Consider the following 137,530-nt stretch of genomic DNA (forward strand, 5'->3'; position numbering starts at 1 on the left):
TAGCTATTTTATTTTTAAGGAGGGGAAAAATAAATCTAAAGAAAGCAATACAAATCTGACTAAAGCCCACATCAAGATATGTAAAGTAGTCCCTGATACCCCCTACACACACAATGTGCACCACGCCAGTTAGCAGAACTCTCCACTCTACCCAGTCCCTAGCGATGGCTACTTTAGAACAGGTCCATCCACTGTAATCACTAACACCAGTTAATAATACGTATTTCATGACACTCATTCAGTATTAATTTCATGCCAACCACTGTGCTAAGTGCTTTGCATAAGATTATTTCACACCCCCCTCCCGACAGACAGACGGAAGGTACTGATATTTAAACGTCCCAGACCAAGGACTGAAGGCTGAGAGGTTGTCCCCTTTCTTCCAAGTCCCAGAGCTGGGATTAAAATCCAGGTTTGAGCGACAGTCCAAATTCTATGGCATATGAAAGGAGACGTTCTAATACCACCACCAACCCCACGATTTAACAGATAAGCGAGCCATGGCTATCACTGAATTCCTCTGAGAAATGGGCAATGCTAGAAGCTGATCCACCTACCCACATAGATAAAGTCCTAGACTTCAGCCTAACCCTGGCTCCTCAGTTTGGTGAGAGGAGTGAAGGGGGTGTTAGGAATGAGCTGTGTGCGGGTGGACGCACCAGCCCCCGAGGGCAGCTGTCTCGCAGGAACACTCACTTCAACTCAAGACGGGAAAGGGACATGACACTGGGCCATGCAGCAGGTGGGAAAGTAAAAAGACTTCTAGAAGACTCTTCCAAGGGCGCACGTGGGGGTCCGGGGGGAGGACTGCAGAGCGGAGGAGATTGGCGAGGGAGTTTTTCTATGGCAATCTAGGGAGAAGAAAAAAAAAAAAAAATCCAAAATTCTCTCAACCCAGCAAAGGGGCAAAGTCTTTCAGGCCACACCACACCCGCGCCCCTCCCCCTCACGAAACTCCAGGCCAGGCTTTCCCACCTGCAGGACGTTAATGCCAAGGGAAGGGAAAGGGGAAAGAGATGGCACGGGACTGGAACGGGACTCCGGGCAGAGGTGGGAGGGAATGGAAAGGGGAGGAGATCGCATTGCCTGGCAACCGTCCCGGGGCACGTGCACTGGTGACATCATCCCAGGCCACCTCTAACACAGACCTTTGACTCCTACCAGGGCGAAGATGCCGCTGGTTGACTACGTTTCCTGAGAAATAGCTCTAGGAATTCTGGGAACCCAAAAAGGAGATGAAGGAGGAGGGAACCCAGGCGTCCTGCCTTTATCTCTAGTAACCCCAGCAGGACTAATCCTAGGGAATCCGGTCACTCGCCAGCCTCCTCCTCTCAGCCTCCAGCCTTGACCTCCCAACCCACATTTCTGACTGTCCCGACACGCCCCTCGGAGATACTGTGCCTTCTTTCTTCTGGGCTTGCTGTCTGTCTGGTTAGGGGCGGGAGGCTGGGGACAGGGCACCAAGTCCCGCGGGACTCCGTCTGCTATCTGCGGGATCCCCTGTGCCCCAGCTGGCCGCCAGCCGGATTCTGTCTGGGTCCCCAACTCTCCCGCCCCTCCCGCGCTGTTCCAGGGCGGAGTCTGTGGAGTTGAAATCAGGACACGCCGAGAGGAAGAGTTATATAACCCTCTGGAGAAGCAGAGGACGAGTGGAGACGGGGACAGACCGTCCGAAAGGAGCCAAGGGAGGTGCAAAGAACACCAGGGCGAGCTAGGAAGAAATGTTAGGGAAGGCAAAGGTTTGGCTTGCATTTCAAAACCCAGGAATTTACAAGGAAAAACGGCTCTGATGACCCTGCGGCCAAGAAAGTCACCTGGACTACCGGAGGCTTCTCAGTGTCCTCCCAGGTCACTAACCGCAGCTGGGCCTGGGCGGGTGAAGCCCCGGGAAGGGGCGCTAGTGTCCACTGCCCTTCTTTTGTGGAAACGACCTAAGCTAGAGCTCGGGAAAAGCCGCGACTGAGCCTGGGGGGCCGGAAACCACAGCTCCGCCCAGCCCACCTGGGAGCTAGGGGCGCCAGCTGGGGTGGCGGTGAGGAACACAGGTAGCCGGCCTCCCGTGAGAGGCTGACATTAACAGTCGACACCCGGCTAAAGAGCGCAAACCCACCCAGACGTCTGGGCCCTCAGGGATTGAGAAATGCAACCCTGAACTAGTTTGCAAACACAGACTTAAAACCTGAGGTGCTGGGAAAGTAGTGCTGGCGGGGGGGGGGGCGCAGGAGGGGAGAAAAACCCCGACTCGTCGCGCAGGCGCAAGAGACAGTCTGGCGCGTGCGGTGGAAGGGGGGGGGGTACAGGGAGCGCTGCGTGTGGGAGTGCACGTGCAGATCCTGGGTAGCCACCTCCCCCCCCCCCCGCCTCCTCCCTCTCCCTCTTTCAGGCTATAATGACAGCTCCCCATTGGTCACTAGGGCCCTGACGTAGGCGACGTCCGCTGAAGCGGATCGGAGTGAGTTTGGGAATCTGGCGGTGGACCTTCGTTGGCCTGTTACTCTGGCAACTGAGCAAACAACCCGGGCAAGCAATTGAGCTTAGCTGGCTTCTGGGTCCTGCCTTACCCTGGACGGCCACTGAGTCCACATCTATTGCACCCCAGCTCGTTGCTTCTTTCTGTCCGGGTTCTCATGGCCCGGAACTAGGTGTTCTGCCTTCGACCTTCTCAACACTCCCGCCCTCCACCCCAAGACACAGCCACTGGCCACATCAGACCGGAAACGAATGGCATGCCACTTCGCTACTCTTTATTCTAGGCCGAAAAAATATAGGCGGAGTCTCTAGCCCTGTCCCCAGCTTCTACCGTTTACCCATAAGCTTACAATTTCCTGGCACGGGGGTGGGGGTGGGTGCCAGGCAAATGACAGGAAATCGGAGAACCCCAGCGCACCTTTCTTAAAGGCGTGTGTCACAGCTACACCCTCTCCCCCCCACCCCCAGCCCGCATACCCCTCAGCTCGGGTGGGCGTCTCATCTTCGCCATCTCGTGGCTACGTGGGAAAGGCTCAGCATGGAGAAAGGGCCAGAGCCCAGCGAAGGCTAGGGAACTGAGAAAAGTGTGGAGGGCACCGGAGCGTAGGGGACCGAACCAGGCGGGGCCGAGAGCAGAAGGTGCGGTGGTGTAGAGGGAAACGGGAAAAGCTGCCGCTCCTGGTGGGGTGGTGACAATTACGAATACGCATCTCACGGGGTTAGAGCTGGAGGGAGCCTTCAAGTGGCCCCGTAACTGTAGGTTCACTTTGCCTGACCGCATCTGATCATCGCCTAACCTCCGACCTATCAGCAAACTTCCCGGCTCCTTAGGATCACTTAGCCCCGCCCTTAGGTCCCCATCCCAAACCGAGGACTGGGAGGATGGTCAAGCCCTCTTGACCTTTGGAGTTCAAGACCACAGTTTTTCTGCAACCTTCGCCTTGTTCTTTTCTGGGGGACCTGGATGTCCTGCGCCCCCACTTTGCCATTGCTTTTCCCAAGACCAAAATGCCCATTCCCTAGCCCGACCCCTCCAGAGAGTCTGACGTCCCGCCCCCCTTACACGGAGATGGTTTCCCTTTTTCCAAAAGCCCCTGCGGCTCCCCATTACCTGGTCCTGGGGGTCCCAGATATTCAGGATCCGAAGGCCCTCTCGGGGGTCGAGCGGCCCCCCCACCGTCTCCCGGACAGGGGTTGGGGGGGGCCGCTCCACCCCGTGGCGCAGTTTGATTTTCCAACACAAACACCCGCACCCGCCCCCTTCCCCAGCCCCCCCCCCGGCCCCCGGTCCCGCCCCTTTGCGTTAAAGTCCTTCTCTCGGGCTCCGCCCTGACCTTGGTCCTGCTCGCCTCAGCTCTGCTGTCAGTTAAGAACTCCGAATAAAGATTGCAAGGTTTAGGGTGCAGTGTACGACACCCAACCCAGACCCTTACCTGATAAATCTCTATTCCATTTGGATCCCGCGCCCTTCCAAAGCAAGCTCCGCCCTGCCTGCTCCAGCCTTTCCCGGGAGATTTAGTCACACCTTCCTTAGGCCTGGCGGGCCAGTAGTTCAAGGCCACGCCTCCCTCCCTCTAGAGGCCACCCCATTCGCCCCTCTCAATTTTTGCTGTAGCAGCTCCTTCCTACTAATTAAGTGCCAGCTTCCTTCCTCTACCCCAACACACACTGAAACGCCACCATTCCATTGAGAGACTTGGGCTTGGGTTTGCACGAGTTTTACTGTACTGAGTGAGCTCCAATACAAGTCTTCCACCTTTACGGCGAGTGCCACAAGGTACCTTCAAGGCACCATTATGTGCTGGATTCAGCTAAGATCAAAGCCTGAGATCCAACTTTAGTTCAAGGTCTTGGAGCTTCCGACCCTCTCAAGCAGGAAAGAAGGGGGGAGGGGCTCATCAACTGTCCAGGCTCATCAGTAGAGCAGTGCCCCTCTTAATCCAGTGATCAGCTGTCATGGCTCCGGATCGGAGATCGATGCCGATGACAAAGGACGCTCGATCCGCGCTGCCTGCCCGGTTGGGATAGTAATAGCAGGGACAGGAGTACATGCCTAGGAGAGAGGAAAAGAAGTCAGAGCCTGGAGCCTGGACGATGAGGGTGGGTGCATTTGAGGACTGGAGCAAAGAGAGAGGTTGGATTAGTATCCAAACAAGAGATGAGGAGGGGACAGTTTCCTACCCTTGGCACTTTTCTTGCGGCTCTCAGCTGGACGGAAGTGGATCGTGGGCATAAGACAGACCAGCTGCATGGGCTCTGCCTCCACTAAACAAGAGTTCTTTCGGTCCCAGCCAGCACCCTCCAGGTACAGGCCCCGAACCCAGACACCATCCTGGAGAGATGGAGACAGATTTGGGGAGAATTTAGACCTCCCCCTTCTCTTCCAGTTAACCACCCCCTTTTTCTTCCCCTATCCTACACATTTTGCTTAGAAGCCCAAGTTCATCTGCCTCTCACCTTGGGTGGGTACACCAGGTTGCTGTCATCCACAGTGGAGACTATAAACTCCCAAGAGAGGCTATCCACTGAAATCTGTGGGTTGAAGGTGACAGAGGAGGAGGAGGACGAATGCACGCCCCAGCCTGCCGCCCTGCGCCCGCCATCGCGGTGCTTACGTTGTTCTGGCGGGCTGAGGCCTGCAGCACAGCAGTCAGGAAGCCAGTGGGGAAAGTGAAGCCGGACAGCCAGAAGATCACAGGAGGATGGGCTCGATTGGCCCACAGCTCAAACTGTTCCACACGCACGGCCAGGTCCCGAGTCCAGGAAGCCAAAGGCTTCTGTGAGGGGTACGCCTGAGAAGGGAGGCGGTGCATGTGTTGGGTAGCTCCATGGCGCTCTTCACACCTAGGGCAGCTAGCTGGCATCAGCCCTGCTCTGTAACTACAGTTGGTCAAAGCTCTCCAAAAGCTAAGTCCCAGGGGAAAAGCATAAACTAGCAACTATTTATTAATGGCAATATCACTGCAAGATAATTCTTCATCCAAAACACACAAGGCCTGAAGTGTTTCAGATTTCTCATGGGTTTTGGGGGTGTGTATGGAATATTTGCATAGACACCTAGTTAAGGATTCCTAATTCAAAAGTACCATGCACAGTACTGGGGAGGTTGAGTAATTAATATGCGCAGTAGTTGGGGGGTTGAGCAACATGCGCAGTATTGGGGGGTTGGGTAACATGCGCAGTACTCGGGGAGTCTTTGAACTATCCTTGCAGAAGGTCATGTGACTGCATCTTTTAGTTAAGTGCTACAGTCAGTGAGTGGCAGGGCCAGATTTCAACACCTCGACCCTGTCTGGATTAGAACCCCAGGCTCCTTGAAGTCTGCCATACGCCTCCTGAGAATGAAGTGAAGAGGGGGTTCAGGGTTAAGGTTGACAGTGCTGAGATCTTGCCTTTCCCCAGAGCGGAGGAACATGAGCATCAAAGATGCAATTGAAAATCTCTTCCAGGCTTGTTGACATGACGATGAGGCCCTGGATGCCCTTCTCTAAGTCTGTCAGTGAGAACCTGAGTGGAAGGAACGAGGTGGGTAGAGTATTAGGGAGCTGCGGGCCTGTGAGAACCACCCCAGCCGTGAGCACGGGCCTTTCTCCTGCTCCTTGCATGCTCCTCCCATCTTACAAGATGGTCTTCATCAAGCTGTTGTATCTCTGGATCTCCTGCAGGAGGACCACGTTGAGTGGGGAGGGGTCGAGAGCCAGCAACTTCCGGGTGCCCTCATAGTCAATCATTTCTGGAATCTTCTGCTTCACATCAGCAGCTAACTCTAGGACCTGGGAAGGCAGAAGCTTGGGACTGGCCTGCCCTTCTTCAACCTGCCCTCACCCCAGGAAACCCTCTGTCCCTACCTTCTCTTCTCGGCTCTGGCCACCAATCCTGGTGGGTGTGATCTGGGGCTGCAGGGAAAGCAGTGTCTCAAAGAGGGTCCGGGCCTCAGTGATCTGCGAGGCCACGTCAGCATTAGGATGCTGGCCAAAGGCCTCAGGGGGGTCCATGCCGGGCAGCAAGCTGATATATTCTTTGTAAGAGGCCAAGCTCCCATCCTTCGGGATGAAATAAGTGTCCAGTACAGACAACCTGGGCAGCAAGAGCAGAGAACCACATTGCAGGACCTGCGCTTCTGTGCCAAGCCAAGACCTCAGCCTCAGTACATCCCCATTTGTCTGACTCCTGGATCCAGCTCTTGCTCTGCCTCCCAATTCCACAAATTCCATCTCCTTGCAGTCTCCTAGTCTCTGCGCGCGCGCACACACACACACACCCGTGTGCGCACGTGTGCGCACACACGCACACACAGACACACACGTGCATGCACACACATACACACACTCATGCACACACACATACGTGCATGCGCACACATACACACTCACACACGTGCGCGCACACATACACAAACACGCACGTGCACACATACACACACCCACACACGCACGCGCACACTCACACACGCGCGCGCGCACACACACGTGCACACACACACACACACACACCACTCAATCCTGGCCCCTGGTCTGTTTATATCCTTTCACCGCCCACTCGGTACCTGCCCTTCTCCCCCACTCCCCTACCCCCCGCCCCGTACTGCGCTCCACTCACCGGTAGAAGGGAGTTGTTAGACTCAGGTCACAGAAATAATCGTTGATGTAGGTGGTGAGCAGGCGTCTATCCCAGTCATCTGTGACATGTCCGCCGTAATTGACACCGGCAATGAGGTATTTGAGCGCATCCCAGGGCGTCTCCTCATATTCATCCAGATAGAGGCTCAGCAGGTTCTCTGACACCTGTGTGTGGTCCCAAGGCCAGCCTCATATAGTGGCAGCAAGAACTCTCCCAATGGGGCTTTAACATCAGCTCTCTGGCAGCCAATATTCCCACAAAACAGCCACGGGGCAAGAAGTATGAGGAGGAGAAAAAGGGCTGGCCATGAGGGGCCCCAGCCTAGCACAGACCTCAAAGTCAGAGTCATTGAAGCCATAGATAATATTCCAGCCGAGCTGTAGAAACTTCTTGCGCTCAAGTAATATAGAGTGGAAGAAACAGAGAGCAAACAGCAGCTTCTTGTATTTGGCAGGTTTGGAGCAACGAATGAACTGGGCTTCTGTCATCAGTTGATACAGACGTGTCATGTTGGCCTTGAGACCCTGAGGACAATGGAGTACAGGCTGACACTTGTCCTGCTCAACCCTGCCACTAGAAGCATCATGGGCAGCTGTGGAGACGGCCCTGCACAAAGGCCCTGGCTGGAGGAGTAACTTGAAGCTCAACTCTAGCCTGTGATCTGCATGCTGACCGATGCTCACTCACAGGCTGGGTACCTTCTACACTGAGCATGCTACTGGTAACCCTGTCTTCTCCCTCCGTCTATTACTTATTTTGGGGAGTAGTACAGGACATGGATGTTGGGCTTCCCCACGTGGGGCACAATAAGCCTGCCACTCAGCCACTCCCTCCCCTGGCCTCAATTGCTATGTAGAAGGAGTGGACATGGAGCTGGAGATCTTCCTGACAGTGCTAGGGCTGCAGATGGGCCACAGCAACTAGCCCTAAGTGGACATGGACCTGGAGGAGATCCTCCTGACAGGGCCAGGGCTGCAAATGGGCCACGGCAACCAGCCCTAAGTGGACATGGACCTGGAGGAGATCTTCTTGACAGTGCTAGGGCTGCAGATGGGCCACAGCAACCAGCCCTTCCTCCAGGTTTGAGTCTCTTAATCATGATGTCCTCCACGAACCAGCCAATTTGCAAGTGCCAGAAAATATGGGTAAAGACAGAAGTGTATACCTACAATTAGTTTTTTGGTGTTATTGTTTAATTGTATTTCAATGCTGAGGATCAAACCTCAAAGCCTTATTCATTCCAGGAAAGTATTCTACCACTGAGCTATACTGCCAACCCACCGCAACAGAAAAATAATTTTTTTTTAAATGTATGGAATTGCAAGCATAGGGGTACATTTGGGAGAACAATTAGGATGATCATAAGTTCAAAGCCAGCCTGGGCTACATAGCAAAAGGAGAAAAGAAACAAGCCAAAAATAAAGAAAAGAAAAAGAACAAGAGCTGGGAGGCGGCGGCCTCACGCCTTTAATCCCAGCACTCGGGAGGCAGAGGCAGGCGGATCGCTGTAAGTTCGAGGCCAGCCTGATCTACAAAGTGAGTCCAGGACAGCCAAGGCTACACAGAGAGACCCTGTCTCGGAAAACAGGGTGGGGGAGAGAGAGGGCACTTCAAAGAAAATGCTTATTCTCTCTATATTCTTCAAAGCATTATCATTTTGAAAGATGTATTCATTTTATATGTGAATTGTTTGCCTGCATGTGTTATAATGTGCACCACATGCATGCTTTGTGTCCTGGGAGTCAGAAGTCAGACACTCTGGATCTCTTGGGACTGGAAACTTGTGAACTACCATGTAGGTGATGGGAACTGAGCCCAGGTCCTCTGTGCCCACGACAAGTGCTCTTAACTGCCAAGCAATCTCTCCAGCCCCTAAGTTTGCCTTCTTTGGCTTTTCAAGACAGGGTTTCGGCCGGGAGTGGGGACGCATGCCTTTAATCCCAGCACTCGGGAAGCAGAGGCAGGTGGATCGCTGTGAGTTCAAGGCCAACCTGGTCTATAAAGTGAGTCCAGGACAGCCAAAGATATACAGAGAAACCCTGTCTCGAAAAACAACAACAACAACAAAAAAAAAAGACAGGGTTTCACTGTGTATACTGTGTAGCCCTGGCCGTACTGGAACTCACTACCCTGTAGAGAAGGCTAGCCCCAAACTCCTGGAGATTGCCTCCCTCCACTTCCTGAGTGCTGGGATTAAAGGCATGTGCCACCATCACCCTGCTTATATTTATTTTAAAGACAGTCTTCTTTCCAGGTGTGGTGGCACATGCCTTTAATCATAGCACTTGAGAGGCAGAGGCAAGCGGATCACTGTGAGTTCGAGGCCAGCCTGGACTACAAAGTGACTCTAGGACAGCCAAGACTACACAGAGAAACCCTGTCTGGGTGAGAAGGGGTGGAGGGGGAGGGGAGAGACAGTCTTCTTTGTAACCTAGGACGGCCTTGAATTTATAGAAATCCTCTTGTGCCAGGTGTGGTGGTGCACGCCTTTAATCCCAGCACTTGGGAGACAGAGGCAGGTGGATCTCTGAGTTCAAGGCCAGTGTGGTCTACAAAGAGTCCAGGACAGCCTGGTCTCTGTGTAACAGAGAAACCTTCTCTCAAAAAACCAACAAAAAAAAACAACAACAACAACAACAAAAACAAAAAAACAAACCACAAGATTGTCTATGTTTCATTGATGCCGACTCTGCCCATAGAGATCCCGTCACAGGCTGGACATTGGCACTGTAATCATTATGGAGACAATCTTTACAAGGTACACAAAGGTATCACTCCAACACCACTGGCATGAGCGCTCTCCTCTCTCTCTCTCTCTCTCTCTCTCTCTCTCTCTCTCTCTGTGTGTGTGTGTGTGTGTGTGTGTGTGTGTGTGTGTCACTTTCTAGAGCGCAAGTATAAGTAAATGGCACTGAAGTGGACAGCTCAGTAGTAGACTGAGCATTTAGCATGTTCTGGTTCTGGGTTCAATTCCCAGCCTTGCTCAAAAACTGAGGGCGGGCAGGGTTTTCATTATATTGGTGGCAGATTTATGGAACATTTGACATTTTGAAAATATGTACAGAATCCTTTTTTTTTTTTTTTTTTTTTTTTGGTTTTTCGAGACAGGATTTGTCTGTGTAGCCTGGGATGTTGGACTTGCTTTGTAGACCAGGCTGGCCTCCAACTCACAGCGATCTGCCTGCCTCTGTCTTCCCAAGTGCTGAGTGCTGGGATTACAGGCGTGCACTGCTCTGCCCAGCCATTTTTCTTTCTTTCTTTCTTTCTTCTTCTTCCACAAAATACCTTTGATGAGCCTCGCGTGGTGGGACACCTTTAATCCCAGGAGGCAGAAGCAGAGGGATCACTGTGAGTTTGAGGCCAGCCTGGTCTACAAAGAAAGTCCAGGACAGCCAAGGCTACACAGAGAGACTCTATCTCAAAAAACCAAGAAACAAAACAAAACACCTTTGATGGCAGAAAAAAATGTCTAAAACAGCCAGGCATACTGGGAGGTAAGAGCAGGAGGGCCAGATATTCAGTGTTACCATTGATTATAGAGTGAGTTCAAAAAAAAAGAGTGAGTTCAAGGCCAGTCTGGACTACAATGAGACCCTGACTCTTTTTTTTTTTTTTTTTTGACCCTGACTCATTTTAAAACCAAAGTTAACTTTACATTTTCCCCCTGTGGGCTGGGCGTTAGCTGACAACAGGGTGATGCCGGCTCTAAGGCCACAGTACCTTTGGTGGCTCTGTGGTCATCTTGATGCTGGCCTGCAGGATGGAGATTGGGAAGTCTGGGTGAGGACTAGAGCTGAGCCAGAGGCGGAAGTTAGGGTGGGGGTCCTCCACCTGCAGCTGTTCCACCAGCTTGTCCAGATTAGGCATCCAGGACAGTGACAGGTGGCAGTTTGCCAAGAACACCCAGTGTCCTGCAAGGAGGAGCCAAGGTCAACAGGGATAGATGGTTCCTCAGGCCTCCGGACCCATCCACTTTGTACACGAGGGCAGTGGAGCTGGTGTCAAATGTCCAGCGTTATTTCTGGGGTTTATGGAAAAGCAGGAGCTGCAGTCACAGCAGTGGGCGGAGGATGGGGGTCTCTTGGGAAGTGGACTGGGCCTGAGGAATGGACAGGAATGAACTGTGGTGGCTAGTTTTATGTCCACTTGACACAAGCTAGAGTCCTCGGAGAGGAGGGAGCCTCAGTGGAGAAAATGCCTTCACAAGATCCAGCTGTAGGCAAGCCTGCAAGTATTTTCTTAATTAGTGATTAGTGAGGAGGGCCCAGCCCATTGTGGTTGGGGCTGCCCCTGGGCAGCTTGTCCTGCGTGCTATAAGAGAGCAGGCTGGACAGCCATGGGGAACAATCCAGTGAGCAGCACCCTCCATGGTCTCTGCTTCTGCTGCTGCCTCTAGGTTCCTGCCCTGGCTGCTTTGATGATGATGGGATTATGAGTGAGATAAACCATTCACTCCCCAGGTTGCTTTTGGTCATGGTGTTTTAACACAACAATCATAACCCTAACGGAGATGGATACTAACCCTGGGTCACACCTTCTCGAAGGAGCCGAGCAGCAATGGGAGCCTGACCCTGGCCCAGGGACAGGGCGTGGAAGCGGTGGCCCATGCCTGTGTGTTCTGCCAGCTGAAGAAGAGCACTGGTGGGGTCCACACCGGGGGACAGGATAAACACTAGTGGGGACCGTGGAGTAGAGTCCTCCATCACCTGGAAGCACCGGAGTGGTCTCAGAACTGAGATGGCAGTGAGGGAGCTGAGGCAGAGGTGGTGGGGCCCTGTGGGCGGGTGTGGGCGGGAGGCAGGGGGGTGTGGGCGGGTGTGGGCAGGTGTGGGCGGGAGGCAGGGGGTGTGGGTGGGAGGCAGGGGTGACCTGGGTGGGTGTGGGCGGGAGGCAGGGGGTGTGGGTGGGAGGCAGGGGTGACCTGGGTGGGTGTGGGCGGGAAGGTGGAGCCACTGACCAACTTCATATTAAGCACAGGTGGCTCGATGAACCGAGAGCCAAGGTTGGAGACGATGAAGGACGTCACACAGAAGGCCACTCGGTCCTGACGCAGGGAGCGGACGACCAGCATGCGCTGCATGTCATTGCAGGCATTTTCCCACTCACCTGGAGACAGGGGGACGCGTGCCGGGGCATGAGTGTGGAAGGGATCTGAACGAAGGGGAATTTTCGGGGGCTGCATTTGTTGGGGGGAGCTGAGGGCAGGTAGAGGGAAGAGGCCTCAGGGAGACAGTGCCGGGGCCGGGCACCTGGCAGCATGGCCTTCTCGGGCGCAGAGTTGGTATACCACAGGTGCCAGTCCCGAGGGTACTGCTCAAAGGAGTTCATGAGTCCATGGAAGTTGGTCAGTTTGTCCAGCTCCGTGATGTTATCCCAGTAAGCATCCGCCAGCCAGCTAGTACACGGGTTGTCCATTTGGCCCTCCCGATCCAGAACCTTGAGCAAAAGAGGAGGAAGGTGCCAGGGACTCTCAGAAGAATCCTTACTGATTCTAAACATTCCAACAAAAAAAGGCATATGTTTGTTTTAACGGATATGCCAGTTACCCTGATCTGGTCATTAGACACACACACACGTATGTATGTATTGGAATGCCTCATAACAAGCCAGGCATGGTGCCTATTACCAAAGCACCCAGGCCACGCAAGAAAACTACCAGGAATGCAAGGCGAGCCTAAGCTACACAGTGAGTTTTAGACTAGCCTGAGAAATAAAAAAGAGCCTTATCTCATATATATGCAGATATGTCTATCTGTGTGTATGTATGTATGTATGTATGTATGTATGTATACATACACATAGATATCCACTATATCCAATAAAACTATATAATGCTGTTTTAATCAAAAACAAGATATTTTAAGTCACCTCCTCCCCCACCACTGTATGTGTGTATGTGCCCACCTATGTGTGTCTCAACACTGTGTGTGTGTGTGTCCACCTATGTGTGTGTCTCCAGCGTTGGATTTGTATGAAACAAGAGTGAATGATGGATGAGGAGACGGTACAGGAATCCAAGATGGATGCGATACCACTTTCCCAGAGGAATAGATGGGGTGGGGTGGGTTACTGCGACCCTTACCAGCTGGAGTTAGGAAGCTGGTGCCCTCTACTGGGAAGAGCCGCCCCAGAGCTCCTGGTGGTAGACGCCGTCCTGCAGAACCGCAGGCTCTTCCTTTCCCCTCCTATACTTGTTCTTTTAAACAAAAATTTGGAGCTTTTCTCCCTTTGGTGTGTGGGCGCATACACATGGCTATGAAAGCATGTGGAAGGCAGAGAACGGATGTTGGGTGTCTCCTATTTCTACTTATTCCCTTGAGATAGGATCTCACATTGAACTGGAAAAGATGGCTGGGCAGTAAGTTCCGGGGATCCACCTTTCACCACATGCTGGGGTCATAAGTGCATGGAACCTCAGCTTACTTTTTTATTTATTAAATTCTTATTTTGTTCTTTTTTTGGTTTTTTTGAGACAGGATCTCTCTGTGTAGCCTTGGCTGCCCTGGACTCACTTTGTAGACCAGGCTAGGATTAAAGGCGTGCGCCACCACGCCCTGCTCTTAATTTTTTAAAGGGAGAGAGCCAATACACGTGGGCCTCGGGTAGGAGGCATAACAGTGATCAGCTTGTACTGAGTCCCAAGAGTCACGCGGCAGGTCAGCCCCACACCCTGGGGTGCTCGTGTGCACCTTCCCAGAGGGCTTTTTCCTTAGATCACACGGGAAGCCTCGGGTTTGGTGACCACCGTGCTGGGGAATGCGGGCCGGCTGGCGACTCGCCACGCCCCTCGCCGACTCGCCACGCCCCCTCGCCGACTCACCACGCCCCCACGCAGAAAGAAGTTGTACTCGTCCATGTTGAGCTTCCCGGATGTCTCCAGGATTTTGGCACACATGTGAAAACTGAACAGCAGCTTGTGGCGCTCAAAAAGGGTGCGGCAGGTGTACCTAGGAGGGGGCAGGGAGACGGAGCATGTGCAGGTGTACCTAGGAGGGGGGCAGGGAGACGGAGCGTGTGCAGGTGTACCTAGGAGGGGGGCAGGGAGACGGAGCGTGTGCAGCATGGGCAGTGAGACGCCCAGCAGCACACTGTGCCACACATAGAGCCTGACACAGAGGGGCTGGTCAGCGCCTGGCGCAAACATCCTGCAAACAGCCAAGGACTCAGGGGCCTTGAGAGGTCGGCATGGTTTTCCCAGAGTTCACCCATAACTGGGCGTCGGTTCCATTAGAAAACAAAACACTGATTATTCTCAGTATCTTGCTGGACACTCTGTGCTCCTGAAGACACAGATAAATACACTATCATTGTCCTGGAGGAAGTCATGGCCCAGCAGGGAGGCCGCGTGCTCTGACACAGGGACCTAGAGGTAATCATGAGCCATGATGAGGCCCGCGCAGCTGTGGGAGTGGCTTCAGGGGACCTAAGGCACGGTGGGTGCCCAGGTGTCTACTGCACTTAGGAAGCCCCTCAGAGCAGGTGCCTTGAGGCCTTTGGAGACTGTCCAGCGACCAGGGAGAAGGAGAAAGAAGAAACCGAGTGTTCCAAGGAGAACTCACAGTGTAAGGGAAACCCAGAGTGACGGGGCAAGGACTGAGGGTCAGCAGTGCTGCCCAGGCAGCTGCTACGAAACTGGGACAGGTGAAGGCCAGGTCACAGGGTTTGGGGATCACTCAGATATGACAGCCACTGAAGAATTTAAGCCAGGAGTGATAGATAGTCTGTCTGAAGCCTGACAGCTGGAGGACAGAGTAGGAGGGACACGCAGGCAGGGTGACCTGCCAGGGGAATGCTGTGAAATTCATGGGAAAATATGCACCAAGGCCCAAGGCCCAGCCCTGGTGGTCAGGGGGGAATGGGGAGAAACTTGGGAGAATAAAGAGTAACTCCACGTTGCAGATGTGGGTGTGCCGTGGGCGTGCCGTTCAGGCACCAGGACCCTGGCCCGAAGAGGCAGATCCCAAGTTTTATCTGATGCACACTGGGTTTGAATGGTCTGTAAGCCAGTCCAGGTGGGGAAGTGAAGTATTTTGATGTTTAAACTGTGGTCCCCAGGCAGGCACGACAGCTCAGCAGGTAAAGGAGCTTGCTGCCTAGCTTTGTGGCCCAAACTTGACCCCTGCAGCCTACAGGCTGGAAAGAGAATGGAGTCCCGGAATTTCTCTCTGATCTTCACGGGCTGGCCACAGCATACATGAGCTGCGGCGCGTGCGTGCCGCCCACCACAAATAACTAATACATCCATGTAAGTTTAAACAAGTAAACAAAGCTGGGAGTTGGTGGCGCACGCCTGTAATCCCAGCACTCAGGAGGCAGAGGCAGACGGATCTCTGTGAGTTCAAGGCCAGCCTGGTCTACAGAGCGAGTCCAGGACAGCCAAAGCTATACAAGGAAACCCTGCCTCAGAAAAGCCAAAATAGTAATAATAAATAAATAAACAAAGACTAAACAGTAGGATCAACAGCTCCCGGAAGCTTATCAGAGATGTAGAGTCCCAGACCCCACCCCAGACCTCATGAATTCCAATCTGCCATGGGTGTCTGTCTGTTCAGTCTGTGTGTCTACTGTGTGCATGTCTGTGCATGTTCATGTGTGGGTGGGTACACATATATGCACAATGCATGGAGAAACAGAGAGTAACTTTCCTCAATTGCTCTCTACTTGACCCCCGCCCCCCAAGACAGGGTTTCTCTGTGTAGCCTTGGCTGTTCTGGAGCTTGCTCTGTAGACCAGGCTGGCCTTGAACTCACAGCGACCCCTGCCTCTGCCTCCCAAGTGCTGGGATTAAAGATGTTTGCCACCACACCCAGCCCTTTATTTTTTTGAGACAGGATCTCAAAACTGATTAGCTTCCAGCTCATCAGTTCAGCTGGAAAGTGTCAGGGATCCTGTCTCACCTCCCAGTGCTGGGATCATAATCACACCCCACTGTATCCAGCTTTTCCTTGGTTTGTTTTTTAGGATTTTTGGGGGGGAGGAGGGGGTTGAGACAGGGTCTCTCTCTGTAGCCTTGACTATTCTGGGGCTCACTCTGTAGACCAGGCCGGCTTTGAATTCGTAGAGACCCGCCTGCCTCTGTCTCCTGAGTGCTGGGATTAAAGGCGTGTGCCACCACCTGGCTTGTATCCAGTTTTTGATGTGGGATCATGAAATCTCAATTCAAGCCTTCACAATTGCACAGCAAGCAATTTACCCACTGAGCTCTTTCCCGACCCCTAAATGTGTATTTAACATTTAACACAGTGCCACTGCTGGAGTGGCACTATGCCACATGTAACCAGAGGACTTTCAGCCAGCCACTTGGCCCCCTGCTCTGCGCGGTCATCAGACCTGTAGACAGCATAGGTGTGGTACTCATTCAGATATTCGATGCGGTCCTCCAGCTTATTGCTGCGATGGCTCTTGTCAATGCTGAGGATGAAGAGGCTGATGTAAGCATCCAGCGAGAACTGGTACATAGGGTCAATGCAGCCCATGTCGTTGAGCACGAAGAACAGCACTGCGGCCCGCTGGGCACATGGACGGTAAGCCTGTGGGTGTTGAGATGCAGTGTGACTGTGTGTCTCCCACATTCGACTGTATATTGCTATGCCAGCCGACCGACCTAGCTGGACCCGGCATGGCTATTCCTGGGGCCCATCGCTGGTCTTATGGTTCCTAAACAATCCCTTCTTTCTCACTTGCCTATTGGTTGAAATAAAGAGCTGGTGGCCAATATCTGGGCAGGAAGTGGAAAGTGGAACTTCCAGGAGAGAGAGAGGGGGGCTCTTGGAGAAGATAGAAAAAGCGGGAAGAGGCCGGGCGTGGTGGTGCACGCCTTTAATCCCCGCACTCGGGAGGCAGAGGCAGGTGGATCGCTGTGAGTTCGAGGCCAGCCTGGTCTACAAAGGCAGGAAGATTCTCCAGTGGGACATGGAGGTGAACAGGAGCAGAGAGGTAGAGTTGGCCACGTGTCGGGACATAGGGCCAGGATTGGTCGGGTTAAGCTCTAGCTGGGAATCTGGCCAGCTAAAGGCCTAAGCTTTAAAATATTAAAGACCAGGGCTGGAGAGATGACTCAGAGGTTAAGAGCTCTGGCTGTTCTTCCAAAGGTCCTGAGTTCAATTCCCAGCAACCACATGGTGGCTCACAACCATCCATAGTGAAATCTGGCGCCCTCTGCTGGCCTGTTGGCTTATATGCAGACAGAGTACTGTATGAATAGTAAATAAATACATATTTTAAAAATAAAATACTAAAGACCATGTCGTTATTTGTATTGCTGATTGGTCCGAATAGCGGCCACAGAGGGGCAGGCCCAACCAAGAGCTCAGGAAGGAAGAGGCTTCAAGTCAATGGCATTCAAGCTGATGTAAGTCACATGATCAGGGACCAGACTGGAGGGGACAGAAGGTCACCTCTCGGGCCAAGTCAATGTTGATCTCTGTGGTCTCGCTGGTCTCCAGTTGCTCGGTCACCTCCGTGGCGGTCACCTTGGACGTCTGAAGGGTGTTTACCAGCTGCACATCGTCTAGCAGAGAGCCTGTGGCCTCATTCAGCAAACTAGGAGGAAGCATGCGGGCCGTGGTTGAAGGCCTTTGAAGGCTCTACTGGAGGAAAAGGAGTCCTGCTGGTCCCCAGAGCTGCCTGTGGGGAGACTGGCTGTGTACCCACTGGGTGCAGACGCACTGGGTGGCGTGGGGGTGGGGAGGGCAGCTCACCACAGGAGACTGGCTGCGTACCCACTGGGCGCAGATGCGATGGGTGGCGTGGAGGTTAGGGGGAGGCTCACCACAGGAGACTGGCTGCGTACCCACTGGGCGCAGATGCGATGGGTGGCGTGGAGGTTAGGGGGCGGCTCACCGCAGGAGACTGGCTGCGTACCCACTGGGCGCAGATGCGATGGGTGGCATGGAGGTTAGGGGGCGGCTCACCGCAGGAGACTGGCTGCGTACCCACTGGGCGCAGATGCGATGGGTGGCATGGAGGTTAGGGGGCGGCTCACCGCAGGATCTCGTCCTCCAGCTCCTTGAGCTTTCTCTTTCCCGCGGCGATATTGATGACCAGCGAGTCCTTCTGTTCCTCCAGCTCGGGCCGCTCCTTCCGAACCACGATGCCTAGCAGTTGGGCTTCCAGACCCTGAGGAAAACGAGACTCGGGGTGAGGGTCCCGGGCCGGTGGCTTCTGCCCCTGCCACCCTTTCAGAGTTCCCAAGACTCCATCCTTCACGGCCTCGCTCAAGTTTGGCCAGGCTCTCCAGCCCTCCCTGCTTTACCCAGCGCCGGCCCTTACCCACCTGTTCCTTAACAGCGAAGTTGACAATGGTGGTCTTAGCCGAGGTCTCTGGGCTGTAGTGGGGATTGGAGAGCTTGGTGGTGATGTAGAAACGGAAACTGGGATTGTATTCCACCTCCTTGTCACCAATGCGCATCAGCATCCGGCCACCTGCATCCACAAAAGGGTTGTTTGTGGCAAGAGTCTTAGATCATCAGCTGTGGCTGCCCCGCTCCCCGCTGACACCTTTGTCAGGGACCCTGGCTGCCCCGCTCCCCGCTGACACCTGTCGGCCTTTAAGGCTCCACTGGGGCCCAATGCATGGGACACAGGCCAAGGGCCCCACTTTCCACCCCAGTGTCCTGCTTGGCTGGTCTCTAGGCCCAGCCCACAGCAAGCCCAGGGCTCTGACCAATTCGAGCGACCGATTTGTTGAGCACTGGGTTGAGCGTGGGGTCCAAGTATTCCTGCACGTTCTGGAGTAGCACTGGAAACCCAAACTGGATGGCATTTTCTAGAATTCGAAGGTAATCCTGCATCTGCAGGTCGATAATCTTCAGGCCCTGGAGAGCAGGCGGATGGGTAGACGCAACATGAAGGAACGCGACAGCCGAGGACAGACCTTGGGAAAAGACGAGGCTTGGGACTCTCGTGGGGCGACCCCACCTGATACCTGGCTCCCTTCCATGTTCTTAATCCACTTGAGGGCTTGGGCCTGAGGGTCGATCATGAGGGCCCACCTGAGAGGGGAGGCCCCGGTCAGATGACGGCCTCTGCCCCTGCTCTGCCGCTCCCTCCCTGCTCAGGTCTCACCTGTTGCCCCTGGTGACAATGATGCCATTTTCAGTGGAGAAGGCATCCGAGGGCAACCCCTGGATGTTCCAGTCCCGAACCTTGGTAGGATTGGACAGGAAGCTATCAATGGCAAAGCGGGGTGAACAGGGAACCTGCAGCTCCCAGATCTGAGGAGAAAAGAACCCCAAAATTTAGCTACAGCACAGCAACTCTGTCTCTTGCCCACACCTCGTCCTGAGCACACCCCAAGTGCCCCTCTATCACCCCTGGACTGTCTCACCTTCTTGATCCAGATTTGGTTGACGATCTCATCCCGGTAGTTGGTCAGAAAGGGTCCCATGTAAGACAGAAAGGCAGCAGCGAGCAGACAGTCACCCACCAGGTAACCCAGGTCCTCCTCCAGGCCCTGCGGTGCATTGGGAGGTGTAAGTGCCTAGGAGCGCAGACCTCTGGAGATCGCCAAAGTGATTGCCTGCCTGCCTTTCATATTGGTCCAGATCAAAGCCGGTCTCCCCTCCCAAAACCCCTGCGCTCTGAGATAAGAGTCCTGACCTTTGACAGCAATGCACACGCTAATTATCCACTGATAAGATCTCAGCCAGAGACAAGATGGCCCCTGCTTGCTATCACTCAGGAGACAAGCTGTTGCTAAGAGGCCTAATACCTTCCAGTCCCCTCCTGGAACCCGCCTTGGCGGTCAGGACACCATTCCTCGTGTGTTCTCATCAAATGTGAGATGGGAGGGGGGGACCCCTGGTGCCTACTCTTGCATTTCCTAGGCCCGGGTGCCCTTGTTTGCCCTGACCGTTGTCTCTGTGGGCTTGGGGACACATGTCTGGGGCCCTGAGGGCTGCCTGGGGCAGGGGCGGGCCGGGCTCACCTGCACGGTCTCCTCCCACCGGGCCTTCTCGCCAGCCAGGCCCGACACCAGCATGCCTGCTCGCTCCAGCTTCAGCTCCATTTCCTCAGATCTCTTGCGCAGCTCCTCCTTCTGTGCCAGCTTCTCATCGTACTGCTTCTTCAGCATCTCCAGCTTCTCTGCCACCTAGGAATGATGGGCACATCCATCAGGGACCGAACACGACGGACTCAAGGGGCAGATTGTTTTAGGTCAGACCCTGACTTTGCCCTCGGGTCAATTAATCTCTTTGAGGGCCAGTGAAGTTGAGTTAATCCTCTGAACTCCAGTTCCCTTGTACACACATACACACACACACACACACACACACACACACACACGCACACACACACACGAGGAAGAGAGAGAGAGAAAGAGAGAGAGGTGCAATCTACTGGAAAGTTGGGAGACAGGAACTGGAGAATCACCCAGAAGCTCAAAAGCCAGTTGCCTTACAAAGGCAGAAGAGGAGGCCTGGCCTCCAGAAACCTGTCCTCTGGCCTCCAGATACAGCTATGCGCCCACTCACAGCACACGATTCATGTTTTTAAGGCTTTGCTTCCCTCAAGTATAAAATGAGAATAATCAAGCTGGGCGTGGTGACACACACCTGTAATCCCAGCACTAGGGAGGCAGAGGCAGGTGGATCGCTGTGAGTTCGAGGCCAGCCTGGTCTACAAATCGAGTCCAGGACGGCCAAGGCTACACAGAGAGACTCTGTCTCAAAAAAACAATAATAATAATAATAATAATAATAATAATAATAATAATAATAATAATAATAAAAATGAGAATAGTCCTACAGACTGAAGTGGAGTGAGGCATGTGTGAGCTTCATTTTCTTCCTTCCTCACCTTAGTGCCCAGAAGCAACCTGGTAGTGAAAGTCAGAGCTAGGCAGAGGGTAGGACGCGCTGGAAACATGATAAGCCGCGTCAGAGGCCAAGGTTGTGAGGTAACTCAGTGGTGGAGGGGACAGGAACCAGGCTCTGCGTTCATCCTCCAGTGCAGCAGGAAAACAAAAGTGAACCCCATAAGAGAAGCTGGCAAGAGCGCCTCAAAAAACATGAGTGGCAGAGGGCTTGCTCCCCACGAGACTCCCAGACATTGACTTTGGTGGCACCAACAGCAACTTCCATTCCAAACTGTTAAAAGTAGTTTTCTAGCTGGGTATGGTGGCGCACGCCTTTAATCCCAGCACTCAGGAGGCAGAGGCAGGTAGATTGCTGTGAGTTCGAGGACAGCCTGGTCTACAAAGCAAGTCCAGGACAGCCAAGGCTACACAGAGAAACCCTGTCTCGAAAAACAAAAACAAACCAAAAAAAAAAAAAAAAAAGGAAGAAGAAGAAAGTTTCCCAGGTAAAGGTGGAATGTCAAGCATGGGGGGGCGGGGGATGGCTGTAAATCCAGTACTTGCGTGGCTGAGGCAGAATGATCACAAGTTCAAGGCCAGCCTGAGATACATAGATAGTTCCAGGCCAGCTGGGGTTACACAAGTGAGGATGGATGGGAGGCAGCAAAGCCTTCCCTGTGAAACAGTCTTCCTCAGCCTCAGCTTCCAGAAGAAGAAGCAGCAGCAGCAGCTCCCATGGCCACAACAGAGGAAGCCAGGTGAAAAGGACCTTAGCGTTTCCATAGCAGCAACATCATGGCTGCACACCACTGATGACACATTTAATACCACCTAAGACCAACTGTACAGGGGCTGGAGAGACGGCGCCGCGTTTAAGAGTGCGCGTTGATCTTGAGAAGGGTCCACATTCATCTCCCAGCACCCACGCGGCAACTCTGCCTCAAGGGTGTCAGAGAGAGAGATCTGGCTCAGCCCTTTGCTGGCTGAGGCTCTGGGCGAGCTAGCCAGGGCAGTGGTGTGGGTGCAGGAAAGCTGGTGTGCTGACCAGCTCAGCTACCACCCAGGCCAAGACCCAGGGCTTTGAGTTGGCCCACCTCAACACCTACCCTGAGTCTATGAACTGCTGGGAGTGTGAGAAGGGGCCGGCCCTACAGATCCTGGAAATGTGAGAAGGGGCTGGCCCTATAGACCAAAAGCTGTAGGATCGCCATGGCAACGGCATCCTGATAGATGCAGTATTGATGATGCAGCAGGAGCCAGAGGCCTCAGAACAGACCAATGACTCATTGCAATGAATATTTGCAAGTGAAGAAGTGTGGACAGAAGGACGCACTGTGGGACGCACTGTGGGACGCACTGTGGGACACCACAGCTTCCACACAGTTTGTTTATTTTTCTTTTGGGGAGAGGTTGCGAGGTTGGAGGGCAGACATGATGGGACAAAGAGGTTGGGGTGTGCACGCTGTGAAACTCACAAAGAATCAATAAAAAGTTAAATTTTTAAAAAGCAAGCAAACAAAACACTTGACTCTTAAATTTCACAACCTTTATCAATATCAAGGGGGAAATGTTGTTTTCCCCATCTTTTGTTTTGTGTTTTTGAGACAAGGGCCTTACCACGCTGCTCAGGCTAAGCTTGGATATCTGGGGCCAGATGATCATGCTGCCTCAGATGCTGCTGCAGGCGGCTCTCCTGTCGGCTTCCTCCAGAACAAGCCCTTGCTCTGGAGCACATGAGGCTCACCCACTAAGTCCTAACACTGTAAACTCTATGTTTGTCCAGGGAATGAATCATTGGCAGCAAACTCCCAAGGTCCCATTGTTTAAATATAAAGGACCGACTTAATTGCTTGGCCCAGGATGTGACTCATCTGCATGAGAAACCTTTCCAAGTGGGTTGCCTCACCTGTGGCTGTGACCTCCAGGAAAAGAGACAGTGAGGGAGGCACGACAGGAGAAGGTTATGACAATAGAGTGGGTTCTCTGTACCGGAAGAACCAGAAGTCTTGAGGGCAGCTGTACTTCTGACAATAAAAGTGACTGTGACGGGAAAGGACAGAGACCAGCTATGGGTAGGTCATCACGAGTAACAAACATGGTGCCTAGCCCAGCTCTGTGGTAACTAACCCAGAGGCAAACTAAGAACAATATCTATAATGTTTAAAATAAATGTAAGTGTACTGTGTGCTGTCTTAATTACTGTTTGACGGCTGTGTGGGCTTTTGGTTTGGTTGGGATTTTTTTTTGTTGTTTTTTTGTTTTTGTTTGGTTTGGTTTTAGTTTTTTGAGGGAAGGTTTCTCATATAGTCCTGGCTGTCCTGAAACGCACTCTGTAGACCTTGAACTTGGAGATCCGTCTGCCTCTGCCTCCCAAGTGCTGGGATTAGAGGCGTGTGCCACAACTGCCCCACTCTGGCATGGGCTTTGGAAAGCTCAACGCTTGCGCCCCTGCCCCCGGCACACTTCCTCCAACAAGGCCACACCTCACACCTCCCAGTCCTCCTACTCCTTTCAAACTGTTCCACTCCCTAGTTCCTGAGCGTTCAAATATGTGAGCCTGTGGGAGCTATTCTCACTCAGACTGCCACAAGTATGTATGTGTATTTGTGCACGTGTGCACGTGTGTGCGTGTGCATGTGTGTGTGCGCGTGTGCACGTGTGCGCGTGTGCACGTGTGTGCGTGTGTGCGCGCGTGTGCGCGTGTGCACGTGTGTGTGCACGTGTGCGCGTGTGCACGTGTGTGTGCACGTGTGTGTGCACGTGTGCGTGTGTGTGAGTGTGTGCACGTGTGTGCGTGTGCATGTGTGTGTGTGAGTGTGTGCACTGACGTTATCATAGATCATCTTTGGAAGAACAAGATTTTATAAAAATTGAGGGAAGTTGGAGGCTACAGAGCAGAAGGTAGAAAAGAATTTTTTTTACTTTATTCTTCTTTCATATATTACATCCCAGTCATGGTTCCCCCTCCTCCCTCCTCCCAGTGCCTCCCCCGACCCCAGTTCCACTCTTCCCACTCCTTCTCTGCCTCCCTTCAGAAAAGACTGACTCTCCACCTGCATGCCATCAGTCAATATCCCAAAGCCTACTTCCAAACACTGTGACAGAGGTGACCAACTCTGTCTATCTCTGAAAAGACTTGTGGGCCCACAGCGACAGCAGGACCCTAGGAGCCCTTCCCGCCCTATGCAAGCTCCTAAGCTGCAGACAGATGCAAACAGGCCACAGAGCGGGACAGAGGCAGTTCAGTACTGTAGGACAGCGGAGTTGGGCACGGGACTAGGTGGACAAACAAGATAGTAAAGATGTCTGAGACAGGGAGAGGGGTGGCCTGCAGGGAGAGCCAGGGAGCACCAGTGGGAGGACTCACCTCCCGAAGCTTTTCCTGGGCCTCAGCCAGGGCAGCCTGCTTCTCTTGTAGCTGGGCGATGGCCGCATTCATTCGGATCCGTTTGGGCTCCACCACGCGATACAGCCGCCCATACAGCTGTGGGAAGACAGGCGGGCTCCAGGGACTCAGGCAGCCACTGCCCACCCCACCCCCTCACTTCCCACCGCCTACCTCCATGGCGCCCATACAGCTGTGGGAAGACAGGCGGGCTCCAGGGACTCAGGCCAGCCGCTGCCCACCCCACCCCCTCACTTCCCACCGCCTACCTCCATGGCGCCCATACAGCTGTGGGAAGACAGGCGGGCTCCAGGGACTCAGGCAGCCACTGCCCACCCCACCCCCCCACTTCCCACCGCCTACCTCCATGGCGCCCATACAGCTGTGGGAAGACAGGCGGGCTCCAGGGACTCAGGCAGCCACTGCCCACCCCACCCCCTCACTTCCCACCGCCTACCTCCATGGCGCCCATACAGCTGTGGGAAGACAGGCGGGCTCCAGGGACTCAGGCAGCCACTGCCCACCCCACCCCCCCACTTCCCACCGCCTACCTCCATGGCGCCCATACAGCTGTGGAAGACAGGCGGGCTCCAGGGACTCAGGCAGCCACTGCCCACCCCACCCCCTCACTTCCCACCGCCTACCTCCATGGCGCCCCATACAGCTGTGGGAAGACAGGCGGGCTCCAGGGACTCAGGGCAGCCACTGCCCACCCCACCCCCCTCACTTCCCACCGCCTACCTCCATGGCGCCCCATACAGCTGTGGGAAGACAGGCGGGCTCCAGGGACTCAGGCAGCCACTGCCCACCCCACCCCCCCACTTCCCACCGCCTACCTCCATGGCGCCCATACAGCTGTGGGAAGACAGGCGGGCTCCAGGGACTCAGGCCAGCCACTGCCCACCCCACCCCCCTCACTTCCCACCGCCTACCTCCATGGCGCGCACCCACATGCAGAGGGACTTAGCAGCCAGGGAGACCCGGCCGATGATGTCCGGTTGGAAGTCCGGCTGGGCGCAGTAGGCACCGATCTTCTTCAGCACCTTGTCCGAGATGTTGTCCTTATCGAAGTTGATCAGTGACTTGATGAAGTTTTGTTCCCCTGTGGTTTGGCATTGTGAGGCCTCGGCCAGGGGGCCGCATGGGTACCCCTCTGATCTTGCTCCCGGCCTGGGATCCTCTCAGCCCCCAGGGCCTCCGCAGTCTCCCCAGCCTCATCACCTACTCCCTTCCCTTAACAAACTCAGTTATGTCACCCAACCTAGCCTTCTATGTGCTTTGCACTTTGGGGGACAAAAACTGCCAGATATTTTTGGGGTTTGGGGTTTGTTTTGTTTTCTGTTTTTGTTTTGTTTTGCTTTTTGTTTGTTTGTTTGTTTTGTTTTTTCAAGACAGGTTTCTCTGTGTAGCCTTGGCTGTCCTGGACTTGCTTTGTAGACCAGGCTGGCCTCAAAATCACAGCAATCCACCTGCCTCTGCTTCCTGATTGCTGGGATTAAAGGCGTGCGCCACTACACCTGGCTTACTGACAGAGCCATCTCCTCTCTAGGCATAGCTCTCAAAAATTAAAAAAGCTGTCCAGGCGTGGTGGCGCACGCCTTTAATTCCAGCACTCGGGAGGCAGAGGCAGGTGGATTGCTGTGAGTTTGAGGCCAGCCTGGTCTACAGAGTGAGTCCAGGACAGCCAGGACTACACAGAGAAACCCTGTCTCAAAAACAAACAAACAAAAACCAACCAAACAAAAGCTGAGTGGTTCCTGAGAAACAACACCTGACACCAACTTTGGCCTTCACACATACAAACACAGACACATTGCACACAGGAGAAAGCACACACACAGGAGCACACCCCACATACAGGCACATATATGCAGAGAAAGTAAAGGAGTGAGTCAGAGACGCACACACAAAAAGCAATAGAGCCGCAGAGAGACAGAGAGGGAAGAGCCTCATCTCAGTCTCTACCCTCCCCGCGGGGCACGAAGGTGTTTCCATCCTTGGCTCCTGCATGCATTCTGACAGCTGTAGATCAATTTTTTTTTTTTTTTGGCCTGGCATGGAAAAAAAAAAAATCCCAGTACTGGGAGGCAGAGGTGGGCGAATCTTTGAGTTCAAGGCCAGCCAGGCCTACAGGAGAAATCCTGTCTCAAAAAACAAACAAACAAACAAAAAATATCGGTTTTTTTTGACTGTAGTGAGAGCAGTCAGTTTCTGCTCCACACTCCTAAAAGATTGTGGTGCGTATTAGGTCTTCTCTCCCCTCCTAAGCGCCGTGCTCCTGAAGGCCTCTGCAGAACCTCAGTCGGCCCTTGTTGAAGGCCTGCTGGGCTACACTTGATCAATCAACACCCGACAGACGCAGGTACCCTCTAGTACTGCCTCAGCGTACCTAGCTGCCGCTTTGCCTCTGCCCACGTGGGCTCGTTGCCTCGCAGAATCATGACGGCCTGCATCACGATCTCCACCTGCGCAGGGGGGCGGCCGTACGACTTGATCTCGCCTATGTCCTTCTTGTTCAGGGACTCCAGGGCCTGCGGAAAAGGGGTGCCCTGGGAGAACTCAGCCAGAAACAACCCCTCCTGGACACAGGGCCAACTGAGGGGCCACCTTTCCCCACGTCCCCAGGGACTCCAGGGCCTGCGGAAAAGGGGTGCCCTGGGAGAACTCAGCCAGAAACAACCCCTCCTGGACACAGGGCCAACTGAGGGGCCACCTTTCCCCCACGACCCCAGGGTCTCCGGGGCCAAAGAAGGCTGGCCCCACTCCCACGCCTGGCACCACGTAGTGCCAGCCTCTGGTACCCGCATGGCTTCTTCAAGGGCGGGCAACGCCTCCTCTAGATCCTTTTGGGCGTTGTCAGCCAGTGCCTGACACTTGACCTCCTCAATGGCAATCTTCTCACTGTTGGCAGTGACGGCCTAGAGAGGAAAAGAAAGGTGGGAGCCGTAGGGCTGATGAGAAGGGTGGATGAGAAAACCGCGGCAGGGGTGAGGTGGTGGGGGGGCTGGAGGAGCGGGCAGTGGGGGCTGGGGGAGCGGGCAGTGGGGGCTGGGGGGCGGCGGGGGGCCCCTGGAGGAGCGGGCAGCCCGAGGGGATCAGTGACCTTCTGCTGCTCGTCGGCTTCCCGCTTCTGCTGCACGATGATGACCAGGTACTCCTCGCACTGCTTCTGGAACTCCGCCACCTTCTTCTTTGCTTCCTCCAGCTCCAGCGACATCACCTCCACTTTCTCCCTGGTTTCATCGATCTTAAACAATCCAGTCCGAAGCTTATTGGCTTGGTCCAGCAGCTCCTGCCGCTTTTCTCCCAGAAGCCTGCGCAGGAGCGGGCGGTGGGTGGCGTGTGTGGCCACCCAGGAAGGAGGTGTCCTACCCTAATCTGCGTGAGTATCTCAGTCACTCTCTCTTTCTGTGGCCACTTCCTGCCCTCACATACAGAAGGCACATGGCCTGGTCAGGTCTACATCATTTCTTTTTTTATACGTCTCCCACCCCCACCCCCAGACAGGGTCTCTCTGTGTAGCCTTGACTGTCCGGGAACTCACTCTGTAGACCAGGCTGGCCTCGAACTCACAGTGATCCGCCTGCCTCTGCCTCCCGAGTGCTGGGATTACAGGCGTGAGCCCCCACCATCCGGCTCCACGGATTTTCTTACCCTCTGATTCATTCCCTACACCACGGCTGAAATCAGCTTGCTAAACGCCATTTTGACACATTGCTTCCTCTACATGGGACTCTCGCACTGACTGCCCCTACCACGCAGCAGGCAGCTAGACTGCAACAGTCCAGAAAACATGAACCCACCCCAAAGCGGCTCCCCCAGTGTTGTTACATTGTTGCTGTTTAAGGAGAAGCTAGAAATCTGGGTTTATCTGTGGGTATAAAGACTGGCAAGTAGAAAAGGGCAGGACGTTGGTGTGAATGTCTAGGAAGGCAGGGCTGGTGCACTACTGTAAAATAGCGCCTAGGACATAGGTGCTTAACAATGCACGGGACTAAAGGTGTGTGCCACCACTGACTGGCAGATATTGCTTTTTCTTTTTCCAGCTTTGATTAAATATCCATTCCGGTAGGTGTGGAGCATCATCACAGCACTGGGGAGGCTGAGGCAGGAGGATCGCTATGAATTTGAGGCTAGTGTCAGCTACATAGCGAGTCCAAAGCCAGACTGGGCTATGTGTGTGAGACAGTGTCTCAAGAAAAGTCAAATAGACGGGCGTGGTGGCGCACGCCTTTAATCCCAGCACTTGGGAGGCAGAGACAGGTGGATCACTGTGAGTTCCAGGCCAACCTGGTCCACAAAGCAAGTCTACGACAGGCAGGGCTACACAGATAAGTCCTGTCTCAACACCCCGCCCCAAAGATAAAATTATCCTTTATAATAAGCCCGCAACAGCATTCCCCGACTTCTACAAACCAGCTAAGCTGAGGACAGACAGACGGACAGCTCAGCTAAATCGAGGAGCCCACAGATACTCAGGCCAAACAGCATGGGGCTTAGAGCCTATATCTAAACTGGGACTGAGGCCTCAACCTGACTCCAGCTCCAAGTGGGCAACGCAGGATCAGACCCACTGCCAGGACACACGGTCACTGCGGGGGGAGCTGCCCACAGAGCTGACGCTCAGAGTGAAGCACACGGGGTCGGAAGTGGGAGGAGGGACAACGCTTGGATTTTTGTGTTTTGTCTGCTCTGCCTGTTTACACTTTTCCCCTCTTGGCTCTATTTTGCTTTGAGGTTGGAGCTCACGTAGCCCTGGTTGGCCTTGAACTGGAGCCCCCGTGGGCCTCGAGCCTCTGATCCTCCTGCTCCTTCTTGCCTCCCAAAGACTGGGATTACAGCCGTACGCCACCATTGCAGGGCTCATGTGGTGGAAGGAAATCAACCCAGCTAAGGCACACACATACAGACCTATATCTCTGGCCCTATCGGCTTGTGTGTTTTTATTTTTTGTTTGTTTGTTTGTTTTTTGAGACAGGAGTCTCACTATGTAGCACTGGCTGGCCTGTGTATGTAGACCTCACTATGTAGACCAGGCTGGCCTTGAACTCACAGAAATCTACCAGCCTCTGCTGGGAGCAAAAGCGTGCGCTACCACTCCCAGCCTTTGTGTATTTTGGAGACAGGGTCCTTGTACATAGCCAGGCTGTTCTTGGATTTATAACCCTACTATGTCAGCTTGCCTAGTGCGGGGAAATTTATAGGCTCTTGTGTCCACACCCAGTCTGGGAGACAAAGAGAAAGAAAGGAGTACAGACATTATGATAAACTCCCAGGTAAACTGTGGCCAGAAAACCACAGTGAAACATCATCCCGAGGCACAAGGACAGACAGGGCATGAGAAACGCTGGAGTCTAGGGGACACAACCAGCAACTCTAGGAATGGCCTTCCCAACAGGGGTCTTACCTCTCATTGACTCCCAGGGAATACCTAAGGCTCTCTGCACACCTGCCATCCCACCTTAGGCCTACATCCTCCAGCCTGTCCCCTCAGCCAGATCCCCAGTGTTTTCCACACCTTCAAAAGACACCAGCTCCCCAGCCCTGCTTGTTTCTTGGTTTCCTACTTTTTATAGCCAGACACGAGCTCCAGGTAGTTTGTGGGCGTGACGTAGTTATATCTCCGGAGTTCCAGCAGCATCTTCTGGGAGTACTGAGCCACCGACCAGTGCATGGTGACAAAGATCTGGGCCACTTTCCTGTGGATCTGAAGCCGACAACGTGGGGTGAGACATGCGGGGAATGAAGGGAAGGGGGGTGTGGCTAAGGTGTGTGCGGTGGGGAGGCTCACATTCTCCTGTGTCCCCAAGTCCACTCCTATGAGATACTTCTCGGCCACCTCTAGCAAGGCCTCCCGGGGCCACTCTGAGAACCAGTTGATGGTGGTGCAGTTCACTAAGGCTGGGTACTGGCGGATCCAGTTCCTAGGGAGAAGGTGGGAGGTGTTAAGTCCACTCACGGATGCCCTTGGCTTTCTGATGTGCACCCGCCCACGCTGCGGTGACCTAGGGACCCTGTCCTCCTCCTATCTGTTCCTGTAATTCACCTCCTCACAGACTGCTCAGCACAACATTTAGAAATGGTCTCAGGTCAAAAAGGCCAATATCCACATTTTCTAGATGTTGACCTTGAGCAAGTATCCAAGATGCTCAAACATCAGTTTCCTCGTCTCTAGAAGGGGGTTAACAGTATGTGCTAAGGCTGTTGGGAATTCAGTGAGGTGACCACAGAAGAATGCTCAGCATGGCACCTGGCTGAGATAAGTAAGCAAAACACTGACTCATTTTGCCTTTCCATACAGATGCTCTGATCGCTTCCTAAGTTCATTTTGGTTTTTGTTTTGTTTTGTTTTTATTGTTATTGTTGTTGTTGGTTGGTTGGTTTTTTGAGACAGGGTCTCTCTGTGTAGCCTTGGCTGTCCTAGACTCGCTTTGTAGACCAGGCTGGGCCTCGAGCTCACAGCGATCCACCTGCCTCTGCTTCCTGAGTGCTGGGATTAAAGGCGTGCACCACCATGCCTGCCCCTAAGTTTATTTTGATTTGATTTTTTTTTTTTTTAAGGCAAGGTGTCCCACATAGCCCTGGGTATCCCGGTGCTTGTTATGTAGCCCAGACTGGTCTCACAATTGCAGCAATCCTCCTGCTTCTGCTGTCTAAGTTCTGAGGTCCTAGGTGTGCGCTGCCATACCCAGCCTCTTCCACTTTCTTCCTTTCTTTTCTTTTTATTTATTTATTAATTATTTTGTTGTTGTTGTTTTGTTTTTCGAGACAGGGTTTCTCTGTGTAACCTTGGCTGTGCTGGATCCACTCTGTAGACCAGGCTGGCCTCAAACTCACAGTGATCCACCTGCCTCTGCCTCCCGAGTGCTGGGATTAAAGGCGTGCGCCACCACGCCTGGCATCTTTTCTAGTTTCAATGGCCCTAAAATATCTACTCATACCAAGAAAAGATTTTTAAAAATTTTTTGGATGAGGCCGGGCGTGGTGGCGCACGCCTTTAATTCCAGCACTCAGGAGGCAGAGGCAGGTGAATCGCTGTGAGTTTGAGGCCAGCCTGGTCTACAAAGTGAGTCCAAGGCAGCCAAGGCTAACACAGAGAGAGACCCTGGTCTTGAAAAACCAAAAAAAGAAAAAAAATTTTTTTGGATGTATACATTCTGTGTAGTTCTATTCATACTTTTAAAAAGAAAAAGCTGTCATCTAGAATATGGATGGACGTTGAGGACATTTAGAAGTGAAACATGTCAGAAAAGGACAAAAATAGCATCACTCCACTTGTACAAGGCCATCAAATGCCAAATTCACAGAGATGGAACGTAGGAAGGTGCTTTCCAGAAGCTGGGGAAGGGGGATCTGTTCTAGCGGGCTGTTGCTGAACACTGGGCACTTAACGTGACTCAACTGTGCAGGGAGTCACATGGGACACACTCACTTTCAAAGGACACTGAAGGACACAGAGAGACAGTGGGAGGCCCTTGGGGCACGGACACACGGGAAGCGTCACCTGAAGGGGTCTCCCACGGGACTCAGGCAGAGCACGATGTGCAGGTTGTTGCGCACGCGCTCGATGAGGTAGGCAAAGAGGCTGTCAGAGGACTCTGGTACCTGCTCAGCTCGGGCCTGGTCCAGGATTCGGGTCTGGATCTGGACAGAAGCCGCACGCAATCAGAGGACTGAGGTGCTCACAGCAGTGTCAGCCCCATAGCAGGCCGGGCTGGCAGACTGGAGTGAGATTGAAAGCAGCCCCGCCCAATGAGGCCCCTAGGGGATGGCTGATGAGAAACAGCCTCACAGGGGCTGATCTGGGTGGCTGGAGGCTGTGACAGAAACAGACGTGCAGTCTGTGGGAAAGCCGACGAAGGAACTCAGTACTGAGGGAACTGCACCTCTTCAAATTCGTCGGACTTGTAGAGATTGGGGACCTCGCCCGAGCTAAGGATGTTGTTGATGTCTTCTAGGAAGGACTCGTCGGCTATCTGGGTGTCCACGAAAAGGAACGAGGTGGTCTTGAGGTCCACCCCTGCCTGGCGATACAGGCGCTTGATATCTGGCCAAACAAGTGAGGGACAAAAGGAAAGGCTTACTTACCTCAGACTCTCCATCCCAGTCTTCCGTGCTGGAGGACCCTCCCTCAGCCATAAGCACTCCCATGTGCCGTCCTATGCCCAGACCACCAAAGCCAGGAGTGCCGCCTCACCTGATGTGGCAGTAACTCAAGTGGCTCACCTTTCAGTCTAAAACCTCTGCCCTCTACCAGTTCAGAAGCGCGGCCATACCTTCTCGGAACTCCTGTTTGCGATAGTGTTTGGTGACCTCAATCTGGAAGGTGTTGTACTCGCAGATGGAAGAGGCCAAGCGGGCCAGACTCTGGCGCCCACTGCCCCCGATCCCCACCAGGAGCATGTTGCCTCGAGGCTGTCCGATTACCCGCACGATCCGAGTGACTGGGGAGAAGCAACACACTGGGTGAGCAAATCCAAGCAATTTCCAGGCCTTGGGCTGGGGATCAAACCCCTGGGGCTGAGGTAGAGGGTCACACAGTAAGGGGGAAGAGGTAGTGGGAGGGTCAACATTTAACCTTCGCCTTGCCCATTTAGCACTCTTGTGGGTGGGCATGACAGTGCAAGCCTGCAACCCCAGGGAGAGGCAGAGGCAGGGGGGCCACAAGTTCAACGCCAGCTTACTCTAAGCAGCAATTTCCAAACCGGCTCGGGCTACACAGCAAGAACAAAAATGAGTAAGTGAATGAAACCCCACTAGCACAAGAATATGTTGGACCAGAAAGGAAAACAACTTCTAGAACTTGGTTTGGGAGTGGCCTTCCACGTAGCGAGCACTCACTGTGTTCAATGGCCTCTCGGAAGAGCACCAGCTGCATTGGCACAATGGAAGGGGACAGGTTGTACTCATTGAGGGCCGTCTCCATGGCCGTCTTCAGTACTGTCAGGTCTACCAGGTCTTCATAGACCTTGGGCTCCCTCAGGAAGTCCCCTAGGCCATAGGAGAAGGGTATCAGCATCCCCAGTGCCTGGTCCTCACCAGAGGACCATTGCAGCCACTAGCACCGTGCCCTAACCCCAACCTCCTAAAGGCCCAAAGTAGCCACAGCTCCTGGCTCACCAAAGATAGGTGGTCGTTTGTTGGGACAGAGATTGTGAAATGTAAGGTCAAAGAAGGTGCCGAGTTTGTCACTTAAGATGCCCATAAAGGCTTCCATGTCGGTTGCATCAACCAGTCTGTCCGAGAAGACTCTGTTGGGGAACAGTTGCGGGAGGAAAGTCAAGCCAGAGGTAAAGGCTGGGGCTGGGAGCTGGGCTGGGAAGCCAGTCTGGCCAGGACACACAGACATGTCACCTGAAACACTCATGGATCCAGAGTCTAGTGATGCTGGACTTGGTGTCATGGAAGTCCTTGTTGGCTCTAAGCATGCCCTGGAAAACCTGGAAAGTAGAAGCCGTGACTGGAACGGAGGGAGAGAAGAGGTCCTTTGCAGACATCCAGAGGTGAGAGCAGGGCACGTGACACTTCACAGCGGGTGACTTCAGGCTTCGCTGTGCAACAAAATCATGTGTGTGTAGGTGCATCTGTGTGTGTGTGACATATGTGCAGGAGCCAAGAGGGGCCAGAGCTGGAGCTACTGGTGGTTGTGAGCCGCTGTGTGTGGGTGCTGCAGGGTGGGGGGCGCAGCTTCTCAAGCCTCAGTGAGAGCAGAAACTCCCCAAGCTGGTGGCGTGTGCCTTTAATCCCACACTCAGAACGCAGAAGCACATGTATCACAGCACTGTGAGTTCAAGGCCAGCCTGGTCTATGTAGGGAGTTCCAGGACAGTTAGGGCTACACAGTGAGACTCTGCCTCAACAACAAATAGCAATCCCAGTGGCTGACCCACCTATCTCCTCAGCCCCTTGCAATGGAATTCTTTTTTTTTTTTTTTTTTTTTTTGAAGACAGTGCAATGGAATTCTTATTCTTTTTTTATTCCTTATTTTTTTAGATTTATTTTATTCATACGGGTGCTTTGCCTGCACGTAGCTCTGTGTATCATGTTTGCCTGGTACCTGAGGAAGCCTCCATGTGAGTGCTGGGAATAAAATCGCAGGCCTTCACAAGAGCAAGTGCTCTTAACCACTAAGCCAACTCTCCTGCCCCTCTTCTTCCTCTTCTTCAAAGGTTCGTTTTTCTAGCCAAGGGACAGAACATTCTCCACAGTTGTGTGGAGAGCGAGGACTGACTCTAATATGTTGCTCCATATTTGACCACCTCCCCTTGGTGGGGAGGCCTGGTAGCACTCAGAGAAAGAATAGGCAGGCTACCAAGACTTGATAGGTTGTGACCACATGGTGGGGAAGGAGGTCCCCTTCTGTCACAGACCTAGGGGAGGGGAACAGGGTGAAAGAGGGAGGGAGGGAGGAACGGGAGGAGACAAGCAAGGGGATGACAACTGAGATGTAATCTGAATAAATTAATAAAAAAATCATGTTCAAGCTAAAAAAAAGATTCATTTTCATTTTATATGTATGAGCGTGTGTCTACATGTGTCTGTGTGGGAGAATTGGAGTTACAGACATGTAGGTGCTGGGAACTGAACCTGGGTCCTCTGCAGGAGCAGCCAGTGCTCTTCTCCAGCCCTGCGGTGCAGTTCTGAGGAGGCCAAGGCAGTGCTTACCTTGGAGATGTCTCGGAGGTTGAAGAGGTAATGGATCTTCGCAGGCGTGGGCAGGAAGCGCTGTACCACCGTGTTGTACACATCCAAGGTGGCCTCCGTCACCACGTTCCCAATGGGCTTCACCTCCTCCTCAAAGTCCTGGAGCTTCTGGTTGATCATGGTGCCAAATATGCGGATGATCTGGGATTCCTGGAAAGAGGCCTCACACTCACTCTCCAAGGTTTCTGGGCCTGTATCCAGGGCCAGGATCAGTGTGAGGCAAATGCAGAGCTCACATCATGAGGAAAATTGAAGAGGCATTAAACTAATTAATCACTAAGAAATTAAGAAAAATGTTTTTCATATAATCCTTAAAAATAAAAAAATGTAACGAGGTGTGGTGGTGCACACCTTTGATCCCAGCACTCAGGAGGCAGAGGCAGGTGGATCTCTGTGAGTTCAAGGCCAGCCTGGTCTACAAAGCGAGTCCAGGACAGCCAGGGTTACACAGAGAAATCTTGTCTCGGAAAACCAAAAACCAAAAAACTAAGAAATTAAAAAATTAAATTAACGTTATCTATCTATATCTGGGCATATGCCTGCATAGCACACGTGTGGAGATTACAGGACCAGTTTGTGGAAGATGGCTCTCCCCTTCCGCCTTGCAGGTTCACAGGGGATTGGGCTCAGAATGTAATGCTGGATGAAAGCCTCACTTACCTGCTTGATACTAATTTCAATTTAAAGAAAATACTTAATTAAGTGCACGTCTTTAATCCCAGCACTCGGGAGGCAGAGGTAGATGCATCTCTGTGAGTTCGAGGCCAGCCTGGTATACAGAGTGCGTCCAGAACAGCCAGGGCTACACAGAGAAGCCCTGTCTCTAAAAACCAAAACTAAACTAAAAAAAAGAATATTTCTCTTGGCAGTGTTTTACTTGGCTGTGACTTTTAGTCCCCTTAAGTTTGCATTCACCTCTCCCTAACCCAGGCACTGTTTTTAGCTCTTAGCTTTGTAAGGCCCACCTCCCTGAGCTTGTTTCAGCCCCAGGCAGTCTCTGGCCCTGCCGACCAGAGGCTCCGCATTCCAGAGCCAGGAAGCCAAACCAGCAAAGCCTGCAGCTGTCCTGGCTCGGGACATGCTCCTGCAAAAGGTCCCATGTCCACGTGTCATAGAGTGCCCTGAAGGCAGCTCTGCTCAGGCTTAGTGCCCTTGCAGGACTTGTCCCTCCCTCATGCTAAGGGACTAGGGTGGTCCCCACCCCCACCCTGTGGCCTCACAGTGGGGAAGGTCATGTTGATGATGTTGAAACGACTCTGCAGCCTCGGGGAGATGACCGTCCGTCCGCCCCCTGGAGGGCCCATGGCAGCCATCAGGAACATGTCCTGGAGAGCAAAGACAAAGGTGGGGGGGGGGAGAGGGACACAAGGGGCGTGGTGAGCGACAGTGAGACACAGCCAGAGGACTCTGAATGCTTCTGGTCATTGGTCATCACATGCAGGTGTTAAAATAGCGTGCTGGCTGGGCATGGTGGCATACGTCTTTGTTTGTTTGTTTGTTTGCTTGTTTTGAGACAGGGTCTTCTCCTGTACTCTGGGCTGTCCTGGACTCACTTTGTAGACCAGGCTGGGATTCAAGGCAGGTGCCACCACGCCTGGCTTTGTGGCACGTGTCTTAAATACCTGAACTCAGGAGGGTCTCTGTGAGTTCAAGAGACCAGCCTGATCTACATAATAAGTTCCAAGACAACCACATAGACAGAGCCTGTCAGCGGGGCGTGGCAGGGCAGGCCTGTAATCCTAGCACTCAGGATGCAGAGAAGAGTGTGAGAACAGAAGGGAGGAGCCTGGGGCTGTGGGTGGAAGCACAGATGAGGGGGATTGTGACCACGGGACAAGGAGGAGGCTGAGTAAGCCATTAGGCCCTGGCTCTCGGGGTTTGCTGGTGTGCAGGAGCTTCTGGAAACAAAGTGACATGAAGAACAAACCAGACTCTTCTGCTACCAGGTACAGGCAGGCCCGGTGCGGAGAATTAACAGTGGGCATCAGCAACTTGGGAGCCAGATATAGGGGTCCTCAGAACGGAGTGGTGCCCTCTCACGCAGGGAGGAACAGAGGGTTGTAAGATGTGGTCCAGGGGTCCAGCCGAGCACGGGGGAGCCCGGTCTCAGGATGCTTACTCGAATGTGCTTGATGCTCTGCTTCAAACGATCGTACCAGAAGCCATAGTCAATCCAGAGGCGGATCAGCTCCAGGGGCGGCTGGGACCCGAACACGTCCTTGGCGGGCATGTTCAGGTCATCCATGAAGGTGATCATGCTCTTGCCCCCAAACGGCACGTACACACCCTTGGTGCGCTTCTCCACTCTGCTCTCGATGATGCTCTGCACGTTATTGGATGTGGTCTGGCGGAAGAGCACAGAGTAGAGATGGGAGGCTCCCTGAGAGAAATATGGGGTGAGAGGGGAGTGCCAGGTGAGAGCGGGTGGCAAGGAGCTGGCAGCCCAAGTCCCCTGACATACCTGTGCAGACATGTTGACGACGAGCACTGACCACTGGCTGGACGGCAGGGACTGGAGGACGCTCTGGGCTAAGGAGGTCTTTCCGGTCCCTACAGGACCCACCAGTAAGACAGGGTTCTGGTGGGCCACCAGGGTGCTCACTAGGTAGTTGTATCGGACGGTATCAACAGTAGGTACCATGATTTTATAGAAAGGGGCGCTAGGGAAGGAAGGAACCATGTCTCAGGACCATTGGCCCGCCCCAGGTCAGCTCTCACTTCTTCCTCCTTCCTCCTGCGTCACCAAGGTCTAGTAGCCGCTCTGCTCTCTGGGTCCTGGGAGGGTAGCATTCTCCTTGAAGACCCTGTCCCACATCTTCTAGAACCAAATTCCTAAACCCAGGCATCTCGTCCCTGGAATCGGCTTACTCCTTTTACAGCTTGCCCTGGTTTCGGGGGTCCCATCACTCTCGCCATATCTGCTGCCAACTGCATCCCAAGCCCTGCGCGCACCCCAGGCTCTGCTCTCACTTTGGAGGATAGCGCCAGCTCTTGGGGAGCTTCTCCTCAAATGACGTCCAAGTCCGCATCTTGGGGTTCACGAAGTATTCATATACCGTGTCCTAAGAAAAGTGTGTGAGCTGTATGTCACCAGACCTTCCCCCAGCTCTTGCTAACCCGAGGCCGGGCCCAGAGACTGACAGGCAAAGAGGAGGGTGTCAGCGAGAAGGAAGGTCAGGCAGAGTCTGCAGACCAGAGCCGGCCTGCGAGTCCTGGGAAAACAAGAGGTTCGGGCAGCTAGCTTTAAGGGTGCTGACCTTATTGGGAAAGGTGCCCTCAATTTCTCGAAGGTAACTGTCAATCTTCTTGCGTCCATCCTCATCCACGGAGGCGCACACAGACCAGATCATGCTGAACACAAATGTCATCTCTACCATAAAGGGATAGTTCTCAGTGTCGGCTGGGTTCACCTGGGTAGAGAGGAGAAGCGGGTCAGGCGTGCGGAGTGCTAAACTGCCTGAGACTAGTCCCCTCGGTCTACAGGAGCCGCACCTGTGGGAGATGAAGGATCTATTTTAGCAATTACCTAGAAGGAGAGAGCCTCCCTTCTGCCTTCTCCTTCCTACCTGGTTCTCTGTGGGAAACCACATGGCTGCTCTCCCAGTGGCGAGTCATCTGCAACCTACTCACGGACTTTAGAAGAATCTGAGACTCCTTATATCACTGCAGTTGCTCAGAGCTGCCTCTAGGCTAAGTCATAAGGACACACTGTCACCAGGCCATGCCAAGTCTGTCCTGGAGGAGCACTCACGGGTATTCAGAGAGACAGGCATGTGGTGACCTATTTATAACTGCAAAAAAAATTGGGGGTTGCCTAAACATCTACCAGTAGAGGAAGAGAAAGTGAAATGCAGGATTTACCATGGAATTGTACACAACAGCTACAGTACGCAACCGCTGCAGTACACAACAGCTACAGTACGCAACAGCTACAGTACACAACAACTAAAGTACACAACAGCTACAGTACACACAGCTACAGTACACAACAGCTACAGCACACACAGCTACAGTACACACAGCTACAGTACACACAGCTACAGTACACAACAGCTACAGTACACACAGCTACAGCACACACAGCTACAGCACACACAGCTACAGCACACACAGCTACAGTACACAACAGCTACAGTACACACAGCTACAGCACACACAGCTACAGCACACACAGCTACAGTACACAACAGCTACAGTACACACAGCTACAGTACACACAGCTACAGTGCACAACAGCTACAGCACACACAGCTACATACACAACAGCTACAGTACACACAGCTACAGTGCACAACAGCTACAGCACAGCTACAGTACACACAGCTACAGTACACACAGCTACAGTACACAACAGCTACAGTACACACAGCTACAGTACACACAGCTACAGTACACACAGCTACAGTACACACAGCTACAGTGCACAACAGCTACAGCACACACAGCTACAGTACACAACAGCTACAGTACACAACAGCTACAGTGCACACAGCTACAGTACACACAGCTACAGTACACACAGCTACAGTCACACAGCTACAGTCACAGCTACAGTACACACAGCTACAGTACACACAGCTACAGTACACAACAGCTACAGTGCACACAGCTACAGTACACACAGCTACAGTACACACAGCTACAGCACACACAGCTACAGCACACACAGCTACAGTACACACAGCTACAGCACACACAGCTACAGTACACACAGCTACAGTACACACAGCTACAGTACACACAGCTACAGTACACACAGCTACAGTACACACAGCTACAGTACACAACAGCTACAGTACACACAGCTACAGTACACAACAGCTACAGTACACACAGCTACAGTACACACAGCTACAGTACACACAGCTACAGTACACAACAGCTACAGTACACAACAGCTACAGTACACACAGCTACAGTACACACAGCTACAGTACACACAGCTACAGTACACACAGCTACAGCACACACAGCTACAGTACACACAGCTACAGCACACACAGCTACAGCACACACAGCTACAGCACACACAGCTACAGCACACACAGCTACAGTACACACAGCTACAGTGCACAACAGCTACAGTGCACACAGCTACAGTACACACGCTAGTACACACAGCTACAGTACACACAGCTACAGTACACAAAAGCTGGTAACATTTCATTGAAATAATTGCCAAAAACGGTAAGGGAAGAGTTAACGAAAAAAACCATAACAAAGCCAGGGGTGGTGGTGCACACCTTTAATCCCAGCACTCTAGAGGCAGAGGCAGAAGGACGCTGTGAGGTGAGGCCCGGTCACAAAGAGAGTCCAGGCAGCAGGGGACACGGTAGAGAAGCCCTGTCTCAACCAAAAAATAAAAATAAAAAACCACAACAATAATTGTTTTTAAACAAAACTGGACAAAAAGGTCTGTGAGAAACATAAAGCACTGAAATTCTCTAAAAATTTCATTAGAAATGAAATGATATTCAAGACATGTGTGACACACATACACACACATGCACACACACACATGCACACACACACACATACACACACATGCACACATACACACACATGCACACACACACATACACACACATGCACACATACACACACACATATATACATACACACACATGCACACACACATGCACACACACATACACACACAAATGCACACACACACACACATACACATGCACACACATACACACACATGCACACACACACACACATACACATGCACACACATAAACATTAGGTATGTTTTGAAAGTACAGATAAACAAGGAGCTATAGGAAGACTCCTCTTGCTTGTTCAGCCTCCCTCCCTCCCTCCCTCCCTCCCTCCCTCCCTCCCTCCCTTCCTTTTCTTTTCTTCCTGCCCTGTGCATACAAGGCAGGTCTTCTGCCTGTGAGCTACACTACTAGCCCTTGCTCTATTTAATTCATAATTCCTAGTCTAGACTTTCAGCTCAGAGGCGGTCAGGCATGTGGATCTATTCATGCACTCACGCTCACACACACCCCTCCGCACCCCCGCGCTGGCCCCTCTCCTCACTCACGCTCACACACACACCCCTCCCCACCCCCGCGCTGGCCCCTCTCCTCACTCACGCTCACACACACCCCTCCGCACCCCCGTGCTGGCCCCTCTCCTCACTCACGCTCACACACACCCCTCCCCACCCCCGCGCTGGCCCTCTCCTCACTCACGCTCACACACCACCCCTCCCCACCCCCGCCTGGCCCCTCTCCTCATTCACGCTCACACCACACACCCCTCCCCACCCCCGCGCTGGCCCCTCTCCTCACTCACGCTCACACACACCCCTCCGCACCCCCTGTGCTGGCCCCTCTCCTCACTCACGCTCACACACACCCCTCCCCACCCCCGCGCTGGCCCTCTCCTCACTCACGCTCACACCACACCCCTCCCCACCCCCGCGCTGGCCCCTCCTCTCCTCACTCACGCTCACCACACACACCCCTCCCCACCCCCGCGCTGGCCCTCTCCTCACTCACGCTCACACACACCCCTCCGCACCCCCGCGCGTGGCCCCTCTCCTCATTCACACCTCACACACACCCCTCCCACCCCCGCCGCGGCCCCTCTCCTCACTCACGCGCCCCTCACACCACCCTCCCCACCCCGCGCTGGCCCTCTCTCCACTCACGCCCCTCACACACACCTCCCCACCCCCCGTGCTGGCCCCTCTCCTCCCTCCTCACACTCACACACAGCTCTCCCCACCCCTGCGCTGGCCCCCTCTCCATCACGCTCACCACACACCCCTCCCCACCCTCCCCGCGCTGGCCCCTCTCCTCATCACTCTCACACACAGCCCTCCCCACCCCCGGCTGGCCCCCCTCCTCACTCACGCTCACACACACCCCCTCCGCACCCCCGCGCGCTGGCCCCCCTCTCTCACTCACACCTCACACACACCCCCTCCCACCCCACGCGTGGCCCCTCTCCTCACTCACGCTCACACACACACAGCCTCCACCCCCGCGCTGGCCCCTCTCCTCACGCAAAAACCTCACCCACACACCCCCTCCCCACCCCGCCCGCTGGCCCCTCTCCTCACTCACGCTCACACACACAACCCCTCCCCACCTCCGCGCTGGCCCCCTCTCCTCACTCACGCTCACACACAGCCCTCCCCACCATCCGCGCTGGCCCCTCTCCTCACTCACGCTCACACACACCCCTCCCCACCCCCGCGCTGGCCCCTCTCCTCACTCACGCTCACACACACACAGCCCTCCCCACCCCTGCGCTGGCCCCTCTCCTCACGCTCACACACACACCCCTCCCCACCCCCGCGCTGGCCCCTCTCCTCACTCACGCTCACACACACACCCCTCCCCACCCCCGCACTGGCCCCTCTCTCACTCACTCCGCTCACACACAGCCCTCCCCACCCCTGCGCTGGCCCTCTCCTCACTCACGCTCACACACACACCCCTCCCCACCCCCGTGCTGGCCCCTCTCCTCACTCACGCTCACACACAGCCCTCCCCACCCCTGCGCTGGCCCCTCTCCTCACTCACGCTCACACACACCCCTCCGCACCCCCGCGCTGGCCCCTCTCCTCACTCACGCTCACACACACCCCTCCCCACCCCCGCGCTGGCCCCTCTCCTCACTCACGCTCACACACACCCCTCCGCACCCCCGCGCTGGCCCCTCTCCTCACTCACGCTCACACACACCCCCTCCGCACCCCCGCGCTGGCCCCTCTCCTCACTCCACGCTCACACACACCCCTCCCCCCCCCCGCGCTGGCCCTCTCCTCACTCACGCTCACACACAGCCCTCCCCACCCCCGCGCTGGCCCCTCTCCTCACCCCGTTCTCGGGCGTTGCCAGGGCGGAGTAGATCCTGCAGAGGGAGATGAGGCCGCTGTACTCGGGGACGGGCACCAGCTCATTGCAGTTGTCCTTTTTGAACTTCAGGATCTTGTTGATAAACTTCTCGAACATGCGTTGAAGGGGCTCCACTTCCGTCTAGTGTGAGCAAGAAGGGGATGCTTCACCCGCCATTATGCACAACAGGCCTCCGAGCCACTTCTCTCCAAATCCCTTTTTACCTTTGGCCTCTTGTCCAGCCATGACTGAACGTAAGGCTTCCAGCCCAGGTCAATATAGTCAGTGTAGACCATCCCACAGCGGGACACAGTGGCTGGAGAGGCCACGGCCAAGTTCTCCACTTCAAACAAGAGAGACACCTAAGGAATTGGACTTTGGTCAGAACATCGTCATCTGCACTTCATTCGCAGCACTGAGAACACCCCAGACCTCACGCCTCAAGGCACACACGCATCAAGTGAATGAGGCAAGAAGAACAACGGAGGGTTACAGATGGTCTGCTTCCTGTGGAGGAATGGCTCCCACTCAGGCTCGTGTGGGAGTTTGGATGCTTAGTCACCAGAGAGTGGCACGACTTGAGAAGGGTTAGGAGGCGTGGCCTTGTTGGGAGATGTGGCTTCATGGAGGAAGTATACCACTTTGAGGTTTCAAAAGCCCACACCAAGGCTCCTATGCTGGAGATGCTGGAGATGGAATCCCGACGCAGAGGCCAGGTGAGCCCTCCTGTGGAGTCCCGGAAGCCTAGACAGCACTCTGCTTCAATTGCAGGGCTCCCTGAATCCCGCTCTTCCTCCCTGGGCCCTCGCATAGAATCACTCTCAGCATAGCAGCCTCCATCTCAGCCTCTCTTCCATCCCCCTACCTGGGATGGGCTGTGGGACCCGGCCTGGCCATCGTACCTGCCCTGGGACTCCTCTGCTTGGCCCCCGCACCTGCCCTGGGACCTCTCCCCTGGGCCCCCACACCTGCCCTGGGACCCCTCCCCTGGGCCCCCTGCACCTGCCCTGGGACCCCTCCCCTGGGCCCCCACACCTGCCCTGGGACCCCTCCCCTGGGCCACCGCACCTGCCCTGGGACCCCTCTGCTTGGCCCCCTGCACCTGCCCTGGGACCCCTTCCCTGGGCCCCCACACCTGCCCTGGGACCCCTCCCCTGGGCCCCCACACCTGCCCTGGGACCCCTCCCCTGGGCCCCCTGCACCTGCCCTGGGACTCCTCCCCTGGGCCCCCACACCTGCTCAGGCATTGCAATACGCTCTCCGTTGATGAGGGTCAGCACTTTGTTGTCATCCATGACGGAATTCATGCTCTCAATCCACAGCGTGTCCACGGGGCCGTCAAAAAGGATCCATTTCTCATCTGGCTTCTCATCTTAGTGGCAGGCAGATGACAAGGAAACCAAGAGACGTCTTCTCCTGTCTCCTCCCATGTGTCCCTCACCGTGGGCTTCCTTATCTTAAGGCATTTCCCAGACATCTTCCACCCTTACTGGTGCTCCCCCTAACCCCCACCCCCCGTTTCCAGGGTCCCCGCTCTCTCAGAAGCTGCTGACGTCTCTTCTCACCCACTGGATACCTGCACATGCGGCCCGCATGACACTAGACAAGATGCCATCTGTCCATTCGTTGGTATTGAGGTCATATTCTCCATACAGCTCCCCTAAGGACAATGCCTTTGGGTTCAAAGGGAACTCCTGAAAATGACACCAGACATGGCTCCTGAGGTCCCAACATCCCTCCGCCCTATTCCAATCCTGTCCCTTAGGCTTGTAGTCCCCGCTTCTCATCTATCCAGGCTTCCTAGGCTCTGGTCCCTCCCACCGCCCGCAGCCGTCAGTGCCCTGCTGCCTACTCTAACGATGTTGAAGTTAGGTTCTCCAGCGCGGCACAGAGAGGTCAGGGAGGCCTGTAGAATCTTCCAGGACGTGGTCTTGCTGCTGCCAGTGCCGCCCACAATCATGGTGGAATGGCGGGAATTCTTCGTCTCGTACAGCTGGAGAACCTTGGTGAGGGTGAACTGTGTGATCTGCAGGCCCATTTCTCGGATCTCCTGCTCAATGGTGTCCCGCAGCTGAGAAAAGCAGAAGGAAAAGTGTGAGATGTGCAAGGCACTTTCAGACTCCTCTCAGTGCCTGAGGATACATCCAAACCACAGGGCAGGGCACTAAGGTCCATTGCACTCAAATTTGTCTGAGAACTGGTGCTTGGCAGATGTAAAATCCTGGGCTCTGGGAGGGAGGGAAAAAAGAAGGAAGGCAGGCAAGCTGAGGAGGTGGCTCAGTAGGTAAGAGCATTTGCTGCTCAAGTCTGAGTTCAAACCCACAGCACCCACCTACAAACCTGGGCGTGGCCGCACAGGGACCTGCAACTCCAGTGCTATAGGGGTATAGAGACAGGAGGACCATTTGGTTTGCTGGTGGGCAGCCACACTCCAGAGTCGAGAGAGATCGGCTCAAAGGAATAAGGGTGAAAGTGAAAGTGACAGATTAAGCCAGCCTATGTCCTTTTTATGACCTCTGTATGTGTGACCCAAGCACATATACCACACACATGCACATGCAAGCAAAAGACATTGGGTCTAGAGTCAGCCAGCCTAGCTTCCTAGATTTCAGCTTTGTCATTTTGAGTTCTTCCTCCTCCTCCTCCTCTTCCTCCTCCTCCTCCTCCTCTTCCTCCTCCTCCTCCTCCTTCTTCTTCTTCTTCTTCGAAACTCAGTCTCTTCCTGTGCACAATGTCTAATGGTGCTCTACACATGTTTTTAAAAAAAATTTTTGGGGGGGTTTTCAAGACAGGGTTTCTCTGTGTAACAGCCCTGGCTGTCCTGAACTCGCTTTGTAGACCAGGTTGGCCTTGAACTCACAGCGATCCACCTGCCTCTGCCTCCCTGAGTGCTGGGATTAAAGGTGTGCGCCATCACCGCCTGGCCTTTTTTCTTTTTTAAGCATTATTCAACAAATATTGAATTTCTGTGGTGTTATGTTAAGTACTGAAGGTACAGTTGGAAACAAAATAATTTTACTATGCTCTAAGACCTCACTGTCCTGGGCAGGAGAGGTGGCTCAGCAGTTGAGAGCTCTAGCTGCTCTTCCATGGGACCTAGATTTAGTTCCCAGGACCCACATGGTGGCTCACAACCATCTTATGATTCAGTTCCAGGAATTCTACATTGTCTTCTGGCCTTTGTGGCTCCAGACACACACTCTGTACACAGATATACATGCAAACAAAACACTCATTGCATAAAAATAGATTAATTTTAAAAGTACTGTTAGGGGGCTGGAGAGATGACTCAGAGTTTAAGAGCACTGGCTGCTCTTCCAGAGGTCCTGAGTTCAATTCCCAGCAACCACATGGTGTCTCACAACCATTTATAATGTGATCTAGTGTGCAGGTGTGCAGGCAGAACACTGTATACAATAAATAAATAAATCTTTAAAAATTGCTTTTTAAAAAAAGTACTTTTAGATTAGCCAGGCATGGTGGTGCGAGAGTTTAATCCCAGCATTCAGGAGGCAGGGAGGAAGAGGCAGGCAGATCTCTGAGTTCAAAGCCAGCTGCCTACAGAGTGAGTCCAGGACAGCCAGGTCTGCATAGAAAAACTCTGTCTCAAAAAACCAAAAAAAAAAAAAAAAAAAAAAAAAAAAAAAAAAGAAGAAGAAGAAGAAGAGAAGAGGAGGCGGAGGAGGCGGAGGAGGAGGAGAAGAAGAAGAAAAAAGAAAAAACAATAAACAAACACAAAGAGCCAGGTGTGGTGGCGCACACCTTTAATCCCAGCACTTGGGAGGCAGAGGCAGGTGGATCACTGTGAGTTCGAGGCCAGCCTGGTCTACAAAGCAAGTCCAGGACAGCCATGGCTCCACACACAGAGAGACCCTGTCTCAAAAAAAAAAAAAAAAAAGAAAGAAAGAAAGAAAGGAAAAGTACTTTTAGATTACATATAGGACTTGTGTGTCTCCTTAACTAGACTCCCCAAATGTAACCCTGCTCAGCAGAAAGAAGCAACATAGAAATCCACATTCAGGTTTATTGTTGTTGTTTGAAACAAGGTTTCTCTGTGTAGCCCTAGCTGTCCTAGAACTCTGTAGACCAGGCTGGCCTTGAACTCACGGAGATCCATATGCTTCCACTTTGGGATTAAAGGTGTGTACCACCCTTACTCTGATTTTTTTTTTTTTTTTTTGAGACACAGACTTATATAGCTCAAGGTATCCTAGGCTAGCCCATTATGAAGCCGTCACGTAGCCTTCAAAGTAGTAGTTAATCCTCCAGCCTCGCTCACCTCCTGAGTCCGGGGGTTACAGGCTTGAGCCCATACTTGTTCATATTTTTCTGTGCATTGGTCGTTTTATCATTATAAACTGTTCTCCTTTACTTTTTGTTTGTTTGTTTGTTTTGTTTTGTTGTTGTTTTGAGACAGGGTCTCTCTGTGTAATCTTGGCTGTCCTGAACTTGCTTTGTAGACCAGGCTGGCCTCCAACTCACAGCAATCTGCCTGCCTCTGCCTCCCAAGTGCTGGGATTAAAGGTGTGCGCCACCACGCCCAGCAGATAATAAACATTTTAAGGCTTGCTATGTCTGATACCAGCAGTAGTCACTGCAATCAGAATACATAAACTGAGTTAAGTTCCTTTAACATTTTTGAGCCGACTCAGGGCCTCTTCATGGTTACAGCCTCTGCTGTTTCTTGATTAGTGAGTGAAATTCGTTTAGATATGAGTCAGTTCAGCGTTGTCCATTTGTTGTTCAAATCTCCCACAGCAGTGATTGTTAGTCGGTCTAATCTACTTTCTAAGAGGTTAAAATTGCCACGCGGGCTGTCTATTCCTCCACATAACTCAGCCAATTTGGCTATGGTTCTTTTAAGTCTATATCACTAAAGTACATCCAAATTAGATCTCTTCTAGCTTCCCGGCAAATGGGAACCTTTTCCTATCGTGAAATGACCCTGTTTCCAGGAAAGTGTTTTGCCTTAAAAGCTGTGCTGTCTGTCGCCGCCAGCCCCTTGCTTTCTCCTCTTGGACTAAGTTTCCTTTGTCTCTAAGTTTCAAGTTTGCCTCCCAGTACCCAGTATTAACACAAGGAGCTGGCCTTCTCTACCCGACTCTGTTTTCCCTGAGGCTCTAACAGTTACTGTGCTGCCTGTTGCTCACCTGGTATTTGAGATGCTTATCCCAACTTGACTCCAAAGTCGACTGGCTAATTAAGTGTCTTGGAATGACTGCCGGGTCGGTGATCAATTTGATTTCTCTTTTATAAGCAGTCCTCGTGAAGCCTTCAGGGTTTGTTTGTTTGTTTGTTTGTTTAAATAGAGGAGGCATCAGTTTGCTGAAGCGGTTTGATACCTGGACCTGCTCTCGGCTGCTCTCTCTGCCCATGCAGAGGTCACCTGTGCTCTCTGCTCACTGCCATCCCAAGCATTGGCTCAGCCTCTTTCAGTGGACCCTGTCCCTGTTAACCTCTCCTAGCCTGTGCCCATGCTTTACAGCTTTTGGACACATTAGAGAGGCTTTTTTATTTGGTTGGTTTTGAACCAGCATCACTGAAAATCAGGCTGACCTCACCTTTTAGAAGACAGGCTGGCTGGTACAGAATTTTTGTTATTTTGTTTTTTGTTTTCAAGATAGGGTTTCTCTGTGTAGCCTTGGCTGTCCTGGACTCACTTTGTAGACCAGGCTGGCCTTGAGCTTACAGCAATCCACCTGCCTCTACCTCCCGAGTGCTGGGATTAAAGGTGTGCACCACCATGCCTGGCTTTGTTTGGTGTTTTAAGATGCCACAAATGGCAGCCCACTATAAGGATTGTTTCAGACTATGTTTATGTAAAGTCTCCTTTAGCTGTGGGAATCCCATTCCCTCCACCATCTCTCTTCCTACTTTTGAAATTATTTGAATGTTATCCTGCCTAGCTTTTCCTTTAAATCCCATCTCTCCCGCCTTTGTCTGATGTTCTCCACTGCATCCTCGCTAAGAGAATGTGGCATTCACTAGAATTTCGTTCTCTGATAATTCAGAAAATTGTGCATTTGTTTTAATGTGGGTGGAGTCTCGGTGGCCCAGGCTGACCTGAATGCACTGCCATCCTCTCTCTGCTGCCTCAGCACCTGTGTCTGCAGGTGTGTCCACCCCTCCCCAGCTGAGTGGCCAATGGTGGGTTTTGTTTGGTTGGTTTTGTGTTTCCTCTCCCTGGGCCATCTATTTTCTTCAACTGGCTCACTCTTGTTTGTTTGGGTTTCTTTAGTTAGAGAACCCAGGCCCTGCAGGTGACAAGTCCTAAGCAGATGGGCCAGCAAGCCAGACAAGGACACACCCAGCCCACCTCCACCCACCCCACCCCCACCCCCGCAGGGTGTTTGTGTTCGGTGGGGGGGGGGGGGGGGGGGGGGGGGGGGGGGGGGGGGGCCTGAAATCAGTGTGACTACCAGGACTTTTTCTGGGTCACACAGTAACTAGGCCCCATCTCCTATCCAGAGAGCGGCTCTGTCCTCTGTCATGAGTGGCATGTACCCACTCTCCTATCCAGAGAGCGGCTCTGTCCTCTATCATGAGTGGCATGTACCCACTCTCCTACTTGGACCGTAGATTACTTATTGACTGAGACTGCGTCCTTTCTTGGAAACCCTTAAAAAGTAGACACAGCTGGGCGGTGGTGGCAAACACTTTCAATCCTAGAACTTGGGAGGCAGAGGCAGGTGGATCGCTGTGAGTTCGAGACCAGCTTAGTCTACAGAGAAGAGTCCAGGACAGCCAAGGCTACACAGAGAGACCATATCTCGGAAGAAAAACAAACAAGTAGACACCTTGCTTTCTCTTTCGGGGCTGATGTTTCTTTCCTTCAGACCCCTTACCATACTGTCTGTTGTCCTGCATTTAAAAAAAATCTCTTCCCTGGGCTGGAGAGATGGCTCAGTGGTTAAGAGCACTGACTGCTGTTCCAGAGGTCCTGACTTCAATTCCCAGCAACCACATGGTGGCTCACAACCATCTGTAATGTGATCTGGTGCCCCCTCCAGGCCTGCAGGTGTACACGCAGACAGAACACTGTATATATAATAATAAATAAATAGATTAAAAAAAAAAAAAAATCTCTTCCCTGAAGAATTTGGCTCAGTGTCCCCACGCATTGCATTTTCCCTTACCTCCCTCTCACTACTAATGCCTAGAGCCTCCTCTTGGTTGTACAGTAAGTTTTGGTTATATATATATATATATATATATATACGAATGTATGTAAACTATATGCATACAAAAAACCGTGTGCAGCATAGGGTCCCCTGGAACTTGAGTTACAGGCAATTGTGACTTGCCATATGGGCGCTGGGAACTAGCTGGGTCCTCTGCAAGGACAGCAAGTCCCTTAGTCAGTAAGCTGGCTCTCCAGCCCTCCGTGTCCGTCTGGCTGGTTCAGCATTCACTCACTGCCTGCGCCACCTCTTGATTGACTGTGCGTTCTGTAGACTAACGCTTCTGTAGCAGTGGGCTCTCAGTGCCACTGTCACACCGGGCTCCTTCCTTCCTTTCCCCGGTGCCTTAGGTTGACAAAATCCCCATGGGAACCTCCCTGACTCTTAAGTCGCTTCATTCACTGTCCCCACACCCAAGCCCCTGGAGTCCGTGCTATCATAGCAATGTACTAAAAAGAATGTATTTTTCCCCCTAATATTTTATTTTATTTTTTTATTTTTTGGTTTTTCGAGACAGGGTTTCTCTGTGTAGCCTTGGCCATCCTGGACTTCACTTTGTAGACCAGGCTGGCCTCGAACTCACAGTGATCCGCCTGCCTCTGCCTCCTGAGTGCTGGGATTAAAGGCGTGCGCCACCACGCCTGGCTTTTCCCCCTAATATTTTAATCTAGCATTTTAGCAGTTTCAACTGAAAAGATAGCTCAGAACACGTGGACTAATAACACAATGCAGAAAGGAAAGTTCTTTTTGTCTGTACACCTGCCCCGCGCCTCGGCTCTCATACACCCCACAGTTCCCAGAGACTCTCCTCACAGGAGGCCAGGAGCAATACAGTCAATGCAGTGAGGTGTCAGTGAATTCAAGGATCTGTTGAGAAGTCACTTGAGCCTGATGTGGTGGCCCATGGGGAGGCAGAGGTGAACCAATCCCTGTGAGTATGAGGCGAGCCTGGTCTTTATAGGGAGTTCTGGGTCAGCCAGGGTTACATAGTAACACTCCATCTCTAGGTAAGTGGAGTGAGTGAGTGAGCAGGTAGGCCTGCGGGATGTGAGTCAGAGAGGAAGCTGTGCCTGTGTGTCCCAGCAGGAGCCAACGGTGTTATCCAAAGTCACTCCTTGTGAATGACAGAAGTTCAGGACGTCACATTTCCTCTTCCCAGAGGCAGTCACACATAAGATCAAGATGTTTATAGAAGAATAAATATGAGCCAGCTGTGGTGGCGCACGCCTTTAATCCCAGCACTCGGGAGGCAGAGGCAGGCGGATCGCTGTGAGTTCAAGGCCAGCCTGGTCTACAAAGCGAGTCCAGGATAGCCAAGGCTACACAGAGAAACCCTATCTGTAAAAATAATAATAATAATAAATACGAGGCCAGCAGATGGCTCAGTGAGTGAAGGCACCTGCAGCCTGAGGCTCCCTGGGACCCACTTGGTGGAAGGGGAGAATGGCTCCTGTAAACCGTCCTCTGACCTTCACATAAAGACACAAAATCAAAATAACACTCTTTTTAAAAGGGGGGGGGAGGTGGGGAGCCAATACCTTGCCATAATCAATGACCGGCAGCTCGACGTTGGGAAAAAGGTCTTGCACAATGGCGTTGAACAAGGGAACGTCCACAGAGGTCAGCTTGGCAATGTTCATGTCCCTCATGGACAGCAGCAGGACCTGACCGGGGAAGAGCGACACCTGAGAACAACGGCTGTGCCACAGTCGTCCTCAGCCACGCAGCAGGAACGGGCAGCACAGGGAACAAGACCTGGCCGGGGGAGGGGGCGCGGGGGTGCCTGCATGGAACATCGCTGTCTGGAGAAGGAAAAGAAAGGGTCTGAAGAACTTTCACGAAGACATCATCAGCCCAGTGGGAGTGGAGGCAAAGGGCCAAGGGCTGCGTGTTTGGCCTACCTCTTCATCAGTCAGATCCGGCTGTAGGCGGCGCTTCTTGCCAGCATAGCGCAGAAGGGAAGTGAGAGCGCGCAGGCCGAAGTCGTAATGGTCCTGTCTGGACAACTGCTGCACAGCCAGTGAGTACAGTGTGTACACTTTCTTGGCCAGGATCTGGGGCCCATACAGAGGAGAGCACAGCTCAGCTCCCACAGGCCCTCTTGTTTGGTTGGTTGGTTGGTTTTGGTTTTTCAAGACAGGGTTTTGTTGTATAGCTTTGGCTGTCCTAGACTCATTTTATAGACCAGGCTGGCCTCGAACTCCCAGAACTCACTCACAGATATCCACCTGCCTCTGCCTCCTAAGTGCTGGGACTACAGGCACGCGCCACCGTGCCTGGCTAAGTCCCCTTTTTATTTGGGGACATTAGAGACACAAGAACCTAAGTCGGGGACCTGCAGCATCTGGAAGGTGCTCTGGACCATAGTTATTGGTTAGTGGCACCATGGAAGAGAGGCACCCCACCCCCACTCCGTACTCCTCTGTCCAGGCAACAGTCATGCAAGGGAGATAAAGTGTTCGGAAGGGACAGGTTGTCAGGGTACCTTGCAGTTGCCAAAGCCCTCCCCAAAGAGAATGATTTCCGCAATAAGTGTGGAGTCGGGCACCACCATGGCGATCGGGCGGAACATGGACTTCAGGTTTTCTGGAAGCTCTGTGCGGCCAGCGTAGCCTGGGGACAAAGCCCTTTGTTGGTGTTGCCCTGTCCTCACTTGGTCTCACGAACATCCCATGCTGCCCAACTTTTACCCTACCCCTAACATTCTCCCTGGCTACCCAACCATTCCTCCCCTGAGCCCTGGCTCCCTCCCACCCCCATCCCCCCACCCCCCCACCCCCTACACCCCCCACATCCCCCAGGCTTCTTTCCTGATAGGTGTTCTCTTTACTTAACATCCGGCCCTGTTTCCTGTGTAGGGCCCACAGCAGCCCCACACAACTCACAACTCGAGCTCTGAGCTGACGCTTTCCTAAACATGTTCTCTCCTAGACCTTTTCCCCAAAGCTGTTCCTAGCGGGCAGTGATGAAACTGAAAACTCCATGCATTAGGGAGCCTTTCATTTTCCAAAAGGGACAGAAGGCAGGGCAGGGAGCTCCCCCTTGGGAAAAGGTGGGTCTGCCTTGAAAGGCTAGGGCTCCATGGGGACAATAAATGGCCACTGAGCTGTCCAGGGAGACTAGCAAGTGTATTCCCTCTTCTCCCTGCAGGTTCCTCTTCTCTTCTGCTGCTGCTGCTGCAACTTGGATCTGAAGTGTCCCCTAAAGCAGCCGGTCACAGGTGGAGCCCCCCTAAAGGCCTTGTTCCTAAAGCAACCGGTTCACAGGTGGAGCCCCCCCCAAAGACCTTGTTCCTAAAGCAGCAGGTCACAGGTGGAGCCCTCTGAGAGCGATTAGATCATGAGGGTCCAGACTTTGCCAAAGGACTGTTTTTCACAGATGTATAGCTACACACAGAAACTTGGAGTTTCTTCAACGAATCTCCTTCCCTACCCCATCCCCCTCTCTTCCCCTCTTCATTCCTTCCCCCTCTCTCTCCCTCTCCCCTCTCTTCTCCACGGCCACCGCCACCGGGAAGTGAGCAGTCCTATTCCACCACACACTTCCCCCATGACATCCTGACCCATCCTCGCCAACAGTGGCCCCCAGCTGAGACCGCGCATGACATCCTGACCCATCCTCGCCAACAGTGGCCCACAGCTGAGACCGTGCCACCAAAGCTACCTTTTCCTCCTTTAGGCTAAGTTCTGCCTGGGGATTTTGTCACTGCAATGGAATGCTGACTAACATAGCCGTTAGGACACAAGGCTTATCCCAGGCTCCCCCGGTGTCACTAGTCCCTGCCACCTACCAGGATTCATGGTGATAAAGATGCCACAAGACCATACCAGATTTATTTCAAAGCCCTCAAAATGGAAGCGAGTGAGGTTGGCAGTCAGGGCAGAGAGGATGGACAGGATCTGCTGGGCTACCACGGACAACACCTCGATGTTGATACGGTTAAACTCATCAAAGCAGCCCCAGGCTCCAGTCTGGGGGTGTGGGGGGGGGCATGAGAGAGAGGCGGAGTCACTAAAGCCAGAGAGGTGTCCCAAGGCACTAGACCACAGACTAACACACTCTCTTCCTGAAAATGCTTTGGTAGGAAGTGTGACCTCTGAAATAGTTGTTACAGGGGGGACCAGAGTAACAGACTCAGAGCTTTTTCCCACAGGACAAGACAGCCAAGGTGCTGGCTACAACACCTATAGGTTAGAACTTGTGTGACTGAGCAGCTCCTGTGTGCCGGGCACTTTCTGTCCATGCTGTCTAATCCTTACATGATCAGAGTCTGCAAACATGCAACACAAAACTCAGAGAATTGAAGGCGTTTCACTTCTTTATGCTCTCTAAGAATTGCCCAAGGCAAGGCTGTCTTGCAAGCTCCAATGGCATAGAGAGATTTGGGCGTCAGTTGCTTTTCAGGTACTAAAAGACAGACTTTAGGATGGGGAGGGTGTGCTCAGCCTCTGAGCTGGGGAGGGCGTGCTCAGCCCTGGCCGGGGAGGTGTGCTCAGCCCTGGCCGGGGAGGTGTGCTCAGCCCTGGCCGGGGAGGCAGGGCACTGACTGACCTGCGCTAGGCCTGAGTACATTCTTCCCATGGACTTATAGTCCAAGCCCTCGGAGCAGTTGACCACAATGACATATACGCCGAGTGCTTTGCCCAGGTCTTTGACTGTTTCTGTCTTCCCGGTGCCTGCTGGGCCCTTGGGGGAGCCCCCACGGTGAAGGTGCAGTGCTGTGGTCAACGTCATGTAACATCTGAGAGTTCAAGACATGACTTGGGTCAGACTCCTGGAAGACTGCCATCTCGGCAGCCCTTACCCCCAAACACCTGTTCATGCCCCACCGCAGACCTGTCTGTCAGGGGAGTGATGACCAGACGACCAGAGTTCCCCAAGTACTCGTAGCCATACTGAAACTGTGTGTTGGTCTGGCGGATTATACAGTCGTCCACCTCCTGGAAAGCAGGACAGAGTAAGGCACAGGTGGACTCAGGGTAAGAGTACAGAGGAGGAAATGGCTACCAGTGGGGTTCAAAGAGGTCAGGGGGTCATAGGGAGATGAGGGTTCTGCTCCAGAGTTGAAAGGAAGAGACGCTTTAGGGCTCCACACTGCACGCCTTCCTTCCCCAGCCCCACAGAAACAGTTGCCTGGAGTCAGGCCCATGAGCAACACTACAGGCAGGGGTAATGCCTGCAGCGACTCTCTGCCACCCCCAAACCGGGCTAAGCCTTTCAGGAAGGGGCTGTGAAAGTGCAAAGGACTGGGTTAGCGCATGCCCATGGCTCAGTCAGTTGGGGGTAAGAGAGGAGCCGGTTGCTCCATCAGACACCTTCTCCCAGTAGAAGCGAAGCTGGCTGAGCCAGTCGAAGGCATTGACATCCATGAGGCCACTTTTATACAGCTTCTCCAGCACGTCGCGGGCGTGGATTTCTATCGTCACCAGAGCCACGATTTTAAGCCTCATGATCTTGGTCAAGTTGCCCCTGATGGCCTCTGAGTACTTATTTAGTATTGACACCTGTAGAAGGGGACAGCAGACAGGAACGAGTGGCACAGGGCAGCCAAGGCTGAGAGGCACCACATCCCAGCCTGGCGCCCTTCGGTCACGGAGCACCCTCGTCAGGCCAGCTGCAGCTCTGACCGTGCTGATCCCTCACACCCCGTCCCGACTCCTGGCCTGTCCCCACCTGCTTCTTCTTCATGACCTTGAGAATTTTCTTGTCTGACCGCTCCTTGGCTGTCGTCAGGCACTTGGTGACATCAGCTGTCCACTGGATCTGACTAGCGGTGATGACCACCTGAGGTGAGTACAGAAGCTGCTGCCCAGGCCCCGCCTCTAGCCACCTATGCAGCCCCACTCTGGGGTTCCAGCCTCCCCCAGAACCCAGTGTTACTACACCTAGTCAGGCCTGAAGGAGGGCGCATGCGCCTTGGGTCAGGTGCAGCGCTTTCAGCACTTAGGGCGTGAGAGCCAGCCCCAAAAAGGAGCAGCAGGAAGGCCCTGTGTGTGAGCCTCTGGAATCTGTCCTTCCACGCTGCTCTGTTGGCTCCACTGTCCCCCATGTATCTCTGTGACCTCAGCTCACCTGGCCAGCCCAGTCTTTCACCCATTTGTCCCTCTTGTTGAGGAATTTCTTGAGGGCCACTCGGCAGTTCCGAAGCAGATCCCGAAGGGTTGTCCTCATGGCGCGCTCCACGTCACCAAGCCAGGACTAGGGAGAGCAAAATGACACGAGCGCTCAACGTAAAGGTCAGAGGTTGAGGCTCCCCAAGAGGAGGAAAACTGTGGCTGGGCAGTAGCTGCCATGGGTCTCAGAAGGGTATGGAGGTGAGAGGCAGAGGGTTGGTTGGAGCATCGGTTGGGAACAAGTTTAAGGAGAGGTGACAGATGTCAAAAACACTAGTGAGTAAGGAAACAGCAACTGCAAAGCAGCTTCATCTCCCTCCCTTATGGAGGCAAGCAAATTTTCTCTTTCTTTTTTTGGTTTCTTGTTGTTGTTGTTGTTGTTTTGTTTTTTGAGACAAGGTTTCTCTGTGTAGCCCTGGCTGTCCTAGACTCTCTTTGTAGACCAGGCTGGCCTCAAACTCACAGTGATCCGCCTGCCTCTGCCCCCGAGTGCTGGGATTAAAGGCGTGTGCCACCACTGCTTGGCTCTTTTTTTTTTTTTTTTTTTTTTTTTTGGTGTTTCAAGACAGGGTTTCTCTGCATAGCTCTGGCTGTCCCGGGACTGGCTCTGTAGACCAGGCTGGCCTCGAACTCAGGGATCTGCCTGCTTCTGCCTCGGAAGTGTTGGGATTAGAGGTGTGTCCTAGCAAACTTTCTACCAGAAAGATAGTTGGATTCTCAGGCCTTGCCCACTGCTCACCTCCACGGGTCCTTCCAGAAGTACTGGATGGAGGAAGTCAATGTACTCCCCGTCACCTGAGAACATTCCCACTGCTTCCCATTTGCTGCTGGAGCCGCTAACCTGGAGAAGAGTCGAGTTATTAAGGCCACAGCCTCACTCTCCGTAGCCTTCTAGCAGTATCCAAGTCCTTTAAGGGTAATTTCTTCTCCCTCTCCTCTCATTATTACCAGTTCTGGAAAGTTCTATGTGAGAACCTACAGTTTTTAACGAATGCCACTCTCCTGAAAGGAGAGCGTGGTCCCCTCCAAAGCCTGGGATACCTTACCATCCCCCTTCCTTCCTTCCCTAACTCTCGGTCCCACCATGGCCACCTCTGCTCACCTTTTGGATTCTCAGCAGTTTGATGTTGTCGAAGCATTTTTTGAGGTGTGGCTGCACAGCCTCCGGGTTACGGGACTGGCCCAGAATCTCCAGCAGGTCATCGTTGGACAAGAAGTAGAATCGGGGGAATATGTGCCGCTTGGTCTCGAGGTACATATCCAGGGACTTCTGAATGTCCTCCAGGACCGTGTTCATGCCTATGAGCGTCTCCAGGAGGCCTGGGAAGAAGGGCAAGAGCAGCCTTCGGTGGCCTGGCCCCTGCTGCCCCGAGCAGACCTGGACTCCGGCTCCACTTCCTTCACTAGCTCTTGGGGTGAGATACAGAGTGTCATAAGGGCTTTTGGAGCAGAGAAACATCCCCAGGTCCTCTGCATACTTATCCCACTCCCCCATTTATTCACGGCACTGCATGCCGACAGCTTGCACATTATTGACTGTGCACCTCATGAGGCAACTCCATTTCTCACCAGCCTTTGGAACAATGGCACTGTTACACCTAAGAACGTGGAGATTCACTGTTTAACTCAAGAGTTTCTGGAAATTAAAAAGCATTCAGCAGTTTACACAACCCAACAAGCCAAAAACAATAAAGACATAGCACAGGCTCACAATGAAAGCAACTGTGACACAGCACAGAGGACACTGGACCAGGAAGCAGAAGACCACCACAGTCTTTAGCTTACAAGCACTTTAATTAACATCATTGAGTTTTTTGCCTCTTTGCCTGCAAAATAGCAATAAGATCCAACACAAAGCCAGGGATGTTCCAGAGACTCCCAAACTATGCAGCCTATCACTGTTACCCTTGGTTCCCTTCCGCCAGAGGTAGAATGGTTACCCCCGCCACGCAGAGGTAGAATGTTTACCCCCACACACAGAGGTAGAATGGTTACCTGCCACGCAGAGGTAGAATGGTTACCTGCCACGCAGAGGTAGAATGTTTACCCCCACACACAGAGGTAGAATGGTTACCCACCCCCTCCACAGAGGTAAAATGGTTACCCACCCCCCTCCACAGAGGTAGGATGGTTACCCACCCCCTCCACAGAGGTAAAATGGTTACCCACCCCCTCCACAGAGGTAAGATGGTTACCCACCCCCTCCACAGAGGTAAGATGGTTACCCACCCTCTCCACAGAGGTAAGATGGTTACCCACCCTCTCCACAGAGGTAAGATGGTTACCCACCCCCTCCACAGAGGTAAGATGGTTACCCACCCCCTCCACAGAGGTAGGATGGTTACCCACCCCCTCCACAGAGGGAAAATGGCTACCCACCCCCTCCACAGAGGGAAAATGGCTACCCACCCCCTCCACAGAGGGAAAAGGTAAGTGCTTATTGCTGAAGACATCATGTACTTGAGCGACAGAGCCCAGCGACCCCTGAGCTGAGACTGACCTGAATGGCCCTTGGGGACCTGCTTTAACCAACAGACCACATCAGTGACCAACATGGTACAGTCACCCTAAGGGTGCAGCAGTGGCTTGAGTATCTCAGTGGTAACCGGCAGCTCTCTAGATAAACTTAAGACACACTCAACAAGAAACCATGCCTGGTCCTGGAAACCTGGTCAGCTTCTATGCAGTGCTAGTGACGCTGTAGACATTGAAGAAGAATCCACGCCACCAGAATCCCCAATGACAGTTTCTTTCCTTTTTTTGTTGTTTGGTTTTTTGAGACACTGTTTCCCTGTGTAGCCTTGGCTGTCCTGAACTCTTTGTAGACCAGACTGACCTCAAATTCACAGAGATCCACCTGCCTCTGCCTTCCAAGTGCCCGGCGACAATTTCTAAACATTTGTTCTGACAGTTTCACTCCTCGTCAGTGAAACGCCTCTTTGCAACAGTCAGAGGCCACTAGAGAAAACCACAGCCAGTTAAAAGGCAGAGTTCTGGAGGCCAGTCCCGCTGGTTAGATTGCTCTGAGGCTATAAATGTCCAAGACTAGGCCTAGGCTAGCAGACAAAGCAAGTAAGCCTCCGAGACAACAATAGAAACAGGCAAGTAAAAGGCCCTGTTACAGTCAACTGCTGGCCTCCCCAGCCTCTGTCACAGGCAGGCACCCACCCACCCATATGTGTACACAAAACACAACCTCACACACCCATCTACTCGTAGAGTGTGCAGAGTCCAAACACGAGATTGTGTTCTTGAGTAAGCACACCCCGTTGACAGTCTTTAAAAAAAGAAGAATGGGGCCGGGCGTGGTGACGCACACCTTTAGTCTCAGCACTCGGGAGGAAAGAGGCAGGTGGATTGCTGTGAGCTGAAGGCCAGCCTGGTCTACAAAGCGAGTTCAGGACAGCCAAGGCTACACAGAGAAACCCTGTATCAACAAACAAACAAAATAACCCAAACAAATCCACCTGCCTCTGCCTCCTGAGTGTTGAGATTAAAGGCGTGCGCCACCACCACACCAGGCTTAGTATTAGCAAATGTCACTAAGCAGTGGTGATATCGCTGCTCACAGTAACAGTGACACTGAACATGAGTAAACACCCAGGTGATGATATAGTCACCTGTAGTGATGAAGCCTGGGGTCATGGTGTGCCTGCAGAGCTCTTACCTGGGTAGTGCGTGCTCCGGAGAGCGTTGCTGTCTTTGTTCATCCGGTCCATGATGGCTTTCCAGTTGTTGTTGACCTGGTCAAACAGGGCTGACTCGTTGGGCAGTTGCTTGCGGATATCTTCTCCAAGGAAGATGTTCTGAGGGGCCATAGAGTTGACCTGAGAGGCTGCTTCCCACACGCCCTCCACCCTCTGCTCCCTGCTCGCAGATCAGGGATGACAACTGAGCAGGAGGGTCAGACCGTTTGGAACCAAGGGCAAGATGCTCAAGGTCCAGAACGAAAGCTGAAATTGGGAATTCAGGATAGAGTCCAAGAGGAAAATGGAAAGCTGCAAGAATAAAAGTTGCGCCGGGCATGGTGGTGCACGCCTTTAATCCCAGCACTCAGGAGGCAGAGGCAGGCGGATCACTGTGAGTTCAAGGCCAGCCTGGTCTACAAATCGAGTCCAGGATGGCCAAGATAACAGAGAAACCCTGTCTCGAAAAACAAACAAACAAACAAAAACAATAACAAAAAAGAATAAAGGTTGCCTGTGTGGGAGTTTGCGAGCCAGAAGGTGGCAAGGATGGCACTGACATAAGGCCGACTTCTGGGCTCTGGGAACATGGACCAGCTGAGGCGGGGGTAGGGAGAGCACCGGCACACGGACTCTGACCTCTAGGTACATCCACTGCCGCTGCACCGTGAGGACCATCTCAATGACCTCCAGGATGAGGGAGAGGCAGCGCTCCCAATGGTCCACATCCTTCTCAAAGGCCTTCACGAATCGAGATGCCTTCATGGTCGACAGAGCCACCTGGTTATCTTCCAGGGCCTGGAAGACTTCTTCTGTTCCCCTGGGATGCAAAGACTCAAAGTCATTGTCCAAACCTATTTGCTAACCCTTGGCCTCACTCTGCAGCTCGGGTCCCACGAGGGCCGGCCTCACCAGAGCGCGCTCTACCTGAGCCGGTGATGGCCCTTGTCCTTGTAGGGCGCTATGTCAAGCTGGGTCACATCCCAGGTTCTGGCAATGTTTTGTAATCCCTGTGAGGAGAAGTTGGGGGGGGACAGAGTAATCAGGTATCTAATCCACAAAGGTGAGAGGAGGTTGGGAGGGGTCCTCAAATGTGGCGTGTGCCCCAGGAGGCTGAGGGGTGCCGCATCAATGTACCACTTCGATGGCCAGCTCCTTGGTTGCGGAGGCAGAGATCTCCCCGATTTTCTCCACGTGCTGGTCCATTCCCAGCTTCACGATCTCCTCCAAGGTGAAGCTCTCTGACTCCTGGTCAAACTCCCGCTGGATTTCATCTTTGACCTGGTCCCAGTGCCTGCAGCCCAGAACAGGAAGTTCTTACCTCCAGGCCAGCTCCAGGGCCTCCTAACAAGTGTCATTATCAACCCCTGGGGTTGTCAGTGTGACTCAGTCTCCTGCTTAGCATGTGTGAGGCTCGGCATTCCACACTTAGCAGTGCTTTAAAAAAAAAAATCACTCCTCTTGCTTCCTCCACATTAGAACATTATTATTCTGGTTATTTGTTAATTCGTGAGCTAAATAGGCTCTAAGGTGCAGTCTCAGGCACCATAGGGAATATGGAGATTGACATGTCAGTCTCCGGGAGTTGATTCTCTGGAGAGGGAGCTAAGGCAGGTGTGCATACAAGCAAACCATCAGTGTAGGTGTGACGATCATGTGCTGGCCTAAGTTCCTCACGTGCAGCTCTGCAGTCCTCACAAGCACTCCACATGGGAAGTGCTGTTACAGATGAGGAAACAGGCTTACAGAGCCGAAATATCTTATAAATCCCGGGGTTGGGTTAGACTTCTACACATAACACTAGGGGTAAAGCATTGCCAAAACCACCGCGCCCGAGACAGGCAAAAACAAAAGGGTTTTCTCCTACACACATTCTGACTTAAACGTGATTTACAAATAGTTTATTCTGGTCCCAACTGCTCTCCGCCATTCCTCTGCCATCTAATAAATTCCAGACACATTAAAGGAATTAAACTTGGAAACTATGGTATCAGAAGAAGGGACAAATGTGTTTATGACTTTGAAACAGGGAAAACAAAAGGCTTAGCTGTATCTGACTTAGGTCCTTTTTTTCTTTTTTTTATTAGACTTATTCACTTTATTTTTGTGAGTGTTTGCCTGAATATGTGTCAGGGCACCATGTGTGTGATTAGTGACCAGGAGGGTCAGAAAAAGGGTCTGGATCCTCTAGAACCGTTAGTTACAGACAGTTCTGGGCAGCCACATAGGCGCTGGGACTTGAACCTGGGTCCTCTGCAAGGACAAGCGCTCTTAACTGGAGAACCATCTCCAGCCCCTGACCTAGGTTCTTATAGCTATAACTGCTCCTACATTAAAAGGGACACGTAGGAGCTGGGTTGCCCTGCACACCCAAATAAGGATAAGTTCTCAGTGTTGGGTAAAAGCAGTCTGTATAAGTCTGAGACCTGAGTTCAGATCCCAGCACTCATAAAAAAAAGCAAGTGTGCCTGTAACTCCAGTACTGGGGGCCAGGAGGCAGGAAGCCTTCACATACACACACACACACACACACACACACACATACACACACACACACACACACACACACCTCACACACACACATACACACACACTCCTCCTCACACACACACATACACACACTCCTCCTCACACACAGAGACACACACATTCCTCCTCACACACACACATACACACACTCCTCCTCACATACACACACCCCTACACACACACACACCTCCTCACACACACACAGATATACAACACACCCCTCCTCTTACACACACAGACACACACACACACACAGACACACACACCTACACACATACTCACACACACAGAGACACACACACACACCTCCTCACACACACATACCTCCTCACACACACACAAAGACACACAGACACACACACACACAGACACACACACACACACACCTACACACATACTCACACACACAGAGACACACACATACCTCCTCACACACACACAAAGACACACAGACACACACACAGATAAACACATACCCCCAAAACCTAAAGCCCAAATATTCTCCCCACAGAAGTACAAGGAACAAGTGTGTGAGGTGATACAAATGTTAATCATGCCAGTGTAGCTCTCCCCAGTGCACAGCATGTATACCCTTCAACACAGCATGCTGGACATTACAAATACATGCCTTTCCTCACTAAAAAATTAAATTAAATTAAATTAAAAAAAAAACATTTAGAGCAGCACGGTGGCACGCACTCGCTCGTAATCCCAGGTAGCACTTGGGGAAGCAGAGGCAGGCAGATCTCTCTGAGTTCGAGGCCAGCCTGGCCTCTACAAAGTGAGTCTATGACAGCCAAGGCTACACAGAGAAACCCTGTCTCGGGAAAAACCAGCAAAAACAAAACATATTCGGGGCCAGCGAGATAGGACCACAGGGAAAGGCGCTTGCTGCCAAGCACGACAACCTGAGCTTCACTCTCAGGATGCACATGGTGGAGAGAGCGAGCCAAGCCCCCCAGCTGTCCTCTGACCTCCCCCCTGGAGCTGTGGCACGCGCACACACACACACACACACACACACACACACACACCGCATACATGCACACACATGAATAAAGAATAAAGAAACAAAATTAAGCAGGGCGTGGTGGCACACGCCTTTAAGCCCAGCACTCGGGAGGCAGAGGCAGGCGGATCTCTGTGAGTTCGAGGCCAGCCTGGTCTACAAAGTGAGTCCAGGACAGCCAGGGCTGGGCAAACTGAAAGACCCAGGAGAGTACAGACTAGAGAGGGCAGAGCCGGGAGGGCCAGCCTCACCTCTCTCTGAGGGCAGGGTTTCGGAGGTCTGAGATGAGGGGCATAGTCCTCTTGAATTGCTCTATTTTGGAGCGAGTGGTTTCAATAATTTCCCAGTTTCGGTCCTGAGCAAAAAAATGGGAGATATCAGAGGACCCCGCCCACTTCCTCAGCTGGGGTCTCCCGACCTGTCCCACAGACCTTATACTCTTTTGCTAGTCTCGTGAGGCGGCGAAATAGCCCATGGGCGGTGGACTCCATGGCCTCGGTCTGCAGGGTGAGGAAGCAGCCCGTCTTCCACTGGTCCCAGCTCTCCTCCCAGTCCCGCGTGATCTCCCACACTTGCTGGAGCGCATCGAGCTCCTGTGGGCGGGGGCGGGAAAGCGGGCAGAGGGTCTTAGGCACCGCAACCTCCCCGCGCCCAGCCAGTGCACTCCCGCCCTTCACTGTCCATCTGTGACAGGTTCACACTCTCCTGCCTCAAGGGCTCATCAAATGCTAAGCATATGAGAAATGCAAATTAAAACCTCAGTGCGATACTGCTTCATACCCACTATGGCTAGAACAAAAAGAAGAAAGAACAGAAAAAAAAAAAAACAAAACAAAACAAAAGGAAAAGCTTGTAAAGGGAGCTGTGTGCTGGCAAGGACAGCAGGAAAAGATAGACACTCTTATCCACTCGCTAGTGGAATGTAAAATGGCACAGCTGCTGTGGAAAGTCGCTTGGCTGGGCCTCAAAAACTGAAATAGAGAGCTGCCATATGATCTGGCAATTTCACTGCCAGGCTTACACCCATGACGATTAGGAACAGGTGTCCAAACAAACATGCACATTCACAGAAACACCAGTCACTGCAGCAAGGACAGAGAGTGCCCCACCAGCTGGAGGACCAGTGTACAAGCAATGGAATATTACTGAGCCATGAAAAGGCATGGAGTGTTGATACATGCTACAGCACACACGAGCTGGGAAAACACTGTGTGACATGAGCCGGGTGGTGATGGCAGCTTTAATCTGCCCAAAGATAAATGGAAGAGTTTTGGATTAATCTCATGTTGGCAGAGGTGATTTAAAGATTGCCTAGTTTTGACTCTGTCCTGTGGTTATTAGCAGTCACTCATATGCAGATCTTTTGGTTTGGTTTTTCAAGACAGGGTTTCTCTGTGTAGCCCTGGCTGTCCTGGACTCACTTTGTAGACCAGGCTGGCCTTGAACTCACAGTGACCTGCCTGCCTCTGCCTCCCAAGTGCTGGGATTAAAGGCGTGCGCCACCACGCCCGGCTCATATGCAGATCTATAATGAAAAGGAGCAAGCGAAGAAAGGAAAAAAATTTAAATGTGCAATTTAAGGAGAAAAGGTGTGCCAGGAAGTGTGATGGTGCTAACGCTAGTACTCAAAGAGATTATTTTTTTAAGTTTAAGCCAGGTCTGGTGGCGCACACATTGAATCCGAGCACTTGGGAGGCAGAAGCAGGTGGATCGCTGTGAGTTCAAGGGCAGCCTGGTCTACAAAGAGAGTCCAGGACAGCCAGGGCTACACAGAGAAACCCTGTCTCAAAAAAACAAACAAACAAACAAACAAACAAAAGCCCTGGTGGGAGCCTGGCCTGGTGGCACACACATGTAATCTCAGCAGTCAGGAGGCAGAGGCAGGCAAATCACAGGTAAGTCGAGGCCAGCCTGGTCTACAAAGTGAGGCTAGGACAAGCCAAGACTACACAGAGAAACCCTGTCTCAAAAAATGGAGACCAACAACAACAAAAAACCCAGTGGGGAGCCAGGTGCGATGTAGGACTTGAACCCTAGCACTTGGGGAGGCAGAGGCAGGCAGATGCTGTGAGTTCAAGGCCTGCATAGTTTACAAAGCGAATCCAGGGCAGCCTGCAGGCCACCATGCTCCCCACAATCTCTAAAACTGTAATCAAGCCCTTAATTAAATGCTTTATTTATAAGAGTTGTCTTGGTCATGGTGTCTCTTCACAGCAATGGAACACTAACTAAGACAGCAGCCAGTGCCCTTAACCACTGAACCATCTCTCCAGTGCCTAAAATAGCTTTAAATTTTATTTGGTGTGTGTGTGAGGCACAGGAGTGCAAGTGCATGTGCGCCACCGTGCACACTTGAAGGTCACACCATAGCTGTGTGAAGTCTGTTCTTACCCCCTCCAACTCTACACTTAGGCTTGGGTGGCAAGCACTGCACCCTCTGAGCCATTTTAGCAGCCCTGAAAATGTTTCGAAATGAGAGATACAAGTGACAGCTCTGTGAATAACCCATCTGCCACTGAACTGTCCATTTAAAATGGTTGGTCTCAAGAAGAGAGTTGATACCCCATGAGCATATACAGGGGGAGGAGGTCTCCCTCAGTCACAGTCATAGGGGAGGGGAGTAGGGGGAAAATGGGAGGGAGGGAGGGAGGAATGGGAGGATACAAGGGATGGGATAACAATTTAGATGTAATATGAATAAATTAATAAAATATATTTTAAAAAATAAAAATAAAATGGTTGGTCTAGTGTGTGAATTTTACCTCAGTTTAAGCAAAACAAAACAAAACAAAACAAAGCTGTTAATGCCAGTGGAGACTTGCTGTCCCCACCACGGATCAGATCCCTGGTGTCCCTGGGGCCCAGCTCGGTGCGGCACCTTCTCCAGGCTCTGGAGGTCCTTGGAGACCGGCTGCTCGATCTTGAAGATGCCCAGGTTGGCGCGGAGGCAGTTCTCCTCTTCCCGCATGGCCATCAGCATAGCACGCACCTGTGCGATCTGATCCAGTGCAGCTGTGTGGCCCACACTGCTGGTGAAAGGCCCTGTGGAAAGTCATGGGTGGCTCAGACCCCACTCAGGCCCAGGGCCTCTTTTTTGTTTGTTTGATTTGATTTGGTTTGGTTTTTCGAGACAGGGTTTCTCTGTGTAGCCTTGGCTGTCCTGGACTCACTTTGTAGACCAGGCTGGCCTCGAACTCACAGGGATCCACCTGCCTCTGCCTCCTGAGTGCTGGGATTAAAGGCGTGCGCCACCATGCTTGGCCCAGGAAAACATTTTGAATGCTGAGTCCCAAAACCAAGGCTAAAGGAGAGAGAGAGATGGAGGAAGGAAAACCTTTGATCTCAAAGTCTTCTAGAAGGTTGTGTGCCTTCTTCTTGAAGTCATCGGCAGAGTGGATGAGGCCAGTCTTGAACTTCTCCTTGTGTTTCTTCAGCATCTGCTCACTGTCTAGCAGTATTTGTTGGAAAGTGGTCCACTCCCCATTGAGATTGTCCAGCATCTCCAGGACCTGGGAGGGACAGAGGGCAGGGTGACCCACGTGAGGGAGGCCTCTCCTCACCCCCAGGGGGTCGCATGTGCTAGGCAACACTCTTCCGGTAAGCCACCCCCAGCTCCCAGTCAGTGAGCAGCACTCTCCTGCCCTTCCAGACCAGAGACTCCTTGTAAACAGACCCTGTGTGACTGAGCCCCAGGAAACCAATCTCAACTGCTGGGCCTAAAAGAAGCCCAGACTCTGAGGGGAGCTATCATTTGAGCTGGCCTTGGTCCTCTGAGGCTCTGACTCTTTCTCACTTCTCTGCACAAGCTCCTCCACAGTCTGTTGCCACTGGTACACACTTGACTGGGGTGGGCCAAACACTGTGAGAGCTTACACTGTCGGGGATGGCACCTTGTGCTGTAAGAACTTACACTGTCCGGAACTGGCACTTCATACTTTTCCAAAATGGCAAACTGCTCGTGAATGGGAGGGATCTGAGTCTCCAGGTTCGGTAAGCCGTGCTGCAGGGTGTCCATGAGTTGCAAACTGACCCCCAGTTCCTCCAGCGTTTGGGGAGGGCGGCTGATTCTAAAAGTCAGCAAAGATAGTGTTCTAGGTAGAAAGCACATCCCAGACACACATGCACACACGTGTGTGCGCGTGCATGTATGTGTGTGTGCGCGTGCGTGTGTGTGTGTGTGTGTGTGTGTGTGTGTGGTGTGTGTGTGTACCTCTCAGCATTGTCTTTCAGGTAGGTGTGCAGGTCCATCAGGCGCCCGGCAGCCATCTCTTTGAGCAGCGTTGTAAACTTGTTCTGCCACTCGTTGCAGTGCTGCACCAGGGCGAACTTGAGGTGTGAGCAGTCCAGCAGAACAAACTGAACGTTGAGCACCGTCTCCTCCTTCTGCACATTGTTGGCCACCTCCGTGTAGCTGCAAGAGCCCCGGGTCCCTTAGGAGGGTTTAGTCCTTCACAGCTGAGCCCCAACACCACTGTCCCAACTCTTATTCTCACGTCTCCTTCCACCCAAGCCCGCAGTTCTAGATGGTTCTATTGTCAGGTATCGCCCAGGTCAACCGGTGCCTGGCAGACTGCAGTCACCATGCCTGGTGTCCAATAGTTTGACTAGCCTGAGCCTTTATTCCCTCCCCAGGGGACAGGCTGCGGCATGGCCGTCCCTGTGTCTGTCTCTTTTCCTGTGTCCATGCCCTGGTCTGTTGGCTTTGCAGGGCTCCCACCTGCACCCCAGCTTGTGCTGCTTCCCCATCGCTGCCTAATGAAACTCTCCCCACTCCCCTAGAATGTGCAGCCCCTGTCCCCTAGAATGCACAGCCCCTGCCTCCCCCAGAATGCACAGCCCCTGCCGTGGCTTCTGGCCAGAAATCCTCTTTCTGTCTTACAATGGACTTCAGACTCCCCCAAAGGGCTGTGTGCTGAGTCCCAGTCTGCAGCTGGGTGCTACTCGGAGAGGGTGCAAAGGAGGGAACTGAGGAGGATGTCTTCCCACACTGGGCTTATGCCTTGGAGGGGCCCTGCCCCCCAGTTCTGTTGTTGTGCCCCCATTTCCCTGCTCCCGCTGTCTGTCTCTCCTTTACTCATAAGGTTCATCAGCTATAGTGTACATCTACAAGTGCAAAGCAACGGAGCCAAGTGCTCACGCGCTAAGATTTCCCCGGTCTGTCAACCTGAACAACGCTGCTTTCTGGATTTTTTTTTTTATAATAATGGATGCCAACTGGCATATCTAGTAGGCTGCCCCCACTGCTTGCATGTCTAATCACAGCACACATGCATGGAGACTGTACAGTCACAGCACACATGCATAGAGCCTGTACAGTCACAACACACATACATGGAGCCCTACAGTCACAGCATACATGCATGGAGCCTGTACAGTCACAACACACATGCATGGAGCCCCATAGTCACAGCACACATGCATGGAGCTGTACAGTCACAGCATACATGCATGGATCCCTACAGTCACAACACACATGCATGGAGCCGTACAGTCACAGCATACATGCATGGAGCCCTATAGTCACAGCACACATGCATGGAGCCTGTACAGTCACAGCACACATGCATGGAGCCTGTACAGTCACAGCACACATGCATGGAGCCTGTACAGTCACAGCATACATGCATGGATCCCTACAGTCACAACACACATGCATGGAGCCGTACAGTCACAGCATACATGCATGGAGCCCTATAGTCACAGCACACATGCATGGAGCCTGTACAGTCACAACACACATGCATGGAGCCTGTACAGTCACAACACACATGCATGGAGCCTGTACAGTCACAACACACATGCATGGAGCCTGTACAGCCACAGCACACATGCATGGAGCCTGTACAGTCACAGCACACATGCATGGAGCCTGTACAGTCACAACACACATGCATGGAGCCTGTACAGTCACAGCACACATGCATGGAGCCCTAAAGTCACAACACACATGCCATGCATGGAGCCTGTACAGTCACAGCATACATGCATGGAGCCCTACAGTCACAGCACACATGCATGGAGCCTGTACAGTCACAGCACACATGCATGGAGCCCTATAGTCACAGCACACATGCCATGCATGGAGCCTATACAGTCACAACACACATGCATGGAGCCCTACAGTCACAGCACACATGCCATGCATGGAGCCTGTCCAGTCACAGCACACATGCATGGAGCCTGTACAGTCACAACACACATGCATGGAGCCGTACAGTCACAGCATACATGCATGGAGCCCTATAGTCACAGCACACATGCATGGAGCCCTATAGTCACAGCACACATGCATGGAGCCTGTACAGTCACAGCACACATGCATGGAGCCCTATAGTCACAGCACACATGCCATGCATGGAGCCTGTACAGTCACAACACACATGCATGGAGCCCTACAGTCACAGCACACATGCCATGCATGGAGCCTGTACAGTCACAGCACACATGCATGGAGCCTGTACAGTCACAGCACACATGCATGGAGCCCTACAGTCACAGCACACATGCATGGAGCTGTACAGTCACAGCATACATGCATGGAGCCCTACAGTCACAACACACATGCATGGAGCCCTACAGTCACAACACACATGCATGAAGCCCTATAGTCACAGCACACATGCATGGAGCCTGTACAGTCACAGCACACATGCATGGAGCCCTATAGTCACAGCACACATGCCATGCATGGAGCCTGTACAGTCACAACACACATGCATGGAGCCCTACAGTCACAGCACACATGCATGGAGCCTGTACAGTCACAGCACACATGCATGGAGCCTGTACAGTCACAGCACACATGCATGGAGCCTGTACAGTCACAGCATACATGCATGGAGCCCTATAGTCACAGCACACATGCATGGAGCTGTACAGTCAGAACACACATGCATGGAGCCCTACAGTCACAGCACACATGCATGGAGCCTGTACAGTCACAGCACACATGCATGGAGCCCTACAGTCACAGCACACATGCATGGAGCCTGTACAGTTAGAACACACATGCATGGAGCCCTACAGTCACAGCACACGTGCATGGAGCTGTACAGTCAGAACACACATGCATGGAGCCCTACAGTCACAGCACACATGCATGGAGCCTGTACAGTCACAGCACACATGCATGGAGCCCTACAGTCACAGCACACATGCATGGAGCCTGTACAGTCACAGCACACATGCATGGAGCCCTACAGTCACAGCACACATGCCATGCATGGAGCCTGTACAGTCACAGCACACATGCATGGAGCCCTACAGTCACAGCACACATGCATGGAGCTGTACAGTCAGAACACACATGCATGGAGCTGTACAGTCACAGCACACATGCATGGAGCCCTACAGGCACTTTGGTGTCCACCTATCGGCTCGCAGCATCCTACGGTAGGTTGCATAACAACCATCTCACAGGAGACTGAAGCAGGCCCTGCTGAGGTTGCAGAGCGTCAGTGCTAGGGCAGGGTGCAGACCTTCCTAGCACACAAGGCTCCACTCTCAGCCACGCACTTGTCTTCCTCACTAACTATTGCCCCTGAAGAGAAAGACCTGAGGACTGAATGGACAGCCATGGCCAGGTGACCATGAAAAGAAGGCAGTCAGTGTCAGAACTTAAAGCCCTTCTTCCATTTAGTGTGAAAATTCTCTCCCTCTGTCTCTCTCTCCCCCATCTCTCCCCCTCTCTCCCTCCCATTCTGTCTCTCTCCTACTTCTTCCTTCAATTTTTTTTAAAGACATGATCTTGCAGGGCGTGGTGGTGCACACCTTTAATCCCAGCACTCAGGAGGCAGAAGCAGGAGGATCTCTGTGAGTTCGAGGCCAGCCTGGTCTACAAAGCGAGTCCAGGACAGCCAAGGCTAACACAGAAAGACTCTGTCTCGAAAAACCAAAAAGAAAGAAAGAAAGGGGAAGGTGTAAGCCTGGTGTCACGGCACACACCTTTAAGGCCAGCAAACGCAGGACAGTCAGGGCTCTGCTACACACAGAAACCCTGTCTTTAAAAAAAAAAAAAGCAAAGGTGCAGCAGTCTTTTCCCACAGCTCGGGCTGGCCCCGCCCCTTCCCTGGGTCCTGGCCCCGCCCCTTCCCGGGCCCTGGCCTCACCGGGCAATGTCGGCATCAAAGGAAGAGACAGGGGGGTTGAGGCGCTGATAGCGACGGATAAAGGAGTCCTTGTTAATCTCCCAGATTTCCCGATACATGTCCCAGGTCTTGAGGTAGTTCTGCAGCAGGCTTGCGTTGTTAGTCATACCACTGCTGATCTGGGCCTGGATCTTCCTGATGTCCTCATCTCGCTCTTCAAAGGGACAAGAAAGATGGTTCTCGCTGATACGGCCTCAGCCCCTGGGCCCTGGCCTGAACTCCCGACTCCACGGGTTTCCATCAGTAAATGTACTCAACCGAGAGCATTAGGAAGACAGAGGGAAGCGGCTGGAGAGATGGCTCCCTGGTTAAGAGCACCTGGAGTTTATTCCCAGCACTCACACGAAAACTCACAACTATCTGTAACGTCACTTCCAGGGGATACAGGGCCTTCTTTAGGGCAACCTGTGGTCCACAGACACTCAGACATACATACACCTGCACCTGTACGCATAAAATAATCATAAATGCAAAAACCCAAAACAAGAAATGTAAATGAATCTTAGAGAGAAAAAAAGAGCCTGGCAGTGGCCCACGCCTTTAATCCCAGCATTCAGGAGGCAGAGACAGGCGGATCTATGTGAGTTCGAGGCCAGCCTGGTCTACAATGTGATTCTAGGACAGCCAAGGCTACACAGAGAAACTCGGTCTCAAAAAAACCAAAATAATAATAATAATAATAATAATTATTATAATTAAAAAAAGAAGAAGAAAATAAAAAGAGAGAGAGAGAGTGTGTGCCAAGGAGACAGCAAGAAAGGCTGACTCTGTCTCTTGCATAGGACCAGAGGTCTCTCTTGGGGACCAAGGCCTCTCCTAGCCCAACACAAGTCTCAAACTTATGGTAGCTCATCTCCTAGCCCAATTTGCACAACCCGTGGGTATCAGTAACTAATCTCAAGGCTCCTTCCTGCTGCTGCTCCTTCAGAAGCAAGTGGCCCCAGGGAAGGAAACGCCCTCATCAGTCCTCTCAGATCTGCGTGCTCTCCCTGCCCACTGCACGCCCTCCCCGCAGCCCCCTCACCCACGAGGACATGGATGGGTTCTCGATTCATCTTTCGTTTGGTGAGGATGTCGGGGAGGTGGCGGAAGATGGAGATGGTGGAGAAGAGGTGGCTGCTAATGTCATTGACCACACTCGCCAGGGTCTGCAGCGTGGGGGAGAACTCCACCTGTGAGAGAGCACAGAGCAGCTAAGCGAAGCTCGCGGACACAGAGGCCTCAGAGCCTCTAAGGCTGGACACCACAGAACTGGGCCTGCAGGCACAAGAGAAAGTCAAGGCCGAGGATGATGGGTAGGGGCAGGGAGAAGAGACGCTGGAGACGTGGCTCAGTGGTTAAGAGCACTGGCTGCTCTCCCGGAGGTCCTGAGTTCAGTTTCTAGTACCCACATGGTGGCTCACGACCGTCTGTGGCTCCAGTTGTGAGGGGTTTGTTCCCCTTCTGTTGCCTCTGCGCACATCAGGCACACATCTGGTACACATCTGGTACACAGACATGTAGGCAAAACGCCCACATGTACTTAAAAAAACAAAGAATTGAGAGAAAATAACAACTGGTTGTGGAGTGCCAAGCCTGAACTGATACATTTGCCACACAACTCCGGCGTCTACGATTCAGGACCTAACGCGGAAGATGGGGCAGAAGAATGGCAAGGGCCCCGACGTCCGGGAAATCTGCTGAGAACCCGTCTCCTAGGAACAGCGATGCTTCCCCTATGGTGCCTCAACAGTCTGGCTGCCTAGACAAGACCTGGACAAGGGAATCTCATGGGGTCTCACCCCAAACAAACCACAGACAGTGGCCAGCTGAAGACTGCAGAGTGGAGACAAGCGGTCCTCCGCAAGGATGCACCCCTTAATCGCTGTCCAGTACAAATGCTCAGCCCTGAAAGCATAGACATGCAGACAACACTACACAGACTCGGCAGGCTATGTTTATATATTTATGCATTATATGTGTGTGTGTATATACATACGTAATAGTTAAAGTAAAGGAGTCATGAATTTGAGAAGGAGCAAGGTGGGGACATGGAAAGTATAGAGGGGAGGAAAGACAAGTAGAGAAATGATGTGGGGTTTTTTTGGGTTTTGTTTGGTTTGGTTTGGTTTGGTTTGGTTTTTCGAGACAAGGTTTCTCTGTGTAGCCTTGGCTGTCCTGGACTAACTTTGTAGACCAGGCTAGCCTCGAACTTACAACAATCTGCCTGCCTTTGCCTCCCGAGGAGAAATGATGTGTTTATACTTTAACTTTTTTTTTTTTTTTCTGAGACAGGGTTTCTTTTTTGTTTGTTTGTTTCGAGACAGGGTTTCCTCTATGTTATCTTGGCTGTCCTGAACTCACTTTGTAGACCAGGCTGGCCTCGAACTCACAGTGATCTGCCTGCCTCTGCCTCCCGAGTGCTGGGTATACCACCACCGCCTAGCTTATATTTTAACTTTTATTTTTTAAGATTTTATTTATTATTATGTATTCAGTACTCTATCTGCATGTACCCTGCATGGCAGAAGAGGGCACCAGATCACATTATAAATAGTTGTGAGCCACCATGTGGTTGCTGGGAATTGAACTCAGGACCTCTGGAGAGAAGGCGGCGCTCTTATCCACTGAGCCATCTCTCCAGCCCCATATTTTAACTTTTAAAAATTAAAAAAAAAATTAAATAATTGGGAGAAACCGAGGACTAAGGTGAGATAGTGTTGCCGTGCCGGAGGCTCTTACCTGGGCCGTACCTCCCTGCACATCATTCTGTAAGGTGACGAGGACTTGGAAGAGTGGATTTGGAGTGGTTTTCCCATCCCCGTTGATGGCCTTGGACAGTTCCAGCAGCGACCATTTCACATTTGTGCGCAGGGCGTCCTCCATCATGCGATCCAGGCGTATGGTGTAAAGCAGCCACTGCTGCTGAATCTGGGGAGAGGAGAGAGAGGGGCTGCTCTGGAGGGACCTGTGCAGGCCGGGGGCCACCAGCTGATTGCAGGAGGGAGAAGAGAGCTACAGAAACACAGGGCCCTGGGGGCTGGAGGCAGCTCAGTGGTTAGCACACGGCTGCTCTGGAAAAGGATCCTGGCTCAGTGACCGACTCCTAGGTGGCAGCTCACAACCGTGGGGACCTGGGGCTCCTCTGGCCTCCGAGGGCGGCAAGTGCACATGTGGTGTGCCTGTGTGCAGGCCAAACACCCATCAACACAAAAGCTAAAGCAGGAGAGACTTGCAACACTGAGGGGGAACTGAACTTGAAAAGCATACATTGGGACCAGGGGAGTGTGGTGGCAGGGTGTGTCCCTTGGCGCGGATGCCTACCTCAGGGCCATCGTTCTTGAATACTTCGTAGGAGTTGGTCATGATGTTCACCACATCCTGGTGCAGGCTCGCCAGTTTCTGCTGTACGGCCAGCCGGTGCTCCCTTTGGGCCTCCTCAAATTCCAGGCCCCTGTACACCCGTTTGCCAGTGATGCGCACCAGCAGCGTCTCCGACATCTCCTGGGCCTTCCAGCCGATGGTCAGAGTGGAGGCCTTGAAGTCATTGACAATCTTCTGCACCTGCGGCCAGGCCCAGCCACGGGTCACAGGGGCAGCTCCTATGACATGCCTTCCGGGGCGGCGCGGGCACCTCCTGTATTCCCTCCCAGGAAGAGCTTTAGATTGGGCTGAGGCTCTTTGAACCTGACTCTACTCTCCCTCTTAGCTTCCTGCCAGAGTTGCTGGCATTAAAAGGGGAAAGAAAAAAAAAAAATCCGCAGGGCGGTGGTGGCGCAGACCTTTAATCCCAGCACTCGGGAGGCAGAGGCAGGTGGATCACTATGAGTTCGAGGCCAGCCTGGTCTACAAAGTAAGTCCAGGACAGCCAGGGCTACACAGAGAAACCCTGTCTCCAAAAAACCAAACCCCCCCCTGCTCCCCGCCTTTCAGTGAGGAGCCACTCTCCTAGCACACGCAGACCTTGGGATCAATTCCCAGCTCCGCATCTCAGGGAGGAGGGATTTCTTCCCCAGCACCATTATTCTATCCCATAATACTTCCCGACGTCTCCTCCAGCTCCCAAGCGCCAGGCATGGGTTGCCTCTGAGCAGAGCGTGCGCAGGCTGTGGCCTACCTTGCTGGCATGCAGGCGGCACTCGGAGATGAAGAAGGCACTGGCCCCCTTCAGGCCCCAGTGCAGCTTCTTCAGCCCCGGGTGGATTTTCTTATCCAGGAACCGGATCCGCTCTTTGAACAGGGCCTGCTCGTCTGGGGACAGCATGGCAATGATCCTGTGTGTGTGAGGGGAGAATGGTTGCTGATAGAGAGCTGTGACGGCCTCTCCTCCTGCCAGGACACTCAGCATTCTAGCCCAGGGCTCCCCAAGGAAGCCGTGATAATGTGAATGTCATATGTAGCATACTGGCCAGGGGCGGGTGGGGTGGCGCAGTGGTTAGAGCCACTTGCCGTTGAGCTTAATAGCCTGAGTTCAAGTCCTGGGACCCACGTGGTGGAGGGAGAGAACTGGCTCCCACAGGCTGACCTCTGACCTCCATATGCACAGCAGGGCTGGAGGGATGGCTCAGCACTCCAGAGCGCTTGCTTTTGCTTATGAGTCTGGTTCAGTTCCCAGCCCCTACATGGTATTTCATTCACAACCATCTGTAACCCTGGTCTTGGGATATCTGACATGCACGTCTGGCCTCCTTAGGCACCAGGCCTGTATGTGGTGCACAGAGAAAACACCCATCCACATTAAATAAATAAATAAATAAATAAATAAGCAAAGTGTGCCACCCACGATTGGTCACATGTACCACACTGAACGTAGCCTCCCTAGACAGTCAAACAAAACTGCCCGGCCCCGTTGGACTGTCACTGAGGTGAGAAAGGCCTGTAAATGTTTCTTTGCCAGATCTGTCTGTTACAACCTTCCCTTCTGCTGTGGTCTGGCCAGGCGGTGAGAGCTGGGTGGAGCAGGAAAGGTGAATCTGTCTTGAACGGGGCTGCTGCCTTGCATAAGGGACCTAACACAGTTCCTGTCTCATTCCGCCACGGGAGAGACTGCCAAGGCGGAGAACTTCATCCGACCCGACACTGCGGCTCACCCTACTTTGATCTTGGACTTCCCAACCTTCCAGATATTTCTAAACCATCCATCCCCTTCAATGTGGCGGGCGGGAGTCTCGGGGAACAGGCTGCATCCTAAGGCAGCCACAGTGAACGCGAGGCTGCGCCAAGTGGGGAGCCCACCTGTTGTAGTCCCGAGCAACGAGGAGCAGGTTCTCACGGAGAATGCGCAGGTCCTCGGTGCGTTCAGCCACGTTCATCACATAGTGAGGCGTCTCGAACAGCAGCCGCTCCCAGTAGTCAATCTCCACAAATAGAATCAGGAGCGACCTGAGACACAAAGCGGCGCGGCCTGAGAGAGAAAGCGGCCCGGCCAACAGGATTGTGGCACCGGGCACACAAAAGGAATGACACAGGCCTTCCAGAAAACAGGGGCAGACCATGAGAACAGTGGCGGAGGGGATTGCCCAGTGTCTGCGGCAAACGCCCACAGGTACCGTGTGACAAGGCTAAGTGCTGAAGTGGAGCAGCAGCCGGCCTGGGTATGGAGGGTACGGAGCGGAAGGGAACCCAAGCTTCGATGGCGACTACTGGAAACTACCCAGCTCTCCAACAGCCCCAGGGACTGCGGCTTCAGGGAAACTCTAGAAGAGGCTCCAAAACCAAGACTCAAACAGGAAAACCTGTGGAATATTCAAGAAGCAACCTCCCCGTGTTCTCCTCTGGCTCTGTAAAGTGGGGGTGGGGTGGGGCTCCCTGGTACCAGCAAAGTGTTAAAGGCCTTTGATTGATGAAGACCAGACAGTGACAGGCAGAAGACGGCCTGACTGGGGACCCCAGGCCATGAAGGAGAATAGCATTCTGAGACCGAGATAGGTGTACACAACCTCACAAACTTGGCGTTAAAACTCTAGCCTTCCTGCTCACGCTCAGGCCGTAGGCCAGAGGTCCCAAGGGTTAAGGGATGTGCGAGGGCATGCAATACACCAAGGAAGAACCTCGTTTGGAAGATTTTTCCCCCCTGTGGTCTCTGATCAGCCTGGGAGGGGACGCTCAGTTGACAAGCAACAACACTTACTGCTGACAAACCTCACCCATCCTGCCCAGAGCTTCAAACCAGTGTCTAGCTCCTTTCCTGCGCTGTGAATACAAATGCAATGTGATCGAGCTTTTCTATTCTTTTCCTAACATGCAAAGGTTCTTGTTTGCTTGCTTTGGTATTTTGAGATACTCGCATGCTACCCAGGCTGGCCTTGAACCCCTGATGTTGCTGTCTCCATCTCCCAAGTGCTAAGATTACGAGCGCACCACCATGCTTGGCTGCCGGGGTGCTCCTGGTGCCCGGTCCCACAGCGTCCTGTTCTTGTCTTACGGGCTCTTTTGTTTCTCTGAGCAGGTTAGTGGCAGCTTTGTTGTTTCCCGTGTTTACTCGGAGCAGAGCTTTTGTCCTTTGTTGCTTGTTAGTTTTGGGTTTTCGTCCTTGGTGCTCATGAAGTTCTGAATGACAGCAGAGACACTCAGGACGCCAAATAAGGACAGGGCACAACTGACTGAGGCCTCTCACAGGACAGAAAAAGGACACGGAGCTAAAAGGCAGAAAAGAGCTTCTACGGAGAGAGTAGGAAATGCCCGTTAACAATTTTGTGATGACTGTGTGCTAGAGGGAATGCTGTATTGACTATAAAAATTGATGTGAGGCTAGGTGCAGGGGCGCACGCTGTAATCCCAGCACTCTGAGAGGCAGGCAGGCCTCTGTGAATTCGAGGCCAGCCTGGTTTACAAAGAAAGTTCCGAGACAGCCAGGGCTACGCAGAGAAACCATCTCAAAAAGAAAAATTGGTTTCATTTTTTTAATGACATCTGGAGCATGTAGCTCAGTCTCAAGCGTCCTGAGCCTCCTATCTACAGAGACCCCCTTTCCATTCCATCTGCCACGCCCAGTGGCCACACCCGCGCCACACCCAGGAATCCTCTGGGGATCTGAAGCAAGCATCCCGCCACGCCCAGCTTCCTCTCACTTCCTCAGCAGGCTTACTTCAGATTCACAGACCCCACCTGCTCTCTGGCCTCACATGAGCCTTCAGGCCACGGTCCTTTAAGTCCCTCCTAAGGTCACTTCCTCCACAGACCCAGATGTGCTTTTATTTCATGGTTTTTGTGTGTTGTCTATGCTGGGGATGGAAGCAACTTTCCAGGGTCTCCTTTATGCTAAGCACATGCGCTCTCAACTGCCACTGAGCTACAGCCTTCAATCCCAGCCTCTTTCTCTCTCTCTCTCTTTGGTTTATTTGTTTGTTTGTTTGTTTTTTGAAACAGGGTTTCTCTGTGTTAGCCTTGCTGTCCTAGGCTTGCTTTGTAGACCAGGCTGGCCTGGAACTCACAGAGATCCACCTGCCTCTGCCTGGAATTAAAGGTGTGCGCCACCACGCCCAGCCCAGCCCCTTATCTTAATGATTCTTTTGTCCTTTAGTCTAAATATCTCACAAAATCTCCAGCTTAGGCCAGCCTTTAAACCCAGCGCTGCTTGGGAGGCTTATCTGTGCATTTGAGACCAGCCAGGTTGGGGGTGGGGCAGAGAGGGGTGTAGGTGAGATCTGTCATCTATGCTCCAGGGTAAGTCATGTGAAGCCTGCTGAGCACAGCAATAAAGACCACAGATTAGTTCAGCCTCACCTTAAACCCTCTCCTGCCGCCCACCTGGGCTCTCCAGGCTACACCCGCGTCTTTCCCAGTTACTCTCTCCATGCAGATTTCAAGTTGTATTACAGAGTGATAGTAACAAAAACTACCGAGGTATCATGAAAACAGACAAATTGAACAATGGAGTGAAAGTGAGGGCCTGGACATGACCCCACACCTACAGACAGCTGGTTTGTCTCTTGGTTGCTTGGTTGAGACAGGGCTTCCCTGTTTAGTCCTGGCTGTCCTGGGACTCACTATGTAGACCAGGCTGACCTTGAACTCGTAGAGGTCTGCCTGCCTCTGCCTCCCACATGCTGGGATTAAAGGGGTGTTGCCTCCATATCTCCCTGACAGCTGATTATTGATAAGGAAAAAAAAAAAAAAAGACACTGGAGAAAAGATAGCATCCCCAGCAAATGGAGCTAGATGGTGGGGCTTGGTGGCGCATGCCTTTCAATCCCAGCACTCGAGAGGCAGAGGCAGGTGAGGAGTGAGGCCAGGACAGGACAGCCAGGGCTCTTACTAAGAGAAACCCTGTCTGGAAAACAAACAAACAAACAAAAAAATGGTGCTAACCAAACTGGGTAGCTGCATGTAAAAGAATGAAAACAGATCCATATCTATCGTCCTGCACAAAACTCAACTCCAAATGGGTCACAGACCTCAATGTAAGACCAGATACCCTGAATCTGACAGAATACAATGTGGGGAACAGGCCTGAAGTCAAGAAAGGCTTTCTCTCTCCCCCACTGCCACAGGGTCTCTCTGTGTAACATCTCTGGCTGTCCTGGAACTCTCTTTGTAGACCAGGCTGGCCTTGAACTCACGTAGATCTGCCTGCCTCTGCCTCCTGAGTGCTGGGATTACAGGCCTGCGCCACCACACTGGGTGGGTGGGATGGGGGAACAGCGGAGTCTTTAACAACTATAATTTCTTCAAGGTACCATGTGTAAACCCCACTCTTCCCCCAGCAGAAGAGCTTCTGGTGAGGACGGCCCATGCTTCCTGCTCTAGACTGTGTGAGCTGTCTTGTGACACCTGTCTTGTGACAAGGCTTCCTTCACGTTTTTTTGACCTCGGAGTCCCTCCTCTTTCTGCACTAATGTCCCCTGGGGCTCTGTCCTGTAACCCTGTCCTCCCTCAGGAGCCACTCTCCAGCCACAGCCCACCACGCCCACAACAGACTAGCTCCTTCCGACCATTAGGAACATGACCTAAATTCTATAATCTCAAAAAAAATAATAATAATAATAATAAAACTACATTCCCTTAACTCTTAATCGTACAGGCCCTGCCCTCTGCCCTTTCTTCCCTGTCATTCTCGTCCCAAGGGCAGGGCCCCACTCCCAGTCCTGCCTCTCCACTCCTTCCCTACCCTTCAGTGGACTCACTGAGAATTCCCACAGCTCCATCCACAGAGCACAGAGACATCACAGCTTCTTGGCCTTATATTCCCTGACCTCCGTGTGGGGTCTTAGAAAATGTGCAGCTGCTCTGCCTGCATGTATATCTAGGAACCACGTCTGAGAGGCCAGAAGAGGGCACTGGGTCCCCCAGACCTATAGCTGCAGACAGTTGTGAGACACCATATGAGTGGAGAGACCTGAACCCAGCTTCTCTGGAAGAGCAGGCAGCTTTCTTGACCACCCAGCCACTGCTCCAGGCCGGCTCTGTAGGTTTTACTATCATAGCAAACACTCCACGTTCCTTGGGCCACTCTTTCCCCACAGTCGCCCCTTTGAGCTTCTCTTCAGTAGAAATTGTCCTATCTAGTACCTTGGGGGTCACTTCACTCAAGTACAGTAAACACCCTGCTGCCTCTGTGGCCCCCTTTAAGTGGGGACTCCTGGTTCTGCATTTCCAGTCACTTTCCCAGACTGAGCAACACATTCCCATAGCTTTGCCTGCCTCTACAGCTGACCAACTGCCCGGTGAGCCTGCCTGAGCTCTAGACGGTCCAGCTGTCTACAGATCTTTTTCCCTGCTTTGTCCCACAGGCCCCTCTCTCTCTGTCTCTCTGTGTCTCTCTCTCTCTCTCTCTCTCTCTCTCTGTCTCTCTCTCTCTCTCTCTCTCTCTCTATTTTGGTTTTTCTGAGATGGTTTATCTGTGTAGCTTTGGCTGTCCTGGACTGGCTTTGTAGACAAGGCTGGCCTCAAACTCACGAAGATGCACCTGCCTCTGCCTCCCAAGTGCTGGGATTAAAGGCATGGGCCACTACCTCCTGGTCCACAGGCATCTCAAATTCAAATATGTCCACAGATAAAAGAAATCATTGTAAAAACTGGAGCTGCCTCAGGAGAAAGCAGCCTCCAAGGAAGAAGACTGTTCCAGGAAGACATCAGACAGGAACACAGCACACAGGAAGACATCAGACAGGAACACAGCACACAGGAGGACATCAGACAGGAACACAGCACACAGGAAGACATCAGACAGGAACACAGCACACAGGAGGACATCAGACAGGAACACAGCACACAGGAAGACATCAGACAGGAACACAGCACACAGGAGGACATCAGACAGGAACACAGCACACAGGAGGACATCAGACAGGAACACAGCACACAGGAGGACATCAGACAGGAACACAGCACACAGGAGGACATCAGACAGGAACACAGCACACAGGAGGACATCAGACAGGAACACAGCACACAGGAGGACATCAGACAGGAACACAGCACACAGGAAGACATCAGACAGGAACACAGCACACAGGAAGACATCAGACAGGAACACAGCACACAGGAAGACATCAGACAGGAACACAGCACACAGGAGGACATCAGACAGGAACACAGCACACAGGAAGACATCAGACAGGAACACAGCACACAGGAGGACATCAGACAGGAACACAGCACACAGGAAGACATCAGACAGGAACACAGCACACAGGAGGACATCAGACAGGAACACAGCACACAGGAAGACATCAGACAGGAACACAGCACACAGGAGGACATCAGACAGGAACACAGCACACAGGAAGACATCAGACAGGAACACAGCACACAGGAGGACATCAGACAGGAATACAGCACACAGGGCGAGCACTAAAGAAAGCACGACTCACATTACACACAGACCAAAGACCACATCGTGTCCTCCTACCACCTCCCTTTCCAATGCCCTGCATACTGCTAACTTTTTGTTTTTTGTTTTTGTTTTGATTTTGGTTGGGTTGGGTTTTTTGAGACAAGGTTTTACTTGTGTAGCCTTAGCTGTCCCGGACTCTCTTTGTAGTCCAGGCTCAGAGCTCACAGTGACCTGCCTGTCTCTGCCTCCCGAGAGCTGGGATTAAAGGTGTGTGCCCCCACACCAGGCTGCTTCTTTTGTTTCGGTAAAGCAAAGTTCAGGAATTCAGTTCTACCCAAGCCCTGTGTATCTCCAATGCCACTATAAATGGCAACAGAAACCTGGCCCAAGCTAGAGGCCGTACTTTATCTAAAGGGCTGGAGCCGCAGTCATCACCGTATAGGAATCGACCTCACATGACTACATGTTCTGACTATTACAAGACAGGCCAACAAAGTCAACTCTTTTTCTTTTTCCTTTTGATTTTGATTTTGATTTTTTGAGACAGGGTTGCTCTGTATAACAGCTCTGACTGTCCTGGACTCACTGTGTAGACCAGGCTGGACTGGAACTCACAGAGATCCGCCTGCCTCTGCCTCCTGAGTGCTGGGATTAAAGGCACGCGACACCACACCTGGCTGAACATGCAAATTTTACACATGTCTCTGTGTGTATGATATATTTTGTAATAAAAACATATTCTTAGGGTGGAAAAAAATGGCTGAGTGGTGAAGAGAAGTATCTGTTCTTGCAGAGAGCCCAGGTCCGATCCCGAGCACCCACACGGCAGCTAAGGAGCCTCTGTAACCCCGGTTCTGGGAGATTCTAGATCTTCTTATGACTTCAAGCACACACATAAAAAACACTTCTACACATACTAAGATGGGTGGTGGTGGCTCATGCCTTTAATCCCCGCACTCCGGAGGCAGAGGCAGAGGCAGGCGGATCTCTGAGTTCTAAGCCAGCCTAGTCTAGTCAGAGTTCCAGGACAGCCAGGGCTACACAGAAAACCCTGTCTCAAACACCTCCCAAAAATTTTTTTTAAAGTATCAGATAGACATTGTTATGTAGGAAAAGAGCAGTGACAAAGCAAAATAAGATTATCAGAAATTATTGGTATATACTAAAAAATGGCTTATGAGAAAAAAGCAAGATATACATGAAAAGAAGAGTGCTATTTTTAGACAAAAATACTCAAAATCATAAAGATTTTCATTATTTTAAACTTAACCTATAAATTTAACCCAACCCATCATCTAATAAAAATAGGAATGTGACTATTTTGGGAACTAAACAAATTATTTGGAAATTTTTATGAGAAATACATATCAAAAAATAGCTAGGAAAATTGGAAAGAAAAAAAAGAGTAATGAGGACAATCATTACAGCAGCTTGGTTCGTGCACATGAACTAGCCAGCAGAGTGAATCCCAAAATAGAATCTGCTGAGAGACTCTTTTTCTATGATAAAGATAGCAGCTCTGAGAGGCTTGGGTGGGGTTACTGGGATCCTGCCTAGATTGTACACAGCCCTAGGTTTGATCTCTAGCACTGTACAAAAATAAATAAACTAACAAGATTAGGTCAACTTGTTTTCAATCTATTTAAGAATATACAAGCTGGGGGCTGGAGAGATGGCTCAGCGCTTAAGAGCACTGGTTTCTCTTCCAGAGGTCCTGAGTTCAATTTCCAGCAACTACATGGTGGCTCACAACCATCTATAATGAGATCTGATGCCCTCTTCTGGTCTTCAGGTGTACATGCAGGCAGAACACTGTATACATAATAAATAAATAGATCTTGGGTTTTTGGTTTTGGTTTTTCGAGACAGGGTTTCTCTGTGTAGCCATGGCTATCCTAGACTCGCTTTGAATAAATAAATCTTATATATATATACACACATACATACACACACACACACACACACACACACACACACGGCTGGCATGGTGGTTGGGAGGCAGAGGCAAGTAGACTTCTGTGAGTTCAAGGCCAGCCTGGTCTACAAAGGGAGTCTAAGACAGCCAAAGCTACACAGAGAAACCCTGTCTCAAACAAAAAAAAAAAAAGAAAGAAAGAAAGAAAGAAAGAAAGAAAAAGAAAAAAGAAAGGAGAGAGAAATGATTACTTTTAAAAACAAATTATTTTATAATGTAGCCCCAAACATATAACAGACGTAGCAAAGTGAGGCCAGCTGAGGGCAGCGCTGATTGCCCAGGGCAAGCAGACACGGTTAGAATGGGGACGAGCAGAGGGACACACCAAGAACTAAGGCAGCGGCAGGCATGGTGTCCCTTCCTGGTCTGGGGATGATCCGTCCTCCTGCCACAGGGTGACAACCAGGGCACAGAGGACATCTGGAACACGTTTGCGCTAAGTTCAATCTGTGAGGCTGCTCTGCCATAAAATGTGCTAAAAGCCCATTTGGGTTTCAGAGTCCAAATATTTGTGATCTGAGGTGGCAAAGGCCCTTTGCTGGGCAACATAAATGCTATTAGGGCCGAGAAGGCTCCGGGACTAACAGGCAGGTAATGCTGAGGACTGTCCAGGGAATGCTGATTTCAGAGCTGCAGCCAGACCTTAGCATGAAGGGTGAGCCTGATGAAGTTATCTACACTTCTGGGGGTGCTGCTAAGTGTGGGAGCTGAAACAGCCTCCAATTTCTTTATGGGTTTAATCAGCTCAGAGGATTTCTCTTCTTTCTTATCTATTATTTTCTGAGTTGAGACAATTTTATCCTAAAATCACAAGACGTGTTGTAAGGCACCTTACATTCCTCTAGAAAACAACGGAAACGGACTTCTTCTGTTTGGAAGAAACACTTGGCAGTTGTCTGAGTTTCAGATAAATCTAGGCCATAAATAACGTTGCAAGGCCTTTTTGTGAGGCGAAATTATAAAGAGAATGCGAAAGGCAGCTCAGGGGGAGTCAGGGAGACGCTCCCCTGCTGTCATGGCTGGCCCTTGCCACTGAGCCTGACCACTGAGCTCAAACCCTGGGAGCCACAGCATAGACCAACTCCCACAAGTCTCCTCTGACCTCCACACATGCTCCACATACAAACAGATGTAAACAGTGCAGTGGGGGAGGGGGGCTGCTGGTCCCAGCAGGTGACCACAGCTGGCACCCATCCTAACACACATCTCATTCCACGTCCTAGAGAGCAGAGTGTCACAGCGAGGGACTCACTCACTCCCTGACCTGAACAATTTAAGGAAGGAACATTTAATGATTGGAATACAGTCCCTTATTTTTTTTTTTTAAAGTTTTGGTGGCATTATGAGTGTAATTTTTCAGATATATTTAGTGTGTGTGTGTGTGTGTGTGTGTGTGTGTGTGTGTGTGTGTAAGTCAGCTCTCTCCTCCCCCCACTTGAGTTGCAGAGATGGCACTACAGTCATCACGCTGGCAGCCCCTTTAGTGTCGGTGCCATCTCACTGGCTCCACTGTCTTGTAGTTTATGAACAAAGGACAAATAGTGACCAAAGCGTGCTCACGTCATATTAGCCCAAGACTGTCCGTTAGGGAGACCCTCTAGCATAGCTACATATCTGTCTTAACAGAGAATACATCTTAAGACACAGCCCTAAGCCAGGCAGTCGTGGCATATGACTTTAATCCCAGCACGTGGGAAGCAGAGGCAGTCTGGATCTCTGTGAGTTCAAGGCTAGCCTGGTCTACAAAGTGAGTAGACCCAACGTTACCAAGACACCCAAGGTTACACAGAGAAACATTGTTTCGGGGAAGGAAAATCAGCCCTATTATGTCCCTACAAATGTTATAACCAATTAAACTATTTGTTTATATAAACATGTAACTAGTAGGGGCCAGCCAGTGGTGGCTCACGCCTTTAATCCTAGCCCTCAGGAGGCAGAGGCAGGCGGATCCACGTGAGCTAGAGGCCAGCCTGGTCTACAAAGCGAGTCCAGGACAGCCAAGGCTACGCCTGGCCTGGAACATGGTGACCCGGCCTCCTAAGTGCTGGGATTGGAGGCATGCACCACCTTGCCCGAAACCAGGTCCTCTGCTGAGCCACCTCTCCAGCCATCAGAGGCAACTTTACGGCTCTTTTTGACCCTACCTTGTACCACAACTACAGAACCAAGAACTTCACCAGAGCTCATGGGCACCTGTCCCTGATCAAACATCCCAAACCTGTCTTCTTCCTCACTGCTCCTCCTCTGTGTGGCGCCTACTGTTCCCACGCCCTCCCCCCTCCCCCATGCCTGCACCTCCCTCCCTTTGCTGCCCTTGGCCGTCTTTTCTGTGTGTCACCTCTCCCTGCTTAGGTACCTTCACTTGTCCTGCACAGACACAGCCCTGTTTGTTCCGGACCTCCATATTCCCTCTGCGCCTTTGTCCAACAGACACAGATGTTATGAGCTAAAGCCAACATGAGAACCAGAGCCTTAGAGCTCCCACCACAGCGCAGGAGAGCCCAACCCACCGTGTACAACCGTCTCCTGCTGTCACCAGAAGACTCACAGTCCCTGAAGACAGCTGCCTCACAGACACACACCACCACCACCCGCCCCTGGCTCTCATCTTTTCTGCTCTTGGGTTAACTGTGGCTGAGAGAATGACAGCGTGGCCCCTGAAGACAGGGCCATCCTCTGTGCCTGCCTTAGTTCCTAGTCCCAGTATGAAACTCTCTTGCCTCAGTTTCCTGTACTAGGAGTCTAAGAGTGGGCCACCACACCTGGAACTCACTACATATTCCTACTAATTAATGAACCTTTTTTTTTTTTTGGTTTTGGCCTAGACTCACTTGCTGGCCTCGAATTCACAGTGATCTGCCTGTCTTTGCCTCCCGAGTGCTGGAATTAAAGGTGTGGGGCACCACGCCCAGCATCTAGCTACTTTTTAAAATGACACTAAAAAGATGTCTCTAAAACAGAGCTGCAGGGTAGTGTGGCGCCTTAGGAAAGCCGGGACTAGAGAGCAGGGTGAGAGGGCTTAGCTGGATCGTCACAGCCATCTAGTGGCAGAAAAGTGAAATCACTAGTTGAGTACATAGGTGATTTGTTAAAACCATAGTTGGTTGTTGTCTGTTTTCTTGCTTACTTTAAAGAAACTGTGAACGGGGCATGGTGATACACAACTTTAATCCCAGCACTCAGGAGGCAGAGGCAGGAGGATCTCTGTGAGTTCAAGGCCAGCCTAGTCTACAAAGCAAGTCCAGGACAGCCAAGGCTAACACAGAGAGACCCTGTCTCGAAAAAACAAAATAAATAAATAAATAAGCTGTGAACTAACTTTTTTTTCTTAGTACTGAGAATTGAACCTAATACCTCAGTCCCAATCTAAGTAAAACTACAATTAAGAAGCGATAGCTACCGGGCGATGGTGACGCACGCCTTTAGTCCCAGCACTCGGGAGGCAGAGGCAGGCGGATCTCTGAGTTCAAGGCCAGCTTGGTCTACAGAGTGAATTCTAGGACAGTCAGGGCTACACTGTCTTGAAAATAACAACAAAAATCTAGCCAGCAGGAAAGATAGGGTGGGAGAGGGGACCCAGGATGGGAGTTAAGTTCTTGGGCGAATGAGAGGAGACCGGCACCAGGGGGGGAGGGCTGGGGGAGGGAAGGGGTCCTGTACTTGTCAAAGTTGACATCCAGCATGCCCGCTTTCTCCTGGCTAATCCGTAGCAGTGGTGTATCCAGCCACCGAATGCTGTCCTTGTCCAGCGTTGCTGTCCACTCTTGGAAGGTCTTTCGAACCAGTTCATCGATGGCTTGAACCATCTGCTGATAGGTGTGCACAGTCTCCTCTCCGGTCCCGATGTGGGGCAGGAAGTGGGCACCAGAGAGGCACTGGGGGGAGGAGCAGACGGGAGCCTGTTATACAGGTGGTGCGCATGGCCGCCCTCAGCCCCCAGGAGGAGACTGAGCTGCTGAGCTGGAGGGAGGACAGGACCAGACAGGAAGAAGCAAAGCACACCGAGGAGACTCAATGTGGATACATGAGAGCAGAGTGAGCCGGGCGTGGTGGCACACACCTGTAATCCCAGCACTCGCGAGGCAGAGGCAGGTGGATTGCTGTGAGCTCGAGGCCAGCCTGGTCTACAAAGCGAGTCCAGGACAGCCAAGTCTACACAGAGAAACCCTGTTTGGGGGAGAAAAAAAAATAGAGCACACTCCCAAAGAACAGCTGGCAGGAAAGGTAAAGCACAGAAACAGGTGCCTGAGGCCTTGCTGCTCAGGGCATCCCAGGCCCACCTCAGTCCAGTCGCCTCCTCCAGGACCCCTCACTCTCTCTCAGAATAAATCAGGGACAGCAAGTAAGGCGCTCAAACATCCCCGCCTCCCCCGAGACTTTTGTTTTTAATTAGAAAGGTTCTCACTGTACAGCTCAGGTTAGCCTGGACTCACAGCCCGCCAGCCTCAGCCCCCCAAGTGCTAGGATTGCAAGCACACCCCACCATGCCTAGCACAAAAATTTGTTGTTTTTAAACCACACAGACACACACCTAGTGGTGGCGGCACATGCCTTTGATCCTAGCACCCGAGAGGCAGAGGCAGACCTCTGAGATCAAGGCCAGCCTGGTCTTTAGAGTAAATTCTAGGGCAGCCAAGTCTACACAGAGAAACCCTGTCTCAAAAGCAAACAAACAAGAAAACCCTTTCCCGCTCCTTGCTCCTTTGCTCCTGTTCTTCCAGAGCGCTGGCTTTGACGGCCCAGCCTGTGGGGCAGCCCTGCTCTGTCACTCTGTCTCCCCAGATGATGCCGTGCATCCTCTCCCGCTCTGACACAAAAGTCCCACCAACCAGTCCTGCCACCTCTGCAAACCAAACCACGCTTGCCAAGGTAACTGAGTCTGCCATAAGCACCCAGTCTGGACCGCCGCGCCCCCCCCATCTTCCCCTCCCCTGCCCCCCCCGGTCCCCTCCCCTCCCCTCTCCCCCCCATCCCCCTCCCCCAGGCTGTACACAGCCAGCACACTTTGCTGTCTCACTGAGGCCAGACACTTACATTCATGACTCTGTCGATACGTCTCCGAAGGATCCGCACCCAGTGGGCCTGTCCGGAATACTGAGCCATGTACGGCTCCAGGTACGGCCATTTCTTGTTCAGCTCACGGTTCACCAGGGCTAGTTCACTGTTGAACAGCATGTAGAGATCCACAGCCTTCTTCTCATAGGTGCGCATGATGGCCTAAGGAGTGAGACGGCACACTCCGTGGAGGCGGGTCCCTCAGCCTCTTATGGCAGAAGAACAGAGAGAGAGAGAGAGAGAGAGGTGCCCTGGGGTGGGAGGGTTGGGGGGGTCGCACCTCCCGAGTAGCCAGCCTGTGGAAAGTGTCCAGAAGCAGCACTCCGTGCTCAACATCCCGAACTAACTCGAAGGCCGAGGTGATCAAGTTCTGGGTCATCACCTCCAGATCCTTGACCCCAGCACGGAATCTGCAAGGTCAGAGAGGCAGAGAGATGAGAGTGCCTGACTGACCTGCCTCCCGACTATGTCCCACGTGACCAAGTGCTTTACACCATGAAGTGGATCCTTAGCCTTACCCATGGATATGAACGCATGGGCACCCACCTGTGTAGATTTGGGGGGGGTGCGGGTTTCAAGACAGGGTCTCTCTGTGTTAGCCTTGGCTGTTCTGGACTTGCTTTGTAGACCAGGCTAGCCTCGAACTCACAGCGATCCGCCTGCCTCTGCCTCCCAAGTGCTGGGATCAAAGGCCTGCGCCACTGGTATAGATTTTCAGGACATCTGTTCAGTGTCCTGAAAGGTGCACTCTGGATTCTAGAGCCTGACCAACCACCTCCGTCCCTCGTGCTCTTTCTTGCTCCCACCTCGTCAAACCCACCCTTACGCTGTCCCTTGGCCTTCAACTTGCTATCTTCCTGCCTCTGCCACCCAAATCCTGGGGTTTCCAATGTGGCCTGTGAGCGCCGAGCCCCACCGCCTGGCGCTGAGCCCACGAGCCCTCACTTGTTGTAGTCTTCATGCCAAGAGGTGTTCTTGACATCCAAGATGCCTCCACGGACGGCTCTCAGCGTCTGCAGATTCTTGTGAAAGATGTCCTCGATCTCTAGCAAGTTCCGTGTGATCTGTGGCCCCTGGGCACCGAAGAAGCAGGGAAGAGTCCCCTGCTTGCCATCTTCCCAACGGGCAAAGTGGTACTGACACTCGCACACCTGCAAGGAGATCAGCGTGAGGGCTGCGCTCTGTCTTCTGAACCCAGGCAGCCAGGCTCTGTGATTCACCCTCACACGTCTGTGAGCTAGAGAGGACCGTCAGGACGGAGAGCCCTCGAGGGGACTTCAGCATGAAGTGTGAGATGCTTGGGCAGTGACAACAGACGAAAACCAAGAAGAAAGAGATGGAGCGGGAGGACACGCCCCGCCCAAGAGCCGCGTGCCAAGCTCCAGGGTTAGACTCTCGGTTTTGTTTGTTTGTTTCTTTTTTGGAAACAGGGTTTCTCTGTGTCTCCTTGGCTGTCCTGGACTAGCTTTGTATTTTTGTTGTTGTTGTTTGGTTTGGTTTGGTTGTTTGGTTGGTTTTTCGAGACAGAGTCTCTCTGTGTTAGCCTTGGCTGTCCTGGACTCGCTTTGTAGACCAGGCTGGTCGCGATCTCACAGCGATCCACTGCCTCTGCCTCCTGAGTGCTGGGATTAAAGGAGTGTGCCACCCACACCCAGCTGTTTTTTGTTTTTAAAGATTATGCACACCGTGTTTTGCCTGCATGTACAGCTGTATGCCAGAAGAGGGCACCAGATCTCCTTCTAGATGGTTGTGAGCCATCATATGGTTGCTGGGAATTGAATTCAGGACTTTTTGAAGAGCAGCCAGTGCTCATAACCTCTGAGCCATCTCTCCAGGCCCTGAATTTACTTTGTAGACCAGGCTGGCCTTGAACTCACAGTGATCTGCCTGCCTCTGCCTCCCAAGTGCTGGGATTAAAGGCATCACCACTGAATTTGGCTCAGGGTTACTCTTTTTTTTTTTAAGATTGATTTATTATGTATACAGCACTCTGCTTGCATGTTCCCCTACAGGCCAGAAGAGGGCATCAGATCACATTATAGATGGTTGTGAGCCATGTGATTGCTGGGTATTTCACTCAGCATCTCTGGAGGAGCAGTTCATGCACTTAACCTCTGAGCCATCTCTCCAGCCCCCAGGGTTAGACTCTGCCCCACCTGCTGAGCTCCACACAGGACACTTGAGGGTCTGCTGTGGGCTTTTGATTTCCCTGCCACACCACCACCCCACCCCACACCACCACCCCAACGCTCCCCTCCCCCCCCGCTGACAATCTCCCTACCTCAATCAGGTCTTTGCAGCGCTGTACAAAGGCATCTACCTGAGCAAATATGCTGGTCTGGTCTAGAACCCAGCCCCGACTGGAGAACCTGCGAGAAGGCGAAAGATGGGCTTAATCGGAACACGCAGTTCCTATCTGCGTGCAAAGCTAGACTCTGTGAGCCTGGACTCGGAAAGGAGACCCTGAGAAGTAGTTTCCTTGACCCTGAGAGAAGAGGCCCAAGGTAAGCAGAACCATAGAGGGGTCAGCCTCTAGTTCTAGAAGGTGGCCTTTCAGACGGCATGACCACGGGAGGACAGAGGGGCTGGAGGGGCCTGGAAGAGACTATAAGGAGACCTCAGGGCTGGGAGCCAGAACATGTGCGTTCAAACAGAAGCTTAGCTTGGGGGTAGATACTCCAAGGTCTAAAAGAATATAATCCACAAAAGGGGAGGTAATGAAGGGTCAGCACCTGACCCCTGCAGGAACAGCAAGGGTATGCAGGAGTATCGGGGGGGGGGTGTGCCGTACTGTCAAGGGTAAGACGGGGGGCGGGCGCGTCGTACTGTCAAGGGTAAGCATGGGTGTCGGGGCCCCATCGTACTGAGTATGCATCTGTACAGCACTGAGGTAGTGATCTTTCCAAGCGTGACAACAAGAAATGCAGCCTTGCAGGTCCTTCTTGCTGGAAGTGACATAGCCCTCGAAGATTCGGTCCAGAGAGATGGAGTGACAGCATAGGCGGATGATCTCGTTGCTCATCTGCAGAGGGAGCCCGACAGCCTCGGGTCGGCCTCCTGCCCACCACTCCCTTTTCTGAACCTCTGTAGCGGTGCTTGGCGCCTGGCTCCTGAAGCCCATCTCACTCCATGTCACACTTGCCGTAACCTTTGCTCTGCTCTCAGACCAGCTCTGCAGCCATGCTGGCTTCAGCGGACCCTCCGCCACCCTCTGTCTCCCTGGACAAACTCTGACTCGACCATTCCTGGTGACACACTCCCCAGGAACTGACTTCCTTCCTGAGTCAGTCTTCACAAAACCCACCACAAACTCCATCTTGAAAAAGGAGAAAGGGGTTGGAGAGACGGCTCAGAGGTTAAGAGGCTGCTCTTGCAGAGGGCCTGAGTTCAATTCCCAGCAAACACAGGGTGGCTCACAACCATCTATAATGAGATCTGGTGCCCTCTTCTGGCCTGCAGGTGTACATGCAGGCAGAACACTGTATATATAACATGTAATAAATAAATCTTTAGAGCTGGGTGTGGCGCACAGCTTGAATCCCAGCATTTGGGAGGCAGAGGCAGGCGGATCGCTGCGAGTTTGAGGCCAGCCTGGTCCACAAAGCGAGTCCAGGACAGCCAAAGCTACACAGAGAAACCCTGTCTTGAAAAACCAAAAATAAATAAATCTTAAAAAAAGAAACAAACAAATAAAAAGAAAGGCTCAGCTCTAAAGACTGCGTCCGTCCAAGCGAGCGTGCAGGGCGGTATTGGTGTCAGGGAGCCTGAGCCCTACCAGCCTGGCCACCCACCTCACCCCTGTGCTCTGCGCCCACACACACACCTTCCGGAACAGGGAGGTCAGTCTCTCCCGAGTGTTGTAGTGGGGGGAGTTGACCCAGATGATACGGATGAGGCTGATCAGCCTCGGGAGCTTGTCAGAGATGTCCTTTGGCTTCAGGAACGCCAGCTCCTGGTACGGTTCCCGCAGGATTGACAGGAAAGTCAGGTTGGACTGAGCTTGGCGCGAGCCATCCTAGTGATAAAGCGAAACCCGGAGCACTGTTATCCACGTGGCGGTAAACAGAGTCGGGGCCGTGGAGAGATGTGCCCAGCAACAAATTTTTTTTTAAAGATTTATTTATTTATTATGTATACAAGTGTTCTGCCTGCATGTACATCTGCACACCAGAAGAGGGCACCAGATCTCATTACAGATAGCTGTAAGCCACCATGTGGTTGCTGGGAATTGAACTCAGGACCTTTGGAAGAATAGAAAGTGCTCTTGGGCGCGGTGGTGGCGCACGCCTTTAATCCCAGCACTCGGGAGGCAGAGGCAGGTGGATCGCTGTGAGTTTGAGGCCAGCCTGGTCTACAAAGCAAGTCCAGGACAGCCAAGACTACACAGAGAAACCCTGTCTCAAAAAAAAAAAAAAGAAAAAAGAAAGTGCTCTTAACCTCTGAGCCATCTCTCCAGCCCGGAACAAATCTTTTTAAAGGGTTGGAGAGATGGCTCAGCAGCTAAGAACACTGTCTGTTCTTCTAAAGGTCCTGAGTTCAATTCCTAACAATCACATGGTGGCTCACAACCATCTACAATGTGATCTGATGCCCTCTTCTTGCCTGCAGGGGTACAAGCAGGCAGAGCACTGTATACATAATAAAATAAGTAAATAAGCCGGGCGTGGTGGCGCTCGCCTTTAGTCCCAGCACTTGGGAGGCAAAGGTAGGCGGATCGCTGTGAGTTCGAGGCCAGCCTGGCCTACAGAGTGAGTCTAGGACAGCCAAGGCTACACAGAGAAACCTTGTCTCGAAAACCCAAAACAAACAAACAAACAAACAAATAAACAAATCTCTCTTTTTAAAAATAAATAAATAAATAAAGTTCCGGGCCGTGGTGGCACATGCCTTTAATCTCAGCACTCAGGAGGCAGAGGCAGGGAGACCCATGTGAGTTCAAAGCCAGCCTGGTCTATAAAGTGAGTCCAGGACAGCCAAGGCTACGCAGAGAAACTCTGTCTCGAAAAACAAAAAACAAAACAAAAATGTTCCCATGATGGGTGTGGTGACACACACTTTTAATCCTAGCACTCGGGAGGCAGAAGCAGGTGGATCGCTGTGAGTTCAAGGCTAACCTGGTCTACAAAGTGAGTCCAGGACGGCGAGGGCTACACAGAGAAACCCTGTCTCAAAAACCAAACAAACAGAAAAAGAACTCTGTGCAAAGAGGATGTAAAGAGCTGTCGGCTAACTGCCTGGGCGTCACCCCCCTCGCACACACCCCAGGGTCATCACACCTCAAGTCCCTCAGTATCTGATTGAAATTTCCCCCTGGGGAGAAAGGTCTTCACACAGATCATGCACCTCCTGGGGGAGCCGGGTATCTACACGATCAGCTTGTCAGAGCAAATTTAGTTTTTATGGGTTTGTTTTGAAACTCTCCTGACTAAACTGCACAGGCCCGTCCTTGACTCCACGTACTCGCTAAGTCCCTCCTCTAGTAGGTTCTCAGCTGCTTTGGAGTCTGGGCATCGCCATCTCCTGGCTAAGTGAACAACTTCCACGCCGCTGGGTCAGTCTGCGCGTTATGATTGGCTGGCTGACTCTTCTCACCCCCCCCCAACCCCGTGTCATGCTGACCAAGCCCACTTCACGCCACCTGGATTTGCTGGGCCAGCTTCATAAAGGGCGCTAGGTAGGACGACTTGGCAAGGCGCAGGATGGACTCGATGTGCTTCACCCCCTTCTTCACCAGCTGCTTGCTGATGCCGGACAGGTCCATGCAGCGATTGTGCCAGAACTCAATCTCTTCCAAAGGACCTAAATTTTCCCCCGTCTCCACAGACTCCTGAGCACTCAGCACCTCCTTGATCTGCCGGGTCCAGTGGATCATGGAGGCTGCGGCGGCAGGCAAGGGGGGCACCTCTTGGTTGTCCTTCCCTGCTCCCTGGTCGTGCCCTCACTGCCACAGAGCCCTCCTTACCAGCAGCTTTATCAGGAGCTGCAGCTGCCCCCCCCCCCCCCCCACACACACACCTCACCCCCTGCCAGCGCCCCTCCCCCTCCTCCCCGCCCCCCCCCCCGCGCTACCCCCCTTGCGCCCCCCCCCAATCACTCACTCTCCAGCCTCTGCACCAGCTCCTTGTCCTTCACCACCACCTCAGGTTTCATGTTTACGGCCTCCGCAGGTATGTACAGGACGGTGTGGCCCTCCAGTTTGTACCGAGTGTCTAAGAAAGGACCAGGAAAAGTCCAAGGGTGAGCTTCGCTGCGTCTGTGCAAATTAGGAGTGATGATCAAGAGGCAGAGGACAGGGGAGGGGGGAGGGGCAGCCAACTCTGTGTGCCCATAGGTTTCACATGCACAACTCAAAAAGAGCTCTGCTGCTCCGCTGCTGTTGGGCAGGGTCTCCTGTGCCTGGGCACACACCCTGCTGTGGAAAGCAGAGGCCAACCTGCAGGAGTTGGTCCTCTCCTTCAAGCACCGCGGGGCTCTGAAGATGGACCAGTCTTACTGGCAAATACCTTTCCCCCACGGAGTCATCTCACCTGCCCCCCACAATTCTTTACATCTGTGTTGGATGTGTCCCTTTGTCATCATCCCTGAACGATAGAACACCTGTTTACGTTGTATTATGTGCTACGAATAATCCAGAGGTGATTTGAAGTGCTCGGAGAGGATGTGTGTGGGTTATGTGCGATTACGGCGCCATCTTCCAAGGGCTTCAACATCCCTGAAACCAACCCCTACAGATACCAAAGATAGCACATGCACTTTAGGAGAACAGACAGGAGTAACTGTGACTCAGACTTCCTTGGTACGTAGAACAGAAATAACAGAAGCCAAGGGGCAAAGCTCCAGGAGGTCTGTGCAGAAATTACCATAAAATCATTTCACTATCTGCACCATGTCCTCCGCGATACACACAAGTCCCAGCCGCCCCTCCCGTTGCCTGTATCGCTCCTGATGCCACATGTACTCTGAGCGATCTCGGCTCTGGGTTTGAGCAGGCCTGAACAGGTTCTATATTACAAAAGGGAACGTAAATTAGAAGGCAAACATTTGCAAGAATGCGATAGTCAGCATTGACCAAGGCTCTGCTTAGCTGTGCCAAGGAGCAGGCCTAAGCCGCCAAGCGCGGTAAGCAAACGCTCTACCCTCACGCCGCCCCTTAGTGCCCCTTAGTGACCACTCTGCAGTACTGGGTGATGCTCGAAGTGTCCTCTCTCTGCTGTTTTGCTTTTTTTTTTTTTTTTTTTTTTTTTTTTTTTTTAGTTTTTTCAAGACAGGGTTTCTCTGTGTAGCCTTGGTTGTCCTGGACTCGCTTTGTAGACCAGGCTGGCCTCGAACTCACAGCGATCCGCCTGCCTCTGCTATTTATTTCTCTTATTTTATGTACACTGGCATTTTGCCTGCTTATATGTGCGCGTGAGGGTGTCAGCACAATGAGATGAACTGCCCAGCTGCCTCATAGCCAGCCACCCAGCCTCTTGCTTACCTGTCAGACAGGCCAGAAACCGATGCAGGTGTGAGACAAAATGGTTTCGGATGCTCTCGGGCCAGGATGTGTTTATGAAAATCTGAGGGACATAGACGCCGCTAAGCAGCCGAAGCAAAGCCGGGATGTACGCGCCCCGGACTGTCCCAAACTGCACGGTCGCCTCAAAGTTCTCTATGGTGATGGGAACTGGTGCTTGGCGGATGAAGTACACAATCTGACTCTGGGTCTGTACGGAAGAGCAGATCAGCGTTCAGAATCCGGGGTGCCCAAGGGAATCTGACGCCCCCCTGGAGAAAGCCAGGCCTAAGCTTCCTGTGTGGGGAGGGGAATGGATAAAACATGCCTGACAGCATAGACTCTGTTTTGTTCAACTTGAACTACGAGTCCAACACACTGTGTCCAGCACACAGTAGGTGACCAACGCACTGTGTCCAGCACACAGTAGGTGACCAACGCACTGTGTCCAGCACACAGTAGGTGACCAACGCACTGTGTCCAGCACACAGTAGGTGACCAACGCACTGTGTCCAGCACACAGTAGGTGACCAACGCACTGTGTCCAGCACACAGTAGGTGACCAACACACTGTGTCCAGCACACAGTAGGTGACCAATACACTATGTCTAGCACATAGTAGATGACCAATACATGTGTGCTGGGTGGATGGGTAGACGGACAGGAGATATATGTGTTTGTGTGTGTATATGTATGTATGTTTTTCGAGACAGGGTTTCTCTGTGTAGCTCTGGCTGTCCTGGACTTGCTTTGTAAACCAGGCTGGCCTTGAACTCAGAGATCCATCTGCCTCTGCCTACCGAGTGCTGGGATTAAAGGCGTGCACCACCACCACCACCCAGCCAGGATAGATATTTTTTTCAGTTATGGAAAAAGCAGGGAGAATTAAAGGAGATCAAGGAAGAAGATTGCAAGCAAGAACTAATTATCTAGCCAAGCATGGTGGCGCAGGCCTTTGATCCCAGCACTCGGGAGGCCGAAGCAGGTGGATCTCTATGAATTCAAGGCCAACCTGGTCTACATAGGAAATTCCAGGACAGCCAGGACTGTTACACGGAGAAACCCTGTCTCAAAAAAAAAAAAAAAGAAAGAAAGAAAGATAGAGCTAGGAATTCTCATTTTGTTTTTGGTTTTGTTTGGTTTTTTGAGACAGGGTTTCTCTGTGTAGTGTTGGCTGTCCTGGACTCACTCTGTAGACCAGGCTGGCTTCGAACTCACAGTGATCCACCTGCCTCTGCCTCCTGAGTGCTGGGATTACAGGTGTGCACCACCACCGGCCGGCTAAGATTTCTCATTTTAGTTGCTTTTTTTTTCAGGGTCTCAATTTGGCCTAGAACTAATGACACTGCTGAGGACAACGGTGAGCTGAGACCCACCGGCCTCCGCCTCTGCGTGCAGGGTCACAGGGGTGCGCGCCACACTGAGCTTTGGTTTGCAGGCTCTGTTTCCCTGCTGTTCACCGAGCACTCAGTTTCGCCTGTGAAGAGGTTCAGCTGTGGCCTACATTCAGAAGTATGCCACTTTTCTTAGTTATAACACAAACCCAAAAAAAGGTTTCACTCCAGTATTTGTCATAGAGATGAAGAAAATTTGGCCAGCACACACATGGAGGTGAAGTAGACCCCTGCTGCTTCTTAAAGGCGTTACACCTAATGTTGTTTGAATTTAATAGAATAAAAAGAAACTGAAGCAGATATAAGGGTTGCTAAGTTTCAAATAAATGTCTCTACATAAAGATATCAAAAACAGTCCTTTGCTTTGTTTTTTGTTTTTGTTTTATTTTTTTCTGGGAATTGATTCCTGAACCTCACACATGCTAAGTACACACTCTACTATTAAATTACACTCCTACCTGTTGAGTCATGTTCCTTCCACACCTACCCTGTTTCTCTTATTTTATATTACTGTGATGATGATGATGGATGTACGCACGAGGGCGTGTGTGTGCGTGTGTGTGTGTGCGTGTGCGTGTGCGTATGCGTGCGTGCGTGCGTGTGTGTGCGTGTGTGTGTGCGTGTGCGTGTGTGCGCGTGTGTGCGTGTGTGCGTGTGTGCGCGTGTGTGCGTGTGTGCGTGTGTGTGCGCGCGTGTGTTCGTGTGTGTGCGTGCGTGTGTGCACATTTTGTAATAACACATGTGGAGGTGAGAGGACAGCTTTAGGGAGCTAGTTCTCTCCTTCCACTGAGAATCACGCTCTGGTATTAGGCTCCGGTACAAAATACCATGACCGGGGACTGGAGAGATGGCTCAGCGATTAAGAGCACTGACTGCTCTTCCAAAGGACCTGGGTTCAATTCCTAGCACCCACATAGCACCTCACAACTGTAACTCCAAGATCTGACACCCTCACACAGACATACATGCAGGCAAAATATTGATGCACATAAAATAAAAATAATTTTAAAATAAAGAAAGAAAATGCCATGACTGCTGAACCCTCTCTGGCCCTCAGTAGTGTGTGTTTGGTTTTGTTGTTGTCACTTTGTTTTGTTTGAGACAAGGTGTCTGCTCTGAACCCACATGTAGCCCAGGTTGGCCTCAAACTTGAAGAAATTCTCCTGCCTCTGCCTCCCAACTGCTACGGTTGCAGACATGCGCCATCACTCCCAGCTTTTTCAATTTTTAATTTCAAAAAACTCCATTCATAGCAAATTTTCAAGAAAAATAAAATTAACAAAATGTCCCTGTTGCCTAGATTATTTTTGTTTGTTCATTTGTTTGGGGGGGGGGGGTGTTTTGTTTTGAGACAGGGTTTCTCTGTGTAGCCTTGGCTGTCCTCAAACTCCTGCCTCTGCCTCCCCGACTGCTGGGGTTACAGGCGTACACCACTGCGCCCGGCTGTCTCCTAGATTCAGTGTCAGCACTTTGCCTGTTTGTGCCCCCTCTTTACACCTGAGACGTTGTTAGCTGCAGGCATCCAGACAGCACACCCTTAATATTTGGCCCATATCTTCTAAAGATGCCTAACAGTGTAATTATGGTAATGGAACACTTAACCCAATACAATACAATGCATGTCCGTATTTAACTTTCTCTAGCAGTCCAAAGGACGTCTTGTGTTGCTGCATTGCTTCCCATCCTGGGCCATGTCTTGTTTTGTTGTTACTGCTGTTTGCTTTTGTTTCTGTTTTGAAACAGGGTCTCATTATGTAAGCCCTGGCTGGCCTGGAATATACTGCTATATAAACTAGGATGGCCTTCCACTCACAGGATCCCCCTGCCTCTGCCTCCTAAATGTTGAAATTAAAGGTATCACCACCACATCTAGCTTTTGTTGTTGTTGTGTTTGGTTTTTCGAGACAGGGTTTCTCTGTGTAACCTTGGCTGTCCTGGACTCACTTTGTAGACCAGGCTGGCCTCGAACTCATGGAGATCCGCCTGCCTCTGCCTCCCGAGTGCTGGGATTAAAGGTGTGCACCACCACCGCCTGGCCCATGTCTACCTTTTGTGTGTGTGTTTGAGGTTTTGTTTGTTTGTCTGTGGGGTTGGGGGCATTGAGACAGAATTTCATACTTAGGCTGGCCTAGAGCTGTTTCTGTAGGCAAGGCTGGCCTTGAACTTCTAATATTCCTGGCTCTTCTCCCACACCGTCCTTGCTGCTATCCTGGGGGGTGGGGTGGGGGGATGGGGGTTGGGAGGTGGGGGGATGGGGGATGGGGGGGATGGGGGATAGGGGGTGGGGGATAGAGGTTGGGGGATAGGAGGATGGGGGTCTAGGGGATGGGGGATTGGGGGGATGGGGATAGGGGTTGGGGGATAGGGGTTGGGGGATAGGAGGATGGGGGGTCTAGGGGATGGGGGGTTGGGGGGATGGGGGGTTGGAGGGATGGGGGGTTGGGGGGATGGGGGGTTGGGGGATGGGGGGTTGGGGGGATGGGAGGTTGGGGGTACATGTGTCTCACTGAACTCTCAGTCCTCCTTTACAAGCCTGTGCCAACATGTCCGGCCTTTTCCTCCTTTTATGTCGTACTATCAGCCATTCTGAGTCAAGCCACGTGCTTTCAGAATATCCCTTAATTTGGATTTATCTGTTCCTTGTTATTAGGTTGAAGTTGTATGTCCTTGGCAGAGCACCATATAGTTAATCCCCCCAAACACTTGGTACCCTCAAATTTTACTGGTGTAACGAAAATGCACGCTGTCATTAAACGTGAGGAGCAAACAGTAAGCAGTCTCCTGTGTCCTCTTGACTCCCAGACGCAGCTCCTTTTTCATTCTAGGCTAATTCTGTGTACGTTCTGAGTCCACGCTGCACTGGCTCTCAGCTCCTCCACTCACTCGTGCCCAGCCCTCAGGTCTACTGGGTTCTCTCTAATTGCATTAATATCTTCGGCCTTTTCTCTTACATGAACTGCGGATGCCGCAGCCTTCTGCTCTGCGGCTGACAGATTCCAACCACTGCTATTCAGTTCCATTTTTCATCCCCTGGTTTTGTAGCTGCTTTATTCATTTCCTACAATCCGTGCTCTCTCTTTCATCTCCTCCTCAGCTTTTATGGCTCTGCCCGCTTTTCTAAGGGCTGAGCTCAGAGCACATCTTGCTCCGCTGTGGAGTCTCCTCCTCTTCGTGCGGTTAGATCTTCCCCATGCACACGCTTTGTTCTCCCCCCCCCCCCGCCCCTTTGTCCTTGATATAATCTGTTCACTGTTGCCACGCAGTTTCGCCCCATTTTGTTCATGCCTGAGCAGCTCCGTCAATTCACTCTTTTGGCTCCAGTACACTGTGGGCGACTTCTTGATGTCCCACTGTGAGAGACCAGTTTATTTTGCCTCTTGTAGGTAAAGCGAAAGGATTAGGTATTTTATATTTTATTCACCTTTTTGTAGCCCCAGAGACTTGTGTGAGGAGGGGCAAGTGGTTAAGGCTAATTTAAGGCACTAGTACAAAATCCTCCTAGGAGACCCTGAGGGTGCTCCAAGGTCCCCGCCATCCACACCAGCACGAAGCGACTTGGTCTTCCGCTTTCTGTTGGGTGCCCACTTGGTGTTCACATCTGTTTCAGGTTTGACTATGCCCCTTCCCCCTGTGTTTGTGGCTCATACGTGGTGCTGTTTCATGTTTGCAGGTTTTACTTTTTGTGCTTTTTAAAAAAAGATTTATTTATTTATTATTATGTATACAGAGTTCTGCTTGCATGTACACCTGCAGGCCAGAGGAGGGAATCAGATCACATTATAGATGGTTGTGAGCCACCATGTGGTTGCTGGGAATTGAACTCATGACCTCTGGAAGAGCAGACAGTGCTCTTAACCGCTGAACCACCTCTCCAGCCACTTTTTGTGCTTTTTAATCAGATATTGGCTAATGGATTCCCACCCGCCCCACCCCATACCCCCTCCTGTGAAGATGGGGGCGTTGGTTAACAGAGTGAGAGGATACAGACCATCATGGTGTCAGGGGGAGCATCGGACAGTCACTGGGTATCCAAAGTCAGGATGCAAAGAGAAATTAATCTTTTTTCCCCCTTTCTGTGCTGGCTAAGCAAGGGTTCTACCACTAAGCTACTGAGGCTGGTATTTATTTATTTATTTATTTGGTTTTTTGAGTCACAGTTCCTCTGTATAGCCTTGGCTGTCCTGGATTCCTTTTGTAGACCAGGCTGGCCTTGAACTGACAGAGATCTGCTTGCCTCTGCCTCCCAGAGTGCTGGAATTACAGCTAAATGGATCACTTTTCTTGTTTTGTTCTTGTTTTTTCATTTTTTTATTTTTGAGACAGGGTCTCACTACATAGTCCTGGCTAGCCTAGAACTCATTTATATAGACCAGGCTGGCCTTGAACTTGCAGTGACCCTCCCTGTGATTACCTCCCAAGTGCCTTCTATTTTCAGAATCCCCTGTGTGCTTGTGCTGCTCTCTACTTTCATTTATTTTCTTGATGATATTCACACTTGTGCTCCTGGGCCTCGTGTTAACTGCTCTAATTACTGTGCTTTAATAAAGGATTCTTGTGTCTACAAATCTCCTTTGTTGGTTTCTTCATCATCACTGTTGGTATTTTTATGCATTTTTCTGGATATTTATTTATTTATAAATTTTTTGAGACAGAGTTTCTCTGTGTAGCCTTGGCTGTCCATGACTCATTTTGTAGACCAGGCTGGCCTCGAACTCAGAGATCAACCTGGCTCTGTCTCCCAGAGTGCTGGGATTAAAGGCATGCATCACTGCACCCAGCCAAATATTTTATTTTTAAATGTTCCAAATAAGGGGCCCAGGCGTGGTGGCGCACACCTTTAATCCCAGCACTCGGGACGCAGAGGCTGGTGGATCGCTGTGAGTTCGAGGCCAGCTTGGTCTACAAAGTGAGTCCGGGACAGCCAAGGCTACACAGAGAGACCCTGTCTCGTAAAAAATAAATAAATAAATAAATAAATGTTCCAAATATACAGAAGGAAATAAAAGAATCAGAGCCAGGGAGATGGCTCAGAAGGTAAAAGTGCCACCAAGCCTGGGGTCATGAGTTCTGTCCTAGGAACCATGTGGTACAGGAAGAGAAGTGCCTCCTACAAGTTATCCTCTGTCCTCCACACACATGCCAAGACACACACGTGTGTGCACTCACACACATGATACATAGATAGACAGATAATAGATAGATAAATAGTTGTGTTTAAGTAAATGATTTGTACATGAGTGATACCCAGCCAGGTGGTGATGGCACATGCAGGTGGGGGCAGAGGCAGGTGGATTTCTACGAGTTCGAGGCCAGCCTCACCTACAGAGCAAGTTCTAGAACAGCCAAGAGCTATACAGAGAAACCCTGTCTGGAAAAACCACTAAAAAGGAAGACACCTGCCACCCAGATCCCACTGTTGGTGTCTCACTACCCGCCTCCTCTTCCTTCCCATGCCCAGGTCTACCTGCCTCATTCCATTATCTTCTTCTGAAATCTGCTTCCTGGTAGAGCGCCCCACACACAGTGGGGTTCCATGAGCCTCAGGCACAGAAGAAAACATGCCTCAGGATTCTGGAGATATGTAGCACCTTGAGCTGCTAGGAGGAAGGCCTAGGAAGTGGGGTACCCACCTGCACAGGCATGCCCAGCTCCAGCTTCAGCCCAAAAATGGGGTCAATGAAGATGGTGAGGGCAGGTTCCTCGGGATCCTGGGCAAAGTGATCCAGGATGGCGCTGTGCTCCTCCGTCCACTCAGCATCTGCCAGTCCGGTCAACATCGCTCGGGAAAGGAACAAGGGCTTCTGGGGAGAGCAGAGAGACACAACACATCAGAGACGCCCTCAGAGACACCTTCAGAGACGCCCTCAGAGACACCCTCAGAGATGCTGTCAGAGATGCCATCAGAGATGCTGTCAGAGACGCCCTCAGAGACGCCCTCAGAGACACCCTCAGAGATGCCGTCAGAGATGCCCTCAGAGACACCCTCAGAGATGCCCTCAGCGACGCCCTCAGAGATGCTGTCAGAGATCCCCTCAGAGATGCCGTCAGAGATGCCCTCAGAGACACCCTCAGAGACGCCCTCAGAGACACCCTCAGAGACACCCTCAGAGATGCCATCAAAGACGCCCTCAGAGATGCAGTCAGAGACGCCGTCAGAGATGCCGTCAGAGATGTACACTTCCCCCATCCACAATTGCATGCCTGACTTGGGAGATGAGGCGACACCAGAAAGCTGGGGGTGACGGAAGGATAGGTTTCAGGCTTTTAAAGGAAACAATAGACTCCTCTGCCTCACAGAACGAAAACAGAATGTGTCACAGAGGGAAACGATGGGCTGTTATCTTCCTCTAAACATTTCCCTTCTGCCTGTGGCTCTGAAAATGTATTCTGTAACATTCTTAGTCTCGGAGGGAAAGGTGAATTAGGGGAACCACTAAGACACCAGCCTGGAGCAGGGAGTTGATGAGGGGGGACAAGGACCCACAGCCTTCTCACGAAGCTCCCCTTCCGGATGCTGAAGTGTGAGACACCCTACCAGTCAACTGGCTTAGCAGTAAAGAGGCATCAGGAGACACGAGGAAAGAAACTCTGAAAAACCCTGAGGAACAAATGGATTGGAGGGAAGAGGAGCGGTGGCCGCGGAAGCAGCACATCTGCGGACCTCTAAGTGGAGGGTGTGCAATGGAGACACACTCGGTGCTGGGGACTGGGGGTGCCACCCGGCCCTTTGTCCCCTGTCCCTGGAAGATGAGGAAGAACCACAAAGTTCCAAAGAAAAGGAAGTAACAGACAATTTTCTAAATGCTTTCCTGTACCGGTTATGGGTGAGTTGATGAGAAATCATCAAGAGCCCAATAAATAAACAAACCAAAGGGCATAGACAGGCCACATCATTTAAAAGAAAAAGGCAACCAAGAAAAAAATGTTCTGTTTTACTCGAGGTCAGAGAATATGAATAAAAATAACAGAGACATAACTTATTGTCCATTTGTGTTAACACTAAATTGACAACCTTTTGGCTGGAATTAGCTTTATTGCTAAGATAAACGCATATTACAGCTGGCAGAAAAAACTTTGGGTTGCCTGCACGTTTATCTGTGGACCACTTGAGTGCCAGATGCCCAAGGAGGACAGTAGAGGGCGCCAGATCCCATCAAACTGGAGTTACTGATGATTGTGAACCGCCATGTGGTGCTGGGAATCGAACCCTGGTCCTCTGGAAGAGCAGCCAGTGCTGTTAACCACTGAGCCATCTCTCAGGTCCCCACTCTTAGTGATTCTCACTTATTCTTACTAACGTTCTGTAACTCCATGTACAGAGCTGTAGCTTAAGGGAATACTGAGTATCTCACTGTTAATTTTAGGGTATTTATCCCAGCAATATTATGAGAACAAAACATGGTAAACATGGTAAGGTACCTGTGTCTAATAGAACACAGATGGCGTGGCTATTAAAAGTGGTATATTTGGGGTCTGGAGAGGTAGCTGGGCAGTTAAGGACACTGGCTGCTCTTCCAGAGGACCCAGGTCTAATTCCCAGCACCCACATAGCAGTTCACAACTTTCTGTAATCACAGTTCCAGGGGATCCAACTCTTTCACAAATGCAGGCAAAATATCAATGTACATAAAATAAAAATTAATAAGCTGGGTGTGGTGGGGCACGCCTTTAATCTCAGCACTCAGGAGGCAGAGGCAGGCAGATTGCTGTGAGTTTGAGGCCAGCCTGGTCTACAGAGTGAGTCCAGAACAGCCAAGGATACACAGAGAAATTCCGTCTCGAAAAACAAAAAAAAGGCGGGGGGCGGGGGGCCAGTTGGGTGACCAGCCAATTGACCTATGTAGTAGAACTGCATCCCCAAAAGATGAAAGTAATGAGCCAGGAGGGTCGGGGACACCTTGTAACCCTAGCACCTAGCACTTGGGAATCAGGCAAAAAGACAGCAAGAGTGAGACCAGCTTGAGCTATATCGTGAGTTTGGGGCTAGCTGAGGCTACAAGCTGTTTCAACAACCAACCGAAAAAAACCTAAGAGCAAGGTGGAGTGCCGGCCTATGGTATACAGCCGGGGTTTGAGTCCTGGCGCTGGTGGGAGGGGGATCTTATGACTGGCTGGGTTTGTGCCTTTTTGCTGGTTTAGTTTCTCTTTGTCTGTTTTTCTCCTGTCTCTGGGTTGTTTGAAGAGTCTTGGAAAGGCAGCCCAGGCTGGTTTACCCATACAATGCCTCCTGCCTCAGCGTCCCCAGCGCTGGGGTGGCAAGCGTGTGCCACTTCAGCCAGCATCGATGTTTTCAGTGGGCAGGTTTTAGTCTCTTTTCCCCTTTTAAAAAAATACAAGTTCGGGGCTAGAGAGGTGGCTCAGAGGTTAAGAACACTGGCTGCTCTTCCAGAGGATCCGGGTTCAATCCCCAGCAACCACATGGCAGCTCATACCTGTCTGTAATCTCCTGTTCTGACTCCCTCACACAGACATATACACATACATGCAGGCAAAATACCAATGGAAAAAAAATTTTTAAATTAAAAAAAAATACCAATGAACATAAAACACTGAGAGGAAAAAAAAAAAAAAAAAGAATACAAGGTTGCCATCCTCCTCATCTCACCTACGTAACTATAGGCAGGCTATGTTCTTCTTGAAAGAAAAGATGCCATTTAATGCCTATCTCTCATAGTGACCGGAGCAGCCTCTGTCAGCCAAAAGAGAACTGCAGAAGGGAAGGAAAGAGAATGACCTAGAAAGCACTGTCCGAGCAGGACACGTCCACCTGTAAGACTGACCATGGCTGACCCAAGGTGTGGGGACAAGAGAGACCAGTTCCTTCCTCAAGGCCTCGTCCTGGGGAAGGGGCTCAGACCGTCTGGCCCTCTGCTCATCAATAGGCACCAGTGGGAGAAGCAGAGGGAAGTGGCCGGCTAGAGGGGATTCTGCACACACTGTCCCGGCACTGATGCTGTTTTCTCGGTTACTGGGAGGAGGAATATGATCCCTGGGGGAGATGCAGACCTACCACATCCGTGGAAGTATCTGGTTCTTTAGGTACTTCAAGGTCCTCTTGCACCAGGTCTGGGGAGAGTGGAGATACAAAAGTGACGTCAAGCACGGGCGCCATATTACCCAGCAGTCCTTCATCTCATCTAGTACCCAAGAGGCCCGAGAGCAGAACCTAAGTGGCTTGTTAAGACTGCAGCAGCACTGTTCACAACAGGAGCGTGGAGAAGAGCAAGGGAGGCAGGTGTGGGGGCAGCAGGTGTGGGGGCAGCAGGTGTGGGGGCAGCAGGCCTTTAATACCAGCACTAGGGAGGCAGAGGCAGGCAGATCGCTGTGAGTTCGAGGCCAGCCTGGTCTACAAAGTGAGTCCAGGACAGCCAAGGCTACACAGAGAAACCCGGTCTGAAGAAAACAAAAACAGAAAGAGCTATAGCTGGATAAACAAAATATGGTATACATGGGCAGTGGGCTGTCACTATACAGAAAGGAAGGTAAGTTTCATGCTACAACATAGCTGGACCTTGAAAGCTTTTATGCTATGTAAAAAAAGCCAGATACGTGAATACACATTATCGTGTGCTTCCACTGACATGAAATGGCCAGCATAGGAAAATCTATCAAGAGAATACAGATTAGTGACACTCAGGGCCTGAGGGAGAGCTGCTCCGGTCAGGGCTCTGAGAGCAGGGCCTTGCTCTTCTCCAGCACATACCAGGCTTGGGGCACCACAAGGCAATGAGGCCATTGGCTCGTCCTTGGAGGCAGATATGGTGGCGGCTCATGCTTGTGATCCAAACACTCAGGGTATTTAGGCAGGAAGACTGCCCTGACTTGTGGCGGGAAAAACAAACAAACAAGCCTAACTAATTAAACTAATAAAGTAGAGAAGGGGCTGAGGAGACGGCTCAGTGCTGTCCATCCTGAAGCACAGAGAGCTGGACGTGAGTGTCTAGACCCCACAGAACGCAGGACTCCGCGCTTCTGCAATCCCAGCTGCTGCTGCTGCTGCTTTTTCTTTTTTGTTTTTTCGAGACAGGGTTTCTCTGTGTAGCCTTGGCCATCCTGGACTCACTTTGTAGACCGGGCTGGCCTCGAACTCACAGAGATCCGCCTGCCTCTGCCTCCCGAGTGCTGGGATTAAAGGCGTGCGCTACCACGCCCGGCTCCAGCTTCTTTTTTTAAACAGGGACATAGAGACAGGAGCATGGCAGAGACTCAGGCCAGCGTGGGCGGCGTGTGCAGCGGAAACGACAGGCGTCTTGTCTCAAACTAGCTGGGAGGTAAGGGCTGGCACCCGAGGTTGTCATCCAACCACCACTGCACATTGGATTCGTGACATTCACACACCCAAAGGCAGGTGCACACACACAGACACAGACACACACATGCACACACACACTGCATTGGTTAGGTTTTTGTTTTGGAGTTTTGGGGTTTTTTTGTTTTTTGTTTTTTGTTTTTGTCAACTTGACACAAGCTAGAGTCACCTGGGAGGTGGACTCTCAACTGAGACAATGCCTCCCACAGACTTGCCTACAGGCTAGTCTGATGGAGGCATTTTCTTGATTAATAATTGATGCCAGGTAGTGCCAGCCCACTGTGGGTGGCCATCCCTAGGCAGGTGGGTCTGGGTTGTATTAATAAAAAAAAAAAAAAAGTAAGCCAGGCGTGGTGGCACACACCTTTAAACCCAGTACGCGGAGGTAGAAGCAGGCGGAACACTGTGAGTTCCAGGACAGCCTGGTCTACAAAGTGAGTCCAGGACAACCAAGGCTGCACAGAGGAACCCTGTCTTGAAAAAAATAAAAAATAAATTTTAAAAAGCAAGCCAAATGGTAGATTAATGGCTTGGCATTAAGAACACTGGCTGTTCTTCTAAAGAACCCAAGTTCAACTCCCAGAACTCACACTGTGGTGAACACGCATCTGTAACTCTAGCTCTAGGTGGCACTGTCTCCTGAGCCCTGAGTAGTGCACAGACATACATGAAAGCAGAGCCTCTGTACACATTAAACAATAAGTCTAAATTTAAAAAGCAATCTGGACTGGCCATGGTGAGCAAGCTGGCAAACATCACTCCTCCATGGTCCACGCTCCATGGTCCACGCTCCATGGTCCATGCTCCTGCTCCCAGGTCCCAGTTCCTTCTCGGCATCTCTCAATGATGGGTTGTGATCAGGACATGTAAGTAAACGGGCCCTTCCCTAGGTTGGTTTGGTCAGTTGCTTTTCACAGCCATAAAAGTCAAGCCAAGCCGGGCGTGGTGGCGCACGCCTTTAATCCCAGCACTCAGGAGGCAGAGGCAGGCGGATCTCTGTGAGTTGGAGGCCAGCCCGGTCTACAAAGTGAGTCCAGGATGGCCAAGGCTACACAGAGAAACCCTGTCTCGGAAAAAAAAAAAAAAAGTCAAGCCACAAAACCACACACATAACATACATATGTTAAATATACATACAAATGCATGTGCATACATACACTCACAATTAAAAAAAAAAAGACTCAGGAGTCATCTGTTACCAATTTGTCGAGGTGCTTTAAATGGCTTTCTTTTGGGAGGATGAAAATGTCCTAAAATTGCATAGTATTGATGGTTGTATAGCTTTTAAATATGTCAAAAACCAGTGGGTTGTATGCTTTAGGGTCTAGGTTCTTGCATAACAGAACATAGGGCACTGGAAAATTTTGACAACAGTAAGAGGTTTTTGACCAAAATTATTCCAAAGGGCCAACAAGAGGGCTCAGTGCATCCAGGCATTTGCTGCCAAGCCTGGTGCTCTGAGCTTGATGTCTGGGCAACACATGGAGGAAGGAGTGAACTGACTGCCACAAGTGTCCTCTGACCTCACGGAAACACTGCAGCATGTGGCACACGTGCACACCACGTGCACACGAAAAGAACAATTAAGTAAAAATAAAATGTAATAAATTCTGTTTTAAAAAATTAAAAAATCAAACTCATAATGAACCCAAGGTACATCTGGCAGCTGTCACCCTCCACCCGTGCTATGTTCTGCAAGTTCACACAGCCTTGATCCTAAACACATCACACACGCACACACACCACACACACACACACACACACACACACACTGTACATACCAACCAACACACTGCCAACAAACACTGCCCGAAACACCTCATCTCAGATTGGAGACAATTGTATGTTATGAAATGCAGGGTTTTACTATACATATGAAGTTTTCTGTTCTCATAAAAACATAATGATTTAATTATGGAAAACAAAGACCTTAATACTTTCCTGGCATCTCTCCTCAGTGTATAAGTATCAAATTAGTGTATCTTTGGATTGTGTTGTTTTAACGTGTTTGATTTTTTAAATTGCTGTTTGAAATCTGGGAGTAGGGGGTGCACGTATTTACAGAGTGCCAGTGGAGGGAGAGCAGATGTAGAAGCCTCGGCTACATAAGATCACCTTAGAAGCACACCCTATAGCACCCAGGAGCAGGGGCCGGTGAGTCTCTGTGGGTCCAAGGCCAGCTCTGTCTACACAGTGAGTTCCAAACCAGCCAGAAGCACAGTGAGACCCCATCTCGAATACACATAAATAAATAAGAGAATATGCACTGCTCTTACGGAGTCTGGTGCCCAGCACGCTGTCGGACAGCTCACAACTGCCTGGAACTTCAGCTTCAGGGATGCTTTTATGCCTCCGGTGTCTTCCAGCAGTGCATTCACAGAAACAATACCCATACCTATACCCCCACACACACACAAATAACCCATTAAAAATAAAATAACCCAGGCTAGAGGGATGGCTCGGTGGTTAAGAGCAATGGCTGCTCTTCCAGAGGATCCGAGTTCAATTCCCAGTAACCACGTGGCAGCTCATAATTTCCTGTAACTCCAGCTCCAGAAGATTTGACACCCTCACACAGATATACGTGCAGGGAAAAACACCAATGTTCATAAAATAAAAGTAAACAAATCTGAGCCTGGCGGTGGTGGTGCACACCTTTAATCCCAGCACCCGGGAGGCGGAGGCAGGTGGATCTCTGTGAGTTGGAGGCCAGCCTGGTCTACAGAGAGAATTCCAGGAAATCAGAGCAGTTACACAGAGAAACCCTGTCTCGAAAAAGCAAAACCAACCAAACAAAACAAAACCTAGTAGGTTTCCCATCCTCGGGCACAGGAGGGAGGAAGGAACACCGCAGAGAACGAGGGACAGAGAAGGAAAAGATGAGAAAATGGGATGGAGAGTTGCAGATGCCTAACGGGCAAGGGGGAGTGAGCCAGGCCTCCTGGAGCTGACTGCATTCCAGATGTCACTCCACACTAGCCTCTGAACCAAACTACCACCATCTTCTTCAAGAATTTAGCTGGGCCTGCTTGCAGAAGACTGCCGGGCTGGGCTTGCTGACTTGTGGCAGGCGCTCAGAGAGGGAAAATGCGGAGCCAGGAGCCACTCACCCCTTCCTACCTTTTGTTTGTGTTTCTGCCCTAACTGCATATGGCCTGGGGCCACGCGGAAGGGCTAGGGAAGGAGGGCCTCCATCTATGCAGCTATGGGAAAAACCATTATTCCTGTTGAGTAAAGACAGAGCACCACCCCTATAAGGGAGGCCCCACCCCTGCAAGTAACCCCTTCCTAAGCTCACTGTGCCCCAGGATGAGCTCTGCAGGCTGAAACCTTGGCCCAGGGGGGCATGGGGGGAGGAGGTGAGGAAGTGAGGGGGTCAGGGGGACAGGGGGGAGGAGGTGAGGGGGTCAGGGGAGGGGGGGGGAGGTGAGGGGGTCAGGGGGAGCTGGGGGGGAGGGAGGGGAGGGGGTTGGGGGAGTGGGAGGGGAGGGGAGGGGGGTCAGGGGGAGCAGGGGGGGGAGGGGAGGGGGTCAGGGGAGGGGGGAGGGAGGTGAGGGGGTGAGGGGGGGACATGGCATTGTTTACATCCCCGCAAGGGAAGGAGCCTTAGCAACAGGAGATCAACAGAGAAACTGAGGCACTCACTGGAATAAACGGGTTTTGTCTTCTCTAATACAACAGAGATAAAGATATGCAATGCCGCCGGGCGTGGTGGCACACCCCTTTAATCCCAGCACTCGGGAGGCAGAGGCAGGTGGATCTCTGAGTTCGAGGCCAGCCTGGTCTACAAAGTAGGTCCCAGGACAGCCAAGGCTACACAGAGAAACCCTGTCTCAAAAAAAAAAAAGAAAGAAAGAAAAGAAAAGAAAAGCCACAATAGTACATGACATTCATGGATATTTGTAGAAAATTAAACAATAGGTGTCCAGAATACATGCTCTACTGCAAGACAGCAGTGGCCTCTGAGGAGGAAGGGGGCCCAGAGATGGCGAGAAGGGATGTGTTACCTTGATGACTTCAGGTATTGATAGTTTTCTCTTTGCCTGAAACACATCTACGATCCCTTACACACAATCCTCGGTGTCAGAAATACTCCAATTTTAGAACTGTATGGAGTTTAGGGTGTAGGTCAGAGGGAGAGCCTGTGCTTACAGGAGCAAGACCCTGAGTCCCGCTCTAGAACAGGGCAGACGGATAGGCTTTAGAAGGCTGACGCAGTACGCAGCCTCGGGGCTGGGGTGCGCGAAGCTGGCAGAAGGCTCGCCTAGCGCGCATGAAGCTCTGGGTTCAAGCTCCAGGTGGCACGTGCCTGTGATCCCAACACCCAGAAGGCGGAGGCGAGGGAACCGCAAGGTGAAGGTTGTACTGGCTGGTTCTGTGAGTCAACTTGACACCACTGGAGTCATCAGAGAGGAAGGAGCCTCAGCGGAGCAAATTACACCAGGAGACCCAGCTGTGAGGCATTTTCTCAACTAGTGATCAGTGGGGGAGGGCAAATAAAAGTAATGTAAGATCATTGGGTTTGCCGGGCCGTGGTGGCGCACACCTTTAATCCCAGCACTCGGGAGGCAAAGGCAGGAGGACCCCTGTGAGTTCGAGGCCAGCCTGGTCTACAAAAGTGAGTCCAGGACAGGCAGGACTACACAGAAAAACCCTGTCTATAAATAAATAAATAAATAAATAAATAAATAAATAAATAAATAAGATCCTTGGGCTTGAAATCCCTGACTCCCATTCCAGAGAGTTCTAAAACAATGTTTAACAACTAAACTTTTATTACTATATTTCTGAAGTAAAATATGTGAATATTTATACTAAGTGGCTTTAACAGGTCATAAATTCCTTTGTGTCAGTTTAGGTTAGGCTTCACCACCAAATAAGTGTAGATACCAGACTTTATACTTGCAAGTTATAGATTTCAGGATTTTTATTTGGTTTCCCACCACCACCACCACCCCACCCAACAAGGTTTCTCTGTGTAGCCTTGGCTGTCCTGGACTCATTTTGTAGACCAGGCTGGCCTCGAACTCACATCAATCTGCCTGCCTCTGCCTCCCGTGTGCTAGGATCAAAGGCGTGCGCCACCACACCCCGCTTGATTTCAGGATTTTTAAAAATACATTATTTTCTTGAGAAAATACAGAAAAGTGCCAATAAGTAAACAAGACATAATAAAGGATTCTGTGGCTGACTGAAATGAGTTTGGTGGGACATAGAATTCAGATCTGAAACCATCTGAGATTGGATCTTAAAAGGGAAATCACACTGAATTCTGATTTAACTTTTTTTTTTTAATGTTGGGAAGTTATTTAATGAACACATTTGGGATAATGAGATTTGGAATATGGAATCTGTCTTAAACCAACAGGGCTGTGAGACAATAAAAAAAGATATTTTCACATAAAAAAAAAAAATAAAAATACATTATTTATTGGTGCTGGCATAAAAGTGCCATGGCGTGCATGTGGCAGTCAGAGAACCACTTGCAGGAGTCAGCTCTTGCCTACCCTGTGTGTCCCAAGTATGGAATTCAGGTCATCAGGCTGGGAGGCAAGTAGCTTTAAACTCTTAACCATCCTCCTTGCCTCTTGTCAAAATTTTTGAGAAAATCAGAGAAGAAATTGTAAGCCTGATTAGAATTTTTTTTTTTAAATGGCAATTGGAGGAAACCCAAGAAAAAGGGCATGAGGGCTCTCTGGCTCAAAGGCAGAACATATTCTCAAGGCCCAGGGTTCAAGTCCCAGTACCATGAAAAAGAAAATGTATTTTTAAATTATCTATTTATATTTTACGTGTGGGGGTGTTTTGCCTGCACATTTATCTGTGTGCTACATGTGTGCTTGGTGCCTATAGAGGTCAGAAGTGGGCATCGGGGCCTGGCAAGGTGGCTCAGCAGTTGGAACACTGGCCGCTCTTCTAGAGGACCCAGGTTCAATTCCCAGCAGCCACATGGCTACTCACACCTGTTTTTAACTCCAGTTCCCTGAGCTTCTGGAACCCTCTCACACAGACATACATGCAGGCAAAACACCAAGGCAAAATAAAATAAAATGTTTTTTAAAAGATGGGCACTGCGGCGCACTCCTTTAATCCCAACTCTCAGGAGGCAGAGGCAGGTGGATCTTTGTGAGTTCAAGGCCAGCCTGGTCTACAAAGATAGCCCAGCATAGTCAAGGCTACACAGAGAAACCCTGTTTCCAGGAAAAACAAAAAACAAAAAACTTTGTTTTGTTTTGTTTTTCTTGACAGAGTTTCTCTGTGTACCCTGACTGTCCTGGAACTCTCTTTGTAGACCAGGCTGGCCTTGAATTCACAGAAATCCATCAGCCTCTGCCTCCTGAGAGTTGGGATTAAAGGCCTGAACCACTGCTGCAGGATATTCTGGGTTTTTTTGTTTTGTTTGGTTTGGTTTTTTGGTTTTTCGAGACAGGGTTTCTCTGTGTAGCCCTGGCCATCCTGGACTCACTTTGTAGACCAGGCTGGCCTTGAACTCACAGCGATCCACCTGCCTCTGCCTCCCAAGTGCTGGGATTAAAGGCATGCACCACCACGCCCGCTAGGATATTCTGTTTTAATTATGTATGTATGTGTACCCAGGGGTGTCTGATCCCCTGGAGCCAGACTTACAGGCAGCTGGAAGTCACTTGAGTTAAGCACAAGGAACTGAACCCAAGTCCTCTGCAGGCTCTTACCTGCTGTGCCATCTCTCCAGCCCCCCAAAAGAAATGTTTTTGTGGCCGGGCGTGGTGGCGCACGCCTTTAATCCCAGCACTCGGGAGGCAGAGGCAGGCGGATCGCTGTGAGTTCAAAGCCAGCCTGGTCTACAAAGTGAGTCCAGGATGGCCAAGGTTACACAGAGAAACCCTGTCTCGAAAAACCAAAAAAAAAAAAAAAGAAATGTTTTTGTTTGTTTGAGACAGGGTTTCTCTGTGTAGCCTTGGCTGTCCTAGACTCACTTTGTAGACCAAGCTGGCCTTGAACTCACAGCGATCCACCTGCCTCTGCCTCCCAAGTGCTGAGATTAAAGGTGTGCGCCACCATGCCGGGCTCCCCCAAAAGAAATTTAAAGGACTGTCTATGAGCTGGGAGACGGTCCAGTCAGTGAAGTGTTTGTTGTGCAAACCTGAGCTTGGGTCCCCAGGACCCGTGTAAAAGCTGGGTGTACACAACTAGGCCCCCACTGCTGGGGAAGCAGGAAGGAGAAGATCCTGGGGCTTGCTAGGCAGCCAGTCTGGCCAATCAACAAGCTCCAGGTTCAGTGAGGGACTTTGTCTATCATTCATACATACATACATACGAGAGTGATTGAGGAAGACACCCAGTGTTGTCAACCTCTGGCCCCTACACATGCATGCTCTCCTGTGTGTGCACACAGACACAGACACGGACACACACACACAGACTTTTTTTTTTTTTTTTTTGGTTTGTTTTTTGTTTTATGTAAGAGGATCTAGAGACATGGCTCAGTGGTTAACAGATCGTACCTACATCTATCTCATGGCTTACAACCATCTGCAACTCCAACCCGAGAGACTGCAGCGCCCTCTTCCGGCTTCCTCTGACGCTGCACTCATGTGCACAAATCCACACCTTTAAACATAAATACAATTTAGGGCCGGGCATGGTGGTACAGGCCTTTAATCCCAACAGGAAGGTCTGAGTTTGAGGCCAGCCTTGTCTACACAGCAAGCTCCAAGACAGACAGGGCTATATAGAGAGACCCTAGTTCAAAACAAACAACTAAAAGAAAGAAAAAATAAAAATAAGGGCCGGGCGGTGGTGGCACATACCTTTAATCCCAGCACTCGGGAGGCAGAGGCAGGCGGATCGCTGTGAGCTCAATGCCAGCCTGGTCTACAAAGTGAGTCCAGGATGGCCAAGGCTACACAGAGAGAAGCCCTGTCTCAAAAAACCTAAAATAAATCAAGAAATAAAAACAAGCCTGGTGGTGATGCACCCCTTTAATTCCAGCACTCTGGAAGCAGAGGCAAGTAGATCTCTGTGAGTTTGAAGTCAGCCTGAGCCACAGAGCAAGTTCAAGGACAGCCAGAGCTATTCAAAGAAACCCTATCTCCAAAAACAAGAACAAAAGAAAGAGAAAGGGAGGGAGGGAGGAAGGGAGGGGAAGAGACAGAGGGAGAGAGAAACAAATCTTCCCTGTTATCTGAAGCATCCATTTTGAAGCACTTTTCTTTGTTTCTCAGAAGATTCTCCAAGCCAAGGCCTTCTCTGAGCTTCCTATCACCCCTGGTACCAGGCTCCTTGGAGCCAGTCAATTTTAAACTGCTTCTGAGAGCACAAGAGGTCAGAGGTGGCAATGTTGCACACTTCTCCAACACTAGATCCCAGAGTAGGCTCATGACCTTTCCCCGAGACCTGCACTTAATCTCGTAACTGTTAATATTAGCAAGGATCCAGGAGAGGCAGCCAAGGGCCTACAGTCCCAGGACTTGGGAGACTGACAAGTAAGACCAAGTATTCAAAGTGCTCCTAGAATATGTAAGAACCCCATCTCAGTGTGTGTGTGTGTGTGTGTGTGTGTGTGTGTGTGTATTTGTCTGTCTGTCTGTGTGTGTGTGTGTGTGTCTGTGTGTGTGTGTCTGTGTGTGTGTGTCTGTGTCTGTGTGTGTATCTGTCTGTCTGTGTCTGTGTGTGTGTCTGTGTGTATCTGTCTGTGTGTGTGTGTCTGTGTCTGTGTGTGTGTCTCTGTGTGTGTCTGTGTGTGTGTCTTCTGTGTGTGTGTGTCTGTGTGTGTGTGTCTGTGTGTGTGTGTGTGTCTGTGTGTGTGTCTGTATGTATCTGTCTGTCTGTGTCTGTGTGTGTGTCTGTGTGTGTGTATCTGTCTGTCTGTGTCTGTGTGTGTGTCTGTGTGTGTGTGTGTGTCTGTGTGTGTGTCTTCTGTGTCTGTGTGTGTGTGTGTGTGTGTATCTGTCTGTCTGTCTGTGTCTCTGTGTGTGTCTGTGTGTGTGTCTCTGTGTGTGTCTGTGTCTGTGTCTTCTGTGTGTGTCTGTGTGTGTGTCTGTGTGTGTGTCTGTGTGTGTGTGTGTGTGTGTGTGTGTGTAGCAAACCCACAGCCCTAAGCCTATATCCAAGACAGGGGGCTTCTAGCTGGGGATGTGGCTCCGTGGTAGAACATCGACCTAACATGTATGAGGCCTCGGATTCAACCCTCAACACTGAAGGAAGAAAAGGGTGTCAGCAAAACGAGGGTGCTGAGGTCCAAGCTGGATGACTTGAGTTTGACCCCCCAGAGCCCACACGGTGGGAAGAAACAATCAACTCCCACAAGGTGTCCTCTGACCTCTGTATATGCACCACGATATGAGCAGGCATATGCACACACGCTAAACATGTAAGTAAATAACCAAGCAAATAGCGGCTGGAGAGACTACTCATCTGTTAAGGGCACTGGCTGTCTTCCAGGGAACTCAGGGTTGATTTCAGCAGCCACTTGGGGGCTCATATTTATATTCCAGCTCCAAGGGATCTGACACCCTGGCCTCCACCAGGCACGCATGTGGTGCTCAGACAAACATTCAGGCAAGACACCCATACATAAGATATAATTATTGTTGCTGTTGTTATCATTATTATTATTAAAATACTTACTAAATGAATGTTAAAAAACAAAAACTACAACAGCAGGAGAAGATTCTATTTCTCTTCACCCTCACAGGGCACTAGCAATACCAACAAGACCCATTTTATTTATTTTTTTGTTTTTGTTTTTCGAGACAGGGTTTCTCTGTGTAGCCCTGGCTGTCCTGGACTCACTTTGTAGACCAGGCTGGCCTCAAACTCACAGCGACCTGCCTGCCTCTCCCTCTTGAGTGCTGGGATTAAAGGCATGTGCGCCACCACCGCCCGGCTACGAGCCCCATTTTAAAGGTGAGGTTGACAGCTGGTTCACGGTCTCGTGCCCACTGGACAGGGGACTCCAGAGTTGGGGGTGGAGGGAGGAGAAGCAATTGACAGCGACCAAGACCCCAAACTCTCCAAGCATGCTGGCTCCCGGATCAAATCCACAGGAGGCATCTGGTTTAAGCGCTTTGTTCGCTCCGCTCCGTGTGGCTTCTTTTCCTCTCACCCTGAACCTGAACCTCCACAATCTACCAAGTCCCTGCCAAGCCGAGCCAAGGAAGAAAACACAGGAGCTTTCAACAGATGGTAGGGACGCATCAGCCGGGCTTAGGATTCAAAGGGTGGCAAGGCAGGCTGGGTCTCCATGGTGATGGGCTTAATGGGAGAAAAACACTATTTGTTTTGCCACCCAGGGTGAAAATAGGAAAAAGGAAGAGATCAAACCCTCCACGGTGGGGTGGGAACAGCCAGGAACACTTGAAATGAGGAAGAGGCTACACAAAGACTTGGCTGGTGAATTCCTGGTACGCTGATGGGAAATTTTTAAGACAGAATAAACAGCAGGCTGGCCAGGAAGAAGACACGTGCACATACAGAAAGGAAAAAAATAAAATAAAGTAAGATAAAAAATGGGTAGGGCAGAGGTTCTCCCGGAGCCTTACAGATACAATGTCACCTTGGCCCTCCAGTGGGTCCTGCTTCCCAGCCCCAAGATGCTCCTGAGTCCGGCTGGCGGTGCTCACCTTTCATCTCAGGACTCTTGAGGCAAAGCCAGGCCGGTCCCTCTTGAGTTCCAGGCTTGCCTGCTCTATGTGGCCAGTATGAGACCACCCAGAGTGACATGGAGAGACCTTGTCTCCAGAAAAACAAAAACACTCAAAGAGCCTCTCTAACGTTCCCCTGGCTCCATTTCTAAGCGGCCTCTGTCCCAGTAGGCACTCACCTGGCTCCTCCTTGATGGACTCAGGCTCTGGCTCCTGGTCAGTAGAGAGCAGGGAAGGCTCAACAGCTCCTGCGGCCTCCACAGATGGAGTAGTTCGGCCAATTCGGCCTGCCCGGGTGCCTCCCCGGCCACCCACTTTTCGCTTCTTCTCCGCTTTGCTAGACATCTTGAAGGCAAAAACCTGTAGGTACATGGATGTCAGAAGTTCACGGCCAGATCCTGCCTCTACCCCAGCCCTCGATACACATAGCCCCTTTCGCATGCAGAAACTGAACGTTTTAGAAGACAATCATCTTTTCTGGGGGTACCTACACCCTACTGTGTGCTCAGGGCCTGTACCCATTGGAGCCATGAAGCTGGAGGCAACTGCTGAGCAGTAAAGCACTTGCCTAGAGTGAGTGTGCAAGGCCCTGGAGGGAGGCTGTGGCATCTTCACCTTTTTTTCCCCTGGGGTAACCCAAATTCTTCAGAGAATCAGACTGAGTAAAAAACCCAGGGCAGGTGAGACAGCTCGCTCGGTGAGTCAAGGTGCTTGCCTGAGAAACAAGCCTGAGAACCTAAGTCCAAGCCTTGGTGCCCCACACACTACAGGAAGAGAAGCAACCCCTACAAGTTGCTCTCTGACCTGCGCTTACACACAATGGCCTGTACACACACACACACACACACACACACACACACACACACACACACACACCAACAACTGAACGTGGGGAAAATTCAAGGTCTCAGAAGTCATTAGGAATAAACAAAGGTAAAAAGTAGCCCAGACACGAGAACTGGAAGATGGCTCCCTGGTCTTCAGGACCACAGGAGTTTGGTTCCCAGCACCTATGTCAGTTGACCCACAGCTGCCTGTGACTCCAGCTCTGGGCGATCTGACTCCCTTCTGACTCCCTTGGGTGTCTACACACATTTACATATACAGAAATATGTATGTATAAACTAAAGAAAATCTTTTTTTTTTTAAATAACAGAAACCCCACTAAGGAGGGATATAGAAAATATATGCTAATTAGGATCAAAGCTGAGGTGCACTCAACCAAAGCTCTGGACACACTACCCTACAGCATCCTGAAGAAGAGAAAGCCTCTTGTCATTATCACTGTGTCAAGTCACTGAGGCGGACCCAGATGATTTTCCGTGTATCTCCTCTCCACCCTAACTAAATAGAGAAATGCTCCTCCTATCCACACTAAAATCTCAACTGCCCTAAACAGAGAACAACACTTGCACAAGTCTCTTTAGTTGTTAATTGTCAAGGAGTGAGGGAGGGGAGGTGCTGTTGTGTTTCTTAGCCCCGTTTGGTTGGTCTGTGCCAAGTACAGAATTTCAGGACCACTAGATCCAAGTGTCCTTGAGAACAACCCAGAACCAAAGGGCGCTGGAGGCGCACAGAAGACCCAGTGGGGCCTTAAAAAAAAAAAAAGTAGAAAGCAACCAGGGCAGGGGCATAGAATCTCCCGGAACACGGTTAGAATGCTGGGCGCTCCCTCTTCCTTCAGCAAGTGCCTGGCCGCCACCTGTGGCTTTCTTTCCTCATTTCCACCGGCTCCCACAGGCATTGATCATGGGTTATGAATTTCAAACTTGAAGGATTTGTACTTTGTTCCAAGGAAAAACGTTCTGTTAGCCCAACAAATCAATAAAACCAACTACAAGAATGCGGTTTCCTTCATCAGCCTCGGGGATTAGCATCTAGCTCCGCTGAGCCTCAAACTGGAGCCTCGGGAGACATCATCGACATCATCGTGGGACCCACACTGCAGACACCAGCAGAAACTGTCCCAGTCGGGGACTCACTGGGGTTACTGGAAAATACCTCCCGGCCCGCCCGCCTGCTCCTCAAACTGGTCACCAATAATAATCGATATTTACCTCGCAATTCCTTTCCCAAACAACTGCCCCCTCTTCAGGGCACCCTGAATTGCCCCTCTCCCTCACAATTGCGCCTTGCCCCCCTCTCCCCCTATAACCACCCCTTCTTCTTTGCAGCTCTTGCCTCCTCCACAGCTGCTGCTGCCCCCCCACCGCTGCCCCTTCTCCCTAGCATTCTTTTCCTTCCCTCTGCCCCCACCACACACCTCACAACGCCGACCCTCTCCTCCCTAGACCGACGGTTGGGTCACACCAACCAAGAAGCTGCCCCGCGTGGCCCTCCCTGGGTCCCCGCGCCGGCAAGCACGCGTCGCCATGGCAACCGGGGCGGGGGTAGCGGGGGGGTAAGCCGCGGGTCTGCGGCCACTGCGCAGGCGCATCGCCCTGCGGCCCCACCCCACGAGAGTAATTCCCCGCGTGGACCTAAGAGTGAGGGCAAGGGGGTCTAGGGTTTCGACAGCTACTAAATCTGGGAGCCGAAGGTGCGGGGGTAGGCAGGACGGCTCCAGGCTGGATTTGAGGACTAAGCTTGAAGGGCTGAGACTGAAAACAATAAGATACTGTCCCGCGGGTCGTAGAAAAGACGGGGGGGGGACCCAAACGCCGGACCCCGGACCCCCGCCCCAGGTGTGTGGGCTCCGGCCTGCACAGGTCCAGCAGGTGGCGCTCGGGGGTCCCGCCTGCAAGGCTTGTTCGCCTTCTAGAAAGCTCTCCAGGATTTCCAAGCAGCCACGGCTGCAGCTGGGTCCAGGGGAAAAACCGGGGCTGGAGCACCCCTGCCCTCCTGCCGCTCCCGCTTCTCAGCCCGGATTGGGGTCTAGGATTGCTCGGAGGCGTGAGGAGGGGGAAGCGAGTGAAGGCTGGAACTGGATTTTTCTTTTTTTCTTTTTCTTTTTGAATCTGAGGATTGGCTTTGAAAAGCATTGCTGGTTTGTGGGGGGGGGGAGAGCCGAGCGAGAGGCGGAGACTCCCCCGGGAAGGTGACCCGGCCTGGGAGGAGCTTTGCTCTCCATAGGAACAAAGGCTGCGTCCAGGAGCGGCTTGGAGAGCGCTTAGAGGGGCAGACCTGAGCGGATGCTAGGGGGCGCCGCGCGTCCTGGTGGCTGGAAGGCAGAGACGACAGCTGCCCTGGGGGGTCGCGAGACGTCTCGGGGGAGACGTGGGAAATGCCATAAGGAAGCAGCGTCGTGGGAATAGGGAGGCGCCCTCCCCGCTTCCATCAATAGTGCCTAATTAAGACAAAGCCAGCAGCAAGCCCAACACTGATTGCATTTCCATGAGGAGCTAAATTGATGACATTTTCTTTGCTGGATGTAAAGAGAAGCTGGCACCTCAGCTCCCCCGTTTTCACACCTGACAGGTCTCATTTTGCCAGTCTGGTACTGCCGGAAGCGGCAGTCCCTGGTACTCCTGGAGGCCAACGCGTTTTATCGACACCCTGACCCAAGCCGCCACCCTTCCATGACACAGCACTAACCACCACCATCTTCACCGTCCGGCGCCCCATGTAGCTCGCGCTCGTGCTCTCTCTCTCTCTCTCTCTCTCTCTCTCTCTCTCTCTCTCTCTCTCTCTCTCTCTCTCTCTCTCTCTCTCTCTCTCTCTCTCTCTCTCCCCCCCAGACAGGGTTTCTCTGTGTAGCCTTGGTTGCCTAGACTCGCTTTGTAGACCAGGCTGGCCTCGAACTCACAGCGATCCACCTGCCTCTGCCTCTCAGGAGCTGGGGTTAAAGGCGTGCGCCTCCACGGCCCGGCTTGTCCTCAAACTCTCAACGTTTGAGTCCTGCCTCCGCCTCCTAGGTGCTGGAATTATAGTGGTGTGCCACCACATCTGGCCATCCCATTATCCTGATGGTGGGCTTGTGTGGTCTTTGGCTCAGCCCAGACTCCTGTGTCTGATGGGCTCAGGGATTGAAAGGAAAGAGGCCCTGCCACACCCTCAAGCCAGCTGCAAGGCACACGGGGCTGAGATGGAGCACACAGGTAATCTTCCAGCCAGATGGCAGAGAGGAGTGATATGGCTGGTCAGAATCCCAAGGGAAAAGTCCCCCAAAGGACTGGAACTGTGTGGGGAGGCTTTGGGGTGGGGAGCCTCAAGGGCAGGTTCACCAAGTCCCTCTGGGAAAGGAACTTTGCATCGACTTGACTCTCTTTCTCTCCTGTCTCCCGGCTCAACTGTGGCTGTGCCTAGGGATCCCAGCCCCCCACATTATGCTAAATAGGTAATCAAACATCTTGCTTTGCTAATTGCTGCTCAATCCGATTAAACGCCGCCGAAGCTCATCAACAGAGGTGGAGGTAGAGGGAAAAGATGAAGGGGAGGGGCAGCCGCAGCTGTGATGGGGCGCTTGTCCCCAGGGGCTCTAGGGGACAGCCGAGAAACAGCCAGAGTGGCCAAGCCTAAGTCCATCCAAAGGAAAGGGACTGGCCAGTTGAACCCTGGAGTTCCTGAGCCTGTGTGCATCCTCCGGGCTGTATTAGGCTTTCTCTCCTCCCAGAGCCTTCACCACCCTCAGAACCCAGGCATCCGGCCATTCCCACAACCACCCACACACACCCCTGTCCCAGATTTAATAAGGCCTGTTCTCTCACTGTCAATATTTGATTTCTCAGAGCCATCTCCACGGAGAAGAGGGGCTCTTTCCTCCTTCCCCCCACCTTGGTCCTTTTTGGCCCACTCCTAGTCTCATTGTGCGCCCAACCTTCTCTGACTTAATAAAATGATATTAAAGTCTTAAGCAACTCCAAGAAGAATGGTTGCTATGGTGAAGGGAGTGGGCAGGACGCCTGGGTCCCTGAGGGGAGTAAGGGCTGAGGGGAGAGAGGGAGCCAGAGCCACAGCCCCCAGTGGGTGATAGCAAATTCTGGGTGAGGTGGGGTTGCCATACCTCTCGGTCTTGGTGAGAAGCAGAGAGAGAGGCGTGGATACTAGGAGAAGGTCCAGGAGGTCGAGGTCTCCACTGGCTGACCAGAGTATCCATCAGGAGAGAGAGGCCAGTCTGGGAGACAGGGCCTCTGTGCCAGCAACCTCCCTGCTGACCGCCGCCTGGACCAGCCCCGTGAGAACCAGAGCGGGCCCTTCTACACCCCTGACTCGTCTCTCTTCCCCTTTTCTTCACCAGCAACCCCCCACAGGTGATTTGTGGCTGATGCCTCCACAGTGGCAGGGGCCAGGAAAGAGTCACTCCCTGACACGGAGAACTGAGGGCTCCCAAGGAGAAGAGCACACACGCCCCACCCCAGCTCCCCACACCCATCCCCTTCTCACTCCCCTGGGGACCCTGGCCCGGCCCCAGTCCCCTTGGGGTGGTGGGAATGCAGGGACATTTGGCTGAGGCTAATGGATGCAGGGAGGAGGCAGCCCTTTGCGCACTAAGACTGCTGTTTGCTGAGCACACAGATTCCTCCTCACTTACCAGCTGCTGCCCCCTGAGGCTGCTCTCCTCTCGTGGGAGCCCCCACCCCACCAGTCAGTACCACTGGGGGAGCTGATGCGTGAGTTCCTGATGGTGATGGACGGGGAGGGAGAACTAGGAAAAAACTGACTGCTTCAATGCCCTCGGGAGAGTCATGGCTACCTGGAACCCGGCAGCCTCGAACTCCCTCCGGACTTCACCTGCCCTGCCACACATGACCCTTTGCTACTCAGTAGTGGCCGGCCAGTCTATGTCTCTCTTTCTAGCTCCTACCTACCACTCCAAGCCCAGACAAGCCAGCACTCTGCCTCCAAACCACCCTGCAGCTCCTTTCCCGGCCTGCACGCAGACCCTGAACCTCTCCCTAGGAAGGGGGAGCCCCATGTCTGTGTGCCCGCTTTCCCTATAGGAATCTCCACCCTCACTTCAGTCTAACTTTAAATCTCAGTTTCTAACATCAAACACTCTTCTCAAGATTTTTTTTTTTTTAAAGATTTATTGTGTGTGTGGTTTTTTTTTGTTTTGTTTTGTTTTGGGTTTTTTGGTTTTTCAAGACAGGGTCTCTCTGTGTAACCTTGGCTGTCCTGGACTTGCTTTGTAGACCAGGCTGTTCTCAAACTCACAGAGATCCACCTGCCTCTGCCTCCCAAGTGCTGGGATTAAAGGCATGCGCCACCACACCCGGCTTAAGATTTAGTATGTATACAATATACAATGTTTTGTCCATGTCTTCCTGACTGCCAGAAGAGACCACCAAATCTCGTTATAGATATTGTGAGCCACCATGTGGTTGCTGGGAATTGAACTCGGGACCTCTAGAAAAGCAGACAGTGTTCTTAACCTCTTAGCCATCTCTCCAGCCCTCAAGATTTTTTTTTTTTTTTTTTTTTTGGTTTTTCGAGACAGGGTTTCTCTGTGTAGCCTTGGCCAACCTGGACTCACTTTGTAGACCAGGCTGGCCTGGAACTCACAGTGATCCGCCTGCCTCTGCCTCCCGAGTGCTGGAATTAAAGGCATCCGCCACCACGCCCGGCTTTTTTTTTTTTTAAGATTTATTTATTTATTATTTATACAATATTCTACCTGCAAGTGAGCCAGCAGGACAGAAGAGGGCACCAGATCTCATTATAGATGGTTGTGAGACACCACGTGGTTGCTGAGAATTGAACTCAGGACCTTTGGAAGAATAGACAGTTTTCTTAACCTCTGAGCCACCTCTCCAGCCCTCCTCAAGATATTCCTATTGTAGTCTGGTGAGATGGCTCAGTGAGCACAGCCTGATGACCAAGAGTTCCATCCCGGGCACTCACATGGTAGAAGGAGCTGACTCCTGCAACCTGGCCTTACACACACACACACACACACACACACACACAGAGAGAGAGAGAGAGAGAGAGAGAGAGAGAGAGAGAGAGAGAGAGAGAGAGAGAAATACACACTTTATAAAAGAAATTTCTAATGCAATTCCTTCCCCATCTCGTATTGCTGGCACTCCCCAGGACAAACCACGCTCCAAACTGGGTGTAGCCATTAAGCTGTAAGGGCTAGCAAAGCCAGTGCCTGGGCAGCTGGGGCGGGGTGGGGTGGCAGGGAGACGGGGCCAGGACAGCTTCCATCTTCCACTGTTGGGTAGCACGTCAAGGCTCCTAGCTCTGCTGGCCAGCCCTGGACACGGCTCTTGGCTCTTTTCATTTTGTTTGTTGTTTATTTGAGGCAGGGTTTCACCTCATAGGTCCCACGGGCCTCAAACTCACAAGCCTCCTCTGTTACAGTGTTTTGTATCCGTTCGGCCTACAAAGCAAATAACTGACACAGGGAGACTGAAACGTACTTTAAAGCTGCCAGCACTTTGCCGGGCAGAGTCTGAACTGATTCTAATCTACTCGTAAACTAAACAAACTACTCTAAACCTTATAACGTACATGTATTCCAAACACTTGCCATTATGACCCCTGGGCCGGTCTGTATCAAGTTCCCGCCGTCCTCCTCCAACCGTCAAAAAACCTCCTACCTCTCCAACCATCCAACTTTTTTTTTTCTCCAGGAAGTCCCGCCTTCCACTTCCTGTCTTTCTGCCCAGCTGATTGGCTAAACAGTGCTTTATTGACAGTTGATACATTCACTCAGCATTCTTCCACAATTCCCCCTTTTAGTCTAATTTTTAAAAAACCTTTTAACCTATACATTTATATCATTATACCGATATACAATATATATACACGAGAACCACCAAACAATCGTTATATTTATGTTATTATGTTTTGCTGTCTTCAACCCCATCAGAGACTTGAGAAGGAATAAATCTGACTAGACCAGGTTTTTGAGGGTTGTGTGTTTTGTTTTTTTAATAGATGGTTGTGAGTGACCCATGGTTGCTGGGAATTGAATTCAGGACCTTTGGAAGAGCATCCAGTGTTCTTAACTTCTGAGGCATCTCTCCAGCCCCCAGAAGGGCTTTTATTTTTCATTAAAATTTATTTGCCTAATCCCAGCACTCGGGAGGCAGAGGCAGGCGGATCTCTGTGAGTTCGAGGCCAGCCTGGTCTACAAAGTGAGCTCAGGACAGCCAGGGCTACACAGAGAAACCCTGTCTCGGAAAAAGAACAAAAAAGAATTTTTGGTTTTTTTTTTTTTGTTTTTTGTTTTTTGGAGACAGGGTTTCTCTGTGTAGCCTTGGCTGTCCTGGACTCGCTTTGTAGACCAGGCTGGCATCGAACTCATGGAAATCCACCTGTCTCTGCCTCCCGAGTGCTGAGATTAAAGGCGTGCGCCACCATGCCCGGCCAAAAAAGATTTCTTTATTTACTTATTTATTTATTTGTTATGTATACAATGTTCTGCCTGCAGGCCAGAAGAGGGCATTAGATCACATTATAGATGGTTGTGAGCCACCATGTGGTTGCTGGGAATTGAACTCAGGACCTCTGGAAGAGCAACCAGTGCTCCTAACCTCTGAGCCACCTCTCCAGCCCCTAGACCACCTTCTTGAAGTGACTTTCTGCCCCTTGGGTGAGCCTACGGACAGACAAAGAGCATCTGGAACAAAACTGAGGAAGATGCTCTTGTTATCACTGTCACATTAGGATCACGCCTCCCTGCGCATCCCTCCACCTCGCCTGGCCTGTCTTTCCCATTGCAGGTCCTGGGTGGCTCACAGGAACCCTCTGACCCCCGAATCTGAAAGCTTTACTCTGTTCCCCTGGGGTTGGTTTGTTTGTTTGCCACAAGGTCTCACCTACCCTATAGTCCAGGCTGGTTTCAAACTCTTCCCTTCTCAGCCTCAATAGCTGTTTTATGAACTAAGATGGTAGCATGTTATTTCCCATCAAAATGTAGACTTCAGACAGGGTGTAGTGGTGCACGCCTTTAATCCCAACACTCGAGTTTGAGGCCAGCCCGGTCTACAAAGTGAGTCCAGGACAGCCAAGGCTACACAAAGACACCTTGTCTCGCAAAACCAAAGGGGAAAAAAAGAGCATTTGCTGCTCTTGCAAAGGCTTGGTTCCCAGTGCCCGCATGGGGTTCAGCAACTCCCTGTAACTCACTTATAGGATATCTGATGCCCTTGTGACCTCCTCTAGCATGAGACACAGACAGGGTGCAAATACATGCACACATGCGTGCAAAAATACTCAAATCTTAAACAAAAAAAGGGGATTTGGGGCTGGAGGTATGGCTCAATGACAGGTTATTTGTCAAGCATGTTCAGTGCTTTTGGCTTGACAGGAGCAATATGGGGGGGGGTGGCATAAAAACATTAAGTAGGGGCTAGAGAGACGGCTCTTCCAGAGGACTCGGCTTCAATTCCCAGCACCCACATGGCAGCTCACAACTGTCTGTGACTTCAAGATCTGACACCTTCACACAGACATACACGCAGGCAAAATACAAATGCACATTTAAAAAAACCCATTAGATAAACAACACAAAAATCTGACTTTATGAAGCAGGATTTTGCCTTAGCACATGGCGCTGAAGTGACACTGGCACACAGCAGACATGATGTTGGAGTGACTAAATCACAAATGGACGCACGAGTATCGTCTTGCCCTTCTATTCTTGTCATAGCTCTCACCCTGGAAGTGTGTGTGTGTGCGTACTTGTATCCAGAAAGCCAACAGATGGCTTTGTGCAAGTCACCAGCATTTTCAAATAGCTTAAAAGACATGCAAGCCACTGCGCACGTGAAAGGCAGTAGGTGTTGTGAATGTCAGGTGGTTGGCAGGGGGTCTGTGGATGCCAGTGCTCAGAGGGGGTGTGTCCCAGGGGCTGTGCAGTATGTGGTTTCTCTCCCCAGCTGTGCATCTGTCCCCAGGTGTCTTCCTGTCTCTCAGCCTGTTACGATGTGATGTCCTGGCTGCTTTGGTGATGTGTTTGTCACAGGGAGACTATTTATCTCCATTTCTCTCCCCTCTTGTATCCACCTGTACCTCTGGATGTATATGTCAAGGGGACTCTCAGAGCCCTTGTGCCCTCACACTCACAGCCCTGCCCCAGTCTTGGACCCCTCCCTTTCTCAGTGGGCCCTGTTGCTGGGCTCTGTGTTACCATAGTGACGGTTGCCAAGTCCCTGAGGCTGATAGCCAGAGATGGGGCTGTCGGCTCCATCCACGCGGGAGGCTGAGGGGGGCTTCCCATTGTGTAGAGAAGGGGATGTTTCCAAGACAACCAACCCCCACTAAGGGCCAGGGACCAGCCCTTTCAACCCCCTTGAGCCTCCCCACTTTGGGCAGCTCCATTGTGGCCTCAGAAGGCAAGAGGAAATTCCACACACCCCAGTACCTGGTCTCCCAGTTTTCAACACCCCTCCTTTATACCTCGAGGACCCGGGCATCCTGCTGAGATGGGTAGGGGGGGGTCTCAGGAAACAGAGGAGAAGGGGGACCCCTTGACCTCCAGGCAGATGGGAGACAGTGGGAGGGAACCTTAAATCAGAGGAGGGCAGCTAGGGCAGAGGTTGTGACCCCGCAGACTCGCTCCGGTGACGTCCCTGATGGCAGCTTTTGTGGCTGGAGAATGGGGTTGAGCCTGGGGGGGGGGGCACCTGGGCTTTTGGGGAAGAAGAGGCTGGGGTACGGGTATGTAGCAGACACACTTGATGCCCCGGGGTCTTCTAAGATTGTCTGATCAGCTCTATCCCTTCGGACGCACTGTTCCCAAGAGCAAAACTCCCCAAGTCAGAAGTACCTTGGCGAAGGGTGGCAGGGGACAGACCTTCACAGAAGGTCACGTTATCATCGCCACAGAGCTGCTAATGGTGACTGTTCGTCTCCCCCACATGCTTTGGCTTAGCATGTTCCTCACTACCCCGACGTGTTGACAGGATCGGCACATGTCACTGAGTGTTTCACAGGCCCTCTCTACAGGTGGTTGCCGTTTGGCCTTCTGAGCCATGATTCTCTCTCCATAAACATCCCACCTCACCACTCCAAGCCGCGGTCTCTTTCCCCAGACCCACCCGCAGCTAGAAAAACCATTCCGGCGCCCCCTAGATTCATGTCCAGTCAGTCTCCAGCCTTCTTGTCAACTTTTAAAGTTTTTTATTTTTATTTTTTTCCTGCTTTTTTTTTTTTCCTCTTGTTGTTGTTGTTCAAATTTCCCTTTTACAGTAAAACTATTGAGGTGACGGCCACACCCTGCCACCTCCCCCCACTGGCAGTATCAATTTCCTGTTCCCTGGAAGGAGGCGGGAACTAGAGCGCCAGAGAGGTGGCTAGACCTCCGGTGGACGAAGCAACCGAAGCAACCGTCTTGGCTGGTGATTGAGGTGGCCAACTTGGTGCCTAAGGGCAGTTCTGATCCTAAGAAAACTGAGCTGGGAGGAAACTGAGGCAACAATCCATTGTGCACTAGAGAGCAAGAAAGAGGTATAGGCTTTGTCACTATGGAAACAGCAACCAGCGCTAACAACTGCCATCAGCGAGACCAGTCAGCCAGCCGGCCACCTCCTGGTCGCTAAGAAGGGTGCTGTGTTGGATCTGAAGGGAGCATGAGATGGAGGAGATGGGCGTCTGGTTACTGAGGGAAAACATGTGGGTTCTTGGGGGTAGTCCTGCTCATAAACAGGGATTATACCAGGAGACAGTCAGGGGAGAACAAGACAAATTGGGCTTGCCACAGCAGGCGGCAGCCATCTTAGCTGTCCTAAAAAACCGCACAGAGCACAAGGGAAAGGAGATCCTTGGGAAGTGCCACTGAACACTAAGACAATTCTCAGTCCACATCTGTCCTCTCACAGTGGTGAGTTCCAGCTTCCTCCTAAAACAGGAAGTTCCTGCTGCCCCCTTTCTCCACAGGGTAAGAACCATCCACTTCCCGCCCACCCCCCCCCCCACCCCGTCCCCAGACTAAGCCACTTGGAATTCCAGCCAGAGCACTTCCTTATTTCAGAAGTGTGCAACTTCCTGTCCTGGATGAAGGCACTTCCAGTTCCTGCTGCTCTGCTTCTGCCAACTTCCCAGGCCATTTCTGTCCAGGCCTGGTCACTTCCTGTCTGGAGCGGGTCACTTCCTGTCTGATGCCCATCCTGCATCAGGTCTAGTCCGTAATGCCTGCTCTGGTTCAAATCTTGCTGTCAGCCACTGGACACAACAGGACACTTCTTCTCGTGGCAGTGGTTGTGATTGGGTAACCACCCCAAATGGCAGGGAAAGAGGCCCTGTGCCCATGCCAAGAGCTGGGGGGCGGGTAGAGTGCCAGAATCTTCCCCCCCAAAAGTCCCCACATTTGGCAGACTGAGGGGAGCAGTTGGTATGAAAAATTGAAAAGGGCCAAGAGTCGAGGATGGGAGAGATAATTTGATGCCGCAACCCAGGAGATACATGAGAGGCACAGGAAGGACAAGAAGCTGGGAGGGTAAAAGGAGATGTGAGGAGGAGGAAGAGGAGGAGGAGGAGGCTAGGGAGGAGGAAGAGAACAGACCTAGAGACAGGAGAGAGAGAGAATAAGAGATAGAGGAGAAAAACAGTGAGAGACAGAAAGGGGCGCCAACCAAAAGACAGACTGTCCCCACCCCTGCTCTCTGTGTGTGTGGGGAAACAAGGACACCTGTTTCATGATTAAAGGAGGCTGAGCCTGTGCCCCCTTCCCTAAGAGGCAGAGACAGAGGAGTGCCCACAGCCAAACGAGGGTGGGCGAGGGCAGGAAGAGGTGTCGTCGTTCTTAAGGGATCCTAAAATTGGAGATGAGGGCTATATCCAGGCGGAACCAAGGAGCTGGTGGGGCAAAGGGGGCCAAGGTTATGGCGCAGGTGTCCCTCGTACCATGAATAAAAGTGGAGGAGCACCCCATGGACGGCTGGATCGAGGAGAGCCAGGTGGGAGGGACCCTCATACCTTGTAGTAGATGTTTGGGGGGCTCTGGGGGGGCCCATCCTGCACAATGTACACAGGATGCCCATAGTCGCCACTCACCTTTTCATAGTGGGGGCAAAAGGGGGGATCTGCAGCCCCACCACCCCTCAGGGCTATTCCTAGCTCCCCAGGCTCAGCCTCCCGAGGTCCCATCCCCCCTCCACCACCCAGGCCCAGAGACCCTCCCCTCCCAAAGGAGCCAGGACCAGGGTGGCGACTCTCCGAAGGCTTGGCCCGCCGTCTCCGCCAACACATGGCACCCCCAGCCCCTGCCACGCCCAGCAAGAGCAGCGCCAGCCCCCCTGCTGCCCCAGCTACCGCGGGCATGCTGGGAGGGGGCAGGGGGCCTTCAGCACCCCGGGAGGTTGCATTGCTGTTGGGGTCACCTGGCAGGGAAGGGGTGAAGGAGGAAAGAGGGGGAGGGGCTGAAGGAACCATCTGGATATGGGATGCACCCAGCCCTGGGGGGTCCCCATGGGCTTCCCCAGCAGGTCCTTAGGCACCCAACACTCCCCTCCCCCGCAAGGCCCCAGATCCAAATCCAGGTGTCCAGCCCACAGCTCCCTGCCATGGAGCCCTCCCCGCTTCTCTGACAGCGCTGATTGAAGCATTGACTTGGCTAATTAGTTCTAATTGAGTCTTTTCCTCATATGGCTTCCACTCCCCCCCCCCACCCTCCCATCCTCTCTTCTCCTCTTTCCTGTATCACCCCCCCCCCAAAAAAAAAAACCGGGAGAGGGAGGGCTGGCGAGGGTGAAGGCAGGGCAGCTGGGGCCTGAGAGCTGAGGAGGCAGTGACTGGCTTCTTCTGGTTCCTACCTGGTGTGCTGTCCTTCCCAGGCTCCAGGCTGTGAGGCACCCCTCGGTCTCTCTCCAAGGGCACTTCAGACACAGGTTTTCGGGGTGCAGCTCCTCCTCGGGGACCTGAAGATGGGGAAGACGCAAAGGAGACGAGCTGAGACAACTGTCCCTAACTTGCAATGTAGTATCTAGCCCTCCCCTCGGCTCCTAGCGAGTGTCCCCTGGCCCCACTCACTCTGTCCCACTCGCAGAAGCACCTTCATGCCTCTGGTTAGGCACACGCCTCCCTGCAAGCTCTCCAGGCCTTCCCGGGTCCCATCGGAAGTGGCTGGAAATAAGAACACAGGACAGGAAGTCAGCACGCCAGGGTCTGGCCGCTCCCTTGCTCCCATGCTCGGGTGGAGTGTGTGTGTGTGTGGGGGGGGGACAACACTACTGAAAGCATCATGGTGGATTCTGGTGGTCCTCCCTTCCTCACCCTCCATCCCAGGGATATCCTATCTGCCTCCGCCCTCGGCCTGGCAGTACCGATTATGTAGTAGTCATGGTGGGATCGGAACTCGTGGCCCCAGAGATTAGGGCTGTATTCCTGGAACTTGATGGTGAAGCGGAGGTCCAGGTCCGGCCGGTCGCACGTGAGCAGGAGATTCGGGGCGGGGGGTGCCTCACAACGCCGACCCTGGGCACCCCCTACTAGGTACAGTTTGTAGAACTCATAACTGGGAGAGGAGTGCGGGCCAGGAGGCCGGGCCCGGGGGCAAAGGAGATCTAGCCGGTCCCCAATCTGAGGGTAAAGCACGTATCCACCCTCGGCCTGGAACCTAGGGGCAAGACAAGGTAGGCAGGGAAGAGATGTGTTAGGGGTGTGGTGCCCAAAGCTTTCCCTCTCCCAGCTCCAGCGCTCTGGGCCAGCAATTCTTCGCTCCCGCCCAGTCCGTGCCTTTGTTTGAGTCCTGTGTTCAGCAAGAGCGGGCACCAAGGGCTCTGCAAGCTCACATCAGAAGCAGCAGGAAGCCAGGCTCAGAGGTCTCCTGCCCCTTGGTGTGCCCAAATGCACTCTTCAGCCCGCCCTCACCACATGCACACTGCCATCTCCCGCTCCATCACCGGTGCCGTTGCCACGGCAACAGGATGCCAGTTACCAAGGAGCTGGCCTCTCTGGAACCACACAGCCTACCCCTCCCAGGTGATTTCACTATTCCATGGCAGTCAACCATGGGGGTGGAACCTCCCCTTCCTCCAGGCCACCACTGAACTTCAGGGCAAAAGGGGCAAGGTTGGGGGGGGGGGCGGTGTTGGCTGATCAGACCAGTTTCCCAAGTTAGCCAGTTAATGACACAGGAGGCAAAATGCTAGTTTGGCATTGACCAAAATGGGGCTGATAAGAACCAAAGTATAGGGGCTGACCCCCCTCCCCAAATCATTCTGCTTCCTGCAGTCTACCTTGGGGCCTAAACTTCCTGAGGAAAGTGGTCTCCGGCTTTGGAGTTGAAGTAGTTGACTTCTGTCACCACAGCTGACACAACCCAGCAGCACCCCTTTGGCCACTTAGCCAAGGAACCCATGGGCCCGGCACAGCCACAACTTGCCCACCACTGCAAGCCCTGCCTGTGCATCCAGAGTTGAAACTGGGTCCTAGAAGACTGTTGACCCGGCAGCATCTTTCCAGACTCCAAATGACCACCTCCCACCCAGCATCCCAAAGAGCCTTGGAATGCCCTAACGCCTTGTCTCAACCCTATCAGGAGAGCCCAATTTATATCCGCAAGCTACACCTGCTGCTCAAAACGGCAGCCAGGAGTTGTTAGCAAGTGGGGAGAGCCTGAGGTTATCCCCAACAAGATGCAGGGGGTGTGGAGGGGGGGCTGATTAACCTGAATTGGGACAGGGCAGGGAGGCCAGGAAGCAAAAGCCAAAAACAAAACAAAAAGCCCATCCTACCTCTCCTCTCCTGAGTACGTAATATGTCCAAATACCTTGCGCCCGATCCTCATAACCGCTGTAAGGGCTGAAGATACAAACTCAGAGGTTAAGTGACATGCCTAAAGTCACTGCGCTACAAACTGCAGAGTTGAATTAAGACCAAGCAGGAGCCTGATGAATTCTCACCTACCCCAGGGAAGTAGGAAGTTTCTGAGACACAGAACTCCTGAGGTGATAGGAATGGAAACTGCCACTGAGGCAAGAACGGTGGATGACCTCTCATGGGCTCTGCCAGCCCTCTGTGACTGACCCTTGGCCTCTTTTCAACACAAAACAAGCATGCCCGGGAACAGAGCCCCTGATGGGAGAGTTTGCAGCCAAGATGACAGGAGAGGGCATCCTCAGGAGTCCAGTGGCAAGAGCTGAGGGGAGAGGCTTGAAGGGGACCCTCCAAACCAGGAACACAGGGGGACACATTCTAGCTAACAAGTTGTTCAGTCAAAGGTTCTCTAGCTCTCGGGCTGTGAACACGAGTTGGAACACAGGCTGACAGTGAAGGAACCTTGGGTGGGCTGTTCTACAGCCCCAGACCGAACCTCTTTCCATCTCATCTCCAACACCGACACCTTCTGGGAGCTAGGCGTCCCTGCCCTTCCCCTCCGTGCCTCAGCAGCACACAGTCAGCACCTCTCTCCTGAGAGCTGACATTAGCCAGGCTCCCTTCAACCCAGATGACACAGGTCTGCTCCAGATCCAAACAGTTACTCCACTGCCCTCTCGCTGCCCGTGAACTTTTTTATCTTTGCCCCTTTAAGGTCCTCCCAACTCCTGACACACGGTGTCAACCACCCACATCCAGGCAGCTCTGTGAGGCTCAGAGTCTGCCTCCTAAGATCATTCCTCAGTCTTGTAACCTGTCACCTCACCTCAGTGCCACAGCATCTTCCGCCAGCCTCCTACCAGCCCAGAACCCAAGCCCTGAAGTCTTAAAGCTTCCAAACCCCTTACCCACCGGGACTGGAGTCTCCCCAGTCCCAGGCCACTCACCTCTTATTCGCCGAGTTCCAGTAGACAGGCTCCAGGCTCAGTCCAGACACCAGCCCCACAAAACCTAGCAGCAGCAGGGCCCTGACTTGCACACCCCCTGCCCCAAAATGGGGGGCCCCCATGACCCTACCAAGGCCTGGGGGCGGGGCACCAACTCCCCCAAAGTCTCTCACCCCCAGGGGTGGCTACCGCGCTGTGAAGCCCCAGTCACCCCGGTGGGTGGCGAATCACCCCCAGCTCCCACAAGGACCCTCTTTTCTGCTGTGCCTGCGTCCCCCGGCTCCAGAGCGCTCAGCCCCACAAGAACCCTTGCAGGGGCCGTCTGCAGGCGCCCTACGCTCCCCCGGCCCACGCGCAGCACCTCGAGATTTGTGCGCCCGGCTACGTGGGGGACACGGGGAGCCGAGGGCCGGGCGGGGGCGGCATGGGGCGCCGGGCAAGGCAGCGAGGAAGGGGGACACCGAGCTAGAGCCCCAGCCTCGCCGGGATTGAGGGCAGCGGGCTAAGGGAGGAAACCAGTCCCGAGCCCAGGAGGGGGGAGTTAAAGGAGAGGCGGGGAGGGGGAGAGCATGGTGGAGGGAAAAACCGGAGCTGGAGCTCAGTCGGAGCGGGCGTCGCATCCCGCGGCCCACGCCCCCCACACCTCCCTCACCTCGCGCACCTCCCGTCCGCCCGCCACCCCGCCTCGCTGCCCGGCGCGGTCTCTCACGCCCCCTTTGTCTCTCGCAGTGTCCGTCTCTCTGGCTGAGTTTCTGCTGGCGTTCCTCCTTGCCCAAGCGGTTGGAATCTTCCTCGCTAGCTAGCATCCGGAAAGGCTCTTGCCCTCGCCACCCCGAAAAAAACCTTCCCCCTTTGCTCCCGCAGCCTGTTCCCCCTTCATTCCAAAAACACCACCCCGGCTCCTGAGCAGCCTGGGGACGATGATGGTAACCTTGAAGGGCTAGGCACTTCACAAAGTATGGCTAAGTTGACGGGCTACCTGCGGGAAGCGGGAGGGGGCAGAGCTGCCCAGGTTGAGAGAGGACCCCGTGACTTGCCCAAGGTCACACGGGGAGTTCAGGGGAAACTGCAAACACAGCGTAGGCTGCTCAACTCCCTGGTTCCTGGCTTCCTTTGTCACGGCTTCTCTGACCCTTTGCTGTTTTCTGCGGTTTAGGCAAAGAGACCAGGAGTAAATTTTGGCCCTTCGTAGGTGACCATGCTGAGAAGGGAGACTGGGAGAGAAAAGGGGGTACCTACAACCCCAAAGCTGCAATCCACAGGAAGGGCTGTTTCCAATTATCCTGGGGGAAGGGAGGAGCTGCCTTCTTGGGTGTAAGAGTGAGGGCTTTCAGCACCTCCCGGGCCGTGGCGACATTCCTCCTCTTCCTGCCCAATCCTTTCCCTTTCACTAAGGTCCCCGCCACGGCAGGCTCCCGCTGACAGCACCTCTTCCAAGACTCCCTTTCTGGGTGTTGGACATGGTGCGTGGGGAGGGGGGAGTGGACAGCCGGGAGAAGGCAGCACCGCTGCTGAGGCGAGAACGCCCTTGCCCTGGCGCCGCATTCCAGGGGAAGAGCCACACGAGGCAACTGGGGTTTTCCATTTACTCCTTCCTCTGTGTCCTTGACTGACTACTGGGCTGCAGTGGGGCACAGTGCTCTCGCACCTTTACCCTCCGCAGCTGGATGATGGTAAACAGTGCGGTGTGGTGTGCAGCCATCAGCGCTGACTTGTCTGTCACTCTCGGCTTAGTCTCACAGTCACACTCAACAGTCTGCCACCGAACTCCTGCCACCCATGCTCAGACGAGCTCACCCCGACCCCTGATGCAGCCACCTCAGGAGTGA

The 137,530-nt window shown here is 52.1% G+C and overlaps 2 protein-coding genes across 2 annotated transcripts; both read right to left on the reverse strand.

Annotated features, from left to right (window-relative positions):
• Positions 1-4,179: 4,179 nt before the first annotated feature.
• Dnah2 (dynein axonemal heavy chain 2) lies at positions 4,180-104,362 on the reverse strand. The gene is made up of 86 exons (XM_051167293.1): positions 104,036-104,362; positions 103,806-103,976; positions 96,764-96,992; positions 95,385-95,495; positions 94,925-95,163; positions 93,110-93,301; positions 92,151-92,308; positions 91,568-91,655; positions 90,232-90,437; positions 89,567-89,696; positions 89,266-89,448; positions 87,892-88,106; positions 76,715-76,861; positions 75,597-75,753; positions 74,804-75,043; positions 74,222-74,410; positions 72,525-72,672; positions 71,462-71,654; positions 67,564-67,764; positions 67,264-67,420; positions 66,688-66,862; positions 66,232-66,395; positions 63,785-63,946; positions 63,605-63,708; positions 60,953-61,109; positions 60,743-60,825; positions 60,455-60,635; positions 59,797-59,935; positions 57,232-57,449; positions 56,869-56,970; positions 56,089-56,214; positions 55,690-55,800; positions 55,332-55,520; positions 54,853-54,956; positions 54,568-54,757; positions 53,807-53,987; positions 52,502-52,629; positions 51,918-52,070; positions 51,555-51,680; positions 44,688-44,906; positions 44,412-44,529; positions 44,071-44,207; positions 43,060-43,197; positions 42,818-42,976; positions 38,234-38,386; positions 37,947-38,038; positions 37,438-37,636; positions 37,096-37,320; positions 36,197-36,301; positions 34,938-35,126; positions 33,627-33,712; positions 33,393-33,523; positions 33,114-33,263; positions 32,549-32,716; positions 32,159-32,319; positions 31,777-31,916; positions 30,064-30,196; positions 29,840-29,979; positions 27,376-27,586; positions 27,074-27,190; positions 26,662-26,803; positions 25,205-25,374; positions 24,255-24,371; positions 20,018-20,182; positions 19,418-19,543; positions 19,156-19,304; positions 19,016-19,082; positions 18,755-18,905; positions 18,365-18,513; positions 18,074-18,207; positions 17,487-17,631; positions 16,420-16,619; positions 13,910-14,036; positions 12,339-12,525; positions 12,047-12,195; positions 11,612-11,795; positions 10,810-11,000; positions 7,422-7,613; positions 7,069-7,253; positions 6,318-6,546; positions 6,091-6,242; positions 5,862-5,976; positions 5,085-5,261; positions 4,927-5,001; positions 4,651-4,801; positions 4,180-4,522 (listed from the first exon to the last, which is right to left on the reverse strand). The coding sequence occupies exons 1-86, from the start codon at positions 104,360-104,362 to the stop codon at positions 4,368-4,370; spliced, it is 13,629 nt and encodes a 4,542-aa protein (XP_051023250.1). The 3' UTR covers positions 4,180-4,367.
• Positions 104,363-131,260: 26,898 nt separating this feature from the next.
• Efnb3 (ephrin B3) lies at positions 131,261-136,338 on the reverse strand. The gene is made up of 5 exons (XM_051167467.1): positions 135,702-136,338; positions 133,260-133,552; positions 132,967-133,059; positions 132,750-132,854; positions 131,261-132,317 (listed from the first exon to the last, which is right to left on the reverse strand). Exons 1-5 carry the CDS (start codon positions 135,821-135,823, stop codon positions 131,908-131,910), a joined length of 1,023 nt encoding a protein of 340 aa, XP_051023424.1. The 5' UTR covers positions 135,824-136,338; the 3' UTR covers positions 131,261-131,907.
• Between the last annotated feature and the right edge of the window lie 1,192 nt (positions 136,339-137,530).

The sequence above is a fragment of the Acomys russatus genome, chromosome 25, assembly GCF_903995435.1.
Source record: "Acomys russatus chromosome 25, mAcoRus1.1, whole genome shotgun sequence".
NCBI classification, from domain to species: domain Eukaryota; kingdom Metazoa; phylum Chordata; class Mammalia; order Rodentia; family Muridae; genus Acomys; species Acomys russatus.

What these genes read in the sequence shown, in the direction of transcription:
- Dnah2 (XM_051167293.1), bottom strand. Translation starts at nt 104,362, where the DNA reads ATGGGGGAAGTGTACATCTCTGACGGCATCTCTGACGGCGTCTCTGAC. An exon ending in CGAGAAGGCCATGCTGCCAG is followed by an intron (nt 12,196 to 12,338) that starts GTGCCCGGCCCC and finishes CCCTGTCTCCAG; the next exon opens with GTGAGTGGGAAAATGCCTGC. An exon ending in GCCAGAGCCGAGAAGAGAAG is followed by an intron (nt 6,243 to 6,317) that starts GTAGGGACAGAG and finishes CTGCCTTCCCAG; the next exon opens with GTCCTAGAGTTAGCTGCTGA.
- Efnb3 (XM_051167467.1), bottom strand. Translation starts at nt 135,823, where the DNA reads ATGGGGGCCCCCCATTTTGGGGCAGGGGGTGTGCAAGTCAGGGCCCTG. An exon ending in CCATGACTACTACATAATCG is followed by an intron (nt 133,060 to 133,259) that starts GTACTGCCAGGC and finishes TCTTATTTCCAG; the next exon opens with CCACTTCCGATGGGACCCGG. An exon ending in GCTTCTGCGAGTGGGACAGA is followed by an intron (nt 132,855 to 132,966) that starts GTGAGTGGGGCC and finishes CCCCATCTTCAG; the next exon opens with GTCCCCGAGGAGGAGCTGCA.